General features: G+C 49.7%; 1 protein-coding gene and 3 pseudogenes across 1 annotated transcript; 1 reads left to right on the forward strand and 3 right to left on the reverse strand.

Moving 5' to 3' along the window:
* Positions 1 to 16,403: 16,403 nt before the first annotated feature.
* On the forward strand, positions 16,404 to 18,911 carry LOC136057344 (uncharacterized). The gene is given in 8 exon segments (XM_065750043.1): positions 16,404 to 16,526; positions 16,685 to 16,751; positions 16,938 to 16,999; positions 17,060 to 17,167; positions 17,371 to 17,456; positions 18,372 to 18,567; positions 18,601 to 18,850; positions 18,853 to 18,911. Coding segments are annotated over 8 exon segments (951 nt in total).
* A 31,443-nt stretch (positions 18,912 to 50,354) lies between these two features.
* LOC136057345 (coiled-coil domain-containing protein 81-like) lies at positions 50,355 to 63,896 on the reverse strand (annotated as a pseudogene).
* Positions 63,897 to 75,073: 11,177 nt separating this feature from the next.
* Positions 75,074 to 88,946, reverse strand: LOC136057346 (coiled-coil domain-containing protein 81-like; annotated as a pseudogene).
* An 11,165-nt stretch (positions 88,947 to 100,111) lies between these two features.
* On the reverse strand, positions 100,112 to 104,105 carry LOC136057347 (coiled-coil domain-containing protein 81-like; annotated as a pseudogene).
* Positions 104,106 to 144,179: the final 40,074 nt, after the last annotated feature.

The raw sequence follows: 144,179 nt of genomic DNA on the forward strand, positions 1-144,179 counted from the left end.
GCGTGTTGTAACGTTGATGTGATTGTCCAAACCAAAAACATGTGTGACCCCAGCCCCCCGAGGCACTCCCCTCTGCCTGGGAACCTAGTAGACTTAATTCCTGAGGATCCCATGGTAGGAGGACACTCAGATGCTGCATCAGACATGCACTTTGTTCTGAAACACAGCCACGACCGCAGTGTGTATCAGTTACAAACCCAATAAAGTCCTCAACTTTGTAACCCGGAGTTCCGACTAAGCACGTCTGGAAGGGTTCTGTGGCAGACTGGAGGCTCAAGCGGAAATCAGTCTGGCCTGTCTTGTTCACCCAGGTCACCCACAGGTCATTTGGTTGTGATATTTGAGAGATTGCCTGGCTCCTGATGAATTGAATTAGCAGAATTATCCGGAACAGACACTGCTGCTTTGGTCCATTTGACTGCAACCCACAAGGGACCTGCGGGGGTGGGCACACACATATGTCCTCTTCCCATGTATTTTACCTCTGTGGGACCCTCCCAAATCCCTGTTTTTGGATTTCGGTATTTTACAAAGAATGGCCTGACACTGTTTTTGGAAGGCACCTGCCCATGAATCTGTGCAGGTGTCTCCTCATTCTCCCCAAAAATACACAGATAATTAATCGCAAAGAGTGCTCTGGATAGGCGTTCCTGAACATCCACCACATTGGAGAGTCTATTTATGTACCTTCTGAGTGTCTGATTCGCCCGTTCTACTCCAGCTTGTCCTGTCGGGGAGTTAGGTATACCAGTAGCGTGTCGTACACCCCACTTATTACAGAATTGTTGAAAACTTTTGCTAGCATATGCGGGGCCATTGTCTGCTCTTACTGCCTGTGGAAGTCCCATTACAGCAAAACACACTGTCACACGTCGAGTTACATGCAAAACCTTTTCCCCGACTTGGGCTGTAGCCCAAATGAATTTACTGTAAGTGTCTATGGTAACATGCACATATTTCAGTCCAAATTCACGAACATGGGTCACATCCATCTGCCATATCTCTAGAGGACCAAGCCCCTTGGGGTTGACCCCTAACTCTAGTCCGGGACCATGGTCGGCACAAGTTGGGCAGGTTCGCACGATTCCCCTGGCCTCATTTAAACAGATCCCATATAACTTTTGCAGACCCTTAGCGTTCTGGTGATCTTTCACTGTGAGCCTCTCGGGCTTGTGCTAATTTCTTGATAGGAACAGACATGGCAACCAAGTCATCTGCCTTCTGATTCCCTTCGCCCAGACAGATCCAGACAGGTTTATCAGTCAGCCATGTAAGTCGAATCGGGAAAGCCCAAACAGAGGCCGCTAAGAAAAACCCACGTGGTTGGTGGTCAGCACCATTCCCGGCTGATCAAGAACATCCCACCCAATCAAGGCATAAACCCCTGGTGGCAGCGGCATTACTGTGGATGGGCATGTCGATCCTCGATGCTTACTTGAATAGGTCGAGCACTTCGCAACACTGCTACTGATCCTCCTACACCCTCTACTCCTTTGTCGAGCTGTTCCAAGGGCCATTGGGAGGGCCACTGATTTTTGGCCACGATAGTGATATCAGCTCCTGTGTCCAATAAAGCTCGAAGAGTAAATGTATGTCCGCATGAATAGAGGGTGACAGAAACAATGGGTCGCTGTCGCATCGGCACTGTAAGCAGTACCAGTCCTCCAGTGGATCCAAAGCCACTCTCACCTCGATTTGCCGAAGTGAGAGGCTGCAAGCCCTGTGTCAAGACAGGTAGTGGCACTAACTGAGCAATTTTAGAACCAGCTGGAATATGAATAGGTGGAAATTGCGTCTGTGCCACTATTTGTACAGTTCCATTGAAGTCAGCATCGATAAGTCCCGGTAAAACAGTTACTCCACCAAGTCCAGTAGAAGAACGTCCAATCAGGAGAGCACCCACAGTTGTTCCCGATATAACCAATGGTCCCCGAGTTGTTGTAGGTATCCGAGTGGGCCGGTTGTCAAGGAGAGTGACATCTATTGCAGTTGCCACGTCCAAGCCGAGGCTTCTTTTGTTGCCGGTCACAATTAGGAGGCCCTTGTGGCTGCATGCTGGTGGCTGTTATCAGGTGCTGCTGGCTCGGAGAGGGGGGTACCCTCCCCGGGGAGCTGATCACTGGAGCCCTCACTGTCATCGGTGAGTGACAGCCCTTCGCGCTCGGCTGGGAGTTTCCCGACGTGCGGCACGCTAGGGTGCTGTGGGTCGCTGAGTTGCAGTTGTCGCACCAGACCCTAGCCCTACACTCCCTTCTCATGTGTGCTGTCTTTCCACATCGGAAACAGGTAAGACCCTGACCCCGTCTCGGTTTGTTGACTTTATGCCCTCCTCCCCCTGACAGTGGTGCTAAAGCGGCAAAGGCTTGAGTCTGTGCTTCTAGCAGCTTACCCCCCAACTCCTGCACCGCTTCCACCAGCAGTGCCTGTGGTCCTACGGGCACCCTACTCATGCGCTCTAACATCATTTCAATAGTAGCATCCATAGGAAGAGTAATTAATACGGATCTAGTGGAGGAGTTACAGTTCTCCGTTGCGCACTGACGAAGTAATGCCTGCTTCATCCAATCTGGAACATCAGCTCGATCAATAGCATCTGTTCCTCTATCTATAAAGCTGGCAAAAGACTCCTCACGGCCCTGCTTTAGGGACATGTATGAGGGAGCTGGTGCAGATGTCCTAACCATCTCCATTGCCTGCTGCGCGAGCCGCACACCTTCTAAACACACATCAGGTCCCATTTGCATCTGTATCCCGGGAGTGGTGAATGGCCCCATACCCATTAATTGCTGGGCTAGTACTCCCAACAGAGGGTCGGTGTCAGCCCGCGGGGTGTTAGCACTGATTTCGCACAGTCTCTACAATGGGCCTGCCATAACAGCTGCTCTGACTGGCTCATTATCATACGGACTATCACCTTGATATCCTCCGGAACTGTCAGCGGTTTGCGGGACAGTTCGACCTGGTACCGTGACAATTGAGGCAGGGGACCCACGGGCCCACACCCCGGGGAAGGGGGAAAAGGGAAAAAGGAGGAGGGAGATGGGCCCAGGAACAAAACAGCGACAACGATCTGAGGAGGAAAGCTAATTTACTAAATAGATATCAGAAAGGAAAATAACACAATATAATACAATATAATGGGAATTGAGGCAAATGAATCAAATAAAATGAGCAAGAGAGAGAGTGTCCCATAAACCGAAGGCCTTACGCTAACGCTGAAGGCGGACGGCTGCAACAAACACCCACTGCCGAGCCCGGTCTCGAAGGGAAGAGAGAGTCCCGTGACTGCAGACAGTTTTTATCTTTCCCTCTGGGCGGAAATATGTAAAAATGCAAAGCATCGCAAAGTCCTCTGGGGAATGCAGTTCTTCTTCTCTTCTGAGACAGGCATACCTGGAACTATCTACGATCCACAGAGCTGGAACATTAACTCTTTAACTCTAAATGCACTACATGATGTTATGATGTGGAATACCAGTACCAAAAATCATAAAACCATGACATTCCACCCCTTATTCAACATCATTACATCATGCTTAATATATATATACATAAAGAAACAATGATTAACAAGCATTAAATACAAACACATACAACATACATATATACATATATACATATATACATATATACATATATACATATATACATATATACATATATACTTATATACATATATACATATATACATATATACATATATACATATATACATATATACATATATACATATATACATATATACATATATACATAGTAATAAAATTACTGAGGGCGCTCTCCCCACATCAAATTCCCTTGTGGTACACACTGAACATCCCCATTCTTCTGCATCACCACCAGGCAGACCCAGGTCCCTGAGCAAAAACAGTTCCACGGAGAGGTTTGCCCTCTCCAGAAGCTGGAAGAACCCAAACCGCTTTTCCCAACATGCTCCTCACATGTACCACAGGGACCTTATCTCCCTCTATGGTCTGTAGGGAGCCGGACTGTGTAGGACCCTCTCGGTTGACTGATCCCCTAGTGTTGACCAGCCAGGTGGCTTCTGCCAGATGCTTCTCCCAGTGCTTGAACGTCCCACCACCCATTGCTCTCAACGTGGTTTTTAACAACCCGTTGTAGCGCTCGATCTTACCAGCAGCTGGTGCATGGTAGGGGATATGGTAGATCCATTCAATGCCGTGTTCTTTGCTCCAGATATCCACAAGAGAATTTTTGAAATGAGTCCCATTATCGGACTCAATTCTCTCTGGAGTGCCATGTCGCCACAGGACTTGTCTCTCGAGCCCTAAGATGGAGTTTCGGGCGGTAGCATGGGGTACTGCGTATGTCTCAAGCCACCCAGTAGTTGCCTCTACCATGGTGAGCACATAACGCTTACCATCGCGAGTTCGTGGCAAGGTGATATAATCAACTGCCACGCCTCCCCATATTTATACTTTTCCCATCGCCCTTCCTGCCAGAGAGGTTTCATCCTCTTGGCCTGTTTAATTGTGGTGCATGTGTCACAGTCATGGATAACCTGTGCAACGGCATCCATAGTTAAGTCCACCCCTTGGTCTCTAGCCCACTTATAGGTCGCATCTCTTCCTTGATGGCCCGAGGTCTCATGGGCCCACCGAGCTAGAAATAATTCACTTTTGTGTTGCCAGTCCAAGTCTACTTGAGCCACCTTAACTTTGGCAGCTCGATCTACCTGGTGGTTATTTTGCTGCTCTTCAGTTGCCCGGCTCTTAGGAACATGAGCATCTACATGGCGCACCTTTACAACCATATTCTTTATTCGGGCAGCAATGTCTTTCCACAGTTCAGCAGCCCAAATAGGTTTACCCCTCCGTTGCCAACCATTTTGTTCCCACTGCTGTAACCACCCCCATAAAGCATTTGCCACCATCCATGAGTCAGTGTAAAGATAAAGCACTGGCCACCTCTCTCGTTCAGCCACATCTAAGGCCAGCTGGACAGCCTTTACCTCTGCAAATTGACTTGATTCTCCTTCTCCTTCAGTGGCCTCAGCAACTCGTTGTGTGGGGCTCCACACAGCAGATTTCCTTCTGCGGTGCTTATCCACAATGCGACACGATCCATCTGTGAACAGGGCATATCTCTTTTCATTGTCTGGTAGTTCATTATATGGTGGGGCCTCTTTGTCATGTGACACCTCCTCAGCCGGCATTGTTCCAAACCTTTTACCTTCAGGCCAGTCCATGATCACCTCCAGGATTCCTGGACGGTTGAGGTTCCCCATCCGAGCTCGCTGTGTAATCAGTGCAATCCATTTACTCCAAGTGGCATCAGTAGCATGATGGGTAGAGGGAGCTGTCCCTTTGAACATCCAGCTCAGCACTGGCAGTCGAGGTGCCAGAAGGAGCTGCGTTTCAGTACCGATTACTTCGGAAGCAGCTCGAACCCCCTCGTACGCGGCTAAGATCTCCTTCTCAGTTGGAGTGTAGCGCTCCTCAGACCCCCTGTACGCCCGACTCCAGAATCCCAGGGGTCGGCCTCGGGTCTCTCCAGGAGCTCTTTGCCACAAACTCCAAGTGGGACCTTCCTTTCCAGCAGCAGTGTAGAGGATGTTCTTTACATCCTGTCCCGTCCGCACTGGCCCCAGGGCCACGGCACGGGCTATCTCCTGCTTAATTTGCTCAGAAGCCTGCTGCTGCTCAGGGCCCCACACAAAATCATTCTTCTTCCGCGTCACCCGATAGAGAGGGCTCACAATGAGACCATAGTTTGGAACATGCATTCTACAAAAGCCCACTACACCCAGAAAAGCTTGGGTCTCTGTCTTACTAGTGGGTGGAGACATGGCAGTAATTTTGTCAATCACATCTGTTGGGATGTGACGACGTCCATCTTGCCACTTTATACCTAGGAACTGAATTTCCTGTGCAGGCCCTTTCACTTTGCTTCGCTTGATAGCAAAGCCAGCTCGTAGGAGAATTTGGATAATCTGCTCTCCTTTCTCAAAGACTTCCTCTGCTGTATTGCCCCACACAACAATGTCATCAATGTATTGCAGATGCTCAGGTGCCCCACCCTGTTCCAATGCAGTTTGAATCAGCCCATGGCAAATGGTTGGACTGTGCTTCCACCCCTGGGGCAAACGGTTCCAGGTGTACTGAACGCCCCTCCAGGTGAAAGCAAACTGTGGTCTGCACTCTGTGGCCAAAGGAATTGAAAAGAATGCATTGGCAATGTCAATGGTGGCATACCACTTGGCTGCTTTTGACTCCAGTTCATACTGCAGCTCCAACATATCTGGCACAGCAGCACTCAGTGGGGGTGTGACTTCATTCAGGCCACGGTAATCTACCGTCAGCCTCCATTCTCCACTGGCTTTACGCACCGGCCATATGGGGCTGTTAAAAGGTGAGTGAGTTTTGCTGATCACTCCCTGGCTCTCTAGCTGACGGATCAAGTTATGAATGGGGAGCAAGGAATCCCTGTTGATGCGGTACTGCCGTCTGTGCACCGTTTTTGTAGCGATAGGTACCTGCTGCTCTTTCACTTTCAGTACCCCCACAACAGACGGATCTTCTGACAGGCCAGGTAACACAGACAGCTGCTGAATGTTGTCTGCATCTACAGCAGCTATTCCAAAAGCCCATCGGTATCCCTTGGGGTCCTTGAAATGTTCTCTTCTGAGATAGTCAATACCGAGTATGCATGGAGCCCCCTGTCCAGTCACTATGGGATGCTTCTGCCAGGTTTTACCGGTGAGGCTTATTTCTGCCTCCAACACAGACAGTTCCTGAGAGCCCCCAGTCACTCCAGAGATATGGATCAGTTCTGTCCCTTTATAACTTGAAGGCATCAGAGTGCACTGTGCACCAGTGTCCACCAGTGCCTTATATCTTTGTGGTTCTGATGTGCCAGGCCATCTAATCCACACAGTCCAATACACTCTATTATCCCTCTCCCTCCTCTGGCTGAGGGCAGGGCCCCTCTATTGGTTACCTGTAGTGACAGGAACAACTTCACTGGTCGTTGGTCTGTGTTGTAATTCTCTCACCCGTGCTTGCAGTGCAGGGGTGGGTTTTTGATGCCATTCCTTCATATCTTCTCCATTTTCAGGTAAGTAACTCCACAGAGCCGCGCGTGACATGAAGTTAGTGAAGTGAGTGCTGTCATTTGCTCGAGCAGGACGGCGTTTGCTTCTGAAAGCTGCAATCTTTTCAACCCTATCAATCAGTCGGGATACTTTCTCTAACACGTCTCCCATCTGTCCTTCTAACCTTGATATGGCTGAAATGGAAGCATGTGATGGCGGAAATTTTTGTTCAAAGTTTTGAAGTGTAAGAATCAGTTCAAAAACTGGGGGTTTTCTGTCTTGGTCCTCATATCTGTTGAACGTTGTCACTAGTGTACCGGCGTACCTTTCTGGTGCTGTTTTTGGAAGCTTCTGACATATTTCGGGTGTACTCCTTACTTTCTCTGGATCATGGTCACAATCTTCAGGATCAAATGTGGGATCATACAGCATTTCCGCCACAGTTGTCTCTCTCAAATACTGGATGCCTTCCTCAATAGTTCTCCATCTTTTCACTTGAGGTGCCAGGTCACTCTTGTAGGGATATCTTTCCCTCACAGCTACTAACATTCGTTGCCAGGGGCTGGCAATTCCATCCATATACCGGCTGATCCCTCTGTCGACAGCTGGGTCACGGGCAATGTTTCCTAGTTGGCGAGCTTCGTTACAGTCGAGGGACACGCTGTTGGCCCCGTTGTCCCAACACCGAAGCAACCAAGTGACAATACTCTCATCCGGACGTCAAATAAACTCCTTCCTTGAGCCTTGGATCTCAGACATTTTCATGGGTCGACGAAACGTGGTAACTTTGACTGTTTCATCATCCTCATCATCACTATGTCCACGCCTCTCACTTTTCTTTGTTGCCTTTCTTGTGGTGGTGGTGTTGAGGACCCCCCCTCGCCTGGATCTTCCTCTTCTTTCGCCACCTCTTCTTTGCGATCTAGGCGTGAGGACACACGTTTCCATTTCTGGCCTTCCACCGGGGCAACTGACTTTGATACTGGTGCTTCCTTTGGCTGGTCAGATGTGCCTGGGAGGTTTTCCTCTTTGGCCTGAGCCTCAGTTTGGACACTCTCTCTCTCCAGAACAGTATATATGCCTCGGTAAGCATAAGCCAAGCCCCAGATAAGCTGTTCCACCTCAGATCTTTCTGAGCCGCAACACCCATTACTCAGATACAGGCCTAGCTCCTCAGGATCCTGCAAGTGCTCAGGAGTAAAATCCCATGGCACCGGGGGACCCCATGCTTCTAATTTCTCTCCTAAAACTCTCCACTTTCCCTGCCATTCAGCATTCTCTGTTTCTGGGAAAAGCTTCCTCCACATGATGTAAAATCCTATTACAAAGAGTACATTCAGGAGGACTGATATCCCCATCGTTAACATAGTCCCTAAGCTATAATCTTGAAAATTCATAAGGAACTGAGAGGAGAACCTGGACACCCATTCAAATATTGTTTGGTTTGTTAACATGGTATCGTTTGTTACATTAGTCGGGGTGCCCAGGTATCTGGTAGGTGCCTCCATCACTGCTTTTAGTTTGTCATCTAGGGACCAGGCTCCATAGATCAGACTGGCAAGCTTAACCAAGTTTCAATACGTTTTGAGCATTAAAAGGGAAAAAGCAATGAAATACAATCCCTGTAAGGGCAGTTTTAACAGAAACAGTAAAAACATTTTTTTTTCTTTTACTCAAACAAGCTGGCAGCACCCGAAAAGTTTACAAATATCCCAGAACTGGCAGTACGCCTGGACTTCAAGGTCGTGTTTTGCCGTACAGGACCTGCAGTACAGATAAGCTTCCTAACAAAAGACAGAGATTCACTCTAAAAGTATGTCTCTGCCCGGCTAAGGCAGCTAGTCGAGCCCCACGTTGGGCGCCAAAAATGTCACCGGTTTGCGGGACAGTTCGACCTGGTACCGTGACAATTGAGGCAGGGGATCCATGGGCCCACACCCCAGGGAAGGGGAAAAGAGAAAAAAGAAGAAGGGTGATGGGCCTAGGAACAAAACAGCGGCAACGATCTGAGGAGGAAAGCTAATTTACTAAATAGATATCAGAAAGGAAAATAACACAATATAATATAATATAATATAATTGGAGTTGAGGCAAATGAATCAAATAAAATGAGCAAGAGAGAGAGTGTCTGATAAACCGAAGGCCTTACGCTAACGCTGAAGGCGGACGGCTGCAACAAACACCCACTGCCGAGCTCGGTCCCAAAGGGAAGAGAGAGTCCCGTGACCGCAGACAGTTTTTATCTTTCCCTCTGGGCGGAAATATGTAGAAATGCAAAGCATCGCAAAGTCCTCTGGGGAATGCAGTTCTTCTCTTCTGAGACAGGTACACCCAGAACTATCGACGATCCACAGAGCTGGAGCATTAACTCTTTAACTCTAAATGCACTACATGATGTTATGATGTGGAATATTAATAATACAACAAAAATCATAGAACCATAACTAACAATAAACTCCTTTAAGTCTCTTTTGCCTTATAAATGAAAGGAAATGTTCTGCATTTACAAAACCATGACAGTAATTGAGCTAGCATCAGAGCTGTGAATAAATGAAATACACAGAATTACACAGAAAGAAGAGCATGGAGTTGTTGTGTTTTTGTGGTTTTGATGCCGGTATTCCACATCAGAGCATCATGCAGCAGTTAAGGAGTTAATGCTGGGGGAGCAGCAGAGGGGAGGGGCGGAGCTCCGCACCGGATGCAGGCGGCGCTCTGTCTGGGCGCGTTGCTCTGGGCTGCCGTGGAGGTTCAGCACGTGTGCTTCCCCTGCAGGTCCTCCTTAACGTAAGCTCACAGCTTTTGGTGTGGAAATTTTTATCTCTCTCTCAATTGTTCAATTTTATTAGATTTAGTAAAGTTACTGTTCCTTCTCAGATCGTGCCGTTGTTTTCTTGTAGACCCATCTCTTCCCGCCGTTTCCCCCTCCCCCTCCCGGAGCGCGGCTCTGCTCGGGCGGCCGCGCGGCCACTGACGCAGTTTCTTTTTCTCTCCTCTCTCCCTTCTCGGTTTCCCTTGGGTCACTGTCACGGACAACACCGTGACAATTATTGGTGGAGAATGCGGGCAGTGCAGTATTGGTACTCCATTGTAAATCTGGTGCAGAGTTGTCTAAGGTTTTTCGTGTACCTTATAGTGTGCTGGCGTCTTTTTAAGCTCCTCATGTTCAGCACTGGAGTAATGTGTGCATACAGCTACTTTAGTGTGCTGAGGGGGTTACATACATCCTGCCAAAACACCCTGGCTAACGTGACAGATTATGCGGCATTTGGATTAGTTTCCAGTTACTCTTTTCAGGTCTTTACCTATATTCAGGATGCCAGCCTGGCAGCTGTGTTATCTGTTTTTCTGAATGCACTCTTGGCAACAGTAATTTACATCATGTGGAAGAAGCTTTCCTCAAAACCAGAGAGTGCTGAATGGCAGGGAAGGTGGAAAAAATTAGGAAAGAAATTAGAAGCGTGGGGACCCCCGGTGTTATGCAATTTTGATCTTGAGCACCTGTGGGATCCTGAGAAATTCAGTGAGTGTTTAGGTAAGGAGTCATGGGACTCAGGACGATCTGAGAAGGAATGGATTGTTTGGGGTCTGGCTTGTGCTTATCGAGCCATAATTGATATTCTGGAGAGAAATGGTTTCCAAACCAAGGTCCAAAGCAAAAATGAAAACCTCGAAGTTAGACCTGACCAATCATAGGAAGCACCGGCATCAGTGTTGGTTGCCCCTGTGGAAGGCCAGAAATGGACACGGCCGTCCTCGCGCCTAGAACGGAAAGAAGAAGCAGAGAAAAAAAAGGAAGATCCAGGCGAGGGGCCCTCCTCAGCATCACCACCACCACCACCACCTAAAAAGGCCACTAAGAAAAGTGAGAGACATGGAGAAGACAGCGATGATGGAGTCACTGTTACCACTACTCGTCGGCCCCTAAAGATGACTGAAATACAAGGTTCAAGAAAGGAGTTTGTACGGCGCTCGGGTGAATCTACTGTCACCTGGTTGCTGCGGTGTTGGGACAGCGGTGCCAGCAGCGTGTCCCTAGATGGCAGCGAAGCCCGCCAACTGGCAAGCATTGCCCGAGACCCAGCTATCGACAGAGGAATTGGCAGATGTCTGAATGGAGTCGCTACCCTCTGGGAACGAGTACTAGTGGCTGTAAAGGATAGATACCCTTACAAAGATGATCTGGAGCCTAAGGTGGAAAGATGGAACACCGTGGAGAAAGGCATCCAATTTTTGAGAGAAACAGCCGTAGTAGAGATGCTGTATGATCCCAATTTCGTCCCTAACAATCCACACCAGGACCGTGATCCTGATAGAGTAAGGTGTACACCTGATGTATATCGTAAGCTCTCAAAAACAGCACCAGAGCGGTACGCAAGTACACTGGTAGCAATGTTCCATAGATTCGAGGGTCAAGACAGAAGACTCCCAGTTTATGAATTGACTATTACACTCCAAAACTTTGAACAACAGTTTCCACCATCACGTGCTTCCATTGCAGCTATAGTAGCAGAAGAAATGGGTGAGATAAAGAAAACTATACTGGAGGAACTGTCATTACTGATGAATAGGGATGAACCTGTGTCAGTATTGGAAACACCTGATGAAGACGAGCATGACCCTGTTGCGGTGACCCCAGGAGGATGAACCACGGCCGCGCCGGAACGATCTTCTTAAGATGCCGATGCAAGGACTCAGAGAGACATCAATATGATTATACAGCTGAGCCAACTTTATTGCGCAGGTTACATACTTTTATACCCCTTGAACATATGCTATTTTTAGAATAATTGTTAAGCAGTGGTTCTTGCTCTGTCCTTGCGAGATAAGTAGTGTCCAATTAGTTCTTCTTTTCCCACACATACCAGGGCCATCTGGTTCCACCGCAAACTTACTCCCTCATCGTTGCCTGGTCAACGGTGCACTACTTCTCAAAATTCAGTGATCTGAACATGCTGTTTTGTTCGCACTGCTACAAGGATAAGCACACACAACCTCCTTTCCCAAGCCAGTTCTCCACATGACCCAAAGAATCTGATGAAGCAATTGATCAAACTGTTGAAAGTCTCGGCCACCAAAGGCAACCGCATCTCTGCACGAGCAAATGACGGCAGTAACATCATGTCACGTGTGGCCATGTGGAGCTTCTTACGAGAAAACGGAGAGGACATGAGGAAGTGGCATAAAAAACCCACTCCTGCACTGCGAGCACGGGTGAGAGAACTACAGCAGAGATCAGCCACCAATGAAATTGCTCCCGTCACTGCAGGTAACCAATAGAGGGGCCCTGCCCTCAGCCAGGGGAGGGAAAGGGATAACAGAGTGTATTGGACTGTGTGGATTAGATGGCCTGGCACATTAGAGCCACAAAGATATAAGGCACTGGTGGACACTGGTGCACAGTGCACTCTGATGCCCTCGAGTTATAAAGGGACAGGATTCATAGTTCTGGAGTGACTGGGGGTTCTCAGGAACTGTCTGTGTTGGAGGTAGTAATAAGCCTCACCGGTAAAACCTGGCAGAAGCATCCCATAGTGACTGGACAGGGGGCTCCATGCATACTTGGTATTGACTATCTCAGAAGGGGACATTTCAAGGATCCCAAGGGGTACCGATGGGCTTTTGGAATAGCTGCTGTAGATGCAGACAACATTCAGCAGCTGTCTGTTTTACCTGGCCTGTCAGAAGATCCGTCTGTTGTGGGGGTACTGAAAGTGAAAGAGCAGCAGGTACCTATCGCTACAAAAACAGTGCACAGACGGCAGTACCGCACCAACAGGGATTCCTTGCTCCCCATTCATAACTTGATCCGTTAGCTAGAGAGCCAGGGAGTGATCAGCAAAACTCACTCCCCTTTTAACAGCCCCATATGGCCGGTGCGTAAAGCCAGTGGAGAATGGAGGCTGACGGTAGATTACCGTGGCCTGAATGAAGTCACACCCCCACTGAGTGCTGCTGTGCCAGATATGTTGGAGCTGCAGTATGAACTGGAGTCAAAAGCAGCCAAGTGGTATGCCACTATAGACATTGCCAATGCATTCTTTTCTATTCCTTTGGCCACAGAGTGCAGACCACAGTTTGCTTTCACGTGGAGGGGCGTTCAGTACACCTGGAACCGTTTGCCCCAGGGGTGGAAACACAGCCCAACCATCTGCCATGGGCTGATTCAAACCACACTGGAACAGGGTGGGGCACCTGAGCACCTCCAGTATATTGATGACATTGTTGTGTGGGGTGATACAGCAGAGGAAGTTTTTAAAAAAGGAGAGCGAATAATCCAAATTCTTCTGGGTGCTGGTTTTGCTATTAAACGGAACAAAGTGAAGGGACCTGCCCAAGAAATTCAATTCCTAGGAGTAAAATGGCAAGATGAACGTCGTCACATTCCAGGAGATGTGATTGACAAAATCACCAGTATGTCACCACCCACTAGCAAGAAAGAGACACAGTCTTTTCTGGGTGTAGTAGGTTTTTGGAGGATGCACATCCCAAACTACAGCCTCATAGTAAGCCCCCTCTATCAAGTGACTCGGAAAAAGAATAATTTTGCATGGGGTCCTGAACAGCAGCAGGCCTTTGAGAAAATTAAGCAGGAGATAGCCCGTGCTGTGGCCCTGGGGCCAGTTCGGTTGGGACAGGATGTGAAAAACATCCTCTACACTGCTGCTGGAGAGAAAGGTCCCACTTGGAGTCTGTGGCAAAGAGCCTCTGGGGAGACCCGAGGCCGACCCCTTGGATTTTGGAGCAGAGCGTACAGGGGTTCAGAGGAGTGCTACACTCCAACTGAGAAGAAGATTTTGGCAGCATACGAGGGGGTTCGGGCTGCCTCTGAAGTAATTGGTACTGAGACACAGCTCCTCCTGGCACCTTGACTGCCAGTGCTGAATTGGATGTTCAAAGGAAAGGTTCCCTCCACTCATCATGCTACCGATGCCACCTGGAGTAAGTGGATTGCACTGATTACACAGCGAGCTCAGATGGGGAACCTCAACCGTCCAGGAATCCTGGAGGTGATCATGGACTGGCCTGAAGGCAAGAAATTTGGAACATCCCCATCAGAGGAGATACCACGTGCTAAAGAGGCCCCACTATATAACGAACTACCAGAGAATGAAAAGACATATGCCCTGCTCAGTGATGGATCGTGTCGTATTGGAAGGAAGCATCGCAGATGGAAGGCTGCTGTGTGGAGCCCCACACGACGAGTTGCAGAGGCCACCGAAGGAGAAGGAGAGTCAAGCCAATTTGCGGAGGTAAAGGCTGTCCAGCTGGCCTTAGATGTGGCTGAACGGGAGAGGTGGCCCATGCTATATCTTTATACTGACTCTTGGATGGTGGCAAATGCTTTATGGGGGTGGTTGCAGCAGTGGGAACAGGACAACTGGCAACGGAAGGGTAAACCTATTTGGGCTGCTGAACTGTGGAAAGACATTGCTGCCCGAACAAAAAGTTTGGGTGTAAAGGTGCGCCATGTAGATGCTCATGTGCCCAAGAATCGAGCTACTGAAGAGCAGAAAAATAACCATCAGGTAGATCGAGCTGCCAAAATGGAGGTGTCTCAGATCGATTTGGACTTGTAGAACAAAGGAGAGCTATTTTTAGCTCGGTGGGCCCATGAGACCTCAGGCCATCAAGGAAGGGATGCGACCTATAAGTGGGCTAGAGACCGAGGGGTGGACTTAACTATGGATGCCATTGCACAGGTTATCCATGACTGTGACACATGTGCCATAATTAAACAGGCCAAGAGGATGAAACCTCTCTGGCAGGAAGGGCGATGGGAAAAGTATCAATCTGGGGAGGCGTGGCAGGTTGATTATATCACCTTGCCACGAACACGCGATGGTAAGCGTTATGTGCTCACCGTGGTGGAGGTGACCACTGGGTGGCTTGAGACATACGCAGTACCCCATGCTACCGCCCGAAACACCATCTTAGGGCTCGAGAAACAAGTCCTGTGGCGACATGGCACTCCGGAAATAATTGAGTCTGTTAATGGGACTCATTTCAAAAATTCTCTTGTGGATATTTGGGCCAAAGAACACGGCATTGAATGGATCTACCATATCCCCTACCATGCACCAGCTGCTGGTAAGATCGAGCGCTACAACGGGTTGTTAAAAACCACGTTGAGAGCAATGGGTGGTGGGACATTCAAGCACTGGGAGAAGCATCTGGCAGAAGCCACCTGGTTGGTCAACACTAGGGGATCAGTCAACCGAGAGGGTCCTACACAGTCCAGCTCCCTACAGACCATAGAGGGAGATAAGGTCCCTGTGGTACATGTGAAGAGCATGTTGGGAAAAGCGGTGTGGGTCCTTCCAGCCTCTGGAAAGGGCAAACCCCTCCGTGGAACCGTTTTTGCGCAGGGACCTGGGTGCACCTGGTGGGTAATGGATAAAAATGGGGACGTCCAGTGTGTCCCACAAGGGAATTTGATATTGGGGGAATGCAGTCTGTAATTACGTGTATATTTATGTATATGGAATGTATATGGTTGTATTCTTTTAGACCCATCTCTTCCCGCTGTTTCCCCCTCCCCCCCGGAGAGTGGCTCTGCTCGGGCGGCCGCGCGGCCAGTGACGCAGTTTCTTTTTCTCTCCTCTCTCCCATCTCGGCTTCACTTGGGTTACTGTCACGAATATCACCGTGACACATATATAAGGCAAAAGAGACTTAAAGGAGTTTATTGTCCCACAGCAGTGTAGATGTTTTTTTTTGTTTGTTTGACTTTTCTGTGGGTGGGGAGTTACTTAATGCTTTTTCCATGGAATTCTTAACTATGAATGAAAAAGTTGTGTGCCATAGATTTTACAAGGAAGAAATGATGCAAAAATTTTGTTCACGTATTTAACGGTATAGCTATATAATGGTATAGGTAGTACAGTTTAGTTTCTAAGGTGCTACTCTTTCATGAACCAGTATCAGTACACGGCTGCTTAGACTAATCGTTTGTGCACAGGTAGAGCAGGAGCGTAGTGTTTCAATAATTCAGAGCACGGCTGTAGATGGATCCGAAGCAATTCCTGTCATCTTACCCTTTGTGCTCATACTTGAAGATGTGACTGGTGTCTGTCTGAGTGGACAGCACGCCAGGAATTCTTGGTGCATTTCAGTCGTATTTGAATCATAGAATCATGAGGTTGGAAAGCACCTACAAGATCATCTAGTCCAACTGTCCACCCATTCCCACTGCTACCACAAGCTGCTAAACCATATCTCCTAGCTCCTCATCCAGATGCCTCTTGAACGCTGCCAGGGACGGTGACTCCACCATCTCCCTGGGCAGGCCATCCAAAGCTGAACACAGTACTTGAGGTGCGGCCACTCCAGTGCTGAGTACGGGGGGATGCTCACCTCCCTGCTCCTGCTGGCCACTATTCCTGATGCAGGCCAGGATGCTGTTGGCCCTCTTGGTCACCTGGGCACACTGTCGGCTCGTGTTCAGCTGAGCATCAACCAGTGCCCTCAGGTCCCTTTCCTATCAGAGTCACCCAGCCACTCATCCCCAAGCCTATAGCTTTGCATGGGGTTATCGTGGCCAAAATGCAGCACCCGACACTTGGCCTTGTTGGACCTCATCCCATGCAGCTCAACCCAGCGATTCAGCTTGTCTAGATCCCTCTGAAGGGCCTCCCTACCCTCAGGCAGATCGACACCACCTCCCAGTTTGGTGTCATCTGCAAACTGACTGAGGGTACGCTCAGTGTCCCCATCCAGGTCATCAGTATTAATCAAGATGGGCCCCACAAGAGTGGTGCTGCAGCCAATCTCAGGGCTGTGATGATGCTTTCCATGGGCCACCTCACTCCTGCCTGGCAGTGGTAGGAGTGCCGGGAAGCAGCAGACGCAGAGTGTGACCTGCTTTTCCTTTGCCCTCCAGAGCGAGTTGCCATCTGGAATGCAGTGGCTGCCTGTGTAAGAGAGCAGCTCATGGTGCAGAAGGTGTGTTAGCTGTCGTGTTCCTCCTCTGTCTCCTCTGCCGTTCTGGCCTTTGTCCTGAAGGGCATCGGAGTGCTCTTCCTTGATAGACTGACTTTCCACATGAACTTCTACTATGACTTGGTTGAGAAGCTGTCTGGGAAAGAGATATTCAGAAGAGCTGTTTCCAAGGTGAGGTTTTGGTTTCTCTGTGGCCCGGGCAGTGTTGTGACACTTGCTGTGCCCACACGTGGCCCAGCAGGACCTGGCCAGCGTCTCGGGCCGTGCAAGTGCTGTGGTGCTGTCAGCTCTGCCTGCCTTGGGCTCCTCCAGTACTCTGCAGTGCCTCAGCCGTGACAAGGACGTCCCACGTCCTCCCTGTTGCTCCCCTGCAGGCCCCCTGGCTGCTGGACATGCTGATATCCCGCGTTACACCTCTGGCCTCCCTGACTCTCTCTCCCTGGCTCATCATCTTTCCCAGGTGAGTGTGTTGGTGACTGCAGCTGCTGCCTGATGCAGCTGCTCTGAACAGAGCATTCCATAGCGTTTGTTCCTTGTGTCTGTGGGTGTCCTGCCCATGAGGGTATGTCATAGAGTCATAGAATCATTTGAGTTGGAAGGAACCCCAAAAGGGCACCTAGTCCCACTCCCCTGCAAGGAATGGGGACACCCACTGCCAGTTCAAGTTGCTCTAAGCCCGGTCCAGCCTGACCTTGAACAACTGTTGGGGCACCCACCACCTTTCTGGGCACAATAATCCGGTGCCTCACCGCCCTTCTGTCAAAAACTTCTTTCTTATATCTAGTCTAAATCTTCCCACTCTCTTTCCACCTGAAAGTATTTCCCCTTGTGCTATCCCAACTGGCCCTGCTAAAGAGCCTGGCCTCTTCCTCTTCAAGACCCCCTTTAGATATTGAAAGGCCAAGATCGCATCTCCCCAGAGCCATTATTTCTCCGGTCTGAACAGCCTCAACTCTCTGAGCCTGTGCTCCTAGGGAAGGTGTTCCATCCCTTGCATTATTTTTGTGGCCCTCCTCTGGATGTGCCCTAACAGCTCTGCATGTCTCCTGTCACTGTTGGGTCACCGGAGACTTTAGAAATGGGGGGATGTTAGTGAGCAAACACGAGCCCATTCTCCAACTCCAAAGGGTCACTGTTTGTGGCCGCCAAACAATGCTGCACACAGCAGCCGGGGTGGGGGGATAGGGATGCCAGGAGTGCTCCAGCTCACAGGACTGGTCCCTGTGCAGATCTCAGGAGAGCCATGGGGCAGCCGGTGAGCTGTCTGTGGGGAAGGCAGTGTTGCAGCCAAGGGTTTTGGCTCAGGGTTGCAGAACACGGCCCCAAAGCCATTGCTGTTCCACTCAGGCAGACCCCTCTCGCTCTGTCCTTTCAGTCTGAATCCAGCGATCCGGGGAGTGCCTGAAGCCCACAAAGAGCCAGTGACCTGCCAGCTGCAGGGCCAAGCAGGAACCGAAAGCCAAGAAGACCTTGGTCGAGCACCGGGAACAAAACACGTGACGTTCCATAATGAGGAACAAGCAGCAGAAGTGCATTGTGAGGGTGGAATGCTGGAGATGCAGAAAGCAAAAGCCTTGTGCAGTCACATCACACTGAGGAACAAGGCAGCTTTTAAGCAAGGTACGAGACCTTCATCGAGGGCTGAGGGCAGGCTGTCAAAGGAGCCCGAAGGCAGACCAGCCAGACACTTACCTATGGCCTGTGACTCAGTCACACTACTCAGGATGAGGGCTAAGAAGGCCAAGCCAGTGCGGGAAGAACCTCAGGAGATGGCAGCATCAGCGTCTCCTCGCGAGTCCTCCACCAACAGATCTGGATTGCTGCCACCCATACACCAAGACACAGGGTCTCCCAGTGTCAGTCTCCAAAGACCAAAGCCCCACGCACCAGGCGGGGGACACCCTACCCACACTGATGTGGGCATGGGGTGCCCAGAACAGACAGAGCTGTGAGCTGGGGACTGCCCCGGCTCTGAGCTCCCGCATCGGCTGCAGGCTGCTACAGGAACTCGGGAGCTCCCTTCCATTCTCCATGTCCTGCTTTCAGCCGGGACAAAGTTGATTTGCTCCATTGGCTCTGGTATGATACCACGCTATGGTTTTAAGGAAGACAGTGGGCAGAATCACCTGAAGGAAGGAAAGAGGAACACAGAGGGAAAGATAACACTGCACGCGGCTTCCAAGACTTCTTTTTGCTGCTCATCGGTGGTGGGAGCTCCCTCGTCGTCTCATCTTCATCTTTAGTGGAAGTCCTTCTGTTCTGGACACTCTCTCATTTTGTTTGATTTCTTAGCTTTGATTCCATTTATATTGTGTTATTTTGTGTTCCAATATTTTATTTAATAAATTAGTTTTCCTTCTCAGATTATTGCCGCTGTTTTGTTTTTAGGCCTGTTCTTCCTACCCTTTTCCCCTTGCCCTTTCCTGGGGCGTGGGTCCCTGGTTCCCCCACCCCATTTGTCACAGAACGGGGGCAGACAGATCCATAAGCTGTTGACACATGGCCCCTTCCACGTCCCCTCCTCTGTGTTCCTACCACGTTGCTCCCCGGTTGCCCCATGAGGGTTTCTGGTGTCCCCAAAGCCACCTCAACCACACCAAGGGGTCCTGGTGTCCCCATGGGGAGCTCCCGGCATCCTCATTGTTGGTTCTTAGATCCTCAAATCCATCATGACCACACGATGGGATTCTGGGTTAGGGTTAGGGCTGCTTAGAGTAGGATTAGCATTGTGGTAAGTTATTGTTAGGATTACAGTTAGAGTTAGGGATAGTTAAAGGTCAGCTTAGGGTTAGAGTTACGGTTCTGCTTAGGGTTACGGTCAACATCATATCCAAGACCCAGCAGGGCCATCACCATAAACTCAAGAGTAAACTAACCCCAGCCCTAGCCCCAACCCCAGCCCCATCTTCTACCCTTTTGCCAGCCCCTATAGGGGTGTATAAAAAATACATAAAAAGTACATTAAAAAAAGTACATAAAAAAAGGGGACAGCAGCAGCCCAGTACCAGCAGGATCATCCCCTGGGGCTGTGAAACCACGCAGGCATTGTAGGTCCGTACAAACACTGTGAGGCCATAGACATGCCATGGGGCCATACAGACGCCGTGGGGCCATATAGATGCTGCAGGGTCGTCCTGGCTCAGAGCATGTACCTGAGGGCAGAGATGGTGGCCATCGCTTGCTGCCACAGTTTGGAGCACTGCTTTCCCTGCAGTTCCTCTGATAGGGTTAGAATTGGTGTTAGAATTAGGGTCTGGATTAGGTTTAGGCTTTGAGTGAATGTCAGAAAAACATCTGCAATAATTTTAGGAGTCAGGTTCTCTGGTAAGGAAACGTTGAATTCGCAACGGTAATGACGGGCATCCGGCAAACAGGAGTGCACACAATGACAACGTTGCAACTTTTATGCCCCGACACTTTTCTCCCCTGGTTCCTCATTGGCTGAGTACTTCAGGTTCACCATCATCCCAATGCTGAATCAAACATACACGTGCTGACCCAACGTCAGTGGCTGCTGGCTAAACATGTGTACTGCTCCTTAGATGCTCCTTATGTTTTCTTCACACAGATCTTGTCTGTCCACTGCCAACATTTAGCAGTTTCCCCTGGCAAGGACTTCTGATTGCTAACAGCGTTATCATTGCTTGGGAATGGTTATTTGGCTCATTCCGGGTGGCGGCACAGACAAGAGCCGCGTTCTTTGTACCTACAAATTACTCCACCTCCTTTATTTCTTATCACTATAATCACTTCGCTACCTACTGAGTGTGTGTCAATGTGGAACGCTTATCTATAGGCCGAGTGATGAAGACTATCAGAGGATCCCCACCCCCGATGAAGTCAAAAGACCCTCGAAAAAGACTGTCAGTACCGATAAAGGCCGATGGATGGCAGCAGAGACGGTGAAATCCAATGCTTTTCCTCGTTCCAATACAGAAACAACATTGCATTCTTACAATTCCTCCCTTTTCTTTTTCTTCTCTGTTGTTGGTTTCTGTAGTTCCCATTTTAAGTATGTTTATATCATCGTTTTCCTCTTCTTCACTTTCTTCGTTCCCTATCTCCTTCAGTATCATCGGATTTCCCGAATATGATGGTGTTTGCTTCAGTAGTGCTGTCTCCATTAATTGCTGTACCAGTGCCCTCACACAGGGGATTATAAAGAATCCGAAGGCCTCCAGGGCTCCTGCTCCTGTAATCACGGAAGGAAATATGGATTCTACCATCCCTTTTGTAGGGCAAATAACCCTCAAGAATGGTACTAAATGAAAATAGTATGGAAGATGGTATATTTTCAGGAGGCTTATGTAGATTGTATACAGACAACTAGAAAAAGAGAGTGGCTCAGCTTTGGGATGATAGAGGCTTCGTGTTGACTCCACACAGGACGGATCCCTGAGAAGAGATCCTTCCCTGGTGGTGGTCAGCCCTTAAATGGGGTTTGGGAGAGGTGGAGCCAGGTTCCACCCCTTCCAATTACACAGGTATATCACCTTCCCTGTGCCCCTGTGGCTGACTTGGTGCTCACCTCAGGTGATCAATCAGTGGTTCAGGCCGTGATTCAACAGTTCCCATACACCTTTCCATTTACCAAATGTCAACGTTTTACGGGCTGGTTTGTCCTGATTCCGCGACAGTTGGTGCGGGGACCCACACACCCACGCCCCAGGAAAGGGGAAGGGGGAAATAGAAAAGGGAAAAGGGAGATGGGCCTAGGAACAAAACAGTGGCAACAGTATAAAAAAAGACAGAAATCTCTTGGAACGAGTCCAGAGCAGGGCCACAAAGATGGAGAAGGGCCTGGAGGATCTCCCTTATGAAGAAAGGTGGAGTGAACTGGGTCTGTTCAGCCTTGAGAAAAGAAGACTGAGGGGGGTCCTGATCCAGGTTGATAAATATCTGAGGTGTGAGGGACAAAGTGGCGAGGCCAGACTCTTTTCAGGAGTGTGTGGAGAAAGGACAAGGGGAAACGACCAGAAACTGAAACACAGGAGTTTCCGAATGAATGTGAGCAAGAACTTCTTTACGGTCGAGGGTGACGGAGCACTGGCACGGGCTGCCCAGGGGAGTTGTAGAATCTCCTTCTCTGGAGATATTCAAGACCTGCCTGGACGCCTACCTGTGTGACCTGGTGTAGGGAACCATGTTTGGCAGGGGCGTTGGACTCAATGATCTCTTGAGGTCCCTTCCAAATCTTATGATTCTATGATCTGAAGATCAAAGTTGCCTTGTGATTGACTACTTGTTCAGACTAAGCCCTTCTCACATCCAAATTCTGTGATGGAGACACATTGCCCACGTGGGACTTGGACCTCACAGCACCTTGCACCCCACGCAGAGAGCTGCTGTCCCCTTGTCTTTCATTTGACATCACACAAACCTCCATCCCAGTGCCCCAGGAAGGGCCCTGAGCCAACATGAGGAATACGATCTGCCTTCCAAGGCTCTGGGGATCAAGGTTCAGCCTTTCTGCTTCATGAGAGAAAGAAGGGATTTCTCAGGATCACAGCCACCATCACAGCATCTTTGTCAACCTGTAACCATGGCTTCCAATTATCTGCTCCAACATGTCCCTGGGGAGGCTGCGTTGGTAATGGCCCCCAGTGGGGCCCATTATTACTCCAAGAACTTCACTGCTACTTCTGACTTCATCTTCTTGAGCTCTTTGTGCTAACTTCTCTCTGCACTGGAGATTGATGGACTCAGCAGCAAGTTTCTCCTGACGCCCATTACAGTCTAAAGAGCCCTCGTGTGCCATGTGCATTCCTGTCATCTTCTTCAAGTGTTCAGAGCTTGTACATCGAACTGGAGAGGTGTCTGGAGTGAGTCTGAATACAAAGAGTCTGATGAGCTGCTAATAGGTCTCAATCTTTATTTAATTAAAATTCAGCTGAGAAAAGAATTTGAGGTGGTGCTTGGCAGTGGATGTTGATCCAGGATGTCCCCAAATGAGTTCTGTTCTGACACTGTGTGGACAAACACTCTCCTCAATTTCTCCACCCCATTTCTACTTGCATTGGCCCCATGGGACTTCTATCACTTTTCCTCGCATCACTCTTCCCCTCTGAAGGCACCCAATCAGTGTTAAACTCCTTTGCATGGACTCCACCTTCCTTTGCTCTGCACATGTCCTCCTAAAACATGCCCTGAACCACGGTGGTCATTTATTTAGGAGAGCTGTAGACACAACTGGAGGATGAGGGAAATCAAACACGCAGCGGCGTGGAACAGTGGTGGACGCTGGGCATTACTCACAGGGCATTGGCAGTGGCACCGCTGTCTGTGTTGCAGTACCTGAAGGCATTTCTGTCCTCAAAACGCTGCTCTGGAACACACTGCTTTTTAAGACACAAAATCTTGTCAAATCCCTCGAAGTATTTTCAACTTAAAAGGAAATAGACCTCATTATAATATCCAAAGTTGAGAAGAGTGTTAACACATCTTCATTGATGTCTATCTTTGTCTTCAACTCTTTTTTGCAATGCTACTGACTTTAACATCTTTCAGGCTTATAGCTTCAAAAAGGAAAAAAGATCAATTTTTGTCTTGCACAGAGCCTGCTGCCCCCCAAAACATCCCTGCCCAGAACTGCCCATGACAGCCCTCAGTGTTTGCACTGACTGAGTTACACTGTGGTACTGATCTCTTTTCATTTCCCCAGATCTTGTGTTAGATGGTGAACCGAAGCACAGGACGCTTCATGCCGTGTAAACATCTCTTCCCATCAGCAGTCGGCCTTGTCCTCCTAAAGGTGAGCCATCTTCTCTTTTGTATTATTTGTATACTGTTTATATAGAACTACTTAAAATATACCATCACCTATACTATTTCTTTGCGGAGTACCATCCTTGGGAGTTATTTACCCCACAAGGATGAATGTTAATAAACTACAAGGGAGATTTACGTTAGATGTTTGAAAGGAATTCCTTACTTTCCTTATATCACGATGTGAGACATGGAACAGGTGTGGAACAGGCAGCCCAAGGAAGTTGTGGATGTCCCTTCCTCGCAAATGTTCAAGATGTCAAGGGCCCAATCAATACTGTGTGACAGCCGTGCACACAGCAAGGGAGTTGGAACTGGATGGTGTCCAAGGTCCTTCCAATCCAAGCCGTCCAAGGCAATCTGTGATTTCTGTCAGGCTCTTACAACTCGGGATCCTGTTTGCTTAGCTATTTGGAGTTCACCTCTTATTGCTCCAGCACTTCCCTACTGTCTCTAGAACCTAAAATACCAAGAAGCCCCGTCCAACTCAAAAACAGTGAGATCAGAAACGAAATGAGTATCACAGACTTTTCGATGACCTCTCTCACCAGGTGCCCTTCCCCCTTTTACCGTGGGCCCATAGTCTCCCTAGCCTTCCTTTTCCTACCTACATATTTCCACAAGCTCTTTCTCCATTCAATATGCCTGGCGCATTCAATTGCAGCAGAACTCTGGCTTTGCTAAACTCACCTCAGCAGGTACACTGGGACAAATCTCTGCATTGCTGTCAAATGACCGCTTCTTGTTTCCACTTCCTGTACGCTTCCTTTTGGTGTTTGAGTTTTACCAAGCTGATCTTTCCCATTCCTGCAGGAATTGTGACATTGTTACTTGGCTTTCTCTTCCTTGGAATGGACTTATTCTGCCTGGAAGCAGTGACTCTTAGGTATCTAAAGATTTCTAAAAGATTTCTAGCTGATTGAGTTCACAGTTTGGTAATTCTTATTAGACTAAAGACACTTTAGATAACTTCCTATCACCGGAGCATCACTGGATGCAGCCTCCCTGGATCCTGTGAGTACACCATGGTAGTGGTGCTCAGAAGGTGGCACGCAGGCATTAGAGCCAGAGTGGGGCTTGGAGCTGTCCAGCCAGCACCAACACTCCTAGGGCATGGGTTTCCTGAAGGTCCTGTGCCGCATTTGCCAGCTGGCTGTGGGTGTGCTGGAGACCCCAGGGAACTGCCATTCAAATGAGAGCCCAGAGCAAACTCAGGTGTCGTCAGTGAAAGAGTGTAGGTGTGTCAATGCTTTGTAATGCCTTGAACTCCAGAATATGCCACAGATGGAGCAGAGAGGAAGATGTGGCTCTTCTGGTGATCTCATCCTTTTGGTCAGTGGAAATTCTTGGCATGCTCCATGGGGACAGGTGAAAAATGATACTCTCAGGTGCCCTAAACTCAGAGCTCGGGTGTCATTTATTCTTGCCATGAATACTCCCATTCCCCGTCTGGCCACCTGCTGATGCTCAGAAAGGAGGTGGCTATCTCTGAGGTTGTCTACCACAGCTTGCAGGCACTCTTGCCCACATCTAGGAGTACTCCAGGCACCTTGGTCATCAGCTAGTGTCTGTTTTGAGCAAGTGACTCCCCTGAAATTATTTACATGGAAAGTGGTGAGGCTCTGGAACACACAGTCCATACATATGGTGGATTCCCCATCCACAGAGACAATCAAGGACAGGCTGAATGAGTTGTTGGGCAACGTGATCTGGTCATTGGCAACCCTGACCGTTGCAGAAAGGTTGGGAGTGGGTGACTTCTGAAGTCCCTTCCAACCTCAGCTGTGCTACAATTCCATAATCTAGGATTCTATGATGATCCAGCAGCCTTTCAGGAGCTGTTGGCCATGGAGAATCACTGACATCTCCAGGGAGATGGGGAGAAGAAAATCTCATCCTCTTCTGCTGAGTTGGGCTGGACCACTGGGACACAAGTTGCTCATACAAGCAGGCAGCACTGCAGGGAGACAGCTGTGCCCAGGAGCAGCTCCTGCGCACCACGCGTTAAGGCTGGGGGCATGATCTGCAGGGGACAGGGGGAGAAGAGAGAAAGGACAGAGAAGTCACAGGATGTGTGGGATGTGAGCAGGCTGTGAGCTCACTGGAGCAGCATTACTCACGGCCTTTAACACAGTGAGTCTCTCGCTGCAGGCAATGCAGCTGCTTTTCCTGGACAGATCACAAAATCAGGGATGTCTTATGGCAACTCAGGCTGCATATGCTCTGTGTTTCTTTATTGTACCAAAAGAGCTGCTCGAGCTGAGGGCTTCCCTGATGCAGCATCGGAGCAGAGCCCTGAGGGCTGCGTGTGCCAGGACGGCTGCAGGCTGTGCAGCCGCGGGTGCAGCCGGGTGCCCAGGGCTGTCGTGCAGAGCAGGGTCTCTGCTGTGCCCCAGGGGCTGTGTGCCGGGGCAGGGACTCTGCCGCCTGCCAGGCTCAGCACTCAGCCTTCCCAGGGTGCTGCGGGAGAAGACGTGTGGGGGGAAGGACTCCCCAGCAAGGCAGGGGCCTTCTGCTGCCACAGCTGTTGCCTAGGGCAGGGCAACACAGCTCCAGTGCACCCCAGAATGTTTCCAAGGGCGCTTTGCGAGAGGAAGGACAAAAGCAGTGATATTCCACTTCCAGTTCTTTGGGATGGCGAAACGGCTGGAGGCAGGAATCTGAAAGGAGCTGGGATTTATGATCACATCTCTGAGAATCCTGTGTTGTTCTTTCTCAATCTGCTGTTACATGAGCAATCTCCTAAGATGCTTTCAGCCTTTCCTCTACCTGAGGGCAACACTGGCTGGAACTGTTGTCATTTTCTGCAGACACGAACACATGCTGCCCCTGCCAACAGGCAGCTTTATCCAAGACAAGTGTGCAGTTTGGGATGAGGGCTCTGAGTGATGACAATGGAAAGGTATGAGACGTGGAAACTGATTGTCTCTGAGGACAGTCCTGATTTGTCATTATCTTCTGCACTCCTAACAGCACTCCATGTCCAGGAACAGCAGAGCAGATGCCATACAGCAGCTCCATCAGCGAGTTCCTCCTGATGGCATTGGCAGACACGCGGCAGCTGCAGCTCCTGCACTTCTGGCTCTTCCTGCCCATTTACTTGGCTGGCAGGATCTGAGAAGGAACGGTAACTTTACAAAATCTAATAAAACTGAACAAATGAGAGAGAAACACTTTCCATACCAAAAGCTGTGAGCTTACGTTAAGGAGAAAACTGCAGGGGAAGCACACGTGCTGAACCTCCACGGCAGCCCAGAGGAACGCGCCCAGGCAGAGCGCGGCCTGGCATCTATGGGGTGGCTATGGGGCGGCTATGGGGCATCCGGTGCGGAGCTCCGCCCCTCTGCTGCTCCCACAGCATTAACTCCTTCACCGCTGCGTGATGCTCTGATGTGGAATACCGGCATCAAAACCACAAAAACATAACATTCCACCCCTTATTCCACATCATCACATCATGCTTAACACTTATCTATGCACAACAAAAACAGTAATAAAATAAATTATGTACAAACATATATACATACATATATATACATGTAATTACAGACTGCATTCCCCCAGCATCAAATTCCCCTGTGGGACACACTGGACGTCCCCATTTTTATCCATTACCCACCAGGTGCACCCAGGTCCCTGAGCAAAAACGGTTCCACGGAGGGGTTTGCCCTTTCCAGAGGCTGGAAGGACCCACACCGCATTTCCCAACATGCTCCTCACATGTACCACAGGGACCTTATCTCCATCTATGGTCTGTAGGGAGCCGGACTGTGTAGGACCCTCTCGGTTGACTGATCCCCTAGTGTTGACCAGCCAGGTGGCTTCTGCCAGATGCTTCTCCCAGTGCTTAAATGTCCCACCACCCATTGCTCTCAACGTGGTTTTTAACAACCCGTTGTAGCGCTCGATCTTACCAGCAGCTGGTGCATGGTAGGGGATATGGTAGATCCATTCAATGCCGTGTTCTTTGGCCCAGATATCCACAAGAGAATTTTTGAAATGAGTCCCATTAACAGACTCAATTCTTTCCGGAGTGCCATGTCGCCATAGGACTTGTTTCTCGAGCCCTAAGATGGTGTTTCGGGCGGTAGCATGGTGTACTGCGTATGTCTCAAGCCACCCAGTGGTCACCTCCACCACGGTGAGCACGTAACGCTTACCATCGCGAGCTCGTGGCAAGGTGATATAATCAACCTGCCACGCCTCTCCAGATTTATACTTTTCCCATCGCCCTTCCTGCCAGAGGGGTTTCATCCTCTTGGCCTGTTTAATTATGACACATGTGTCACAGTCATGGATAACCTGTGTAACGGCATCCATAGTTAAGTCCACCCCTCGGTCTCTAGCCCACTTACAGGTCGCATCCCTTCCTTGATGGCCTGAGGTCTCATGGGCCCACCGAGCTAAAAATAGCTCTCCTTTGTTCTGCCAGTCCAAGTCCATCTGAGACACCTCAATTTCAGCAGCTCGATCTACCTGATGGTTATTTCTCTGCTCTTCAGTAGCTCGATTCTTGGGCACATGAGCATCTACATGGCGCACCTTTACACCCAACCTTTTTGTTCGGGCAGCAATGTCTTTCCACAGTTCAGCAGCCCAAATAGGTTTACCCTTCCGTTGCCAGTTGTTTTGTTCCCACTGCTGCAACCACCCCCATAAAGCATTTGCCACCATCCAAGAGTCAGTATAAAGATATAGCATGGGCCACCTCTCTCGTTCAGCCACATCTAAGGCCAGCTGGACGGCCTTTACCTCCGCAAATTGGCTTGACTCTCCTTCTCCTTCGGTGGCCTCTGCAACTCGTCGTGTGGGGCTCCACACAGCAGCCTTCCATCTGCGATGCTTCCCAACGATACGACATGATCCATCACTGAACAGGGCATACGTCTTTTCATTTTCTGTTAGTTCATTATATGGTGGGGCCTCTTTAGCACGTGGTATCTCCTCTGATGGGGATGTTCCAAATTTCTTGCCTTCAGGCCAGTCCATGATCACCTCCAGGATTCCTGGACGGTTGAGGTTCCCCATCCGAGCTCGCTGTGTAATCAGTGCAATCCACTTACTCCAGGTGGCATCGGTAGCATGATGTGTGTTGGGAACCTTTCCTTTGAACATCCAATTCAGCACTAGCAATCAAGGTGCCAGGAGGAGCTGTGTGTCAGTGTCAATTACTTCAGAGGCAGCCCGAAACCCCTCGTATGCTGCCAAAATCTCCTTCTCAGTTGGAGCGTAGCACTCCTCCGAACCCCTGTATGCTCTGCTCCAAAATCCAAGGGGTCGGCCTTGTTAGGTCGACCTGGAGGTCGGCCTCTCCAGAAGCTCTTTGCCACAGACTCCAAGTGGGACCTTTCTCTCCAGCAGCAGTGTAGAGGATGTTTTTCACATCCTGTCCCATCCGAAATGACCCCAGGGCCACAGCACGGGCTATCTCCTGCTTGATTTGCTCAAAGGCCTGCTGCTGCTCAGGACCCCATGCAAAATTATTCTTTTTTCGAGTCACCTGATAGAGGGGGCTTACTATGAGGCTGTAGTTTGGGATGTGCATCCTCCAAAAACCTACTACACCCGGAAAAGACTGTGTCTCTTTCTTGCTATTGGGTGGTGACATACTGGTGTTTTTGTCAGTCACATCTTCTGGAATGTGACGACGTCCATCTTGCCATTTTACTCCTAGGAATTGAATTTCTTGGGCAGGTCCCTTCACTTTGTTCCGTTTAATAGCAAAACCAGCACCCAGAAGAATTTGGATTATTTGCTCTCCTTTTCTAAAAACTTCCTCTGCTGTATCACCCCACACAACAATGTCAACAATATACTGGAGGTGCTCAGGTGCCCCACCCTGTTCCAGTGTGGTTTGAATCAGCCCATGGCAGATGGTTGGGCTGTGTTTCCAGCCCTGGGGCAAACGGTTCCAGGTGTACTGAACGCCCCTCCAGGTGAAAGCAAACTGTGGTCTGCACTCTGTGGCCAAAGGAATAGAAAAGAATGCATTGGCAATGTCAATGGTGGCATACCACTTGGCTGCTTTTGACTCCAGTTCATACTGCAGCTCCAACATATCTGGCACAGCAGCACTCAGTGGGGGTGTGACTTCATTCAGGCCACGGTAATCTACCGTCAGCCTCCATTCTCCACTGGCTTTACGCACCGGCCATATGGGGCTGTTAAAAGGTGAGTGAGTCTTGCTGATCACTCCCTGGCTCTCTAGCTGACGGATCAAGTTATGAATGGGGAGCAAGGAATCCCTGTTGGTGCGGTACTGCCGTCTGTGCACTGTTTTTGTAGCGATAGGTACCTGCTGCTCTTTCACTTTCAGTACCCCCACAACAGACGGATCTTCTGACAGGCCAGGTAACATAGACAGCTGCTGAATGTTGTCTGTGTCCACAGCAGCTATTCCAAAAGCCCATCGGTATCCCTTGGGATCCTTGAAATGTCCCCTTCTGAGATAGTCAATACCGAGTATGCACGGAGCGCCCTGTCCAGTCACTATGGGATGCTTCTGCCAGGTTTTACCGGTGAGGCTTATTTCTGCCTCCAACACAGACAGTTCCTGAGAACCCCCAGTCACTCCAGAAATATGAATCAATTCTGTTCCTTTATAACTCGAGGGCATCAGAGTGCACTGTGCACCAGTGTCCACCAGTGCCTTATATCTTTGTGGCTCTAATGTGCCAGGCCATCTAATCCACACAGTCCAATACACCCTATTATCCCTTTCCCTCCCCTGGCTGAGGGCAGGGCCCCTCTATTGGTTACCTGCAGTGACGGGAGCAATTTCATTGGTGGCTGATCTCTGCTGTAGTTCTCTCACCCGTGCTCGCAGTGCAGGAGTGGGTTTTTTATGCCACTTCCTCATGTCCTCTCCGTTTTCTCATAAGAAGCTCCACATGGCCACACGTGACATGATGTTACTGCTGTCATTTGCTCGAGCTGAGGGGCGGTTGCCTTTGGTGGCCGAGACTTTCATCAGTTTCATCAATTGCTTCACCAGATTCTTTGGGTCATGCTCCTCTTCATCAGGTGTTTCCAATACTGACACAGGTTCATCCCTATTCATCTGTAATGACAGTTCGTCCAGTATAGTTTTCTTTATCTCACCCATTTCTTCTGCTACTATAGCTGCAATGGAAGCACGTGATGGTGGAAACTGCTGTTCAAAGTTTTTGAGTGTAATAGTCAATTCATAAACTGGGAGTCTTCTGTCTTGACCCTCGAATCTATGGAACGCTGCTACCAGTGTACTTGCGTACCTCTCTGGTGCTGTTTTTGAGAGCTTGCGATATACATCAGGTGTGCACCTTACTCTATCAGGATCACGGTCCTGGTGTGGATTGTTAGGGAGGAAATTGGGATCATACAGCATCTCTACTACGGCTGTTTCTCTCAAAAATTGGATGCCTTTCTCCACGGTGTTCCATCTTTCCACCTTAGGCTCCAGATCATCTTTGTAAGGGTATCTATCCTTTACAGCCACTAGTACTCGTTCCCAGAGGGTAGCGACTCCATTCAGACATCTGCCAATTCCTCTGTCGATAGCTGGGTCTCGGGCAATGCTTGCCAGTTGGCGGGCTTCGCTGCCATCTAGGGACACGCTGCTGGCACCGCTGTCCCAACACCGCAGCAACCAGGTGACAGTAGATTCACCCGAGAGCCGTACAAACTCCTTTCTTGAACCTTGTATTTCAGTCATCTTTTGGTGCCGACGAGTGGTGGTAACAGTGACTCCATCATCATCGCTGTCTTCTCCATGTCTCTCACTTTTCTTAGTGGCCTTTTTAGGTGGTGGTGGTGGTGGTGGTGCTGAGGAGGGCCCCTCGCCTGGATCTTCCTTTTTTTTCTCTGCTTCTTCTTCTTTCCGTTCTAGGCGCGAGGACGGCCGTGTCCATTTCTGGCCTTCCACAGGGGCAACCGACACTGATGCCGGTGCTTCCTGTGATTGGTCAGGTCTAACTTCGAGGTTTTCATTTTTGCTTTGGACCTTGGTTTGGAAACCATTTCTCTCTAGAATATCAATTATAGCTCGATAAGCACAAGCAAGACCCCAGACAATCCATTCCTTCTCAGATCATCCTGAGTCACATGACTCCTTACCTAAACACTCACTGAATTTATCAGGATCCCACAGGAGCTCAAGATCAAAACTGCATAACACCGGGGTTCCCCACGCTTCTAATTTCTTTCCTAATTTTTTCCACCTTCCCTGCTATTCAACACTCTCTGGTTTTGAGGAAAGCTTCTTCCACATGATGTAAATTACTGTCGCCAAGAGTGCGTTCAGAAAAACAGATAACACAACTGCCACAACTGCCAGGCTGACATCCTGAATATAGGTAAAGACCTGAAAAGAGCAACTGGAAACCAATCTAAATGCTGCATAATCTGTCACGTTAGCCAGGGTGTCTAGGCAGGAGGCATGTAACCCCCTCAGCACACTAAAGTAGCTGTATGCACACATTACTCCGGAGCTGAACATGAGGAGCTTAAAAAGAAGCCAGCATGCAATAAGGTACACGAAAAACCACTTAGCACCAGATTTACAATGGAGTACAAATACTGCATTGCCCACATTGTCCACCAATAATTGTCACGGTGTTATCCGTGACAGTGACCCAAGTGAAACTGAGAAGGGAAAGTGGAGAGAAAAAGAAACTGCGTCAGTGGCCACACGGCTGCCCTAGCAGAGCCACTCTCCGGGGGGGAGGGGGAATGAGCGGGAAGAGATGGGTCTACAAAAACAACGGCACGATCTGATAAGGAACGGTAACTTTACTAAATCTAATGAAATTGAACAATTGAGAGAGAGATAAAATTTCCAAACCAAAAGCTGAGCTTACGTTAAGGAGAAAAGTGCAGGGGAAGCACACGTGCTGAACCTCCACGGCAGCCCAGAGCAACGCGCCCAGGCAGAGCGCCGCCTGCATCCGGTGCGGAGCTCCGCCCCTCTGCTGCTCCCACAGCATTAACTCCTTCACTGCTGCATGATGCTCTGATGTGGAATACCGGCATCAAAACCACAAAACCACAACATCCGGGTAGAGCACAGATGGGGTAGGTGGGGGAGAGAAGTATTTTTCCCTCAATTGTTGTTCATTTACTTTTCTACAAATCATGCAGTTGTCTACCATTCTTCTGGCTATACTATAAATGTCCATTCACATATATTTATTTGCAAATTGATCCACCAAAACTTGACATCCCCAATGAGTTTGCGTATGAAATTCTCCTAACATTCTCCAAGCTATTCCTTTAGGAATTAACTCTTTTCCATCACATAGTAACAATTTTCCCTCCTTTTCCTCAACTTCCATTTGTCGGAGCATTTCCTTCTCCTTTATAGTAAAACTTCTAGCCTCTCTTGTTTCTTTTTGGGGATATCAGCCTGTATTTCGTTTAGGATCAAGAAGGCCGCCCTTTTCGCTTCTTCTTCAGCTCAATTATTTCCTCTTCTCTGAGCTGACATCCCCCTCTGGTTGTCGTTTACCTGCACTACTGTGATTGTGTTTGGTTCTCTTATCACCATTACACTCTGTCTTATTAACGACTCGTGGATCAACCCTTTCTCATGTGACTTTACCAATCCTCTTTCCTCCCATATCTTTCCAAAGGTACGGACTACCCCATACGCATATCTCCAATCCGTACAGATGGTCCCAATTTTTCCTGTTAACATTTGTAGGGCTCTAAGGACCGCATAGAATTCACAGCCCTGAGCTGACCACGTTTTATCCAATGGTCCCAATTCAGTTACTGCAAATGCATTCCCGTTCATTATGGCATACCTTGATTTTCGTTCCCCTTCTACCACCCACGAGGAGATATCTATGAATAATTTTTCGCCTTCTAATAAATCCTCCTCTTCTAGGTACTAACGTATTATTGCCTGATACTCTATACACTGCTTATACTCATACGTTAAATTCTCATCTGGCTCCCCATCTAAGAATTGACCTGGATTTTGTAAACTTGTAGTTTCTATTTCTAATTTAGGAGAATGTATTAGGATTCCTTGATATTACAATTGTCTAGCATCTGTAATCCACATATCTGCTTTTTGTTGCAGTACTCCCCTTATGTTATGTGGAGTATAAACTTTTAATTCACCCCCGACAGTAATCTTGCCTGCATCTTCTACTAACAGAGCTACAGCAACTATTGCTTGGAGACAGGTGGGCCACTTGCGGCAAATGTGATCGTGCACATCGATTCTTGTGCACATTTGTGTGAAACCTCCTGTGCTGCAGTTTCTGTCCTTTCCCCCTTGCCCTGTCTCCACACACTGCTGAAAAGAGTCTGGCCTCGACACTTTGTCCCTCAAACCTCAGATATTTATCAACCTGGATCAGGTCCCCTCTCAGTCTTCTTTTCTCAAGGCTGAACAGACACAGTTCACTCCGCCTTTCTTCCTAGGAGAGATCCTCCAGGCCCTTCCCCATCTTTGTAGCCCTGCGCTGGACTCGATCCAAGAGATCCCTGTCTTTTTTATACTGGGAAGACCGGAACCTGACACAGTGCTTCAGATGAGGCCTCACCAGGGCAGAGTAGAGGGGGAGGATCACATCCCTTGACATGCTGGCCACACTCTTTTTAATGCATCCCAGAATACCATTGGCCCTCTTGGCCATGAGGGCACACCGCTGGCTCATGGTCAACCGATTGTACACCAGGACACCCAGGTCCCTCTCTACAGAGCTCCTCACCAGCAGTTCATCCCCCACCCTGTACTGGTGCATGCAATTATTCCTCCCTACGTACTAAACTCTACACTTGCTTTTGTTCAATTTCATCCGGTTTCTGACTGCCCAGCTCTCCAGCCTGTCCAGGTCACGTTGAATGGCAGCACAGCCTTCAGGTGTGTCAGCCAATCCTCCCAACTTCGTATCATCAGTAAACTTGCTGAGGGTGCCCACTATGCCCTCATCAAAGTCGTTGATGAAAATGTGGAACAAGACCGGACCCAGCACGGACCCCTGGGGGAAGCCACTGGTCACAGGCCTCCAACCGGACTCTGCACTGCCAACGACAACCCTCTGTGCTCTGCCAGTCAGCCAGTTCTCAGCCCACTGCACTGTCTACTCGTCTATCCCACACTTCCTTAGCTTTGTTATAAGGATGTCATGGGGGACAGTATCAAATGCCTTGCTGAAATCAAGGAAGGAAATCAATCATCCACCACCCTCCCTCCATCCACTCAGCCACTGACAAAATCATAGAAGGCCACCAGGTTGGACAAGCATGACCTCCCCTTGGTGAATCCTGATGACCAAGGTGCCTGGAGTACTCCTAGATGTGGGCAAGAGTGCCTGCAAGCTGTGGTAGACAACCTCAGAGATAGCCACCTCCTTTCTGAGCATCAGCAGGTGGCCAGACGGGGAATGGGAGTATTCATGGCAAGAATAAATGACACCCGAGCTCTGAGTTTAGGGCACCTGAGAGTATCATTTTTCACCTGTCCCCATGGAGCATGCCAAGAATTTCCACTGACCAAAAGGATGAGATCACCAGAAGAGCCACATCTTCCTCTCTGCTCCATCTGTGGCATATTCTGGAGTTCAAGGCATTACAAAGCATTGACAAACCTACACTCTTTCACTGACGACACCTGAGTTTGCTCTGGGCTCTCATTTGAATGGCAGTTCCCTGGGGTCTCCAGCACACCCACAGCCAGCTGGCAAATGCGGCACAGGACCTTCAGGAAACCCATGCCCTAGGAGTGTTGGTGCTGGCTGGACAGCTCCAAGCCCCACTCTGGCTCTAATGCCTGCGTGCCACCTTCTGAGCACCACTACCATGGTGTACTCACAGGATCCAGGGAGGCTGCATCCAGTGATGCTCCGGTGATAGGAAGTTATCTAAAGTGTCTTTAGTCTAATAAGAATTACCAAACTGTGAACTCAATCAGCTAGAAATCTTTAGATACCTAAGAGTCACTGCTTCCAGGCAGAATAAGTCCATTCCAAGGAAGAGAAAGCCAAGTAACAATGTCACAATTCCTGCAGGAATGGGAAAGATCAGCTTGGTCAAACTCAAACACCAAAAGGAAGCGTACAGGAAGTGGAAACAAGAAGCGGTCATTTGACAGCAATGCAGAGATTTGTCCCAGTGTACCTGCTGAGGTGAGTTTAGCAAAGCTAGAGTTCTGCTGCAATTGAATGTGCCCAGGCATATCGAATGGAGAAAGAGCTTGTGGAAATATGTAGGTAGGAAAAGGAAGGCTAGGGAGACTATGGGCCCACGGTAAAAGGGGGAAGGGCACCTGGTGAGAGAGGTCATCGAAAAGTCTGTGATACTCATTTCGTTTCTGATCTCACTGTTTTTGAGTTGGACGGGGCTTCTTGGTATTTTAGGTTCTAGAGACAGTAGGGAAGTGCTGGAGCAATAAGAGGTGAACTCCAAATAGCTAAGCAAACAGGATCCCGAGTTGTAAGAGCCTGACAGAAATCACAGATTGCCTTGGATGGCTTGGATTGGAAGGACCTTGGACACCATCCAGTTCCAACTCCCTTGCTGTGTGCACGGCTGTCACACAGTATTGATTGGGCCCTTGACATCTTGAACATTTGCGAGGAAGGGACATCCACAACTTCCTTGGGCTGCCTGTTCCACACCTGTTCCATGTCTCACATCGTGATATAAGGAAAGTAAGGAATTCCTTTCAAACATCTAACGTAAATCGCCCTTGTAGTTTATTAACATTCATCCTTGTGGGGTAAATAACTCCCAAGGATGGTACTTCGCAAAGAAATAGTATAGGTGATGGTATATTTTAAGTAGTTCTATATAAACAGTATACAAATAATACAAAAGAGAAGATGGCTCACCTTTAGGAGGACAAGGCCGACTGCTGATGGGAAGAGATGTTTACACGGCATGAAGCGTCCTGTCCTTCGGTTCACCATCTAAAATAAGATCTGGGGAAATGAAAAGAGATCAGTACCACAGTGTAACTCAGTCAGTGCAAACACTGAGGGCTGTCACGGGCAGTTCTGGGCAGGGATGTTTTGGGGGGCAGCAGGCTCTGTGCAAGACAAAAATTGATCTTTTTTCCTTTTTGAAGCTATAAGCCTGAAAGATGTTAAAGTCAGTAGCATTGCAAAAAAGAGTTGAAGACAAAGATAGACATCAATGAAGATGTGTTAACACTCTTCTCAACTTTGGATATTATAATGAGGTCTATTTCCTTTTAAGTTGAAAATACTTCGAGGGATTTGACAAGATTTTGTGTCTTAAAAAGCAGTGTGTTCCAAAGCAGCGTTTTGAGGACAGAAATGCCTTCAGGTACTGCAACACAGACAGCGGTGCCACTGCCAATGCCCTGTGAGTAATGCCCAGCGTCCACCACTGTTCCACGCCGCTGCGTGTTTGATTTCCCTCATCCTCCAGTTGTGTCTACAGCCCTCCTAAATAAATGACCACCGTAGTTCAGGGCATGTTTTAGGAGGACATGTGCAGAGCAAAGGAAGGTGGAGTCCATGCAAAGGAGTTTAACACTGATTGGGTGCCTTCAGAGGGGAAGAGTGATGCAAGGAAAAGTGACAGAAGTCCCATGGGGCCAATGCAAGTAGAAATGGGGTGGAGAAATTGAGGAGAGTGTTTGTCCACACAGTGTCAGAACAGAACTCATTTGGGAACATCCACTGCCAAGCACCACCTCAAATTCTTTTCTCAGCTGAATTTTAATTAAATAAAGATTGAGACCTATTAACAGCTCATCAGACTCTTTGTCTTCAGACTCACTCCAGACACCTCTCCAGTTCGATGTACAAGCTCTGAACACTTGAAGAAGATGACAGGAATGCACATGGCACACGAGGGCTCTTTAGACTGTAATGGGCCCCAGGAGAAACTTGCTGCTGAGTCCATCAATCTCCAGTGCAGAGAGAAGTTAGCACAAAGAGCTCAAGAAGATGAAGTCAGAAGTAGCAGTGAAGTTCTTGGAGTAATAATGGGCCCCACTGGGGGCCATTACCAACGCAGCCTCCCCAGGGACATGTTGGAGCAGATAATTGGAAGCCATGGTTACAGGTTGACAAAGATACTGTGATGGTGGCTGTGATTCTGAGAAATCCCTTCTTTCTCTCATGAAGCAGAAAGGCTGAACCTCGATCCCCAGAGCCTTGGAAGGCAGATCGTATTCCTCATGTTGGCTCAGGGCCCTTCCTGAGGCACTGGGATGGAGGTTTGTGTGATGTCAAATGAAAGACAAGGGGACAGCAGCTCTCTGCGTGGGGTGCAAGGTGCTGTGAGGTCCAAGTCCCACGTGGGCAATGTGTCTCCATCACAGAATTTGGATGTGAGAAGGGCTTAGTCTGAACAAGTAGTCAATCACAAGGCAACTTTGATCTTCAGATCATAGAATCATAAGATTTGGAAGGGACCTCAAGAGATCATCGAGTCCAACGCCCCTGCCAAACATGGTTCCCTACACCAGGTCACACAGGTAGGCGTCCAGGCAGGTCTTGAATATCTCCAGAGAAGGAGATTCTACAACTCCCCTGGGCAGCCCGTGCCAGTGCTCCGTCACCCTTGACGGTAAAGAAGTTCTTGCTCACATTCATTCGGAAACTCCTGTGTTTCAGTTTCTGGACATTTCTCCTTGTCCTTTCTCCACACAATCCTGAAAGGAGTCTGGCCTCGCCACTTTCTCCCCCACACCTCAGATATTTATCAACCTGGATCAGGACCCCTCTCAGTCTTCTTTTCTCAAGGCTGAACAGACCCAGTTCACTCCACCTTTCTTCATAAGGGAGATCCTCCAGGCCCTTCTCCATCTTTGTGGCCCTGCTCTGGACTCGTTCCAAGAGATCCCTGTCTTTTTTTATACTGTTGCCACTGTTTTGTTCCTAGGCCCATCTCCCTTTTCCCTTTTCTATTTCCCCCTTCCCCTTTCCTGGGTCGTGGGTGTGTGGGTCCCCGCACCAACTGTCGCGGAATCAGGACAAACCAGCCCGTAAAACGTTGACATTTGGTAAATGGAAAGGTGTATGGGAACTGTTGAATCACGGCCTGAACCACTGATTGATCACCTGAGGTGAGCACCAAGTCAGCCACAGGGGCACAGGGAAGGTGATATACTGTCGGGGCGGCGGGAGACAAACACACGACCGCGTAGATGATCAGTAAGTCTCAACTTTAATCAGAAGGCGACATTCTTTTATACTGTTAGTTGAATGAGATTCATACATATTGCAAGCCTGAGCTCCCTATTGGCTAAGCTTGAGCTATTCCATGTGTCTGCTCTTGTGGTTTCTGCGGTTAGCACTTCCTTAAAACAACGATCTTATCTTTGTTCTTATGGTTCCTGTTTTACACACCAGGTCAGCATGCCCTTAGCTACTATTATTTTTGCTGACCAGCTGTATTTGGTCTCCACGGCCCTTTTCGGTGAGCCAAGTTTCGACAACACTCTCCACACTTCCCCTGTTTTCTTTTTGGACAACAAGGAAGAACCCCACGGCCTTCTGTACTAATCTATTAAGCATGTTCTGCAAGCAAGCAAGCACGCAAGGCCCAAGCAAAAGGATGAGGAGGACAATCATTAGGATTATTAAGGCAGAGCGAATGAAGTCCCTAAGCCATGGCCCAAAACCCAAGCTACGTAGCCAACTATCGAGTCCCAGACCTTCCTCCACTTTAAGGTGATTCGTTAATTCATGTAGTTGTTGTAATTGCTTGTGGATCGAGCTGGAACGATCTGACAAGTTCATGCAGCACATCCCTTCTAAATCTTCACAACCGTGGCCATGGGCCAACAGCAAAAAGTCTATTGCTGCTCTGTTCTGCAGGGTGGCATGCCGTATAGAGTCTACGTCTAACAGCAAGGAGGATAGAGCAGAAGAAGTGGCATTCGTCTGGGTGGCAAGCCAGCATCCTAACTTGTTAAGCTGCTTAAGAATATGTGCTGTGGCTACTCCTGGAGCTAAAAGCGAAGCAAAGAAGCGTTTCTCAAAGGACCAGAATTCTATATTGCCATCGCAGCTTGCATCAAAGGCATGTGTTACACTTCTTCTAGCCCTATGTGATGTCTGTTTTCTTTTAAGCTGGATTACCATGCTTGTATTTGGCGTGAGCACTGTGAGACGACCCAGAGTACATGGCCCCCCCACAATGTGTGACGGGATCCCGGCCCAGGCTCTATCACCGCAGATAAGGAAGACCCCGTCCGGCAGCCAAACTGAACTTTATACTGAGTCAGTATAAAGATATAGCATGGGCCACCTCTCCCGTTCAGCCACATCTAAGGCCAGCTGGACAGCCTTTACCTCCGCAAATTGGCTTGACTCTCCTTCTCCTTCAGTGGCCTCTGCAACTCGTCGTGTGGGGCTCCACACAGCAGCCTTCCATCTGCGATGCTTCCCAACGATACAACACGATCCATCAGTGAAGAGGGCATATGTCTTTTCATTCTCTAGTAGTTCGTTATATGGTGGGGCCTCTTTAGCACGTGGTATCTCCTCTGATGGGGATGTTCCAAATTTCTTGCCTTCAGGCCAGTCCATGATCACCTCCAGGATTCCTGGACGGTTGAGGTTCCCCATCCGAGCTCGCTGTGTAATCAGTGCAATCCACTTACTCCAGGTGGCATCGGTAGCATGATGGGTGGGGGGAACCTTTCCTTTGAACATCCAATTCAGCACTGGCAGTCGAGGTGCCAGGAAGAGCTGTGTCTCAGTACCAATTACTTCAGAGGCAGCCCGAACCCCCTCGTATGCGGCCAAAATCTCCTTCTCAGTTGGAGTGTAGCACTCCTCTGAACCCCTGTACGCTCTGCTCCAAAATCCAAGGGGTCGGCCTCGGGTCTCCCCAGAGGCTCTTTGCCACAGACTCCAAGTGGGACCTTTCTCTCCAGCAGCAGTGTAGAGGATGTTTTTCACATCCTGTCCCAACCGAACTGGCCCCAGGGCCACAGCACGGGCTATCTCCTGCTTGATTTGCTCAAAGGCCTGCTGCTGTTCAGGACCCCATGCAAAATTATTCTTTTTCCGAGTCACTTGATAGAGGGGGCTTACTATGAGGCTGTAGTTTGGGATGTGCATCCTCCAAAAACCTACTACACCCAGAAAAGACTGTGTCTCTTTCTTGCTGGTGGGTGGTGACATACTGGTGATTTTGTCAATCACATCTCCTGGAATGTGACGACGTCCATCTTGCCATTTTACTCCAAGGAATTGAATTTCTTGGGCAGGTCCCTTCACTTTGTTCCGTTTAATAGCAAAACCAGCACCCAGAAGAATTCGGATTATTTGCTCTCCTTTTTTAAAAACTTCCTCTGCTGTATCACCCCACACAACAATGTCATCAATATACTGGAGGTGCTCAGGTGCCCCACCCTGTTCCAGTGTGGTTTGAATCAGCCCATGGCAGATGGTTGGGCTGTGTTTCCACCCCTGGGGCAAACGGTTCCAGGTGTACTGAACGCCCCTCCAGGTGAAAGCAAACTGTGGTCTGCACTCTGTGGCCAAAGGAATAGAAAAGAATGCATTGGCAATGTCTATAGTGGCATACCACTTGGCTGCTTTTGACTCCAGTTCATACTGCAGCTCCAACATATCTGGCACAGCAGCACTCAGTGGGGGTGTGACTTCATTCAGGCCACGGTAATCTACCGTCAGCCTCCATTCTCCACTGGCTTTACGCACCGGCTATATGGGGCTGTTAAAAGGTGAGTGAGTCTTGCTGATCACTCCCTGGCTCTCTAGCTGACGGATCAAGTTATGAATGGGGAGCAAGGAATCCCTGTTGGTGCGGTACTGCCGTCTGTGCACTGTTTTTGTAGCGATAGGTACCTGCTGCTCTTTCACTTTCAGTACCCCCACAACAGACGGATCTTCTGACAGGCCAGGTAAAACAGACAGCTGCTGAATGTTGTCTGCATCTACAGCAGCTATTCCAAAAGCCCATCGGTACCCCTTGGGATCCTTGAAATGTCCCCTTCTGAGATAGTCAATACCGAGTATGCATGGAGCCCCCTGTCCAGTCACTATGGGATGCTTCTGCCAGGTTTTACCGGTGAGGCTTATTTCTGCCTCCAACACAGACAGTTCCTGAGAACCCCCAGTCACTCCAGAAATATGAATCAACTCTGTCCCTTTATAACTCGAGGGCATCAGAGTGCACTGTGCACCAGTGTCCACCAGTGCCTTATATCTTTGTGGCTCTAATGTGCCAGGCCATCTAATCCACACAGTCCAATACACTCTGTTATCCCTTTCCCTCCCCTGGCTGAGGGCAGGGCCCCTCTATTGGTTACCTGCAGTGACGGGAGCAATTTCATTGGTGGCTGATCTCTGCTGTAGTTCTCTCACCCGTGCTCGCAGTACAGGAGTGGGTTTTTTATGCCACTTCCTCATGTCCTCTCCGTTTTCTCATAAGAAGCTCCACATGGCCACACGTGACATGATGTTACTGCTGTTCAAAGTTTTGGAGTGTAATAGTCAATTCATAAACTGGGAGTCTCCTGTCTTGACCCTCGAATCTATGGAACATTGCTACCAGTGTACTTGCGTACCTCTCTGGTGCTGTTTTTGAGAGCTTGCGATATACATCAGGTGTGCACCTTACTCTATCAGGATCACGGTCCTGGTGTGGATTGTTAGGGACGAAATTGGGATCATACAGCATCTCTACTATGGCTGTTTCTCTCAAAAATTGGATGCCTTTCTCCACGGTGTTCCATCTTTCCACCTTAGGCTCCAGATCATCTTTGTAAGGGTATCTATCCTTTACAGCCACTAGTACTCGTTCCCAGAGGGTAGCGACTCCATTCAGACATCTGCCAATTCCTCTGTCGATAGCTGGGTCTCGGGCAATGCTTGCCAGTTGGCGGGCTTCGCTGCCATCTAGGGACACGCTGCTGGCACCGCTGTCCCAACACCGCAGCAACCAGGTGACAATAGATTCACCCGAGCGCCGTACAAACTCCTTTCTTGAACCTTGTATTTCAGTCATCTTTTGGTGCCGACGAGTGGTGGTAACAGTGACTCCATCATCATCGCTGTCTTCTCCATGTCTCTCACTTTTCTTAGTGGCCTTTTTAGGTGGTGGTGGTAGTGGTGGTGCTGAGGAGGGCCCCTCGCCTGGATCTTCCTTTTTTTTCTCTGCTTCTTCTTCTTTCCGTTCTAGGCGCGAGGACGGCCGTGTCCATTTCTGGCCTTCCACAGGGGCAACCGACACTGATACCGGTGCTTCCTGTGATTGGTCAGGTCTAACTTGGAGGTTTTCATTTTTGCTTTGGACCTTGGTTTGGAAACCATTTCTCTCCAGAATATCAATTATGGCTCGATAAGCACAAGCCAGACCCCAGACAATCCATTCCTTCTCAGATCGTCCTGAGTCCCATGACTCCTTACCTAAACACTCACTGAATTCCTCAGGGTCCCACAGGTGCTCAAGATCAAAATTGCATAACACCGGGTGTCCCCACGCTTCTAATTTCTTTCCTAATTTTTTCCACCTTCCCTGCCATTCAACACTCTCTGGTTTTGAGGAAAGCTTCTTCCACATGATGTAAATTACTATTGCCAAGAGTGCATTCAAAAAAACAGATAACACAGCTGCCACAACTGCCGGGCTGACATCCTGAATATAGGTAAAGACCTGAAAAGAGTAATTGGAAACCGTTCCAAATGCCGCATAATCTGTCACGTTAGCCAGGGTGTTTAGGTAGGAGGCATGTAACCCCCTCAGCACACTAAAGTAGCTGTATATCCACATTACTCCGGTGCTGAACGCGAGGAGCTTAAAAAGACGCCAGCATGCTGTAAGGTACATGAAAAACCTTAGTCCACTCTGCACCAGATTTACAATGGAGAGCCAATACTGCACTGCCCGCATTCTCCACCAATAATTGTCACGGTGTTGTCCGTGACAGTAACCCAAAGGAAACCGAGAAGGGAGAGGGGAGAGAAAAAAAAAGAAACTGCGTCAGTGGCCGCGCGGCCGCCCGAGCAGAGCCGCGCTCCGGGAGGGGGAGGGGGAAACGGCGGGAAGAGATGGGTCTACAAGAAAACAACGGCACGATCTGAGAAGGAACGGTAACTTTTACTAAATCTAATAAAACTGAACAATTGAAAGAGAGAGAAAAATTTTCAAACCAAAAGCTATGAGCTTACGCTAAGGAGGACCCGCAGGGGAAGCACACGTGCTGAGCCTCCACGGCAGCCCGGAGCAACGCGCCCAGACCGAGCGCCGCCTGCATCCGGTGCGGAGCTCCGCCCCTCCCCTCTGCTGCTCCCCCAGCATTAACTCCTTAACTGCTGCGTGATGCTCTGATGTGGAATACCGGCATCAAAACCACAAAACCACAACAGTAACCCAAATATTTTGTTTGGGTTGTGCCGGAACCCAGGCTTTTGCCTGCAGTCCTAGGCTAAGGGCCACGATAGTAATACATATCCTAATCATGTTGGCGCTTACAAATATGAGGGTAAAGGTGTAAGGGCAAGAAGACCCAGATGGATTCTTTACACTTCACCTCCCAGTACTCTGTTCGCAACTCTGCCCGTATGCGGAGCGCTTCCCTTTTTAGGTCCCACCACAGGTGGGCCTGTTGGACTGCTTCACGGTTCTCAAACAATCGCAAGCCCTCAATCCCCCTACAGCTCGTGAACCTTTGTAACACTTCTAGTTGCGTTATCGGCCTACTTCCCTGCTCCCACTGTTCACCACAATTTTGGCACCAAGCTCTGTACAGGGCTCTCTGATTCACCCACCAAATCAAGGCACACCCCCCACATTTAATTTGTACCCATGATTGACATCTGCTATCACCACAGTCCCAGCAAGCTACCAAGGCAGGCCGTCCTGGTGACAGACCTCGAAGCCGATCGATGAAGACCGTTGGCGGCTCTGATGGGTCCCACTGAATGGAGTGTTGTTGCAGGAGGTCTTCAATGGGTCGGGTCACAGTCCGTACCAGGAGCCGGAGCCGGGTCTCTTGTCGCGTCTGCGGGTCGTCCAGCTAGGCGAAGTGCTGGTCGCACCCAGCGGCTGGGCACCCAGAGTGAACCCAGACAGGCATAGACGACGTCCATGTCAGTGGGATTGGGAAAGACCAGGCAGCGGCCCCGATGCTAAAAAAGACTCATCAGTCAGTCTTATGCCGGCCTGCGTTAACACATCTCTTCCAAGCAGGCATTCAATTCCCTGAGGCAATGCAAGGACTGAAACTGCGACGCTCACTGTACTTTTCCCCAGGTCTATAGTGAGAACAGGGGACCTTTTAGCGGTGGAGACTCCTCCCACCCCTGCAATTGTGGCTCCGATAGGGTGCAGAGGCCATAGTTTCGGATAGCTATTCTCGTTGATGATACTTGCATCCGCGCCAGTATCAAGCAGGGCGTTGAGCGTGATTGTCTGCCCTCGCCAAGTAACAGTTATTGGTTGTGTGGGTCGCTTGGTTAAATCTAGAGACAACAGTGTCAGGCCACCAGAAGATCCGAACCCTTTGTCTCCACGCGGCCGCAGATCCTTCGGTGGTATCTCGCCTGTTTGTCTTGGCAGCGGAATAAATTGTGCAAATCGCTGCCCACATGGCAGTTTGACTGGGGGGACGAGAGCATACGCCATAACCATGATCTCTCCTTCAAAGTCCTGGCCAATTACTCCAGGGAGTACAAATAGTCCCAGCATTGTTGTGGATGATCACCCAAGAATCAGTCCTCCTAGGCTCCGTCCGGCTATCCTGATTGGTGCTTTCACTCCAGTGGGCACGCGGGTCGGCGCCGAGGTCGTAAATGTCACCTCTACTGCTGATGCCAGGTCCAATCCGAGGCTCCCTGCTTTTGCTGGTCTAGGGGTGTAGATATCTGGGCTGGCATGGCTCCGGTTGGTTGGTGGCCATTTGTGTCATCGTGCGGCCCCCTCGCTTCGCGCTGCTCTTCCTATTTCCCGACCACTGCCGGCAAGCTCTTGTATCATGCGTTCCTGTCTTGCAGTGCTGACACCAAACACCAGGAGCTTGACAGTCTCGTCGTATGTGGCCAGCCGTGCCGCAGCGGTAGCACGTAGTCTGCTATCGGGGCTTCCTCGGAGGGGCAGTTGCCGGGGGCGCTTGCAAGGGTGCAAGGGCTGCCATAACCTGCATCTGGCTAGCCTGAGCTTGAGCCTTAAGACCTTCCCCTAGCTAGGTAATGGCCTTGACTATGAATGCACTGGATCCTGTGGGGATATTGGCTGTCCTATCAAGAGCCTCTTCTATTGTCCACCCACTGCTCAGAGTATTCAGTATCGCTCTAGTAGCAGAGTTCGCATTCTGAATGGCACACTGTTTCAAAAGAGCTCCTTTCATGTAGTCGGGGACCCCTGCCGCATCTATCGCTGACGTCACCCTGTCCACGAATGTCCCAAAGTCCTCATTCTTGCCTTGCTGAATACCCATGTAAGAAGGGATTCCCCCTGGGGCCTTAATCCTAGAAATTGCATGACGGGCTAAATACATGGTCTCCCGGATCTTATCCGGACTGAGCAAAGCTTGCGCCTCTGTTCGCAGGTATGGCCCTAGTCCTAATAGCTCGTCTAATGTCAGCCCATGTAGGGGGTCACCGGGCTGGCGCTGAACCATTACATTCTTCTGGCAAAGGTCCCGCCAATGGGCCCCAAAAAGCAGCTGCTGATGGTGCGTGAATATCAGCCTGGTGATTCCCCGGATGTCCCCTGGTAGGAGCAACTGCCAATCCCAGACATAGTCCAGCATCTGCCTCACAGGCTCACTAGTGATCCCACACTGGCTCACGGTTGCGCGCAACTGCGATAGGAGTTTCCAGTCCAGGGCCGTTACCGTGGCCTGTATACCTCCCCCGGCTGCCGGCATGTACAATACCAGGCAAGCCATCTATCTTAATTCCTCAACCCCTTCACTGTCCCCACGGTCCAAACAGTCTCGCACCAAACTCGCCCACGCTTCCCGCCAACGGCGGGCAATTTCTTCCGCCAGCTCCCCCTCAGCCCTGGGAACACGCTCCGGCCCCGGAGGGCTCCCGTTTAAAGGGGGAGGGGCGGGAGTGGGTAATGGGGGGGCGGTACCTTGAGCCTCCTCCTGGAGGGGCTGTTCACTGGCGCTCCCCGGCCCAGGAAGCAGGATTGTATTAGTCGCCGGGGGCCCTGCAGACACCCACAATTCTGAGCTATCATACTGTTCATTACGCTGGGACGCGTTTACTGCCTGCTGCGCAGCTTTTTTCTCCACCTGGCTTTGCAGGAGTTCGTTATGGACCACCCGCCACAACTTTCCCATCTTTTTCACAACTTTGTCATCATCTAGAACTGCCTGCCATATTATGTCCCCTAGCTTCCGCCACTCAGATACTTCATGAACAGCGTGCGGGTTAGCAAAGCAGCCGAGCCCCTGGCCATAAGCTAACAAGTCTGGAAATTCTTTCTTGAGATCTATTCCCTTAATCCCCCTTTTCTCTAAAAACCTAGTAAATATTTGATAGGCTGCTTGCCTTTCCATACCTAAGTCGTCGGCGCCGTTGCAGCCTTGCAAGGTCCGGCAGCCCGTATCGGTCAGGTCTCACAGACTGTCCTCAGGCTCGGCACCAATGTCCCTCCGGAGGGCATAATTGCTGCCCGCTTAGACGCTTGTAATCGAGCGCGGTGCTTTAGCCGTCCTTGCTGCTTTAGGACCCGAACTTGCCCGTCGCCGCCCTCCGATGGTACCTTAGCTGTCCGATTGTATCACGTCGGGGTCACCATTTGTCGGGGCGGCGGGAGACAAACACACAACCACGTAGATGATCAGTAAGTCTCAACTTTAATCAGAAGGCTACATTCTTTTATACTGTTAGTTTAATGAGGTTCGTACATATTGCAATCCTGAGCTCCCTATTGGCTAAGCTTGAGCTATTCCATGTGTCTGCTCTTGCGGTTTCTGCGGTCAGCACTTCCTTAAAACGACGATCTTAACTTTGTTCTTATGGTTCCTGTTTTACACACCAGGTCAGCATGCCCTTAGCTACTATTATTTTTCCTGACCAGCTGTATTTGGTCTCCAAGGCCCTTTACGGCGAGCCAAGTTTTGACAACACTCTCCACAATATACCTGTGTAATTGGAAGGGGTGGAGCCTGGCTCCACCTCTCCCAAACCCCATTTAAGGGCTGACCACCACCAGGGAAGGATCTCTTCTCAGGGATCCGTCCTGTGTGGAGTCAACACGAAGCCTCTATCATCCCAAAGCTGAGCCACTCTCTTTTTCTAGTTGTCTGTATACAATCTACATAAGCCTCCTGAAAATATACCATCTTCCATACTATTTTCATTTAGTACCATTCTTGAGGGTTATTTGCCCTACAAAAGGGATGGTAGAATCCATATTTCCTTGCTTGATTACAGGAGCAGGAGCCCTGGAGGCCTTCGGATTCTTTATAATCCCCTGTGTGAGGGCACTGGTACAGCAATTAATGGAGACAGCACTACTGAAGCAAACACCATCATATTCGGGAAATACGATGATATCGAAGGAGATAGGGAACGAAGAAAGTGAAGAAGAGGAAAACCATGATATAAACATACTTAAAATAGGAACTACAGAAACCAACAACAGAGAACAAAGAGAAAAGGGAGGAATTGTAAGAATGCAATGTTGTTTCTGTATTGGAACGAGGAAAAGCATTGGATTTCACGGTCTCTGCTGCCATCCATCGGCCTTTATCGGTACTGACAGTCTTTTTCGAGGGTCTTTTGACTTCATCGGGAGTGGGGATCCCCTGATAGTCTTCATCACTCGGCCTTTAGATAAGCGTTCCACATTGACGCACACTCAGTGGGTAGCGAAGTGATTATAGTGATAAGAAATAAAGGAGGTGGAGTAATTTGTAGGTACAAAGAACACGGCTCTTGTCTGTGCCGCCACCCAGAATGAGCCAAATAACCATTCCCAAGCAATGATAACGCTGTTAGCAATCAGAAGTCCTTGCCAGGGGAAACTGCTAAATGTTGGCAGTGGACAGACAAGATCTGTGTGAAGAAAACATAAGGAGCATCTAAGGAGCAGTACACATGTTTAGCCAGCAGCCACTGACGTTGGGTCAGCATGTGTATGTTTGATTCAGCATTGGGATGATGGTGAACCTGAAGTACTCAGCCAATGAGGAACCAGGGGAGAAAAGTGTCGGGGCATAAAAGTTGCAACGTTGTCATTGTGTGCACTCCTGTTTGCCGGATGCTCATCATTACCGTTGCGAATTCAACGTTTCCTTACCAGAGAACCTGACTCCTAAAATTATTGCAGATGTTTTTCTGACATTCACTCAAAGCCTAAACCTAATCCAGACCCTAATTCTAACACCAATTCTAACCCTATCAGGGGAAAGCAGTGCTCCAAACTGTGGCAGCAAGCGATGGCCACCATCTCTGCCCTCAGGTACATGCTCTGAGCCAGGACGACCCTGCAGCATCTATATGGCCCCACGGCGTCTGTATGGCCCCATGGCATGTCTATGGCCTCACAGTGTTTGTACGGACCTACAATGCCTGCGTGGTTTCACAGCCCCAGGGGATGATCCTGCTGGTACTGGGCTGCTGCTGTCCCCTTTTTTTATGTACTTTTTTTAATGTATTTTTTATACACCCCTATAGGGGCTGGCAAAAGGGTAGAAGATGGGGCTGGGGTTGGGGCTAGGGCTGGGGTTAGTTTACTCTTGAGTTTATGGTGATGGCCCTGCTGGGTCTTGGATCTGATGTTGACCATAACCCTAAGCAGAACCGTAACTCTAACCCTGAGCTGACCTTTAACTATCCCTAACTCTAACTGTAATCCTAACAATAACTCTTACCACAATGCTAATCCTACTCTAAGCAGCCCTAACCCTAACCCAGAATCCCATTGTGAGGTCATGATGGATTTGAGGATCTAAGAACCAACAATGAGGATGCCGGGAGCTCCCCATGGGGACACCAGGACCCCTTGGTGTGGTTGAGGTGGCTTTGGGGACACCAGAAACCCTCATGGGGCAACCGGGGAGCAACGTGGTAGGAACACAGAGGAGGGGACGTGGAAGGGACCATGTGTCAACAGCTTATGGGTTGGTGTGCTCCAGTTCTGTGACAAATGGGGTGGGGGAACCAGGGACCCACGCCCCAGGAAAGGGCAAGGGGAAAAGGGTAGGAAGAACAGGCCTAAAAACAAAACAGTGGCAACGATCTGAGGAGGAAAACTAATTTATTAAATAAAATATTGGAACACAAAATAACACAATATAAATGGAATCAAAGCTAAGAAATCAAACAAAATGAGAGAGAGAGTGTCCAGAACAGAAGGACTTCCACTAAAGATGAAGATGAGACGACGAGGGAGCTCCCACCACCGATGAGCAGCAAAAAGAAGTCTTGGAAGCCGCGTGCAGTGTTATCTTTCCCTCTGTGCTCCTCTTTCCTTCCTTCAGGTGATTCTCCCACTGTCTTCCTTAAAACCATAGCGTGGTATCATACCAGAGCCAATGGAGCAAATCAACTTTGTCCCGGCTGAAAGCAGGACATGGAGAATGGAAGGGAGCTCCCGAGTTCCTGTAGCAGCCTGCAGCCGATGCGGGAGCTCAGAGCCGGGGCAGTCCCCAGCTCACAGCTCCGTCTGTTCTGGGCACCCCATGCCCACATCAGTGTGGGTAGGGTGTCCCCCGCCTGGTGCGTGGGGCTTTGGTCTTTGGAGACTGACACTGGGAGACCCTGTGTCTTGGTGTATGGGTGGCAGCAATCCAGATCTGTTGGTGGAGGACTCGCGAGGAGACGCTGATGCTGCCATCTCCTGAGGTTCTTCCCGCACTGGCTTGGCCTTCTTAGCCCTCATCCTGAGTAGTGTGACTGAGTCACAGGCCTTAGGTAAGTGTCTGGCTGGTCTGCCCTCGGGCTCCTTTGACAGCCTGCCCTCAGCCCTCGATGAAGGTCTTGTACCTTGCTTAAAAGCTGCCTTGTTCCTCAGTGTGATGTGACTGCACAAGGCTTTTGCTTTCTGCATCTCCAGCATTCCACCCTCACAATGCACTTCTGCTGCTTGTTCCTCATTATGGAACGTCACGTGTTTTGTTCCCGGTGCTCGACCAAGGTCTTCTTGGCTTTCGGTTCCTGCTTGGCCCTGCAGCTGGCAGGTCACTGGCTCTTTGTGGGCTTCAAGCACTCCCCGGATCGCTGGCTTCAGACTGAAAGGACAGAGTGAGAGGGGTCTGCCTGAGTGGAACAGCAATGGCTATGGGGCCGCGTTCTGCAACCCTGAGCAAGACCCTTGGCTGCAACACTGCCTTCCCCACAGACAGCTCACCGGCTGCTCCGTGGCTCTCCTGAGATCTGCACAAGGACCAATCCTGTGAGCTGGGGCACTCCTGGCATCCCTATCCCCCCACCCCGGGTGCTGTATTCAGCATTGTTGGGCAGTGACCCTTTGGGGTTGGAGAATGGACTCGTGTCCGCTCACTAACATTCCCCCATGCGGATCCCAACCCGGAGCCTCCAGCCTCACCTGGACACAGATCTCTCCTTCAGTAAGCTCCTTATCCTTGCGAAGTGTCCTCCCTCTATACTCGCAGTGCTCTAGCGTTTGATGAACTTTGGCCTTTCAGCAAGTCTCACTGGAATTGGGAGGCACAGGAGATTCACTGTGAATTCCTCCTTTGGCTCAGTGACAAGGGGCACTTGGGCCTTTTTCCCAAAACACCCCAGAAGGTCGCTCTGCTCCCCACGCTGCCACAATCCCCACCGCCCTCGCACCCTCCCTGACACCATCTCTGGCCCCACTCCTCCTCTCTGCAATTCAGCTCTGTTTTGGCACTGCATTACTGACGCTGGCTTTGGGAAAGGGGAGCTGGGTGGTGATGATGAGGTGATAGGGTGAATTTAAGGGACATTTCCTGGGGGAGGGCAGGGCCTGGGATCCCCGCATCCTCCTGATATAGACAGAGGCAGGGGTGGAGGCACATCACCCTCAGCGCCTTCGTTTTGGTGAGGCCAACAACTCCCCATGAGAAGAGGCCATGCTGAGCTGGCGTGAAGCTCTGGCACAAGGCAGAACCCTCGGCTGATGGTAAACAATGATGTGTACCATGGAAAGGAGCTGACAGCTGCTTTACCTGTCTTGGTCCGGACAAGAGGAGGCAAAGCCCCTGCTTTCTTTGGCATCATCTCACCATGGACGTCTCTGGAGGACTTGCGGGATGTGTTGAGCGATGCTTTGGGTACAAACTCCATTTGAAACCTGTACGCACAGAAGAGACACTGGTGTGACAAAGCACTCCACCAGTCCCTGTTGCTCTCTGTGACTGTCTGCTCACAGGCACATTTGCACACTGCTCTGAGGCCACCATTTCTAAAGTCTCCAGTGACCCAACAGTGACAGGAGACATGCAGAGCTGTTAGGGCACATCCAGAGGAGGGCCACAAAAATAATGCAAGGGATGGAACACCTTCCCTAGGAGCACAGGCTCAGAGAGGTGGGGCTGTTCAGACCGGAGAAATAATGGCTCTGGGGAGATGCGATCTTGGCCTTTCAATATCTAAAGGGGGTCTTGAAGAGGAAGAGGCCAGGCTCTTTAGCAGGGCCAGTTGGGATAGCACAAGGGGAAATACTTTCAGGTGGAAAGAGAGTGGGAAGATTTAGGCTAGATATAAGAAAGAAGTTTTTGACAGAAGGGAGGTGAGGCACCGGATTATTGTGCCCAGAGAGGTGGTGGGTGCCCCAACAGTTGTTCAAGGTCAGGCTGGACCGGGCTTAGAGATCCTCATCTGGCAGTGGGTGTCCTCATTCCTTGCAGAGGAGTGGGACTAGGTGCCCTTTCGGGGTTCCTTCCAACTCAAATGATTCCATGATTCTATGAAATACCCTCATGGGCAGGACACCCACAGACACAAGAAACAAACGCTATGGAATGCTCTGTTCAGAGCAGCTGCATCAGGCAGCAGCTGCAGTCACCAACACACTCACCTGGGAAATATGATGAGCCAGGGAGAGAGAGTCAGGGAGGCCAGAGGTGTAACGCGGGATATCAGCATGTCCAGCAGCCAGGGGGCCTGCAGGGGAGCAACAGGGAGGACGTGGGACGTCCTTGTCACGGCTGAGGCACTGCAGAGTACTGGAGGAGCTCAAGGCAGGCAGAGCTGACAGCACCACAGCACTTGCACGGCCCGAGACGCTGGCCAGGTCCTGCTGGGCCACGTGTGGGCACAGCAAGTGTCACAACACTGCCCGGGCCACAGAGAAACTAAAACCTCACCTTGGAAACAGCTCTTCTGAATATCTCTTTCCCAGACAGCTTCTCAACCAAGTCATAGTAGAAGTTCATTTGGAAAGTCAGTCTGTCAATAAAGAGCACTCCGATGCCCTTCAGGACAAAGGCAACGTTCTCCCCATTCTGCAGACAGCTGGAGAGCAGGGACACGGTGCTTTGGACACAGGCCCTCCCTCTCTGCTGTGTCACATTGGCAATTGTGGCCACCTCACTGTACTTCAGGAGCTCCAGTTCCTTATGGGCTGGAAAATGCAAGGGACAGTTTGATCATACAGCTGCTCTTCCACAGGTGCTTCCCTAGAGCTGCTTATTGCCGACATCACCCAGAACGGCCCCATATTTGCATGGGCTCCTTGGAGAGCAGGCTTTGCTTCTGAGAACGGAGGTCATGGCCCTGTTTGCCCTTTCCATGAAGCCAGCAAGGGTTTAATTCCTCCTCCTACCTGTCAAGGATTCCTTTTTGGACTTGAGGTGATGCTTGCCTATGAGGTTTTTAGCCAGGTGGAACACAGGCCAGAACAGAGTCACGGTCCCGTGCTTGGAATTGATGTCTTTGGGGACAACGTCGAACAAGCCAAAGGTGGGAATCCAGACCCCCTGCAAGTGGAATAGAAAAGAAAGGCTGAAGGGCTATGAGCCAGCTAGAGGAAGAGCTGGAGGTGGTCCACTGTAGGGACAGAGCTCAGAAGCCTTCTCCCGCTGTTCAGAGGCACAGGCCGGGGCAGAGGGAATGGCTTTGGGAAGGTGCTGCACAGTCCTCTCCCTCCACTTGCCCTGCCAAATGCAGCACAGCAGTCAGGGCAGAAGCAGCCTGATGGGATCCAGATGTTTCCAGGGGCCAGAATCATTCCCGAGACATGTGCTTGCCTAACACAAGCGGTACTGCATTTGTAGGAAACCCATGGGATGAGCAGTTGGGAAATGTGGGGTGAGTTTCCTGCTCTCTGTGGAGGGGAAGAGTCAGAGGAAGTCCAGACTGAGCTGGACAGACAGAGGAGGAACGCAACAGCTAACACACCTTCTGCACCATGAGCTGCTCTCTTACACAGGCAGCCACTGCATTCCAGATGGCAACTCGCTCTGGAGGGCAAAAGAAAAGCAGGTCACACTCTGCGTCTGCTGCTTCCCGGCACTCCTACCACTGCCAGGCAGGAGTGAGGTAGCCCATGGAAAGCATCATCACAGCCCTGAGATTGGCTGCAGCACCACTCTTGTGGGGCCCATCTTTATTAATACTAATGACCTGGATGAGGACACTGAACGTACCCTCAGTCAGTTTGCAGATGACACCAAACTGGGAGGTGGTGTCGATCTGCCTGAGGGTAGGGAGGCCCTTCAGAGGGATCTAGACAAGCTGAATCGCTGGGTTGATCTGCATGGGATGAGGTCCAACAAGGCCAAGTGCCGGGTGCTGCATTTTGGCCATGATAACCCCATGCAGAGCTATAGGCTTGGGGATGAGTGGCTGGGTGACTCTGATAGGAAAGGGACCTGGGGGCACTGGTTGATGCTCAGCTGAACACGAGCCGACAGTGTGCCCAGATGGCCAAGAGGGCCAACAGCATCCTGGCCTGCATCAGGAATAGTGGCCAGCAGGAGCAGGGAGGTGAGCATCCCCCCGTACTCAGCACTGGAGTGGCCACACCTCAAGTACTGTGTTCAGCTTTGGCTGGCCTGCCCAGGGAGATGGTGGAGTCACCATCACTGGCAGTATTCAAGAGGCATCTGGATGAGGAGCTAGGAGATATGGTTTAGCAGCTTGTGGTAGCAGTGGGAATGGGTGGACAGTTGGACTAGATGATCTTGTAGGTGCTTTCCAACCTCATGATTCTATGATTCAAATATGACTGAAATGCACCAAGAATTCCTGGCGTGCTGTCCACTCAGACAGACACCAGTCACATCTTCAAGTATGAGCACAAAGGGTAAGATGACAGGAATTGCTTGGGATCCATCTACAGCCGTGCTCTGAATTATTGAAACACTACGCTCCTGCTCTACCTGTGCACAAACGACTAGTCTAAGCAGCAGTGTACTGATACTGGTTCATGAAAGAGTAGTACCTTAGAAACTAAACTGTACTACCTATACCATTATATAGCTATACCGTTAAATACGTGAACAAAATTTTTGCATCATTTCTTCCTTGTAAAATCTATGGCACACAACTTTTCCATTCATAGTTAAGAATTCCATGGAAAAAGCATTAAGTTATTCCCCACGCACAGAAAAGTCAAACAAACAAAAAAAACAATCTACACTGCTGTGGGACAATAAACTCCTTTAAGTCTCTTTTGCCTTATATATGTGTCACGGTGATACTCGTGACAGTAACCCAAGGGAAACCGAGATGGGAGAGAGGAGAGAAAAAGAAACTGCGTCACTGGCCGCGCGGCCGCCCGAGCAGAGCCGCGCTCCGGGAGGGGGAGGGGGAAACGGCGGGAAGAGATGGGTCTACAAAAACAACGGCACAATCTGAGAAGGAACGGTAACTTTACTAAATATAATAAAATTGAACAATTGAGAGAGAGATAAAATTTCCAAACCAAAAGCTGTGAGCTTACGTTAAGAAGGAAAACTGCAGGGGAAGCACAGCATTAACTCCTTCACTGCTGTGTGATGCTCTGATGTGGAATACCGGCATCAAAACCACAAAACCACAACATTCCACCCCTTATTCCACATCATCACATCATGCTTAACACACATCTATACATAACCAAAACGGAAATAACATGAGTTACATAGAAACGTATATATATATATATATATATATACATACACACGTGATTACAGACCGCATTCCCCCAGCATCAAATTCCCCTGTGGGACACACTGGACGTCCCCATTTTTATCCATTACCCACCAGGTGCACCCAGGTCCCTGCGCAAAAACGGTTCCACGGAGGGGTTTGCCCTTTCCAGAGGCTGGATGGACCCACACCGCATTTCCCAACATGCTCCTCACATGTACCACAGGGACCTTATCTCCCTCTATGGTCTGCAGGGAGCTGGACTGTGTAGGACCCTCTCGGTTTACTGATCCCCTAGTGATGACCAACCAGGTGGCTTCTGCCAGATGCTTCTCCCAGTGCTTGAATGTCCCGCCACCCATTGCTCTCAATGTGGTTTTTAACAACCCGTTGTAGCGCGCGATCTTACCAGCAGCTGGTGCATGGTAGGGGATATGGTAGATCCATTTAATGCCTTGTTCTTTGGTCCAGATATCCACAAGAGAATTTTTGAAATGAGTCCCATTATCAGACTCAATTCTCTATGGAGAAGCCCTAAGATGGTGTTTCGGGCGGTAGCATGGGGTACTGCGTATATCTCAAGCCATTCAGTGGTCGCCTCCACCATGGTGAGCACGTAACGCTTACCAACGCGAGTTCGTGGCAAGGTGATATAATCAACCTGCCACGCCTCCCCAGATTTATACTTTTCCCATCGCCCTTCCTGCCAGAGAGGTTTCATCCTCTTGGCCTGTTTAATTATGGCACATGTGTCACAGTCATGGATAACCTGTGCAACGGCATCCATAGTTAAGTCCACCCCTCGGTCTCTAGCCCACTTATAGGTCGCATCCCTTCCTTGATGGCCTGAGGTCTCATGGGCCCACCGAGCTAAAAATAGCTCTCCTTTGTTCTGCCAGTCCAAATCTATCTGAGACACCTCAATTCTGGCAGCTCGATCTACCTGATGGTTATTTTTCTGCTCTTCAGTAGCTCGATTCTTGGGCACATGAGCATCTACATGGCGCACCCTTACACCCAACCTTTTTGTTCGGGCAGCAATGTCTTTCCACAGTTCAGCAGCCCAAATAGGTTTACCCTTCCATTGCCATTTGTTTTGTTCCCACTGCTGCAACCACCCCCATAAAGCATTTGCCACCATCCAAGAGTCAGTATAAAGATATAGCATGGGCCACCTCTCCTGTTCAGCAACATCTAAGGCCAGCTGGACAGCCTTTACCTCCGCAAATTGGCTTGACTCTCCATCTCCTTCAGTGGCCTCTGCAACTCGTCGTGTGGGGCTCCACACAGCAGCCTTCCATTTGCAATGCTTCCCAACGATACGACACGATCCATCACTGAACAGGGCATACGTCTTTTCATTCTCTGTTAGTTCATTATATGGTGGGGCCTCTTTAGCACGTGGTATCCTCTGATGGGGATGTTCCAAATTTCTTGCCTTCAGGCCAGTCCATGATCACCTCCAAGATTCCTGGACGGTTGAGGTTCCCCATCCGAGCTCGCTGTGTAATCAGTGCAATCCACTTACTCCAGGTGGCATCGGTAGCATGATGTGTGTTGGGAACCTTTCCTTTGAACATCCAATTCAGCACTGGCAATCAAGGTGCCAGGAGGAGCTGTGTCTCAGTACCAATCACTTCAGAGGCAGCCCGAACCCCCTCGTATGCGGCCAAAATCTCCTTCTCAGTTGGAGCGTAGCACTCCTCTGAACCCCTGTACGCTCTGCTCCAAAATCCAAGGGGTCGGCCTTGTTTGGTCGACCTGGAGGTCGGCCTCTCCAGAAGCTCTTTGCCACAAACTCCGAGTGGGACCTTTCTCTCCAGCAGCAGTGCAGAGGATGTTCTTTACATCCTGTCCCATCCGAAATGACCCCAGGGCCACAGCACGGGCTATCTCCTGCTTAATTTGCTCAAAGGCCTGCTGCTGCTCAGGACCCCATGCAAAATTATTCTTTTTTCGGGTCACTTGATAGAGGGGGCTTACTATGATGCTGTAGTTTGGGATGTGCATCCTCCAAAAACCTACTACACCCGGAAAAGACTGTGTCTCTTTCTTGCTATTGGGCGGTGACATACTGGTGTTTTTGTCAGTCACATCTCCTGGAATGTGACGACGTCCATCTTGCCATTTTACTCCTAGGAACTGAATTTCTTGGGCAGGTCCCTTCACTTTGTCCCGTTTAATAGCAAAACCAGCACCCAGAAGAATTTGGATTATTCGCTCTCCTTTTCTAAAAACTTCCTCTGCTGTATCACCCCACACAACAATGTCATCAATGTACTGGAGGATCTCAGGTGCCCCACCCTGTTCCAATGTAGTTTGAATCAGCCCATGGCAGATGGTTGGGCTGTGTTTCCACCCCTGGGGCAAACGGTTCCAGGTGTACTGAACGCCCCTCCAGGTGAAAGCAAACTGTGGTCTGCACTCTGTGGCTAAAGGAATAGAAAAGAATGCATTGGCAATGTCAATGTTGGCATACCACTTGGCTGCTTTTGACTCCAGTTCATACTGCAGCTCCAACATATCTGGCACAGCAGCACTCAGTGGGGGTGTGACTTCATTCAGGCCACGGTAATCTACCGTCAGCCTCCATTCTCCACTGGCTTTACGCACCGGCCATATGGGGCTGTTAAAGTGTGAGTGAGTCTTGCTGATCACTCCCTGGCTCTCTAGCTGACGGATCAAGTTATGAATGGGGAGCAAGGAATCCCTGTTGGTGCGGTACTGCCGTCTGTGCACTGTTTTTGTAGCGATAGGTACCTGCTGCTCTTTCACTTTCAGTACCCCCACAACAGACAGATCTTCTGACAGGTCAGGTAAAACAGACAGCTGCTGAATGTTGTCTGCATCTACAGCAGCTATTCCAAAAGCCCATCGGTATCCCTTGGGGTCCTTGAAATGTTCCCTTCTGAGATAGTCAATACCGAGTATGCATGGAGCCCCCTGTCCAGTCACTATGGGATGCTTCTGCCAGGTTTTACCGGTGAGGCTTATTTCTGCCTCCAACACAGACAGTTCCTGAGAACCCCCAGTCACTCCAGAAATATGAATCAACTCTGTCCCTTTATAACTCGAGGGCATCAGAGTGCACTGTGCACCAGTGTCCACCAGTGCCTTATATCTTTGTGGCTCTAATGTGCCAGGCCATCTAATCCACACAGTCCAATACACTCTATTATCCCTTTCCCTCCCCTGGCTGAGTGCAGGGCCCCTCTATTGGTTACCTGCAGTGATGGGAGCAATTTCGTTGGTGGCTGATCTCTGCTGTAGTTCTCTCACCCGTGCTCGCAGTGCAGGAGTGAGTTTTTTATGCCACTTCCTCATGTCCTCTCCGTTTTCTCGTAAGAAGCTCCACATGGCCACACGTGACATGATGTTACTGCTGTCATTTGCTCGAGCAGAGGGGTGGTTGCCTTTGGTGGCCGAGACTTTCATCAGTTTCATCAATTGCTTCACCAGATTCTTTGGGTCATGCTCGTCTTCATCAGGTGTTTCCAATACTGACACAGGTTCATCCCTATTCATCTGTAATGACAGTTCGTCCAGTATAGTTTTCTTTATCTCACCCATTTCTTCTGCTACTATAGCTGCAATGGAAGCACGTGATGGCGGAAACTGCTGTTCAAACTTTTGAAGTGTAATAGTCAATTCATAAACTGGGAGTCTTCTGTCTTGACCCTCGAATCTATGGAACATTGCTACCAGTGTACTTGCGTACCTCTCTGGTGCTGATTTTGAGAGCTTGCGATATACATCAGGTGTGCACCTTACTCTATCAGGATCACGGTCCTGGTGTGGATTGTTATGGAGGAAATTGGGATCATACAGCATCTCTACTACGGCTGTTTCTCTCAAAAATTGGATGCCTTTCTCCACGGTGTTCCATCTTTCCACCTTAGGCTCCAGATCATCTTTGTAAGGGTATCTATCCTTTACAGCCACTAGTACTCGTTCCCAGAGGGTAGCGACTCCATTCAGACATCTGCCAATTCCTCTGTCGATAGCTGGGTCTCGAGCAATGCTTCCCAGTTGGCGGGCTTCGCTGCCATCTAGGGACACGCTGCTGGCACCGCTGTCCCAACACCGCAGCAACCAGGTGACAGTAGATTCACCCGAGCGCCGTACAAACTCCTTTCTTGAACCTTGTATTTCAGTCATCTTTAGGGGCCGACGAGTAGTGGTAACAGTGACTCCATCATCATCACTGTCTTCTCCATGTCTCTCACTTTTCTTAGTGGCCTTTTTAGGTGGTGGTGGTGGTGGTGGTGCTGAGGAGGGCCCCTCGCCTGGATCTTCCTTTTTTTTCTCTGCTTCTTCTTCTTTCCGTTCTAGGCGCGAGGACGGCGTGTCCATTTCTGGCCTTCCACAGGGGCAACCGACACTGATACCGGTGCTTCCTGTGATTGGTCAGGTCTAACTTCGAGGTTTTCATTTTTGCTTTGGACCTTGGTTTGGAAACCATTTCTCTCCAGAATATCAATTATAGCTCGATAAGCACAAGCAAGACCCCAGACAATCCATTCCTTCTCAGATCATCCTGAGTCACATGACTCCTTACCTAAACACTCACTGAATTCCTCAGGATCCCACAGGTGCTCAAGATCAAAACTGCATAACACCGGGGTTCCCCACGCTTCTAATTTCTTTCCTAATTTTTTCCACCTTCCCTGCTATTCAACACTCTCTGGTTTTGAGGAAAGCTTCTTCCACATGATGTAAATTACTGTTGCCAAGAGTGCGTTCAGAAAAACAGATAACACAACTGCCACAACTGCCAGGCTGACATCCTGAATATAGGTAAAGACCTGAAAAGAGCAACTGGAAACCAATCTAAATGCTGCATAATCTGTCACGTTAGCCAGGGTGTCTAGGCAGGAGGCATGTAACCCCCTCAGCACACTAAAGTAGCTGTATGCACACATTACTCCGGAGCTGAACATGAGGAGCTTAAAAAGAAGCCAGCATGCAATAAGGTACACGAAAAACCACTTAGCACCAGATTTACAATGGAGTACAAATACTGCATTGCCCACATTGTCCACCAATAATTGTCACGGTGTTATCCGTGACAGTGACCCAAGTGAAACTGAGAAGGGAAAGTGGAGAGAAAAAGAAACTGCATCAGTGGCCACACGGCTGCCCTAGCAGAGCCACTCTCCGGGGGGGAGGGGGAATGAGCGGGAAGAGATGGGTCTACAAAAACAACGGCAGGATCTGATAAGGAACGGTAACTTTACTAAATCTAATGAAATTGAACAATTGAGAGAGAGATAAAATTTCCAAACCAAAAGCTGAGCTTACGTTAAGGAGAAAAGTGCAGGGGAAGCACACGTGCTGAACCTCCACGGCAGCCCAGAGCAACGCGCCCAGGCAGAGCGCCGCCTGCATCCGGTGCGGAGCTCCGCCCCTCTGCTGCTCCCACAGCATTAACTCCTTCACTGCTGCGTGGTGCTCTGATGTGGAATACCGGCATCAAAACCACAAAACCACAACATCCGGGTAGAGCACAGATGGGGTAGGTGGGGGAGAGAAGTATTTTTCCCTCAATTGTTGTTCATTTACTTTTCTACAAATCATACAGTTGTCTACCATTCTTCTGGCTATACTATAAATGTCCATTCACATATATTTATTTGCAAATTGATCCACCAAGGCTTGAAATCCCCAATGAGTTTGCCTATGAAATTCTCCTAACATTCTCCAAGCTATTCCTTTAGGAATTAACTCTTTTCCATCACATAGTAACAATTTTCCCTCCTTTTCCTCAACTTCCATTTGTCGGAGCATTTCCTTCTCCTTTATAGTAAAACTTCTAGCCTCTCTTGTTTCTTTTTGGGGATATCAGCCTGTATTTCGTTTAGGATCAAGAAGGCCATCCTTTTCGCTTCTTCTTCAGCTCAATTATTTCCTCTTCTCTGAGCTGACATCCCCCTCTGGTTGTCGTTTACCTGCGATTTACCTGTGATTGTGTTTGGTTCTCTTATCACCATTACACTCTGTCTCATTAACGACTCGTGGATCAACCCTTTCTCATGTGACTTTACCAATCCTCTTTCCTCCCATATCTTTCCAAAGGTACGGACTACCCCATACGCATATCTCCAATCCGTACAGATGGTCCCAATTTTTCCTGCTAACATTTGTAGTGCTCTAAGGACCGCATAGAATTCACAGCCCTGAGCTGACCACGTTTTATCCAATGGTCCCAATTCAGTTACTGCAAATGCATTCCCATTCATTATGGCATACCTTGATTTTCGTTCCCCTTCTACCACCCACGAGGAGATATCTATGAATAATTTTTCGCCTTCTAATAAATCCTCCTCTTCTAGGTACTAACGTATTATTGCCTGATACTCTATACACTGCTTATACTCATACGTTAAATCTTCATCTGGCTCCCCATCTAAGAATTGACCTGCATTTTGTAAACTTGTAGTTTCTGTTTCTAATTTAGGAGAATGTATTAGGATTCCTTGATATTACAATTGTCTAGCATCTGTAATCCACATATCTGCTTTTTGTTGCAGTACTCCCCTTATGTTATGTGGAGTATAAACTTTTAATTCACCCCCGAAAGTAATCTTGCCTGCATCTTCTACTAACAGAGCTACAGCAACTATTGCTTGGAGACAGGTGGGCTACTTGCGGCAAATGTGATCGTGCACATCGATTCTTGTGCACATTTGTGTGGAACCTCCTGTGCTGCAGTTTCTGTCCTTTCCCCCTTGCCCTGTCTCCACACACTGCTGAAAAGAGTCTGGCCTCGACACTTTATCCCCCACACCTCAGATATTTATCAACCTGGATCAGGTCCCCTCTCAGTCTTCTTTTCTCAAGGCTGAACAGACCCAGTTCACTCCGCCTTTCTTCCTAGGAGAGATCCTCCAGGCCCTTCCCCATCTTTGTAGCCCTGCGCTGGACTCGATCCAAGAGATCCCTGTCTTTTTTATACTGGGAAGACCAGAACTGGACACAGTGCTTCAGACGAGGCCTCACCAGGGCAGAGTAGAGGGGGAGGATCACATCCCTTGACATGCTGGCCACGCTCTTTTTAATGCATCCCAGAATACCATTGGCCCTCTTGGCCATGAGGGCACACCGCTGGCTCATGGTCAACCGATTGTACACCAGGACACCCAGGTCCCTCTCTACAGAGCTCCTCACCAGCAGTTCATCCCCCACCCTGTACTGGTGCATGCAATTATTCCTCCCTACGTACTAAACTCTACACTTGCTTTTGTTCAATTTCATCCGGTTTCTGACTGCCCAGCTCTCCAGCCTGTCCAGGTCACATTGAATGGCAGCACAGCCTTCAGGTGTGTCAGCCAATCCTCCCAACTTCGTATCATCAGTAAACTTGCTGAGGGTGCCCACTATCCCCTCATCAAAGTCGTTGATGAAAATGTGGAACAAGACCGGACCCAGCACGGACCCCTGGGGGAAGCCACTGGTCACAGGCCTCCAACTGGACTCTGCACTGCCAACGACAACCCTCTGTGCTCTGCCAGTCAGCCAGTTCTCAGCCCACTGCACTGTCTACTCGTCTATCCCACACTTCCTTAGCTTTGTTATAAGGATGTCATGGGGGACAGTATCAAATGCCTTGCTGAAATCAAGGAAGGAAATCAATCATCCACCACCCTCCCCCCATCCACTCAGCCAGTGACAAAATCATAGAAGGCCACCAGGTTGGACAAGCATGACCTCCCCTTGGTGAATCCTGATGACCAAGGTGCCTGGAGTACTCCTAGATGTGGGCAAGAGTGCCTGCAAGCTGTGGTAGACAACCTCAGAGATAGCCACCTCCTTTCTGAGCATCAGCAGGTGGCCAGACGGGGAATGGGAGTATTCATGGCCAGAATAAATGACACCCGAGCTCTGAGTTTAGGGCACCTGAGAGTATCATTTTTCACCTGTCCCCATGGAGCATGCCAAGAATTTCCACTGACCAAAAGGATGAGATCACCAGAAGAGCCACATCTTCCTCTCTGCTCCATCTGTGGCATATTCTGGAGTTCAAGGCATTACAAAGCATTGACAAACCTACACTCTTTCACTGACGACACCTGAGTTTGCTGTGGGCTCTCATTTGAATGGCAGTTCCCTGGGGTCTCCAGCACACCCACAGCCAGCTGGCAAATGCGGCACAGCACCTTCAGGAAACCCATGCCCTAGGAGTGTTGGTGCTGGCTGGACAGCTCCAAGCCCCACTCTGGCTCTAATGCCTGCGTGCCACCTTCTGAGCACCACTACCATGGTGTACTCACAGGATCCAGGGAGGCTGCATCCAGTGATGCTCCGGTGATGGGAAGTTATCTAAAGTGTCTTTAGTCTAATAAGAATTACCAAACTGTGAACTCAATCAGCTAGAAATCTTTTAGAAATCTTTAGATACCTAAGAGTCACTGCTTCCAGGCAGAATAAGTCCATTCCAAGGAAGAGAAAGCCAAGTAACAATGTCACAATTCCTGCAGGAATGGGAAAGATCAGCTTGGTAAAACTCAAACACCAAAAGGAAGCATACAAGAAGTGGAAACAAGAAGCGGTCATTTGACAGCAATGCAGAGATTTGTCCCAGTGTACCTGCTGAGGTGAGTTTAGCAAAGCTAGAGTTCTGCTGCAATTGAATGTGCCCAGGCATATTGAATGGAGAAAGAGCTTGTGGAAATATGTAGGCAGGAAAAGGAAGGCTAGGGAGACTATGGGCCCACGGTAGAAGGGGGAAGGGCACCTGGTGAGAGAGGTCATCGAATAGTCTGTGGAACTCATTTCGTTTCTGATCTCACTGTTTTTGAGTTGGACGGGGCTTCTTGGTATTTTAGGTTCTAGAGACAGTAGGGAAGTGCTGGAGCAATAAGAGGTGAACTCCAAATAGCTAAGCAAACAGGATCCCGAGTTGTAAGAGCCTGACAGAAATCACAGATTGCCTTGGATGGCTTGGGTTGGAAGGACCTTGGACACCATCCAGTTCCAACTCCCTTGCTGTGTGCACGGCTGTCACACAGTATTGATTGGGCCCTTGTCATCTTGAACATTTGCGAGGAAGGGACATCCACAACTTCCTTGGGCTGCCTGTTCCACACCTGTTCCATGTCTCACATCGTGATATAAGGAAAGTAAGGAATTCCTTTCAAACATCTAACGTAAATCACCCTTGTAGTTTATTAACATTCATCCTTGTGGGGTAAATAACTCCCAAGGATGGTACTCCGCAAAGAAATAGTATAGGTGATGGTATATTTTAAGTAGTTCTATATAAATAGTATACAAATAATACAAAAGAGAAGATGGCTCACCTTTAGGATGACAAGGCCGACTGCTGATGGGAAGAGATGTTTACACGGCATGAAGCGTCCTGTGCTTCGGTTCACCATCTAAAACAAGATCTGGGGAAATGAAAAGAGATCAGTACCACAGTGTAACTCAGTCAGTGCAAACACTGAGGGCTGTCACGGGCAGTTCTGGGCAGGGATGTTTTGGGGGGCAGCAGGCTCTGTGCAAGACAAAAATTGATCTTTTTTCCTTTTTGAAGCTATAAGCCTGAAAGATGTTAAAGTCAGTAGCATTGCAAAAAAGAGTTGAAGACAAAGATAGACATCAATGAAGATGTGTTAACACTCTTCTCAACTTTGGATATTATAATGAGGTCTATTTCCTTTTAAGTTGAAAATACTTCGAGGGATTTGACAAGATTTTGTGTCTTAAAAAGCAGTGTGTTCCAAAGCAGCGTTTTGAGGACAGAAATGCCTTCAGGTACTGCAACACAGACAGCGGTGCCACTGCCAATGCCCTGTGAGTAATGCCCAGCGTCCACCACTGTTCCACGCCGCTGCGTGTTTGATTTCCCTCATCCTCCAGTTGTGTCTACAGCTCTCCTAAATAAATGACCACCGTAGTTCAGGGCATGTTTTAGGAGGACATGTGCAGAGCAAAGGAAGGTGGAGTCCATGCAAAGGAGTTTAACACTGATTGGGTGCCTTCAGAGGGGAAGAGTGATGCGAGGAAAAGTGATAGAAGTCCCATGGGGCCAATGCAAGTAGAAATGGGGTGGAGAAATTGAGGAGAGTGTTTGTCCACACAGTGTCAGAACAGAACTCATTTGGGAACATCCACTGCCAAGCACCACCTCAAATTCTTTTCTCAGCTGAATTTTAATTAAATAAAGATTGAGACCTATTAGCAGCTCATCAGACTCTTTGTATTCAGACTCACTCCAGACACCTCTCCAGTTCGATGTACAAGCTCTGAACACTTGAAGAAGATGACAGGAATGCACATGGCACACGAGGGCTCTTTAGACTGTAATGGGCCCCAGGAGAAACTTGCTGCTGAGTCCATCAATCTCCAGTGCAGAGAGAAGTTAGCACAAAGAGCTCAAGAAGATGAAGTCAGAAGTAGCAGTGAAGTTCTTGGAGTAATAATGGGCCCCACTGGGGGCCATTACCAACGCAGCCTCCCCAGGGACATGTTGGAGCAGATAATTGGAAGCCATGGTTACAGGTTGACAAAGATGCTGTGATGGTGGCTGTGATCCTGAGAAATCCCTTCTTTCTCTCATGAAGCAGAAAGGCTGAACCTTGATCCCCAGAGCCTTGGAAGGCAGATCGTATTCCTCATGTTGGCTCAGGGCCCTTCCTGGGGCACTGGGATGGAGGTTTGTGTGATGTCAAATGAAAGACAAGGGGACAGCAGCTCTCTGCGTGGGGTGCAAGGTGCTGTGAGGTCCAAGTCCCACGTGGGCAATGTGTCTCCATCACAGAATTTGGATGTGAGAAGGGCTTAGTCTGAACAAATAGTCAATCACAAGGCAACTTTGATCTTCAGATCATAGAATCATAAGATTTGGAAGGGACCTCAAGAGATCATCGAGTCCAACACCCCTTCCAAACCTGGTTCCCTACACCAGGTCACACAGATAGGCGTCCAGGCAGGTCTTGAATATCTCCAGAGAAGGAGATTCTACAACTCCCCTGGGCAGCCCGTGCCAGTGCTCCGTCACCCTCGACCGTAAAGAAGTTCTTGCTCACATTCATTCGGAAACTCCTGTGTTTCAGTTTCTGGACGTTTCCCCTTGTCCTTTCTCCACACAATCCTGAAAAGAGTCTGGCCTCGCCACTTTCTCCCCCACACCTCAGATATTTATCAACCTGGATCAGGACCCCTCTCAGTCTTCTTTTCTCAAGGCTGAACAGACCCAGTTCACTCCACCTTTCTTCATAAGGGAGATCCTCCAGGCCCTTCTCCATCTTTGTGGCCCTGCTCTGGACTCGTTCCAAGAGATTTCTGTCTTTTTTTATACTGTTGCCACTGTTTTGTTCCAAGGCCCATCTCCCTTTTCCCTTTTCTATTTCCCCCTTCCCCTTTCCTGGGTCGTGGGTGTGTGGGTCCCCGCACCAACTGTCGCGGAATCAGGACAAACCAGCCCGTAAAACGTTGACATTTGGTAAATGGAAAGGTGTATGGGAACTGTTGAATCACGGCCTGAACCACTGATTGATCACCTGAGGTGAGCACCAAGTCAGCCACAGGGGCACAGGGAAGGTGATATACTGTCGGGGCGGCGGGAGACAAACACACGACCGCGTAGATGATCAGTAAGTCTCAACTTTAATCAGAAGGCGACATTCTTTTATACTGTTAGTTGAATGAGGTTCATACATATTGCAAGCCTGAGCTCCCTATTGGCTAAGCTTGAGCTATTCCATGTGTCTGCTCTTGTGGTTTCTGCGGTTAGCACTTCCTTAAAACAACGATCTTATCTTTGTTCTTATGGTTCCTGTTTTACACACCAGGTCAGCATGCCCTTAGCTACTATTATTTTTGCTGACCAGCTGTATTTGGTCTCCATGGCCCTTTTCGGTGAGCCAAGTTTCGACAACACTCTCCACACTTCCCCTGTTTTCTTTTTGGACAACAAGGAAGAACCCCACGGCCTTCTGTACTAATCTATTAAGCATGTTCTGCAAGCAAGCAAGCACGCAAGGCCCAAGCAAAAGGATGAGGAGGACAATCATTAGGATTATTAAGGCAGAGCGAATGAAGTCCCTAAGCCATGGCCCAAAACCCAAGCTACGTAGCCAACTATCGAGTCCCAGACCTTCCTCCACTTTAAGGTGATTCGTTAATTCATGTAGTTGTTGTAATTGCTTGTGGATCGAGCTGGAACGATCTGACAAGTTCATGCAGCACATCCCTTCTAAATCTTCACATCCGTGGCCATGGCCCAACAGCAAAAAGTCTATTGCTGCTCTGTTCTGCAGGGTGGCATGCCGTATAGAGTCTACGTCTAACAGCAAGGAGGATAGAGCAGAGGAAGTGGCATTCGTCTGGGTGGCAAGCCAGCATCCTAACTTGTTAAGCTGCTTAAGAATATGTGCTGTGGCTACTCCTGGAGTTAAAAGCGAAGCAAAGAAGCGTTTCTCAAAGGACCAGAATTCTATATTGCCATCGCAGCTTGCATCAAAGGCATGTGTTACACTTCTTCTAGCCCTATGCGATGTCTGTTTTCTTTTAAGCTGGATAACCATGCTTGTATTTGGCGTGAGCACTGTGAGACGACCCAGAGTACATGGCCCCCCCACAATGTGTGACGGGATCCCAGCCCAGGCTCTATCACCGCAGATAAGGAAGACCCCGTCCGGCAGCCGAACTGGCGTGTTTGATGAGTGGGAGATGTTTTGGGACGTGTAGTTACACCACACTGATTCATTTCGATATACTGGTAGGGATGCATTAACAGTCACCGTGTTGTTTTGATCTCTGTGCCGGGATGTCCAATTAAAAAGGACACAGAAATCTGCTTGGACTGAGCCTAAGATTTCTATCTCTTGGGGCTCTAGAGGTGCCGGTGGGAGGTATGGGATAATGCCGTCCCAGTTGTCACCATAGCTTTGCAACGTATTGCAGATTCCCGTATTAGCTGCCGGGCCTGGGCATGGCAAAGCGTCTAAAGGCACCCCCACGAGGCACGTAGAAAAGGGATTGCTAGGTGTGCTCATAGCAATGCATAAATATTCTTGTCCCGTCTTATTTGCCAGGGTAACCCAAATATTTTGTTTGGGTTGTGCCGGAACCCAGGCTTTTGCCTGCAGTCCTAGGCTAAGGGCCACGATAGTAATACATATCCCAATCATGTTGGCGCTTACAAATATGAGGGTAAAGGTGTAAGGGCAAGAAGACCCAGATGAATTCTTTACACTTCACCTCCCGGTACTCTGTTCGCAACTCTGCCCGTATGCGGAGCACTTCCCTTTTTAGGTTGCACCACAGGTGGGCCTGTTGGACTGCTTCACGGTTCTCAAACAATCGCAAGCCCTCAATCCCCCTACAGCTCGTGAACCTTTGTAACACTTCTAGTTGCGTTATCGGCCTACTTCCCTGCTCCCACTGTTCACCACAATTTTGGCACCAAGCTCTGTACAGGGCTCTCTGATTCACCCACCAAATCAAGGCGCACCCCCCACATTTAATTTGTACCCATGATTGACATCTGCTATCACCACAGTCCCAGCAAGCTACCAAGGCAGGCCGTCCTGGCGACAGACCTCGAAGCCGATCGATGAAGACCGTTGGCGGCTCTGATGGGTCCCACTGAATGGAGTGTTGTTGCAGGAGGTCTTCAATGGGTCGGGTCACAGTCCGTACCAGGAGCCGGAGCCGGGTCTCTTGTCGCGTCTGCGGGTCGTCCAGCTAGGCGAAGTGCTGGTCGCACCCAGCGGCTGGGCACCCAGAGTGAACCCAGACAGGCATAGACGACGTCCATGTCAGTGGGATTGGGAAAGACCAGGCAGCGGCCCCGATGCTAAAAAAGACTCATCAGTCAGTCTTATGCCGGCCTGCGTTAACACATCTCTTCCAAGCAGGCATTCAATTCCCTGAGGCAATGGAAGGACTGAAACTGCGACGCTCACTGCACTTTTCCCCAGGTCTATAGTGAGAACAGGGGACCTTTTAGCGGTGGAGACTCCTCCCACCCCTGCAATTGTGGCTCCGATAGGGTGCAGAGGCCATAGTTTCGGATAGCTATTCTCGTTGATGATACTTGCATCCGCTCCAGTATCAAGCAGGGCGTTGAGCGTGATTGTCTGCCCTCGCCAAGTAACAGTTATTGGTTGTGTGGGTCACTTGGTTAAATCTAGAGACAACAGTGTCAGGCCACCAGAAGATCCGAACCCTTTGTCTCCACGCGGCTGCAGATCCTTCGGTGGTATCTCGCCTGTTTGTCTTGGCAGCGGAATAAATTGTGCAAATCGCTGCCCACATGGCAGTTTGACTGGGGGGACAAGAGCATACGCCATAACCATGATCTCTCCTTCAAAGTCCTGGCCAATTACTCCAGGGAGTACAAATAGTCCCAGCATTGTTGTGGATGATCACCCAAGAATCAGTCCTCCTAGGCTCCGTCCGGCTATCCTGATTGGCGCTTTCACTCCAGTGGGCACGCGGGTCGGCACCGAGGTCGTAAATGTCACCTCTACTGCTGATGCCAGGTCCAATCTGAGGCTCCTTGCTGTTGCTGGTCTAGGGGTGTAGATATCTGGGCTGGCATGGCTACGGGTTGGTTGGTGGCCATTTGTGTCATCGCGCGGCCCCTTGCTTCGCGCTGCTCTTCCTATTTTCCGACCACTGCCGGCAAGCTCTCGTATCATGCGTTCCTGTCTTGCAGTGCTGACATCAAACACCAGGAGCTTGACAGTCTCGTCGTATGTGGCCAGCCGTGCCGCAGTGGTAGCACATAGTCTGCTATCGGGGCTGCCTCGGAGGGGCGGTTGCCGGGGGCGCTTGCAAGGGTGCAAGGGCTGCCATAACCTGCATCTGGCTAGCCTGAGCTTGAGCCTTAAGACCTTCCCCTAGCTAGGTAATGGCCTTGACTATGAATGCACTGGATCCTGTGGGGATATTGGCTGTCCTGTCAAGAGCCTCTTCTATTGTCCACCCACTGCTCAGAGTATTCAGTATCGCTCTAGTAGCAGAGTTCGCATTCTGAATGGCACACTGTTTCAAAAGAGCTCCTTTCATGTAGTCAGGGACCCCTGCCGCATCTATCGCTGACGTCACCCTGTCCACGAATGTCCCAAAGTCCTCATTCTTGCCTTGCTGAATACCCATGTAAGACGGGATTCCCCCTGGGGCCTTAATCCTAGAAATTGCATGACGGGCTAAATACATGGTCTCCCGGATCTTATCGGGACTGAGCAAAGCTTGCGCCTCTGTTCGCAGGTATGGCCCTAGTCCTAATAGCTCGTCTAATGTCAGCCCATGTAGGGGGTCACCGGGCTGGCGCTGAACCATTACACTTTGCTGGCAAAGGTCCCGCCAATGGGCCCCAAAAAGCAGCTGCTGATGGTGCGTGAATATCAGCCTGGTGATTCCCCGGATGTCCCCTGGTAGGAGCAACTGCCAATCCCAGACATAGTCTAGCATCTGCCTCACAGGCTCACTAGTGATCCCACACTGGCTCACGGTTGCGCGCAACTGCGATAGGAGTTTCCAGTCCAGGGCCGTTACCGTGGCCTGTATACCTCCCCCGGCTGCCGGCATGTACAATACCGAGCATGCCATCTATCTTAATTCCTCAACCCCTTCACTGTCCCCACGGTCCAAACAGTCTCGCACCAAACTCGCCCACGCTTCCCGCCAACGGCGGGCAATTTCTTCCGCCAGCTCCCCCTCAGCCCTGGGAACACGCTCCGGCCCCGGAGGGCTCCCGTTTAAAGGGGGAGGGGCGGGAGTGGGTAATGGGGGGGCGGTACCTTGAGCCTCCTCCTGGAGGGGCTGTTCACTGGCACTCCCCGGCCCAGGAAGCAGGATTGTATTAGTCGCCGGGGGCCCTGCAGACACCCACAATTCTGAGCTATCATACTGTTCATTACTCTGGGACGCGTTTACTGCCTGCTGCGCAGTTTTTTTCTCCACCTGGCTTTGCAGGAGTTCGTTATGCACCACCCGCCACAACTTTCCCATCTTTTTCACAACTTTGTCATCATCTAGAACTGCCTGCCATATTATGTCCCCTAGCTTCCGCCACTCAGATACTTCATGAACAGCGTGCGGGTTAGCAAAGCAGCCAAGCCCCTGGCCATAAGCTAACAAGTCTGGAAATTCTTTCTTGAGATCTATTCCCTTAATCCCCCTTTTCTCTAAAAACCTAGTAAATATTTGATAGGCTGCTTGCCTTTCCATACCTAAGTCGTCGGCGCCGTTGCAGCCTTGCAAGGTCCGGCAGCCCGTATCGGTCAGGTCTCACAGAGTGTCCTCAGGCTCAGCACCAATGTCCCTCCGGAGGGCGTAATTGCTGCCCGCTTAGACGCTTGTAATCGAGCACGGTGCTTTAGCCGTCCTTGCTGCTTTAGGACCCGAACTTGCCCGTCGCCGCCCTCCGATGGTACCTTAGCTGTCCGATTGTATCACGTCGGGGTCACCATTTGTCGGGGCGGCGGGAGACAAACACACAACCACGTAGATGATCAGTAAGTCTCAACTTTAATCAGAAGGCTACATTCTTTTATACTGTTAGTTTAATGAGGTTCGTACATATTGTAATCCTGAGCTCCCTATTGGCTAAGCTTGAGCTATTCCATGTGTCTGCTCTTGCGGTTTCTGCGGTCAGCACTTCCTTAAAACAACGATCTTATCTTTGTTCTTATGGTTCCTGTTTTACACACCAGGTCAGCATGCCCTTAGCTACTATTATTTTTCCTGACCAGCTGTATTTGGTCTCCAAGGTCCTTTACGGCGAGCCAAGTTTTGACAACACTCTCCACAATATACCTCTGTAATTGGAAGGGGTGGAACCTGGCTCCACCTCTCCCAAACCCCATTTAAGGGCTGACCACCACCAGGGAAGGATCTCTTCTCAGGGATCCGTCCTGTGTGGAGTCAACAGGAAGCCTCTATCATCCCAAAGCTGAGCCACTCTCTTTTTCTAGTTGTCTGTATACAATCTACATAAGCCTCCTGAAAATATACCATCTTCCATACTATTTTCATTTAGTACCATTCTTGAGGGTTATTTGCCCTACAAAAGGGATGGTAGAATCCATATTTCCTTGCTTGGTTACAGGAGCAGGAGCCCTGGAGGCCTTCGGATTCTTTATAATCCCCTGTGTGAGGGCACTGGTACAGCAATTAATGGAGACAGCACTACTGAAGCAAACACCATCATATTCGGGAAATACGATGATATCGAAGGAGATAGGGAACGAAGAAAGTGAAGAAGAGGAAAACGATGATATAAACATACTTAAAATAGGAACTACAGAAACCAACAACAGAGAAGAAAAGGAAAAGGGGGGAATTATAAGAATGCAACGTTGTTTCTGTATTGGAATAACGAAAAGCATTTTGATTTCGTGGTCTCTGCTGCCATCCATCGGCCTTTATCGTTACTGACAGTCTTTTTAGGGGTCTTTTGACTTCATTGGGGGTGGGGATCCTCTGATTGTCTACATCACGCAGCCTTCAGATAAGTGTTCCACATTGACGCACACTCAGTGGGTAGCGAAGTGATTATAGTGATAAGAAATAAAGGAGGTGGAGTAATTTGTAGGTACAAAGAACGCGGCTCTTGTCTGTGCCGCCACCCGGAATGAGCCAAATAACCATTCCCAAGCAATGATAACGCTGTTAGCAATCAGAAGTCCTTGCCGGGGGAAACTGCTAAATGTTGGCAGTGGACAGACAAGATCTGTGTGAAGAAAACATAAGGAGCATCTAAGGAGCAGTACACATGTTTACCCAGCAGCCACTGACGTTGGGTCAGCACGTGTATGTTTGATTCAGCATTGGGATGATGGTGAACCTGAAGTACTCAGCCAATGAGGAACCAGGGGAGAAAAGTGTCGGGGCATAAAAGTTGCAACGTTGTCATTGTGTGCACTCCTGTTTGCCGGATGCCCGTCATTACCGTTGCGAATTCAACGTTTCCTTACCAGAGAACCTGACTCCTAAAATTATTGCAGATGTTTTTCTGACATTCACTCAAAGCCTAAACCTAATCCAGACCCTAATTCTAACACCAATTCTAACCCTATCAGAGGAACTGCAGGGAAAGCAGTGCTCCAAACTGTGGCAGCAAGTGATGGCCACCATCTCTGCCCTCAGGTACATGCTCTGAGCCAGGACGTCCCTGCAGCATCTGTACGGCCCCACGGCGTCTGTATGGCCCCAGGGCATGTCTATGGCCTCACAGTGTTTGTACGGACCTACAATGCCTGCGTGGTTTCACAGCCCCAGGGGATGATCCTGCTGGTACTGGGCTGCTGCTGTCCCCTTTTTTTACGTACTTTTTTTAATGTACTTTTTATGTATTTTTTATACACCCCTATAGGGGCTGGCAAAAGGGTAGAAGATGGGGCTGGGGTTGGGGCTAGGGCTGGGGTTAGTTTACTCTTGAGTTTATGGTGATGGCCCTGCTGGGTCTTGGATCTGATGTTGACCATAACCCTAAGCAGAACCGTAACTCTAACCCTGAGCTGACCTTTAACTATCCGTAACTCTAACTGTAATCCTAACAATAACTCTTACCACAATGCTAATCCTACTCTAAGCAGCCCTAACCCTAACCCAGAATCCCATTGTGAGGTCATGATGGATTTGAGGATCTAAGAACCAACAATGAGGATGCCGGGAGCTCCCCATGGGGACACCAGGACCCCTTGGTGTGGTTGAGGTGGCTTTGGGGACACCAGAAACCCTCATGGGGCAACCGGGGAGCAACGTGGTAGGAACACAGAGGAGGGGACGTGGAAGGGACCATGTGTCAACAGCTTATGGGTTGGTGTGCTCCAGTTCTGTGACAAATGGGGTGGGGGAACCAGGGACCCACGCCCCAGGAAAGGGGAAGGGGAAAAGGGTAGGAAGAACAGGCCTAAAAACAAAACAGCGGCAACGATCTGAGGAGGAAAACTAATTTATTAAATAAAATATTGGAACACAAAATAACACAATATAAATGGAATCAAAGCTAAGAAATCAAACAAAATGAGAGAGAGAGTGTCCAGAACAGAAGGACTTCCACTAAAGATGAAGATGAGACGACGAGGGAGCTCCCACCACCGATGAGCAGCAAAAAGAAGTCTTGGAAGCCGCGTGCAGTGTTATCTTTCCCTCTGTGTTCCTCTTTCCTTCCTTCAGGTGATTCTGCCCACTGTCTTCCTTAAAACCATAGCGTGGTATCATACCAGAGCCAATGGAGCAAATCAACTTTGTCCCGGCTGAAAGCAGGACATGGAGAATGGGAAGGAGCTCCCGAGTTCCTGCAACAACCTGCAGCCGATGCGGGAGCTCAGAGCCGGGGCAGTCCCCAGCTCACAGCTCCGTCTGTTCTGGGCACCCCATGCCCACATCAGTGTGGGTAGGGTGTCCCCCGCCTGGTGCGTGGGGCTTTGGTCTTTGGAGACTGACACTGGGAGACCCTGTGTCTTGGTGTATGGGTGGCAGCAATCCAGATCTGTTGGTGGAGGACTCGCGAGGAGACGCTGATGCTGCCATCTCCTGAGGTTCTTCCCGCACTGGCTTGGCCTTCTTAGCCCTCATCCTGAGTAGTGTGACTGAGTCACAGGCCTTAGGTAAGTGTCTAGCTGGTCTGCCTTCGGGCTCCTTTGACAGCCTGCCCTCAGCCCTCAATGAAGGTCTCGTACCTTGCTTAAAAGCTGCCTTGTTCCTCAGTGTGATGTGACTGCACAAGGCTTTTGCTTTCTGCATCTCCAGCATTCCACCCTCACAATGCACTTCTGCTGCTTGTTCCTCATTATGGAACGTCACGTGTTTTGTTCCCGGTGCTCGACCAAGGTCTTCTTGGCTTTCGGTTCCTGCTTGGCCCTGCAGCTGGCAGGTCACTGGCTCTTTGTGGGCTTCAAGCACTCCCCGGATCGCTGGCTTCAGACTGAAAGGACAGAGTGAGAGGGGTCTGCCTGAGTGGAACAGCAATGGCTATGGGGCTGCGTTCTGCAACCCTGAGCAAGACCCTTGGCTGCAACACTGCCTTCCCCACAGACAGCTCACCGGCTGCTCCGTGGCTCTCCTGAGATCTGCACAAGGACCAATCCTGTGAGCTGGGGCACTCCTGGCATCCCTATCCCCCCACCCCGGGTGCTGTATTCAGCATTGTTGGGCAGTGACCCTTTGGGGTTGGAGAATGGACTCGTGTCCGCTCACTAACATTCCCCCATGCGGATTCCAACCCGGAGCCTCCAGCCTCACCTGGACACAGATCTCTCCTTCAGTAAGCTCCTTATCCTTGCGAAGTGTCCTCCCTCTATACTCGCAGTGCTCTAGCGTTTGATGAACTTTGGCCTTTCAGCAAGTCTCACTGGAATTGGGAGGCACAGGAGATTCACTGTGAATTCCTCCTTTGGCTCAGTGACAAGGGGCACTTGGGCCTTTTTCCCAAAACACCCCAGAAGGTCGCTCTGCTCCCCACGCTGCCACAATCCCCACCGCCCTCGCACCCTCCCTGACACCATCTCTGGCCCCACTCCTCCTCTCTGCAATTGAGCTCTGTTTTGGCACTGCATTACTGACGCTGGCTTTGGGAAAGGGGAGCTGGGTGGTGATGATGAGGTGACAGGGTGAATTTAAGGGACATTTCCTGGGGGAGGGCAGGGCCTGGGATCCCCGCATCCTCCTGATATAGACAGAGGCAGGGGTGGAGGCACATCACCCTCAGCGCCTTAGTTTTGGTGAGGCCAACAACTCCCCATGAGAAGAGGCCATGCTGAGCTGGCGTGAAGCTCTGGCACAAGGCAGAACCCTCGGCTGATGGTAAACAATGATGTGTACCATGGAAAGGAGCTGACAGCTGCTTTACCTGTCTTGGTCCGGACAAGAGGAGGCAAAGCCCCTCCTTTCTTTGGCATCATCTCACCATGGACGTCTCTGGAGGACTTGCGGGATGTGTTGAGCGATGCTTTGGGTACAAACTCCATTTGAAACCTGTACGCACAGAAGAGACACTGGTGTGACACAGCACTCCACCAGTCCCTGTTGCTCTCTGTGACTGTCGGCTCACAGGCACATTTGCACACTGCTCTGAGGCCACCATTTCTAAAGTCTCCAGTGACCCAACAGTGACAGGAGACATGCAGAGCTGTTAGGGCACATCCAGAGGAGGGCCACAAAAATAATGCAAGGGATGGAACACCTTCCCTAGGAGCACAGGCTCAGAGAGGTGGGGCTGTTCAGACCGGAGAAATAATGGCTCTGGGGAGATGCGATCTTGGCCTTTCAATATCTAAAGGGGGTCTTGAAGAGGAAGAGGCCAGGCTCTTTAGCAGGGCCAGTTGGGATAGCACAAGGGGAAATACTTTCAGGTGGAAAGAGAGTGGGAAGATTTAGGCTAGATATAAGAAAGAAGTTTTTGACAGAAGGGAGGTGAGGCACCGGATTATTGTGCCCAGAGAGGTGGTGGGTGCCCCAACAGTTGTTCAAGGTCAGGCTGGACTGGGCTTAGAGATCCTCATCTGGCAGTGGGTGTCCCCATTCCTTGCAGAGGAGTGGGACTAGGTGCCCTTTCGGGGTTCCTTCCAACTCAAATGATTCCATGATTCTATGAAATACCCTCATGGGCAGGACACCCACAGACACAAGGAACAAACGCTATGGAATGCTCTGTTCAGAGCAGCTGCATCAGGCAGCAGCTGCAGTCACCAACACACTCACCTGGGAAAGATGATGAGCCAGGGAGAGAGAGTCAGGGAGGCCAGAGGTGTAACGTGGGATATCAGCATGTCCAGCAGCCAGGGGGCCTGCAGGGGAGCAACAGGGAGGACGTGGGACGTCCTTGTCACGGCTGAGGCACTGCAGAGTACTGGAGGAGCTCAAGGCAGGCAGAGCTGACAGCACCACAGCACTTGCACGGCCCGAGACGCTGGCCAGGTCCTTCTGGGCCACGTGTGGGCACAGCAAGTGTCACAACACTGCCCGGGCCACAGAGAAACCAAAACCTCACCTTGGAAACAGCTCTTCTGAGTATCTCTTTCCCACACAGCTTCTCAACCAAGTCATAGTAGAAGTTCATTTGGAAAGTCAGTCTGTCAATAAAGAGCACTCTGATGCCCTTCAGGACAAAGGCAACGTTCTCCCCATTCTGCAGACAGCTGGAGAGCAGGGACACGGTGCTTTGGACACAGGCCCTCCCTCTCTGCTGTGTCACATTGGCAATTGTGGCCACCTCACTGTACTTCAGGAGCTCCAGTTCCTTATGGGCTGGAAAATGCAAGGGACAGTTTGATCATACAGTTGCTCTTCCACAGGTGCTTCCCTAGAGCTGCTTATTGCCGACATCACCCAGAACGGCCCCATATTTGCATGGGCTCCTTGGAGAGCAGGCTTTGCTTCTGAGAACGGAGGTCATGGCCCTGTTTGCCCTTTCCATGAAGCCAGCAAGGGTTTAATTCCTCCTCCTACCTGTCAGGGATTCCTTTTTGGACTTGAGGTGATGCTTGTCTATGAGGTTTTTAGCCAGGTGGAACACAGGCCAGAACAGAGTCACGGTCCCGTCCTTGGAATTGATGTCTTTGGGGACAACGTCGAACGAGCCAAAGGTGGGAATCCAGACCCCCTGCAAGTGGAATAGAAAAGAAAGGCTGAAGGGCTATGAGCCAGCTTGAGGAAGAGCTGGAGGTGGTCCACTGTAGGGACAGAGCTCAGAAGCCTTCTCCCGCTGTTCAGAGGCACAGGCCGGGGCAGAGGGAATGGCTTTGGGAAGGTGCTGCACAGTCCTCTCCCTCCACTTGCCCTGCCAAATGCAGCACAGCAGTCAGGGCAGAAGCAGCCTGATGGGATCCAGATGTTTCCAAAGGCCAGGATCATTCCCGAGACATGTGCTTGCCTAACACAAGCGGTACTGCATTTGTAGGAAACCCATGGGATGAGCAGTTGGGAAATGTGGGGTGAGTTTCCTGCTCTCTGTGGAGGGGAAGAGTCAGAGGAAGTCCAGACTGAGCTGGACAGACAGAGGAGGAACGCAACAGCTAACACACCTTCTGCACCATGAGCTGCTCTCTTACACAGGCAGCCACTGCATTCCAGATGGCAACTCGCTCTGGAGGGCAAAAGAAAAGCAGGTCACACTCTGCGTCTGCTGCTTCCCGGCACTCCTACCACTGCCAGGCAGGAGTGAGGTAGCCCATGGAAAGCATCATCACAGCCCTGAGATTGGCTGCAGCACCACTCTTGTGGGGCCCATCTATATTAATACTAATAACCTGGATGAGGACACTGAACGTACCCTCAGTCAGTTTGCAGATGACACCAAACTGGGAGGTGGTGTCGATCTGCCTGAGGGTAGGGAGGCCCTCCAGAGGGATCTAGACAAGCTGAATCGCTGGGTTGAGCTGCATGGGATGAGGTCCAACAAGGCCAAGTGCCGGGTGCTGCATTTTGGCCACGATAACCCCATGCAGAGCTATAGGCTTGGGGATGAGTGGCTGGGTGACTCTGATAGGAAAGGGACCTGGGGGCACTGGTTGATGCTCAGCTGAACACGAGCCGACAGTGTGCCCAGATGGCCAAGAGGGCCAACAGCATCCTGGCCTGCATCAGGAATAGTGGCCAGCTGGAGCAGGGAGGTGAGCATCCCCCCGTACTCAGCATTGGAGTGGCCACACCTCAAGTACTGTGTTCAGCTTTGGCTGGCCTGCCCAGGGAGATGGTGGAGTCACCGTCCCTGGCAGCGTTCAAGAGGCATCTGGATGAGGAGCTAGGAGATATGGTTTAGCAGCTTGTGGTAGCAGTGGGAATGGGTGGACAGTTGGACTAGATGATCTTGTAGGTGCTTTCCAACCTCATGATTCTATGATTCAAATATGACTGAAATGCACCAAGAATTCCTGGCGTGCTGTCCACTCAGACAGACACCAGTCACATCTTCAAGTATGAGCACAAAGGGTAAGATGACAGGAATTGCTTGGGATCCATCTACAGCCGTGCTCTGAATTATTGAAACACTATGCTCCTGCTCTACCTGTGCACAAACGACTAGTCTAAGCAGCAGTGTACTGATACTGGTTCATGAAAGAGTAGTACCTTAGAAACTAAACTGTACTACCTATACCATTATATAGCTATACCGTTAAATACGTGAACAAAATTTTTGCATCATTTCTTCCTTGTAAAATCTATGGCACACAACTTTTCCATTCATAGTTAAGAATTCCATGGAAAAAGCATTAAGTTATTCCCCACGCACAGAAAAGTCAAACAAACAAAAAAAACAATCTACACTGCTGTGGGACAATAAACTCCTTTAAGTCTCTTTTGCCTTATATATGTGTCACGGTGATACTCGTGACAGTAACCCAAGGGAAACCGAGATGGGAGAGGAGAGAAAAAGAAACTGCGTCACTGGCCGCGCGGCCGCCCGAGCAGAGCCACTCACCGGGGGGGAGGGGGAAACAGCAGGAAGAGATGGGTCTACAAAGACAACGGCACAATCTGAGAAGGAACGGTAACTTTACTAAATCTAATAAAATTGAACAATTGAGAGAGAGATAAAATTTCCAAACCAAAAGCTGTGAGCTTACGTTAAGGAGGAAAACTGCAGGGGAAGCACAGCATTAACTCCTTCACTGCTGCGTGATGCTCTGATGTGGAATACCGGCATCAAAACCACAAAACCACAACATTCCACCCCTTATTCCACATCATCACATCATGCTTAACACACATCTATACATAACCAAAACAGAAATAACATAAGTTACATAGAAACATATATATATATATATATATATACATATACACGTGATTACAGACTGCATTCCCCCAGCATCAAATTCCCTTGTGGGACACACTGGACGTCCCCATTTTTATCCATTACCCACCAGGTGCACCCAGGTCCCTGCGCAAAAACGGTTCCACGGAGGGGTTTGCCCTTTCCAGAGGCTGGAAGGACCCACACCGCATTTCCCAACATGCTCCTCACATGTACCACAGGGACCTTATCTCCCTCTATGGTCTGCAGGGAGCTGGACTGTGTAGGACCCTCTCGGTTTACTGATCCCCTAGTGATGACCAACCAGGTGGCTTCTGCCAGATGCTTCTCCCAGTGCTTGAATGTCCCGCCACCCATTGCTCTCAATGTGGTTTTTAACAACCCGTTGTAGCGCTCCATCTTACCAGCAGCTGGTGCATGGTAGGGGATATGGTAGATCCATTCAATGCCGTGTTCTTTGGTCCAGATATCCACAAGAAAATTTTTGAAATGAGTCCCATTATCAGACTCAATTCTCTATGGAGAAGCCCTAAGATGGTGTTTCGGGCGGTAGCATGGGGTACTGCGTATATCTCAAGCCATTCAGTGGTCGCCTCCACCATGGTGAGCACGTAACGCTTACCAACGCGAGTTCGTGGCAAGGTGATATAACCAACCTGCCACGCCTCCCCAGATTTATACTTTTGCCATCGCCCTTCCTGCCAGAGAGGTTTCATCCTCTTGGCCTGTTTAATTATGGCACATGTGTCACAGTCATGGATAACCTGTGCAACGGCATCCATAGTTAAGTCCACCCCTCGGTCTCTAGCCCACTTATAGGTCGCATCCCTTCCTTGATGGCCTGAGGTCTCATGGGCCCACCGAGCTAAAAATAGCTCTCCTTTGTTCTGCCAGTCCAAATCGATCTGAGACACCTCAATTCTGGCAGCTCGATCTACCTGATGGTTATTTTTCTGCTCTTCAGTAGCTCGATTCTTGGGCACATGAGCATCTACATGGCGCACCCTTACACCCAACCTTTTTGTTCGGGCAGCAATGTCTTTCCACAGTTCAGCAGCCCAAATAGGTTTACCCTTCCATTGCCATTTGTTTTGTTCCCACTGCTGCAACCACCCCCATAAAGCATTTGCCACCATCCAAGAGTCAGTATAAAGATATAGCATGGGCCACCTCTCCTGTTCAGCAACATCTAAGGCCAGCTGGACAGCCTTTACCTCCGCAAATTGGCTTGACTCTCCATCTCCTTCAGTGGCCTCTGCAACTCGTCGTGTGGGGCTCCACACAGCAGCCTTCCATTTGCAATGCTTCCCAACGATATGACACGATCCATCACTGAACAGGGCATACGTCTTTTCATTCTCTGTTAGTTCATTATATGGTGGGGCCTCTTTAGCACGTGGTATCCTCTGATGGGGATGTTCCAAATTTCTTGCCTTCAGGCCAGTCCATGATCACCTCCAAGATTCCTGGACGGTTGAGGTTCCCCATCCGAGCTCGCTGTGTAATCAGTGCAATCCACTTACTCCAGGTGGCATCGGTAGCATGATGTGTGTTGGGAACCTTTCCTTTGAACATCCAATTCAGCACTGGCAATCAAGGTGCCAGGAGGAGCTGTTTCTCAGTACCAATCACTTCAGAGGCAGCCCGAACCCCCTCGTATGCTGCCAAAATCTCCTTCTCAGTTGGAGCGTAGCACTCCTCTGAACCCCTGTACGCTCTGCTCCAAAATCCAAGGGGTCGGCCTTGTTTGGTCGACCTGGAGGTCGGCCTCTCCAGAAGCTCTTTGCCACAAACTCCGAGTGGGACCTTTCTCTCCAGCAGCAGTGTAGAGGATGTTCTTTACATCCTGTCCCATCCGAAATGACCCCAGGGCCACAGCACGGGCTATCTCCTGCTTAATTTGCTCAAAGGCCTGCTGCTGCTCAGGACCCCATGCAAAATTATTCTTTTTTCGGGTCACATGATAGAGGGGGCTTACTATGATGCTGTAGTTTGGGATGTGCATCCTCCAAAAACCTACTACACCCGGAAAAGACTGTGTCTCTTTCTTGCTATTGGGCGGTGACATACTGGTGTTTTTGTCAGTCACATCTCCTGGAATGTGACGACGTCCATCTTGCCATTTTACTCCTAGGAACTGAATTTCTTGGGCAGGTCCCTTCACTTTGTCCCGTTTAATAGCAAAACCAGCACCCAGAAGAATTTGGATTATTCGCTCTCCTTTTCTAAAAACTTCCTCTGCTGTATCACCCCACACAACAATGTCATCAATGTACTGGAGGATCTCAGGTGCCCCACCCTGTTCCAATGTAGTTTGAATCAGCCCATGGCAGATGGTTGGGCTGTGTTTCCACCCCTGGGGCAAACGGTTCCAGGTGTACTGAACGCCCCTCCAGGTGAAAGCAAACTGTGGTCTGCACTCTGTGGCCAAAGGAATAGAAAAGAATGCATTGGCAATGTCAATGGTGGCATACCACTTGGCTGCTTTTGACTCCAGTTCATACTGCAGCTCCAACATATCTGGCACAGCAGCACTCAGTGGGGGTGTGACTTCATTCAGGCCACGGTAATCTACCGTCAGCCTCCATTCTCCACTGGCTTTACGCACCGGCCATATGGGGCTGTTAAAGGGTGAGTGAGTCTTGATGATCACTCCCTGGCTCTCTAGCTGACGGATCAAGTTATGAATGGGGAGCAAGGTGTAGGCAGTGATCACGGAAAGATTCTGCCCACAAGGAATGTAGGGGGTGATCACAGAAAAATTCCACCCTCAAGGGGTTGCCAATAGTAACCAGATAAGGGAGTAGTGCCAATTGTGACCAAATAAGGTAATAATGCCTGTGGCACCTAGATAAGGAGGTAATTACGCAAGCGCCTGAGGGGCGTAAACGAAACTATGGTAAACTATAAAAGTTGTTGTTACGAACAAATAAACGCCATTTTACCACCCACCACATTGGTGTGCACCGAGGTAAATGGACAGACCGATGAGTCCCTAACGATCACGAACACCTGAATGAAGCCGACGGCGGGTCCGAAAGGCTTCAGCAAGGAATCCCTGTTGGTGCGGTACTGCCGTCTGTGCACTGTTTTCGTAGCAATTGGTACCTGCTGCTCTTTCACTTTCAGTACCCCCACAACAGACGGATCTTCTGACAGGTCAGGTAAAACAGACAGCTGCTGAATGTTGTCTGCATCTACAGCAGCTATTCCAAAAGCCCATCGGTATCCCTTGGGGTCCTTGAAATGTTCCCTTCTGAGATAGTCAATACCGAGTATGCATGGAGCCCCCTGTCCAGTCACTATGGGATGCTTCTGCCAGGTTTTACCGGTGAGGCTTATTTCTGCCTCCAACACAGACAGTTCCTGAGAACCCCCAGTCACTCCAGAAATATGAATCTATTCTGTCCCTTTGTAACTCGAGGGCATCAGAGTGCACTGTGCACCAGTGTCCACCAGTGCCTTATATCTTTGTGGCTCTAATGTGCCAGGCCATCTAATCCACACAGTCCAATACACTCTATTATCCCTTTCCCTCCCCTGGCTGAGTGCAGGGCCCCTCTATTGGTTACCTGCAGTGACGGGAGCAATTTCATTGGTGGCTGATCTCTGCTGTAGTTCTCTCACCCGTGCTCGCAGTGCAGGAGTGGGTTTTTTATGCCACTTCCTCATGTCCTCTCCGTTTTCTCGTAAGAAGCTCCACATGGCCACACGTGACATGATGTTACTGCCGTCATTTGCTCGTGCAGAGGGGCGGTTGCCTTTGGTGGCCGAGACTTTCAACAGTTTGATAAATTGCTTCATCAGATTCTTTGCGTCATGCTCGTCTTCATCAGGTGTTTCCAATACTGACACAGGTTCATCCCTATTCATCAGTAATGACAGTTCCTCCAGTATAGTTTTCTTTATCTCACCTACTTCTTCTGCTACTATAGCTGCAATGGAAGCACGTGATGGTGGAAACTGCTGTTCAAAGTTTTGGAGTGTAATAGTCAATTCATAAACTGGGAGTCTTCTGTCTTGACCCTCGAATCTATGGAACATTGCTACCAGTGTACTTGCGTACCTCTCTGGTGCTGTTTTTGAGAGCTTACGATATACATCAGGTGTGCACCTTACTCTATCAGGATCACGGTCCTGGTGTGGATTGTTAGGGATGAAATTGGGATCGTACAGCATCTCTACTATGGCTGTTTCTCTCAAAAATTGGATGCCTTTCTCCACGGTGTTCCATCTTTCCACCTTAGGCTCCAGATCATCTTTGTAAGGATATCTATCCTTTACAGCCACTAGTACTCGTTCCCAGAGGGTAGCGACTCCATTCAGACATCTGCCAATTCCTCTGTCGATAGCTGGGTCTCGAGCAATGCTTGCCAGTTGGCGGGCTTCGCTGCCATCTAGGGACACACTGCTGGCACCGCTGTCCCAACACCGCAGCAACCAGGTGACAGTAGATTCACCCGAGCGCCGTACAAACTCCTTTCTTGAACCTTGTATTTCAGTCATCTTTAGGGGCCGACGAGTAGTGGTAACAGTGACTCCATCATCATCACTGTCTTCTCCATGTCTCTCACTTTTCTTAGTGGCCTTTCTAGGTGGTGGTGGAGCTGATGGTGGTGGTGCTGAGGAGGGCCCCTCTCCTGGATCTTCCTCGTCTTTCTCTGCTTCTTCTTCTTTCTGTTCTAGGCATGAGGACGGCCGTGTCCATTTCTGGCCTTCCACAGGGGCAACCGACACTGATACCGGTGCTTCCTGTGATTGGTCAGGTCTAACTTAGAGGTTTTCATTTTTGCTTTGGACCTTGGTTTGGAAACCATTTCTCTCCAGAATATCAATTATAGCTCGATAAGCACAAGCCAGACCCCAAACAATACATTCCTTCTCAGATCGTCCTGAGTCACATGACTCCTTACCCAAACACTCACTGAATTTCTCAGGATCCCACAGGTGCTCAAGATCAAAATTGCATAACACCGGGGGTCCCCACGCTTCTGATTTCTTTCCTAATTTTTTCCACCTTCCCTGCCATTCAACACTCTCTGGTTTTGAGGAAAGCTTCTTCCACATGATGTAAATTACTGTTGCCAAGAGTGCGTTCAGAAAAACAGATAACACAGCTGCCACAACTGCCAGGCTGACATCCTGAATATAGGTAAAGACCTGAAAAGAGCAACTGGAAACCATTCCAAATGCTGCATAATCTGTCACGTTAGCCAGGGTGTCTAGGCAGGAGGCATGTAACCCCCTCAGCACACTAAAGTAGCTGTATATATACATTACTCCGGAGCTGAACATGAGGAGCTTAAAAAGGCGCCAGCACACTATAAGGTACACGAAAAACTTTAGTCCACTTAGCACTAGATTTACAATGGAGTACAAATACTGCATTGCCCACATTGTCCACCAATAATTGTCATGGTGTTATCCGTGACAGTGACCCAAGTGAAACTGAGAAGGGAGAGGGGAGAGAAAAAGAAACTGCATCAGTGGCCACACGGCCGCCCGAGCTGAGACACTTTCCGGGAGGGGGAGGGGGAATGAGCGGGAAGAGATGGGTCTACAAAAACAACGGCAGGATCTGATAAGGAATGGTAACTTTACTAAATATAATAAAATTGAACAATTGAGAGAGAGATAAAATTTCCAAACCGAAAGCTGAGCTTACGTTAAGGAGAAAAGTGCAGGGGAAGCACACGTGCTGAGCCTCCACGGCAGCCCAGCTGGCATCCGGTGCGGAGCTCCGCCCCTCTGCTGCTCCCCCAGCATTAACTCCTTAACTGCTGCATGATGCTCTGATGTGGAATACCGGCATCAAAACCACAAAACCACAACATCCGGGTAGAGCACAGATGGGGTAGGTGGGGGAGAGAAGTATTTTTCCCTCAATTGTTGTTCATTTACTTTTCTACAAATCATACAGTTGTCTACCATTCTTCTGGCTATACTATAAATGTCCATTCACATATATTTATTTGCAAATTGATCCACCAAGGCTTGAAATCCCCAATGAGTTTGCCTATGAAATTCTCCTAACATTCTCCAAGCTATTCCTTTAGGGATTAACTCTCTTCCATCACATAGTAACAATTTTCCCTCCTTTTCCTCAACTTCCATTTGTCGGAGCATTTCCTTCTCCTTTATAGTAAAACTTCTAGCCTCTCTTGTTTCTTTTCGGGGACTATCAGCCTGTATTTCGTTTAGGATCAAGAAGGCCGCCCTTTTCGCTTCTTCTTCTGCTAAATTATTTCCTCATCTCTGAGCTGACATTCCCCTCTGGTTGTCGTTTACATGCACTACTGTGATTGTCTTTGGTTCTCTTATCGCCATTACACTCTGTCTTATTAACGACTCGCGGATCAACCCTTTCTCGTGTGACTTTACCAATCCTCTTTCCTCCCATATCTTTCCAAAGGTACGGACTACCCCATACGCATATCTCCAATCCATACAGATGGTCCCAATTTTTCCTGCTAACATTTGTAGTGCTCTAAGGACCGCATAGAATTCACAGCCCTGAGCTGACCACGTTTTATCCAATGGTCCCAATTCAGTTACTGCAAATGCATTCCCGTTCATTATGGCATACCTTGATTTTCGTTCCCCTTCTACCACCCACGAGGAGATATCTATGAATAATTTTTCGCCTTCTAATAAATCCTCCTCTTCTAGGTACTAACGTATTATTGCCTGATACTCTATACACTGCTTATACTCATACGTTAAATCTTCATCTGGCTCCCCATCTAAGAATTGACCTGGATTTTGTAAACTTGTAGTTTCTATTTCTAATTTAGGAGAATGTATTAGGATTCCTTGATATTACAATTGTCTAGCATCTGTAATCCACATATCTGCTTTTTGTTGCAGTACTCCCCTTATGTTATGTGGAGTATAAACTTTTAATTCACCCCTGACAGTAATCTTGCCTGCATCTTCTACTAACAGAGCTACAGCAACTATTGCTTGGAGACAGGTGGGCCACTTGCGGCAAGTGTGATCGTGCACATCGATTCTTGTGCACATTTGTGTGGAACCTCCTGTGCTGCAGTTTCTGTCCTTTCCCCCTTGCCCTGTCTCCACACACTGCTGAAAAGAGTCTGGCCTCGACACTTTGTCCCCCACACCTCAGATATTTATCAACCTAGATCAGGTCCCCTCTCAGTCTTCTTTTCTCAAGGCTGAACAGACACAGTTCACTCCGCCTTTCTTCCTAGGAGAGATCCTCCAGGCCCTTCCCCATCTTTGTGGCCCTGCACTGGACTCAATCCAAGAGATCCCTGTCTTTTTTATACTGGGAAGACCAGAACTGGACACAGTGCTTCAGACGAGGCCTCACCAGGGCAGAGTAGAGGGGGAGGATCACTTCCCTTGACATGCTGGCCACGCTCTTTTTAATGCATCCCAGAATACCATTGGCCCTCTTGGCCATGAGGGCACACTGCTGGCTCATGGTCAACCGATTGTCCACCAGGACACCCAGGACCCTCTCTACAGAGCTCCTCACCAGCAGCTCATCCCCCACCCTGTATTGGTGCATGCAATTATTCCTCCCTACGTGCTAAACTCTACACTTGCTTTTGTTCAATTTCATCCGGTTTCTGACTGCCCAGCTCTCCAGCCTGTCCAGGTCACGTTGAATGGCAGCACAGCCTTCAGGTGTGTCAGCCAATCCTCCCAACTTCGTATCATCAGTAAACTTGCTGAGGGTGCCCACTATGCCCTCATCAAAGTCGTTGATGAAAATGTGGAACAAGACCGGACCCAGCACGGACCCCTGGGGGAAGCCACTGGTCACAGGCCTCCAACCGGACTCTGCACTGCCAACGACAACCCTCTGTGCTCTGCCAGTCAGCTAGTTCTCAGCCCACTGCACTGTCTACTCGTCTATCCCACACTTCCTTAGCTTTGTTATAAGGATGTCATGGGGGACAGTATCAAATGCCTTGCTGAAATCAAGGTAGACTACATCCACCACCCTCCCCCCATCCACTCAGCCACTGACAAAATCATAGAAGGCCACCAGGTTGGACAAGCATGACCTCCCCTTGGTGAATCCTGATGACCAAGGTGCCTGGAGTACTCCTAGATGTGGGCAAGAGTGCCTGCAAGCTGTGGTAGACAACCTCAGAGATAGCCACCTCCTTTCTGAGCATCAGCAGGTGGCCAGAAGGGGAATGGGAGTATTCATGGCCAGAATAAATGACACCCGAGCTCTGAGTTTAGGGCACCTGAGAGTATCATTTTTCACCTGTCCTCATGGAGCATGTCAAGAATTTCCACTGACCAAAAGGATGAGATCACCAGAAGAGCCACATCTTCCTCTCTGCTCCATCTGTGGCATATTCTGGAGTTCAAGGCATTACAAAGCATTGACACACCTACACTCTTTCATTGACGACACCTGAGTTTGCTCTGGGCTCTCATTTGAATGGCAGTTCCCTGGGGTCTCCAGCACACCCACAGCCAGCTGGCAAATGCGGCACAGGACCTTCAGGAAACCCATGCCCTAGGAGTGTTGGTGCTGGCTGGACAGCTCCAAGCCCCACTCTGGCTCTAATGCCTGCGTGCCACCTTCTGAGCACCACTACCATGGTGTACACACAGGATCCAGGGAGGCTGCATCCAGTGATGCTCTGGTGATAGGAAGTTATCTAAAGTGTCTGTACTCTAATAAGAATTACCAAACTGTGAACTCAATCAGCTAGAAATCTTTTAGAAATCTTTAGATACCTAAGAGTCACTGCTTCCAGGCAGAATAAGTCCATTCCAAGGAAGAGAAAGCCAAGTAACAATGTCACAATTCCTGCAGGAATGGGAAAGATCAGCTTGGTAAAACTCAAACACCAAAAGGAAGCGTACAGGAAGTGGAAACAAGAAGCGGTCATTTGACAGCAATGCAGAGATTTGTCCCAGTGTACCTGCTGAGGTGAGTTTAGCAAAGCTAGAGTTCTGCTGCTGTTGAATGTGCCCAGGCATATCGAATGGAGAAAGAGCCTGTGGAAATATGTAGGTAGGAAAAGGAAGGCTAGGGAGACTATGGGCCCACGGTAAAAGGGGGAAGGGCACCTGGTGAGAGAGGTCATCGAATAGTCTGTGGAACTCATTTCGTTTCTGATCTCACTGTTTTTGAGTTGGACGGGGCTTCTTGGTATTTTAGGTTCTAGAGACAGTAGGGAAGTGCTGGAGCAATAAGAGGTGAACTCCAAATAGCTAAGCAAACAGGATCCCGAGTTGTAAGAGCCTGACAGAAATCACAGATTGCCTTGGATGGCTTGGGTTGGAAGGACCTTGGACACCATCCAGTTCCAACTCCCTTGCTGTGTGCACGGCTGTCACACAGTATTGATTGGGCCCTTGTCATCTTGAACATTTGCAAGGAAGGGACATCCACAACTTCCTTGGGCTGCCTGTTCCACACCTGTTCCATGTCTCACATCGTGATATAAGGAAAGTAAGGAATTCCTTTCAAACATCTAACGTAAATCGCCCTTGTAGTTTATTAACATTCATCCTTGTGGGGTAAATAACTCCGAAGGATGGTACTCCGCAAAGAAATAGTATAGGTGATGGTATATTTTAAGTAGTTCTATATAAACAGTATACAAATAATACAAAAGAGAAGATGGCTCACCTTTAGGATGACAAGGCCGACTGCTGATGGGAAGAGATGTTTACACGGCATGAAGCGTCCTGTGCTTCGGTTCACCATCTAAAACAAGATCTGGGGAAATGAAAAGAGATCAGTACCACAGTGTAACTCAGTCAGTGCAAACACTGAGGGCTGTCACGGGCAGTTCTGGGCAGGGATGTTTTGGGGGGCAGCAGGCTCTGTGCAAGACAAAAATTGATCTTTTTTCCTTTTTGAAGCTATAAGCCTGAAAGATGTTAAAGTCAGTAGCATTGCAAAAAAGAGTTGAAGACAAAGATAGACATCAATGAAGATGTGTTAACACTCTTCTCAACTTTGGATATTATAATGAGGTCTATTTCCTTTTAAGTTGAAAATACTTCGAGGGATTTGACAAGATTTTGTGTCTTAAAAAGCAGTGTGTTCCAAAGCAGCGTTTTGAGGACAGAAATGCCTTCAGGTACTGCAACACAGACAGCGGTGCCACTGCCAGTGCCCTGTGAGTAATGCCCAGCGTCCACCACTGTTCCACGCCACTGCGTGTTTGATTTCCCTCATCCTCCAGTTGTGTCTACAGCTCTCCTAAATAAATGACCACCGTGGTTCAGGGCATGTTTTAGGAGGACATGTGCACAGCAAAGGAAGGTGGAGTCCATGCAAAGGAGTTTAACACTGATTGGGTGCCTTCAGAGGGGAAGAGTGATGCAAGGAAAAGTGATAGAAGTCCCATGGGGCCAATGCAAGTAGAAATGGGGTGGAGAAATTGAGGAGAGTGTTTGTCCACACAGTGTCAGAACAGAACTCATTTGGGAACATCCACTGCCAAGCACCACCTCAAATTCTTTTCTCAGCTGAATTTTAATTAAATAAAGATTGAGACCTATTAGCAGCTCATCAGACTCTTTGTATTCAGACTCACTCCAGACACCTCTCCAGTTCGATGTACAAGCTCTGAACACTTGAAGAAGATGACAGGAATGCACATGGCACACGAGGGCTCTTTAGACTGTAATGGGCGTCAGGAGAAACTTGCTGCTGAGTCCATCAATCTCCAGTGCAGAGAGAAGTTAGCACAAAGAGCTCAAGAAGATGAAGTCAGAAGTAGCAGTGAAGTTCTTGGAGTAATAATGGGCCCCACTGGGGGCCATTACCAACGCAGCCTCCCCAGGGACATGTTGGAGCAGATAATTGGAAGCCATGGTTACAGGTTGACAAAGATGCTGTGATGGTGGCTGTGATCCTGAGAAATCCCTTCTTTCTCTCATGAAGCAGAAAGGCTGAACCTCGATCCCCAGAGCCTTGGAAGGCAGATCGTATTCCTCATGTTGGCTCAGGGCCCTTCCTGGGGCACTGGGATGGAGGTTTGTGTGATGTCAAATGAAAGACAAGGGGACAGCAGCTCTCTGCGTGGGGTGCAAGGTGCTGTGAGGTCCAAGTCCCACGTGGGCAATGTGTCTCCATCACAGAATTTGGATGTGAGAAGGGCTTAGTCTGAACAAATAGTCAATCACAAGGCAACTTTGATCTTCAGATCATAGAATCATAAGATTTGGAAGGGACCTCAAGAGATCATCGAGTCCAACACCCCTTCCAAACCTGGTTCCCTACACCAGGTCACACAGATAGGCGTCCAGGCAGGTCTTGAATATCTCCAGAGAAGGAGATTCTACAACTCCCCTGGGCAGCCCGTGCCAGTGCTCCGTCACCCTCGACCGTAAAGAAGTTCTTGCTCACATTCATTTGGAAACTCCTGTGTTGCAGTTTCTGGACGTTTCCCCTTGTCCTTTCTCCACACAATCCTGAAAAGAGTCTGGCCTCGCCACTTTCTCCCCCACACCTCAGATATTTATCAACCTGGATCAGGACCCCTCTCAGTCTTCTTTTCTCAAGGCTGAACAGACCCAGTTCACTCCACCTTTCTTCATAAGGGAGATCCTCCAGGCCCTTCTCCATCTTTGTGGCCCTGCTCTGGACTCGTTCCAAGAGATTTCTGTCTTTTTTTATACTGTTGCCACTGTTTTGTTCCTAGGCCCATCTCCCTTTTCCCTTTTCTATTTCCCCCTTCCCCTTTTCTGGGGCGTGGGTGTGTGGGTCCCCGCACCAACTGTCGCGGAATCAGGACAAACCAGCCCGTAAAACGTTGACATTTGGTAAATGGAAAGGTGTATGGGAACTGTTGAATCACGGCCTGAACCACTGATTGATCACCTGAGGTGAGCACCAAGTCAGCCACAGGGGCACAGGGAAGGTGATATACTGTCGGGGCGGCGGGAGACAAACACACGACCGCGTAGATGATCAGTAAGTCTCAACTTTAATCAGAAGGCGACATTCTTTTATACTGTTAGTTGAATGAGGTTCATACATATTGCAAGCCTGAGCTCCCTATTGGCTAAGCTTGAGCTATTCCATGTGTCTGCTCTTGTGGTTTCTGCGGTTAGCACTTCCTTAAAACAACGATCTTATCTTTGTTCTTATGGTTCCTGTTTTACACACCAGGTCAGCATGCCCTTAGCTACTATTATTTTTGCTGACCAGCTGTATTTGGTCTCCACGGCCCTTTTCGGTGAGCCAAGTTTCGACAACACTCTCCACACTTCCCCTGTTTTCTTTTTGGACAACAAGGAAGAACCCCACGGCCTTCTGTACTAATCTATTAAGCATGTTCTGCAAGCAAGCAAGCACGCAAGGCCCAAGCAAAAGGATGAGGAGGACAATCATTAGGATTATTAAGGCAGAGCGAATGAAGTCCCTAAGCCATGGCCCAAAACCCAAGCTACGTAGCCAACTATCGAGTCCCAGACCTTCCTCCACTTTAAGGTGATTCGTTAATTCATGTAGTTGTTGTAATTGCTTGTGGATCGAGATGGAACGATCTGACAAGTTCATGCAGCACATCCTTTCTAAATCTTCACAACCGTGGCCATGGGCCAACAGCAAAAAGTCTATTGCTGCTCTGTTCTGCAGGGTGGCATGCCGTATAGAGTCTACGTCTAACAGCAAGGAGGATAGAGCAGAGGAAGTGGCATTCGTCTGGGTGGCAAGCCAGCATCCTAACTTGTTAAGCTGCTTAAGAATATGTGCTGTGGCTACTCCTGGAGTTAAAAGCGAAGCAAAGAAGCGTTTCTCAAAGGACCAGAATTCTATATTGCCATCGCAGCTTGCATCAAAGGCATGTGTTACACTTCTTCTAGCCCTATGCGATGTCTGTTTTCTTTTAAGCTGGATAACCATGCTTGTATTTGGCGTGAGCACTGTGAGACGACCCAGAGTACATGGCCCCCCCACAATGTGTGACGGGATCCCAGCCCAGGCTCTATCACCGCAGATAAGGAAGACCCCATCCGGCAGCCGAACTGGCGTGTTTGATGAGTGGGAGATGTTTTGGGACGTGTAGTTACACCACACTGATTCATTTCGATATACTGGTAGGGATGCATTAACAGTCACCGTGTTGTTTTGATCTCTGTGCTGGGATGTCCAATTAAAAAGGACACAGAAATCTGCTTGGACTGAGCCTAAGAGTTCTATCTCTTGGGGCTCTAGGGGTGCCGGCGGGAGGTATGGGATAATGCCGTCCCAGTTGTCACCATAGCTTTGCGACGTATTGCAGATTCCCTTATTAGCTGCCGGGCCTGGGCATGGCAAAGCGTCTAAAGGCACCCCCACGAGGCACGTAGAAAAGGGATTGCTAGGTGTGCTCATAGCAATGCATAAATATTCTTGTCCCGTCTTATTTGCCAGGGTAACCCAAATATTTTGTTTGGGTTGTGCCGGAACCCAGGCTTTTGCCTGCAGTCCTAGGCTAAGGGCCACGATAGTAATACATATCCCAATCATGTTGGCGCTTACAAATATGAGGGTAAAGGTGTAAGGGCAAGAAGACCCAGATGAATTCTTTACACTTCACCTCCCGGTACTCTGTTCGCAACTCTGCCCGTATGCGGAGCGCTTCCCTTTTTAGGTTCCACCACAGGTGGGCCTGTTGGACTGCTTCACGGTTCTCAAACAATCGCAAGCCCTCAATCCCCCTACAGCTCGTGAACCTTTGTAACACTTCTAGTTGCGTTATCGGCCTACTTCCCTGCTCCCACTGTTCACCACAATTTTGGCACCAAGCTCTGTACAGGGCTCTCTGATTCACCCACCAAATCAAGGCGCACCCCCCACATTTAATTTGTACCCATGATTGACATCTGCTATCACCACAGTCCCAGCAAGCTACCAAGGCAGGCCGTCCTGGTGACAGACCTCGAAGCCGATCGATGAAGACCGTTGGCGGCTCTGATGGGTCCCACTGAATGGAGTGTTGTTGCAGGAGGTCTTCAATGGGTCGGGTCACAGTCCGTACCAGGAGCTGGAGCCGGGTCTCTTGTCGCGTCTGCGGGTCGTCCAGCTAGGCGAAGTGCTGGTCGCACCCAGCGGCTGGGCACCCAGAGTGAACCCAGACAGGCATAGACGACGTCCATGTCAGTGGGATTGGGAAAGACCAGGCAGCGGCCCCGATGCTAAAAAAGACTCATCAGTCAGTCTTATGCCGGCCTGCGTTAACACATCTCTTCCAAGCAGGCATTCAATTCCCTGAGGCAATGCAAGGACTGAAACTGCGACGCTCACTGCACTTTTCCCCAGGTCTATAGTGAGAACAGGGGACCTTTTAGCGGTGGAGACTCCTCCCACCCCTGCAATTGTGGCTCCGATAGGGTGCAGAGGCCATAGTTTCGGATAGCTATTCTCGTTGATGATACTTGCATCCGCTCCAGTATCAAGCAGGGCGTTGAGCGTGATTGTCTGCCCTTGCCAAGTAACAGTTATTGGTTGTGTGGGTCGCTTGGTTAAATCTAGAGACAACAGTGTCAGGCCACCAGAAGATCCGAACCCTTTGTCTCCACGCGGCCGCAGATCCTTCGGTGGTATCTCGCCTGTTTGTCTTGGCAGCGGAATAAATTGTGCAAATCGCTGCCCACATGGCAGTTTGACTGGGGGGACGAGAGCATACGCCATAACCATGATCTCTCCTTCAAAGTCCTGGCCAATTACTCCAGGGAGTACAAATAGTCCCAGCATTGTTGTGGATGATCACCCAAGAATCAGTCCTCCTAGGCTCCGTCCGGCTATCCTGATTGGCGCTTTCACTCCAGTGGGCACGCGGGTCGGCGCCGAGGTCGTAAATGTCACCTCTACTGCTGATGCCAGGTCCAATCCGAGGCTCCCTGCTTTTGCTGGTCTAGGGGTGTAGATATCTGGGCTGGCATGGCTCCGGTTGGTTGGCGGCCATTTGTGTCATCGCGCGGCCCCCTTGCTTCGCGCTGCTCTTCCTATTTTCCGACCACTGCCGGCAAGCTCTCGTATCATGCGTTCCTGTCTTGCAGTGCTGACATCAAACACCAGGAGCTTGACAGTCTCGTCGTATGTGGCCAGCCGTGCCGCAGCGGTAGTACGTAGTCTGCTATCGGGGCTGCCTCGGAGGGGTGGTTGCCGGGGGCGCTTGCAAGGGTGCAAGGGCTGCCATAACCTGCATCTGGCTAGCCTGAGCTTGAGCCTTAAGACCTTCCCCTAGCTAGGTAATGGCCTTGACTATGAATGCACTGGATCCTGTGGGGATATTGGCTGTCCTATCAAGAGCCTCTTCTATTGTCCACCCACTGCTCAGAGTATTCAGTATCGCTCTAGTAGCAGAGTTCGCATTCTGAATGGCACACTGTTTCAAAAGAGCTCCTTTCATGTAGTCGGGGACCCCTGCCGCATCTATCGCTGACGTCACCCTGTCCACGAATGTCCCAAAGTCCTCATTCTTGCCATGCTGAATACCCATGTAAGACGGGATTCCCCCTGGGGCCTTAATCCTAGAAATTGCATGACGGGCTAAATACATGGTCTCCCGGATCTTATCGGGACTGAGCAAAGCTTGCGCCTCTGTTCGCAGGTATGGCCCTAGTCCTAATAGCTCGTCTAATGTCAGCCCATGTAGGGGGTCACCAGGCTGGCGCTGAACCATTACACTTTGCTGGCAAAGGTCCCGCCAATGGGCCCCAAAAAGCAGCTGCTGATGGTGAGTGAATATCAGCCTGGTGATTCCCCGGATGTCCCCTGGTAGGAGCAACTGCCAATCCCAGACATAGTCTAGCATCTGCCTCACAGGCTCACTAGTGATCCCACACTGGCTCACGGTTGCGCGCAACTGCGATAAGAGTTTCCAGTCCAGGGCCGTTACCGTGGCCTGTATACCTCCCCCGGCTGCCGGCATGTACAATACCAGGCAAGCCATCTATCTTAATTCCTCAACCCCTTCACTGTCCCCACGGTCCAAACAGTCTCGCACCAAACTCGCCCACGCTTCCCGCCAACGGCGGGCAATTTCTTCCGCCAGCTCCCCCTCAGCCCTGGGAACACGCTCCGGCCCCGGAGGGCTCCCGTTTAAAGGGGGAGGGGCGGGAGTGGGTAATGTTGGGGCGGTACCTTGAGCCTCCTCCTGGAGGGGCTGTTCACTGGCGCTCCCCGGCCCAGGAAGCAGGATTGTATTAGTCGCCGGGGGCCCTGCAGACACCCACAATTCTGAGCTATCATACTGTTCATTACTCTGGGACGCGTTTACTGCCTGCTGCGCAGTTTTTTTCTCCACCTGGCTTTGCAGGAGTTCGTTATGCACCACCCGCCACAACTTTCCCATCTTTTTCACAACTTTGTCATCATCTAGCACCGCCTGCCATATTATGTCCCCTAGCTTCCGCCACTCAGATACTTCATGAACAGCGTGCGGGTTAGCAAAGCAGCCAAGCCCCTGGCCATAAGCTAACAAGTCTGGAAATTCTTTCTTGAGATCTATTCCCTTAATCCCCCTTTTCTCTAAAAACCTAGTAAATATTTGATAGGCTGCTTGCCTTTCCATACCTAAGTCGTCGGCGCCGTTGCAGCCTTGCAAGGTCCGGCAGCCCGTATCGGTCAGGTCTCACAGACTGTCCTCAGGCTCAGCACCAATGTCCCTCCGGAGGGCGTAATTGCTGCCCGCTTAGACGCTTGTAATCGAGCGCGGTGCTTTAGCCGTCCTTGCTGCTTTAGGACCCGAACTTGCCCGTCGCCGCCCTCCGATGGTACCTTAGCTGTCCGATTGTATCACGTCGGGGTCACCATTTGTCGGGGCGGCGGGAGACAAACACACAACCACGTAGATGATCAGTAAGTCTCAACTTTAATCAGAAGGCTACATTCTTTTATACTGTTAGTTTAATGAGGTTCATACATATTGCAAGCCTGAGCTCCCTATTGGCTAAGCTTGAGCTATTCCATGTGTCTGCTCTTGCGGTTTCTGCGGTCAGCACTTCCTTAAAACAACGATCTTATCTTTGTTCTTATGGTTCCTGTTTTACACACCAGGTCAGCATGCCCTTAGCTACTATTATTTTTCCTGACCAGCTGTATTTGGTCTCCAAGGCCCTTTTCGGCGAGCCAAGTTTTGACAACACTCTCCACAATATACCTCTGTAATTGGAAGGGGTGGAACCTGGCTCCACCTCTCCCAAACCCCATTTAAGGGCTGACCACCACCAGGGAAGGATCTCTTCTCAGGGATCCGTCCTGTGTGGAGTCAACAGGAAGCCTCTATCATCCCAAAGCTGAGCCACTCTCTTTTTCTAGTTGTCTGTATACAATCTACATAAGCCTCCTGAAAATATACCATCTTCCATACTATTTTCATTTAGTACCATTCTTGAGGGTTATTTGCCCTACAAAAGGGATGGTAGAATCCATATTTCCTTCCTTGATTACAGGAGCAGGAGCCCTGGAGGCCTTCGGATTCTTTATAATCCCCTGTGTGAGGGCACTGGTACAGCAATTAATGGAGACAGCACTACTGAAGCAAACACCATCATATTCGGGAAATACGATGATATCAAAGGAGATAGGGAACGAAGAAAGTGAAGAAGAGGAAAACGATGATATAAACATACTTAAAATAGGAACTACAGAAACCAACAACAGAGAACAAAGAGAAAAGGGGGGAATTGTAAGAATGCAATGTTGTTTCTGTATTGGAACGAGGAAAAGCTTTGGATTTCACGGTCTCTGCTGCCATCCATCGGCCTTTATCGGTACTGACAGTCTTTTTCGAGGGTCTTTTGACTTCATCGGGAGTGGGGATCCCCTGATAGTCTTCATCACTCGGCCTTTAGATAAGCGTTCCACATTGACGCACACTCAGTGGGTAGCGAAGTGATTATAGTGATAAGAAATAAAGGAGGTGGAGTAATTTGTAGGAACAAAGAACACGGCTCTTGTCTGTGCCGCCACCCGGAATGAGCCAAATAACCATTCCCAAGCAATGATAATGCTGTTAGCAATCAGAAGTCCTTGCCAGGGGAAACCGCTAAATGTTGGCAGTGGACAGACAAGATCTGTGTGAAGAAAACATAAGGAGCATCTAAGGAGCAGTACACATGTTTAGCCAGCAGCCACTGACGTTGGGTCAGCACGTGTATGTTTGATTCAGCATTGGGATGATGGTGAACCTGAAGTACTCAGCCAATGAGGAACCAGGGGAGAAAAGTGTCGGGGCATAAAAGTTGCAACGTTGTCATTGTGTGCACTCCTGTTTGCCGGATGCTCATCATTACCGTTGCGAATTCAACGTTTCCTTACCAGAGAACCTGACTCCTAAAATTATTGCAGATGTTTTTCTGACATTCACTCAAAGCCTAAACCTAATCCAGACCCTAATTCTAACACCAATTCTAACCCTATCAGAGGAACTGCAGGGAAAGCAGTGCTCCAAACTGTGGCAGCAAGCGATGGCCACCATCTCTGCCCTCAGGTACATGCTCTGAGCCAGGACGACCCTGCAGCATCTATATGGCCCCACGGCGTCTGTATGGCCCCATGGCATGTCTATGGCCTCACAGTGTTTGTACGGACCTACAATGCCTGCGTGGTTTCACAGCCCCAGGGGATGATCCTGCTGGTACTGGGCTGCCGCTGTCCCCTTTTTTTATGTACTTTTTTAATGTACTTTTTATGTATTTTTTATACACCCCTATAGGGGCTGGCAAAAGGGTAGAAGATGGGGCTGGGGTTGGGGCTAGGGCTGGGGTTAGTTTACTCTTGAGTTTATGGTGATGGCCCTGCTGGGTCTTGGATCTGATGTTGACCATAACCCTAAGCAGAACCGTAACTCTAACCCTGAGCTGACCTTTAACTATCCGTAACTCTAACTGTAATCCTAACAATAACTCTTAATCCTACTCTAAGCAGCCCTAACCCTAACCCAGAATCCCATCGTGAGGTCATGGTGGATTTGAGGATCTAAGAACCAACAATGAGGATGCCGGGAGCTCCCCATGGGGATGCCAGGACCCCTTGGTGTGGTTGAGGTGGCTTTGGGGACACCAGAAACCCTCATGGGGCAACCGGGGAGCAACGTGGTAGGAACACAGAGGAGGGGACGTGGAAGGGGCCATGTGTCAACAGCTTATGGGTCGGTCTGCCCCCGTTCTGTGACAAATGGGGTGGGGGAACCAGGGACCCACGCCCCAGGAAAGGGGAAGGGGAAAAGGGTAGGAAGAACAGGCCTAAAAACAAAACAGCGGCAATAATCTGAGAAGGAAAACTAATTTATTAAATAAAATATTGGAACACAAAATAACACAATATAAATGGAATCAAAGCTAAGAAATCAAACAAAATGAGAGAGAGAGTGTCCAGAACAGAAGGACTTCCACTAAAGATGAAGATGAGACGACGAGGGAGCTCCCACCACCGATGAGCAGCAAAAAGAAGTCTTGGAAGCCGCGTGCAGTGTTATCTTTCCCTCTGTGTTCCTCTTTCCTTCCTTCAGGTGATTCTGCCCACTGTCTTCCTTAAAACCATAGCGTGGTATCATACCAGAGCCAATGGAGCAAATCAACTTTGTCCCGGCTGAAAGCAGGACATGGAGAATGGAAGGGAGCTCCCGAGTTCCTGTAGCAGCCTGCAGCCGATGCGGGAGCTCAGAGCCGGGGCAGTCCCCAGCTCACAGCTCCGTCTGTTCTGGGCACCCCATGCCCACATCAGTGTGGGTAGGGTGTCCCCTGCCTGGTGTGTGGGGCTTTGGTCTTCAGAGACTAACACCTGGGTGACCCTGTGTCTTGGTGTATGGGTGGCAGCAATCCAGATCTGTTGGTGGAGGACTCGCGAGGAGACGCTGATGCTGCCATCTCCTGAGGTTCTTCCCGCACTGGCTTGGCCTTCTTAGCCCTCATCCTGAGTAGTGTGACTGAGTCACAGGCCTTAGGTAAGTGTCTGGCTGGTCTGCCTTCGGGCTCCTTTGACAGCCTGCCCTCAGCCCTCGATGAAGGTCTTGTACCTTGCTTAAAAGCTGCCTTGTTCCTCAGTGTGATGTGACTGCACAAGGCTTTTGCTTTCTGCATCTCCAGCATTCCACCCTCACAATGCACTTCTGCTGCTTGTTCCTCATTATGGAACGTCACGTGTTTTGTTCCCGGTGCTCGACCAAGGTCTTCTTGGCTTTTGGTTCCTGCTTGGCCCTGCAGCTGGCAGGTCACTGGCTCTTTGTGGGCTTCAAGCACTCCCCGGATCGCTGGCTTCAGACTGAAAGGACAGAGTGAGAGGGGTCTGCCTGAGTGGAACAGCAATGGCTATGGGGCCGCGTTCTGCAACCCTGAGCAAGACCCTTGGCTGCAACACTGCCTTCCCCACAGACAGCTCACCGGCTGCTCCGTGGCTCTCCTGAGATCTGCACAAGGACCAATCCTGTGACCTGGGGCACTCCTGGCATCCCTATCCCCCCACCCCGGGTGCTGTATTCAGCATTGTTGGGCAGTGACCCTTTGGGGTTGGAGAATGGACTCGTGTCCGCTCACTAACATTCCCCCATGCGGATCCCAACCCGGAGCCTCCAGCCTCACCTGGACACAGATCTCTCCTTCAGTAAGCTCCTTATCCTTGCGAAGTGTCCTCCCTCTATACTCGCAGTGCTCTAGCGTTTGATGAACTTAGGCCTTTCAGCAAGTCTCACTGGAATTGGGAGGCACAGGAGATTCACTGTGAATTCCTCCTTTGGCTCAGTGACAAGGGGCACTTGGGCCTTTTTCCCAAAACACCCCAGAAGGTCGCTCTGCTCCCCACGCTGCCACAATCCCCACCGCCCTCGCACCCTCCCTGACACCATCTCTGGCCCCACTCCTCCTCTCTGCAATTCAGCTCTGTTTTGGCACTGCATTACTGACGCTGGCTTTGGGAACGGGGAGCTGGGTGGTGATGATGAGGTGATAGGGTGAATTTAAGGGACATTTCCTGGGGGAGGGCAGGGCCTGGGATCCCCGCATCCTCCTGATATAGACAGAGGCAGGGGTGGAGGCACATCACCCTCAGCGCCTTAGTTTTGGTGAGGCCAACAACTCCCCATGAGAAGAGGCCATGCTGAGCTGGCGTGAAGCTCTGGCACAAGGCAGAACCCTCGGCTGATGGTAAACAATGATGTGTACCATGGAAAGGAGCTGACAGCTGCTTTACCTGTCTTGGTCCGGACAAGAGGAGGCAAAGCCCCTCCTTTCTTTGGCATCATCTCACCATGGACGTCTCTGGAGGACTTGCGGGATGTGTTGAGCGATGCTTTGGGTACAAACTCCATTTGAAACCTGTACGCACAGAAGAGACACTGGTGTGACACAGCACTCCACCAGTCCCTGTTGCTCTCTGTGACTGTCTGCTCACAGGCACATTTGCACACTGCTCTGAGGCCACCATTTCTAAAGTCTCCAGTGACCCAACAGTGACAGGAGACATGCAGAGCTGTTAGGGCACATCCAGAGGAGGGCCACAAAAATAATGCAAGGGATGGAACACCTTCCCTAGGAGCACAGGCTCAGAGAGGTGGGGCTGTTCAGACCGGAGAAATAATGGCTCTGGGGAGATGCGATCTTGGCCTTTCAATATCTAAAGGGGGTCTTGAAGAGGAAGAGGCCAGGCTCTTTAGCAGGGCCAGTTGGGATAGCACAAGGGGAAATACTTTCAGGTGGAAAGAGAGTGGGAAGATTTAGGCTAGATATAAGAAAGAAGTTTTTGACAGAAGGGAGGTGAGGCACCGGATTATTGTGCCCAGAGAGGTGGTGGGTGCCCCAACAGTTGTTCAAGGTCAGGCTGGACCAGGCTTAGAGATCCTCATCTGGCAGTGGGTGTCCCCATTCCTTGCAGAGGAGTGGGACTAGGTGCCCTTTCGGGGTTCCTTCCAACTCAAATGATTCCATGATTCTATGAAATACCCTCATGGGCAGGACACCCACAGACACAAGGAACAAACGCTATGGAATGCTCTGTTCAGAGCAGCTGCATCAGGCAGCAGCTGCAGTCACCAACACACTCACCTGGGAAAGATGATGAGCCAGGGAGAGAGAGTCAGGGAGGCCAGAGGTGTAACGCGGGATATCAGCATGTCCAGCAGCCAGGGGGCCTGCAGGGGAGCAACAGGGAGGACGTGGGACGTCCTTGTCACGGCTGAGGCACTGCAGAGTACTGGAGGAGCTCAAGGCAGGCAGAGCTGACAGCACCACAGCACTTGCACGGCCCGAGACGCTGGCCAGGTCCTGCTGGGCCACGTGTGGGCACAGCAAGTGTCACAACACTACCCGGGCCACAGAGAAACTAAAACCTCACCTTGGAAACAGCTCTTCTGAATATCTCTTTCCCAGACAGCTTCTCAACCAAGTCATAGTAGAAGTTCATTTGGAAAGTCAGTCTGTCAATAAAGAGCACTCCGATGCCCTTCAGGACAAAGGCAACGTTCTCCCCATTCTGCAGACAGCTGGAGAGCAGGGACACGGTGCTTTGGACACAGGCCCTCCCTCTCTGCTGTGTCACATTGGCAATTGTGGCCACCTCACTGTACTTCAGGAGCTCCAGTTCCTTATGGGCTGGAAAATGCAAGGGACAGTTTGATCATACAGTTGCTCTTCCACAGGTGCTTCCCTAGAGCTGCTTATTGCCGACATCACCCAGAACGGCCCCATATTTGCATGGGCTCCTTGGAGAGCAGGCTTTGCTTCTGAGAACGGAGGTCATGGCCCTGTTTGCCCTTTCCATGAAGCCAGCAAGGGTTTAATTCCTCCTCCTACCTGTCAAGGATTCCTTTTTGGACTTGAGGTGATGCTTGCCTATGAGGTTTTTAGCCAGGTGGAACACAGGCCAGAACAGAGTCACGGTCCCGTGCTTGGAATTGATGTCTTTGGGGACAACGTCGAACAAGCCAAAGGTGGGAATCCAGACCCCCTGCAAGTGGAATAGAAAAGAAAGGCTGAAGGGCTATGAGCTAGCTAGAGGAAGAGCTGGAGGTGGTCCATCGTAGGGACAGAGCTCAGAAGCCTTCTCCCGCTGTTCAGAGGCACAAGCCAGGGCAGCGGGAATGGCTTTAGGAAGGTGCTGCACAGTCCTCTCCCTCCCCTTGCCCTGCCAAATGCAGCACAGCAGTCAGGGCAGAAGCAGCCTGATGGGATCCAGATGTTTCCAGGGGCCAGAATCATTCCCGAGACATGTCCTTGCCTAACACAAGCGGTACTGCATTTGTAGGAAACCCATTGGGATGAGCATTTGGGAAATGTGGGGTGAGTTTCCTGCTCTCTGTGGAGGGGAAGAGTCAGAGGAAGTCCAGACTGAGCTGGACAGACAGAGGAGGAACACGACAGCTAACACACCTTCTGCACCATGAGCTGCTCTCTTACACAGGCAGCCACTGCATTCCAGATGGCAACTCGCTCTGGAGGGCAAAGGAAAAGCAGGTCACATTCTGCACCTGCAGCTTCCCGGCACTCCTACCACTGCCAGGCAGGAGTGAGGTGGCCCATGGAAAGCATCATCATAGCCCTGAGATTGGCTGCAGCACCACTCCTGCGGTGGCTGTGGACCCGTGTACCCTCAGTGTCGGTGTCTGTCAGCCTGGAGGCACAACTCATTGTGGAGATGTCCTTGCAGAGGCTCATCTTGTGCCTCATGCCAGCGGGTTGCTCCTTGTTGGCACTAGCCATGCCAGAGCTCATCCCTTCCAGAGACATCTGCTCACTACCAATGCTCCTTCAGGATGTGAGACCCACCATCGCGCACTGCCTTTATGCCCCTCCCAGGTGGCTGTGTCACAAACGTTGCCACAGTGCCACAGTGACATCATGGCCAGGGCTGGCCATGGCCCATGATGGCGCTGGCACAGCAGCCCACTGCCTGCCCTGAGTGGGAGTGATGACGCCTCTTGGTTTTCTCTCTTCTTGTCTTCTAGTTTTTCTTCAGGAGCCGTTGCCTGAATTTCTCTTCAATCAGTTGATAGGGAAAGAGCAACAGCTCCAAAGTACTCTACCTGTAACGCTGATGAGCTCTTGTTAGGAAGTTGCTCACTTTCGCCTGGCAGTTGTTGATCACTTGTTATAGCACTCCATCAATTGCCTGGCACTGCTCCTCTATGTCACTGCCATAACTCCATTGCTCCCACAACACTGCCGGGAGCAGGGAGTGCTGTATTTGGGAACCCCAGAGATTCACTTTCCTCGCAGCATTCCAAGTGGGATGAGACATTTCACAGTGACATTGTGGGCAGGATCCCCTGAAGGAAAGAGGAACACAGAGGGAAAGAAAAGTGCACACAAGTTCTAAGACATCTTTGTGCTGCTCATTGGCACTGGGAGCTCTCTCACCATCTCACCTTCAGCTTTAGAGGAAAGCCTTTGGTTTCAGTCACTGCCTCTTTTGATTTGATTTATCAGCTTCAATTCCAATTCTACTTTAATATATTGCATTCTTTTGCTTCCTAACATCTTATTTAATGAATTACTTTTCTTCCTCAGATCGTTGCCGCTGTTTTGTTTTTAGGTCCATCTCCCTACCCTCTCCCTTTTCCCCTTTCCCCATTGCTGTGCTGTGGGGCCATGGGTTCTCTGCCCCATTAGTCACGGAACAGGGCCAAACCTGCCCATAAACCACCAATACCCCCTCTCCCCCCAACAGAAGCCACATTCCCCATTTTCACCATTCACAACACCACAAGTTATCCACCACAACCCTCTCTCTCTTCCCCAGGCTCCCGTTCCACCCCATAGAAGCCCCCTATAGCACCCCAGCTTCCCCCTTTTCACCCTTCCTCCTGGCCCCAGAACTCTCTTCCACCCCACAGAAGCCCCACTCACCCTTGCGGATGTGACTCCCATTTACAAGAAGGCCCGTAAGGAGGATCCGAGGAACTACGGGCCTGTCAGCCTGAGCTCAGTGCCAAGGAAAGTTATGGAGCAAATCACCTTGGGTGAGATCACATGACATGTGCGTGGCATCCGGGGGATCAAGCCCAGCCAGCACGAGTTCATGAAAGGCAAGTTGTGCTTGACCAACCTCATGTCCTTTTACGACTGGATGACCAGTCCGGTGGATGAGGAAAAGGCTGCTGATGTAGTCTACCTGGAATTCAGCAAAGCCTTTGACACTGTCACTCAAAGTATTCTCCTGGGGAAATGGGCAGCCTGTGGTCTGGACAGGAATACCCTTCTTTGGGTAAGGAACTGGCTAGAGGTCTGTGGCCAGAGGGTAGTGCTTAATAGAGTTAAGTCCAGCTGGCCTCCTGTTACGAGTGGTGTCCCCCAAGGGATGGTACTGGGGCCCATCTTGTTTAATACTGATGACCTGGATGAGGACACTGAGCGTACCCTCAGTCAGTTTGCAGATGACACCAAACTGGGAGGTGGTGTCAATCTGCCTGAGGGTAGGGAGGCCCTCCAGAGGGATCTAGACAAGCTGAATCGCTGGGTTGAGCTGCATGGGATGAGGTCCAACAAGGCCAAGTGTCGGGTGCTGCATTTTGGCCACGATAACCCCATGCAGCGCTATAGGCTTGAGGATGAGTGGCTGGGTGACTCTGATAGGAAAGGGACCTGGGGGCACTGGTTGATGCTCAGCTGAACACGAGCCGACAGTATGCCCAGGTGGCTTAGAGGGCCAACAGCATCCTGGCCTGCATCAGGAATAGTGGCCAGCAGGAGCAGGGAGGTGAGCATCCCCCCGTACTCAGCACTGGAGTGGCCACACCTCAAGTACTGTGTTCAGCTTTGGATGGCCTGCCCAGGGAGATGGTGGAGTCACCATCACTGGCAGTATTCAAGAGGCATCTGGATGAGGAGCTAGGAGATATGGTTTAGCAGCTTGTGGTAGCAGTGGGAATGGGTGGACAGTTGGACTAGATGATCTTGTAGGTGCTTTCCAACCTCATGATTCTATGATTCAAATATGACTGAAATGCACCAAGAATTCCTGGCGTGCTGTCCACTCAGACAGACACCAGTCACATCTTCAAGTATGAGCACAAAGGGTAAGATGACAGGAATTGCTTGGGATCCATCTACAGCCGTGCTCTGAATTACTGAAACACTACGCTCCTGCTCTACCTGTGCACAAACGACTAGTCTAAGCAGCAGTGTACTGATACTGGTTCATGAAAGAGTAGTACCTTAGAAACTAAACTGTACTACCTATACCATTATATAGCTATACCATTAAATACGTGAACAATATCTTTGCATCATTTCTTCCTTGTAAAATCTATGTCACACAACTTTTTCATTCATAGTTAAGAATTCCATGGAAAAAGCATTAAGTTACTCCCCACCCACAGAAAAGTCAAACAAACAAAGAGAAAACATCTACACTGCTGTGGGACAATAAACTCCTTTAAGTCTATATGAAAGGAAATGTTCTGCATATACAAAACCACGCCAGTAATTGAGCTAGCATCAGAGCTGTGAATAAATGAAATACACAGAATTACACAGAAAGAAGAGCACGATGTAACTTTCAAGTATAAAAAATCTTTGCCTTTTCACTTGAAATTTGCTCCCCCGATTCTCCTTCAATGTTTCACCCAGGTATCACTCCAGCCAAAGAGCTGCAGAGCAGAGCTATAGATTAAGGCAGACAGATATCCTTCTTACAAGTGAATTTTTATTGTAGCTTTCTCATTTTGATGTCTCTGGGGATCTCTTTGCAAAATCTTTGATTCACCTGATGTTAGAAAAGAGAAAGGCAGTACTTCAGAGAATCACAGAATAGAATCCTAGAATCATAGCCTCAAGAGATCATTGAGACTAATTTCCCTGCCAAAGCAGATTCCCTACACCAGGTCGCAGAGGAGGGCATCTAGGTAGGTTTTGAGTATCTCCAGAGGAGACCCCACAACCCCATAGGGCAGCCCCTTCCAGTGCTCTGTCACCCTCACCGTAAAGAACTTCTTGTGCACATTTGTGCGGAACCTCCTGTGCTGCAGTTTCTGTCCATTCCCCCTTGTCCTGTCTCCACTCATGTCTGGAAAGAGTCTGGCCTCGCCACTTTTTCCCCCACACCTCAGATATTTATCAACCTGGATCAGGTCCCCTCTCAGTCTTCTTTTCTCAAGGCTGAACAGACACAGTTCACTCCGCCTTTCTTCCTAGAAGAGATGCTCCAGGCCCTTCCCCATCTTTGTGGCCCTGTGCTGGACTCTTTCCAAGAGATCCCTGTCTTTTTTATTCTGGGGAGCCCAGAACTGGACACAGTGCTTCAGACGAGGCCTCACCAGGGCAGAGTAGAGGGGGAGGATCATGTCCCTTGACCTGCTGGCCACGCTCTTTTTAATGCATCCCAAAATACCACTGGCCCTCTTGGCCATGAGGGCACACTGCTGGCTCATGGTCAACCTGTTGTCCACCAGGACACCCAGGTCCCTCTCTACAGAGCTTCTCTCCAGCAGCTCATCCCCCAGCCTGTACTGGTGCATGTAATTATTCCTCCCTAGGTGCTAGACTCTACACTTACTTTTGTTCAATTTCATCCGGTTTCTGACTGCCCAGATCTCCAGCCTGCTCAGGTCTCGTTGAATGGCAGCATAACAGTCAGATGTGTCATCCAATCCTCCCAACTACGTATCATCAACTGCTGAAAGTGGGCTCCATCCCCTCATCAGGTCACTGCTCAAACTGTCAGTTCTGTTAGCTGCAATGTCTTAGGAAACGGTTCTTTGTCATTTCACATCAGCGAGAGTCAAGTTTGCTTTCTTGTCCTAGTTCCGTTCTTTTGCAAGACCTGCCTGCCCTTCTGAGCCCTTCTGTGGTGTATTGGCTGATAGGTTCATAGGTTCATTAGGTTGGAAAGGACCTGCAAGATCATCTAGTCCAACCATCCTCCTATCACTATCCCTACCCAACTACTAAATCAAATCCCTTAGCACCTCATCTAAACGCTTCTTGAACAGCGCTAGGGACGGTGCCTCAACCACCTCCCTAGGCAGGCCATTCCAGTGCCTGACCACTCTTTCAGAGAAAAAATGCTTCCTCAGGTCTAATCTAAATCTTCCCCGGCGCAACTTGTGGCCATTCCCTCTCGTCCTGTCGTTATTTATCAGGGAGAAGAGGCCCACCCCCTCCTCACCACAACCCCCCTTCAGGAAGTGGTAGAGTGCAATAAGATCTCCTCTGAGCCTCCACTTCTCCAGACTAAACAATCCCATCTCCCTCAGCCGCTCCTCATAAGACTTGTGCTCCAGACCCCTCACTAGTTTTGTTGCCCTTCTCTGAACACGCTCCAGGGCCTCAATGTCCTTCTTGTAGTGAGGGGCCCAAAACTGAACACAGTACTTGAGGTGCGGCCGTACCAGAGCTGAGTACAGGGGGATGATCACCTCCCTGCTCCTGCTGGCTACACTATTTCTAATACAGGCCAGGATGCTGTTGGCCTTCTTGGCCACCTGGGCACACTGCCGGCTCATGTTGAGCCGAGCATCAACCAACACCCCCAGGTCCTTTTCCTCTCTACATTCTTCAAGCCATTCTGCCCCAAGCCTATAGCATTGCATGGGGTTATTGTGGCCAAAGTGCAGGACCCGGCACTTGGCCTTATTGAACCTTATCCCATTGAGCTCAGCCCAGCTGTTCAGCCTATCCAAATCCCTCTGAAGGGCCTCCCTACCCTCAGGCAGTTTGACACATCCTCCCAGCTTTGTGTCATCTGCAAACTTACTGAGGGTACACTCAATTCCCTCATCTAGGTCATCAATAAAGATATTAAATAAGATGGGCCCCAAAACTGACCCTTGGGGGATACCACTCGTAACAGGACGCCAGCTGGACTTAACTCCATTAACCACTACCCTCTGGGCACGGCCCTCCAGCCAGTTCTCCACCCAGAGAAGAGTGAACCTGTCCACACCACGGGCTGCCAGTTTCCTCAGGAGAATACTGTGGGAGACCGTGTCGAAGGCCTTGCTGAAGTCCAGGTAGACTACATCAACAGCCTTTCCCTCATCTACCTGTCTGGTCACCCAGTCATAGAAGGAGATGAGGTTGGACAAGCATGACATACCCCTGGTGAACCCGTGCTGGCTGGGTCTGATCCCTTTATTGCCATGGACGTGTCGTGTGATTTCCCTCAATATCATCTGTTCCATAACTTTCCCTGATACTGAGGTCAGACTGACAGTCCTGTAGTTCCCCAGGTCTTCCTTATGGCCTTTCTTGTAGATGGGAGTCACATCGGCAAGCCTCCAATCTTGTGGGACCTCTACAGATAACCAGGAATTCTGATAGATGGCAGAAAGTAGCTCGGCAATCACCTCTGCTAGCTCCCTCAGCACCCTTGGGTGGATCCCATCTGGCCCCATGGACTTGTGGCAGTTCAGATGGAGGAGAAGATCTCTGACCGTCTCTGCTTGGATCACAGGGGGTGCATTATGCGCCCCGTCCCGGACTTCCAGGTCAGAGCAAGTACCGTGTGGACAACTGATCTGTCCATTAAAGACAGATGTGAAGAAGGCATTGAGAACCTCAGCCTTTTCCTTATCATCTGTGGTTACATTCCCTGCCTCGTTGAGTAAAGGAGGGAAATTTTCCTTAGTTTTTCTCCTGCTGTTAATATATTTGTAAAAGGGTTTCCTGTTCTCCTTTACAGCAATAGCCCGTCTAAGTTCAAGCTGGGCTTTAGCATTTCTAATTTTCTGCCTGCAGATCTTGGCCAGTTCTCTGTAGTCACCCCAAGTAGCCTGACCCATCTTCCAGAGGACATAGACTCTTTTTTTCTCTCGGAGTCTCAACAAAAGATCCCGGTTCATCCACACTGGTCTTTTTCTCCTCCGGCTTGACTTACAGGACTCCGGGACTGCCTGATCCTGTGCCTTTAAGATTTCCATCTTGAGGAGCATCCAGGCTTCCTGGACCCCTTTACCCCTCAGGAGCAAGTCCCAAGGGACCCTTGCAACAAGTGTCCTGAACAGGTCAAAGTCTGCCCTCCGGAAGTCCAAGGTAATAGTTTTGCTAGTCACCCTCTTGACGGCACCCAGAATAGCAAACTCCACCATTTCATGGTCACTCTGGCCAAGACAATCTCCAACCTTCACATCCCCTACTAGTCCTTCCCTGTTAGTGAAAAGTAGGTCAAGCAAGGCATCTCCCCTGGTAGGCTCTTGCACCAGCTGTGTCAGGAAGCAATCATCCACACATTCTAGAAATCTCAAGGACTGCTTCCTCTGCGCAGTATTGTATTTCCAGCATATATCAGGGAAGTTGAAGTCCCCCATGAGAACGAGTGCTGGCCATCGTGCAACATCTACGAGTTGTTTATAGAACACCTCGTCTATTTCTTCATCCTGACTAGGTGGTCTATAACAGACCCCCACCACGATGTCACTCCTAAAGACTATCCCCCTGATCCTTATCCATAGACACTCTACTTTGTCATTTCCAACCACTAGCTCTTCAACATCAAAACACTCTCTGATATAGAGAGCTATGCCACCACTCTTTCTTCCCTGTCTGTCCCTTCTGAAGAGCTTGTAGCCATCAATCCCAGTATTCCAGTCATGGGAGAGGTCCCACCATGTTTCTGTAATAGCCACGAGGTCATAGTTAGCCTGCCTCACAATGGCTTCAAGCTCTTCTTGTTTATTGCCCATGCTGCGTGCATTGGTGTAGATGCACTTCAGCTGAGATATCTGCCTCACCCCTTTCTCCAGCACAGCCTCCTTAGGCTCTTTACTGGTGAGCCCTGTTTTATCCCCTTCCCCTGTCACAGCTAGTTTAAAGCTCTCTCAATGAGTCCAGCTAGCTCCTGTGCTAGGATTCGTTTCCCCCTTTGGGATAGGTGCGTCCCATCAACAGATAACAGGCCAGGAGCCGAGTAAACTGTCCCATGGTCAAAAAACCCAAAGTGTCTATCTCTACACCAACTTCTCAGCCAGTTATTCATCACCTGTGTTTTCCTAGCCTATTCTGTGTCCTTCACCGCCCCAGAAGGTATGGAAGCAAACACCACTTGTGCTCCCACCCCTTGAACTCATCGCCCTAATCCCCTTAATTCTCTTTTCATAGTTCGCAGACTTCTCTGAGATATTTCATTGCAGTCTGCCTGAACTACGAGTAATGGGTAGTAGTCGGTGGGGCGTATCAAGTCCGGGAGTCTTCTAGTAATGTCCCTGATTCGAGCCCCAGGGAGACAGCACACTTCCCTGCGGTTTGGGTCTGGTCTGCAAATGGGGCCCTCAGTTCCCTTTAGAAGGGAGCCACCCACTACGATCACCTTCCTTTCTTTCTTAGTAGCAGCAGTCTCAATGCACGGAGGTGACTGCCTTGCCATTGGGTGACCTCCTGCGGGAATCTTCCTGCACTTCACCCCTTGTCACCTCTTCAACTTCCAATGCTGCAAGTCTATTGCTTAGGGGTATCTGGGGACACTGGGGAGGCAGAGGGGGAGATTGCCCACGGTACCGAGCAGGGTACTGAGCAGGGACTCTCTGCCAGCCCTCCCCATCCCTCTGATATCCCCCTTCTGCCCTACAGGGACAGGTCAGGGAGTCCACCACCAACTGTGGGGGATCTCCCTGGTGCCTTTCTCTCTGGCACTCTAGGGAGTTACTCCACCAGTCAATCTCCCGCTCACAGTCCCTGATGGCCCTCAGTCTCTCAACCTCCTCTTTCAATTCAACCACCATGTTAAGCAGATCTTCCACCTGCTCACACCTTGCACAGGAGAACTGCTTAGCACCCTCATCTAGTAGTAGCAGACTGGCACTCCTTACAACCAGAGACCTGTGTAGCCACACTTCTAGGCAGACCTTCTGTCTGGGTCGCCACAGCCTTCTTAAGGCAAGCCCTCTGTCTAGTAGAGACCATGGCACAAAAAAAAAAATAAAAACAAAGAAATGAAAAATTGAAAGTAAATAAATAAATAAATAAATAATAGTTTATAATAATATATATAGATATGAATTGTAATGTGATACTTCGCTGCCCTCCCTGAGCCTTATTCAGCTGAGGGGTGCGGGCGAAGGCGCTGAAACCCTGGCAACGCCTACGCCTCATTAACGCCTACGCCTCGTTAACGCCTACGCCTCGTTAACCTCTCGCGAGAACAGCCGTTGGGACTAGCTTCTCTCACTCCGTTCCCGAGAGACTGGAACCTCCCGAATACCCACCCTGTACCTCAATCAGCCACTGCAGCTCCGGCTGTGCCGATTTCAAAGCAGTTGATCACGAGGACTGAGCGGTACTTCCGAGGCTGCACCCGTGTCTCTGGTGCCCTTCTGAGCATCTGTCTGAGCTGCGGTGATCTCAACAGCCTCGGTGGCCAGCCCCTGGGCTCATCTTGCAGGTGTTCCCAGGCTTGGGTCTGGAATGCAGAGACAGGAAAATGGGTGATGAGAAAATGAGTGATGAGGAGCCAGAGGAAGATTTAGCGCATGAGTATAAGCAGTGTATAGAGTATCAGGCAAAAATACGGGAGGACTTAGAAGAGGAGGAGTTATTAGAAGGCAAAAAATTATTCATAGATATCTCCTCGTGGGTGGTAGAAGGGGAACGAAAATCAAGGTATGCCATAATGAACGGGAATGCATTTGCAGTAACTGAACTGGGACCATTGGATAAAACGTGGTCAGCTCAGGGCTGTGAATTATATGCGGTCCTTAGAGCCCTACAAATGTTAACAGGAAGAATTGGGACCATCTGTACGGATTGGAGATATACGTATGGGGTAGTCCATACCTTTGGAAAGATATGGGAGGAAAGAGGATTGGTAAAGTCACACGAGAAAGGGTTGATTCATGAGTCGTTAATAAGACAGAGCGTAAGGGCGATAAGAGAACTAAAGAGAATCACAGTAGTGCATGTAAACGACAACCAGAGGGGGATGTCAGCTCAGAGAAGAGGTAATAATTTAGCTGAAGAAGCGAAAAGGGCGGCCTTCTTGATCCTAAACGAAATACAGGCTGATAGTCCCCGAAAAGAAACAAGAGAGGCTAGAAGTTTTACTATAAAGGAGAAGGAAATGCTCCGACAAATGGAAGTTGAGGAAAAGGAGGGAAAATTGTTACTATGTGATGGAAGAGAGTTAATCCCTAAAGGAATAGCTTGGAGAATGTTAGGAGAATTTCATAGGCAAACTCATTGGGGATTTCAAGCCTTGGTGGATCAATTTGCAAATAAATATATGTGAATGGACATCTATAGTATAGCCAGAAGAATGGTAGACAACTGTATGATTTGTAGAAAAGTAAATGAACAACAATTGAGGGAAAAAATACAAGGAGGAAGAGAATTGGCTGATAGACATTTTGCTAAAATACAGATAGACTTCACAGGTCTTCCAAACGTTGGAAGACAAAAATACTTATTAGTAATAGTGGACCATTTAACACATTTTGTGGAAGCCTACCCCACCGCTAGGGCAACAGCTCAGACAGTGGTTAAGACATTGTTTGAACGTATTATCATACTCATCAGCAAATTGCTGAGGGTGGACTCTATCTCTTCATCAAGGACACTGATGAAGATGTTGAACAGGACCAGACCCAGCAGCAACCCCTGAGCAACACTGATAACTGCAGGCCTCCATCTGGACCCTGTGCTGCCGACCACAACTCTCTGAGCTCTGCCAGTCAGCCAGTTCTCAACCCACGTCATCATCCACACATCTATTCCACACTTCCTCAGCTTTGTTAGAAGGACGATGTGGGTTACACTGTCCAAAGACTTGCTTTAATCAAGGTAGACTACATCCACTTCTCTCCCCCACCTACCCCATCTGTGCTCTACCCGGACTTCAGTAAAGCCTTTGACACTGTCCCCCACAGCATTCTAGTGGAGAAGCTGGCTGCCCATGGTTTGGATGTGTGTGCACTCAGCTGGGTGAAACACTGGCTGGATGGCTGGACCGAAAGAGTGTGGTCAGTGGAGTTACCTCCAGTTGGTGGTTGGTCTTGAGTAGTGTCCCCAAGGGCTCGGTACTGGGGCCACTTGGATTTAACATCTTTATTTACGATCTTGATATGGGGATTGAGCGCTCCTTCAGTAAGGTTGCAGATGGCCCAAAGTTGAGAGGGAGTGTTGATCTGCCTGAGGGGAGAAGGGCACTTGAGAAGGACTTGGACAGACTGGATGGATGAGCTAAGCTTTACTGTGTGAGTTTCAATAGGGCCAAGAGTCAGATCCTGCATTTTTATCACAGCAGCGCCAGGAAACCCTACAGGCATGGGGAGGAATAGAGGAAGAGCTTAGCACTCAGCGTGGTCTGTGGAATTTTTATTATTTTTAGATGGAACACACAAATTGAGTTCTTCCACAGAGTTCTGGTTTAAATATGTCCAATGGAACATTTTCAAAGAACATTTGGAAGGATTCGATAAATGCTGGAACTGAGTACGTGAATCACAGTCCCTTGTACTCAATCAAACTGTCAGTTCTGTTAGTTGCAATGTCTTAGGAAACGGTTCTTTGTCATTTCAGTCCAGACACATCAGTGAGAGTCAAGTTTGCTTTCTTGTCCTAGTTCCGTTCTTTTGCAGGACCTGCCTGCCCTTCTGAGCCCTTCTGTGGTGTAGAGGCTGCACCAGTGTCTCTGGTGCCCTCCTGAGCATCTGTCTGAGCTGCGGGGATCTCAGCAGCCTCAGTGGCCAGCCCCTGGGCTCATCTTGCAGGTGTTCCCAGGCTTGGGTCTGGAATGCAGAGGCAGGAAAATGGGTGATGAGTCTTGCAGGGCTGGCCTCCTGCTCTCAGCTCATGCTGCCACGTGCTGGAGATGTCAGGTTCCTGAGGTCCTGGGGAAATCTCTGGCCGTCTGTTGTCTCTAATGCCCATGGCACAGGCTCTGCATCTTGGAGAAGACGTGGAGGAGACAGGATCGGGATCAAATTGATCATCATTCTGCATCCTCAGGATGGAAGCTGCCATCTCTGGGAAGCTGCCTGGTGCTGGCAGCCTGGTGCCTCTCCCCTCTCTGTCCCTTCATGCAGCTGTAGGTAAAAGCCCTGTGCAGAACCCGAAGCGCCCTTCTGACGACAGCTGACATCCGGCGGCGAGCTGCTGTGTATGGTGTGGCAGCGGTACCTGGGGGGGACAGAGAGCAAGGGACAAGTAGGCAAGGGGCAGAAACAAGGCCCTGCCTGCCCCCAGCACCGTGGAATTTCCTTGGGAGGACTGACCTCAATACGGCAGGGCTCAGATCTCTGCCAGCCGATGGCAGCAGGATCCTGTCTGGGATGGTTTTCTGCCTGGGAACATACCTGGGCCATCCTCTGGTGTCTCTATGAAGCACTCGGAGCTCTGTGCTTTTCCTCCGGCCTCTGCAGAAACCTGTGTGAGGAGAGCTGTGGCACAGCCCTGTATGCCACTGGCTGGTGATGCTGTGGGTACCAGGGTCCCAGACAAGGGATCCCCTTCCCTTGCCTCTCACTTGAAGGCGAGCCAGGGCTTATGGAGGTGATGTCCAGCCTTGTGCATGAAGCTGGCTGCAACAGAGACAGCACCAGGCATCTCCCAACAGTGCACACCCCGGCATCGCTCCTGCCACTGCCCTATTTCACACCCGGTGCCAATCACAGGCACTTTACTCACCTCCTTCTGATAGGCTGCAGCTTCTGCTCCCTCCTTGCATGTGTGCAAATGCCCCTCAGGTCTGGGATCATCAGCCACAGGGGAAGCTGATGGCCTGGTCTTCATCTCACCAGGTGAGGAGCCAGGTCTGCTGCGTGGCACACTGGCTGCCTCTGCAGCATCTTTCTGACGCTTGTCTTGCCCTTCTTTTTCCACACCCTCCACGGTATCAGGGCAAAAACAAGAGAGCACGGGCACATTCTCAGATGTCCCCGCAGTGAACCTGGCATCCAGCATGCCACTGTGTTCAGTGCTGACATCACTGGCAGCATTGGCACAGGTCTCTCCTTGTATGTAATGGGACGTGTTTGCAGCACTTGGGCCTTGGCGCATGCTCACACTGTTTGCCCGGGACGTGTTCCAGCCGGGCAGATTCTGTTGTACCTGCTGATGTCTGGGGACAAGCCGTGGGATCTTGCTGCATCTAGTGCCCACAGCAGGTGCATGGGGCTCCGGTACTGCCAGCTGCCCTCTGACTCTGGGGCTGGTGGCTGCAGTACGGCCCAAGGACACCACGTGGCTTTCCATGGGTGTGCAGGGCAGAGGCATGGGAATGGGTTTTTCCAGAGCTGGAGCATGCCTCTCTGCTCTTCTGGCTGTGCCCTGGGAGCACAAGGTGCCCTGAGGACTTGAGGCAAGCTGTGTGAGCCTGCTGTTTCTAAGAGCTAAGGCGCATGCCATGCATCTTCTAGAACGTGCAGAGACTGTTGCTCAGAGACGGTTCCCATGGAACCTCCCACCAAAGCCCTGTCCTAGTAGACCCCCATGTAGTCATTCAATTGCAGCAATTTGTGGCTCGCAGGGCACCGCTCTGCTCCCTTCTTCCCACTTCCCGTGGACATGTCCATGGCCTGACAACCGCGCCTTTCCCCAGTGGCACCATCGATGTCGCTGATGGGCTCGCCTTCAGTTGCGCTGGGGCTGTTGAAGCGGCTGGAAATGGAGCAGCCCCTGCCCTCAGCTCATGGCCAAACCCTGCCATGTCCACTCAGCTTGAGCGGCCTGGCCACATCTCAATCCTTTTCTTGTTTTGCAGCTCTACTTCAGAGCCGGATCCCCCGAGATGCTTCTGAACCCTGGGCATGTCCAGTACCAGCAGGAAGCCCCTTCCAGCCAAGAGGACTGACTGCATTTCCGCTGTTGTCTGTGGCTTTGGATCATGCTGCAGCTACTTTTGGAGTGCATGCTCTGTGCAGGAGCCCACACTAGAGGAGGGAGGTGTAGCCTGAAAGAGGCTGCAGGAAAAAGTGAGCATGTTCCTGCGCTTGAGGCAGAGCTTCATATACATCCAGTCCAACTGGCCGCTTATCACCTATAGTTCTCTCTATACCTCATGTCCAGCCTGAATCTGCCCTGGTGCAACTCGAGGCCACTCCCTCTTGTCCTATTACTAGTTAAACGAGAGAAGAGGCCGACCACCAGTCCATTACAAGCTCCCTACGGGCAGTCATAGAGAGCAATTAGATCTCCTCTGAGTCTCCTCTTCTGCACGCTGAAAACCCCAGCTCCTTCAGCCGCATCCTGTAAATAATGGATATGACTCACGTTTTCCCGTTCTGAGCTCCTTGGCATTATTGCAGTTGGACAAGTGATAGAGTCCTACTTAGTCCCAGGAATATTTTTAAGAAAACTAATCCAGAACCAAAATAAATCTTCCTCTCAAAAAAGATTCTATTCAAATGACATACACAGTTTTGTCAGGCAGCTCAGCATCACACAACCATTTGCTCCCCAACCCCTCCCGCTAGGATGGAAGAGAGCATTGGAAAAAACAGCCAACAAAGTAGAAATCTGTGAGTTGAAATGAAGAAAGAATATAATAACCAAGAAAAGAAAAAGCATAATAGTGATGATTATTCTTCGTCATAGAATCATAGAATGTCTTGGGCTGGAAGGGACCACAGGGATCATCAAGTTCCAACTCTCCTGCCACAGGCATGGCTGCCAACCGCTAGATCAAGTCCAAGATCACATTGCTCTGGGCCCCATCCAACTCAGCCTTCAACACCTCCAGGGTCAGGTCATCCACAGCCAATCTGTGCAACCTGTTCAAGCACCTCACCACTCTCTCAGTAAAAACAACTTCCCCCTAACACCTGATCCACAGCTTCCCTCTTCTAGCTTAAAACCATTTCCTCCTTGTCCTGTCTCTAACTATAGTTGTGTAAAGGTTATTTCCCTTGTGTTTACCACTTTGGACATTTGGACTGTGGGGGTAAGTGATAGGGTCCGGGAAATGGAAGGCTCTCCTTTGGTTTGGGAGGATATTGTCTGAGAGCATCTATGCAACACCAGTGAACATAAATCCATGAACCCCAATGGGATGCACCCATGTTCTGAGGGAGTTGGCAGAGGTGAACTGCTCCCTATCATCTTCCAGAGCTCATGGAAAATGGGAGAGGTGCCTGAAGACTGGAGGATAGCCAGTGTCATTGCTGTCTTCAAAAAGAGCAAGGAGGATCCGGGGAACTACAGGCCAGTCAACCTCACCTCTGTCCCTAAATAGGTGATGGAACATTTTGTTCAGGATGCTATCTCCAGGCAGTTGGAAGAGAAGAGAGTCATTATTAGTAGTCAGTATGGGTTCTCAAGGGGGAAGTCCTGCTCAGCCAACCTGGTGGTCTTCTATGATGTTATTATTGGCTGGGTAGAATCACTGAATCATCGAATCACTCAGATTGGAAAAGACCTTAAAGATCATCGAGTCTAGTAATGACCTAAGCATACTAACCGAACTCTAACAACCCTTTTGCTAAGTCATGTCCATGAACACAACTTCCAAATGGGTTTTAACCACATCCAGAGATGGTGACTCTAACACCTCCCCGGGGAGCCTATTCCAGTGCCTTAAAAACCTTTATGTAAAGTAGTTTTTCATGATATCCTACCTAAACATACCCTGGTACAACTTAAGGCCGTGTCCCCTTGTCCTAGCATCTGTCACCAGTGAGAAGAGAGCAACCCTGCTCTCGATGTAAGTACCTTTCAGATGCTGGAAGAGAGCAATGAGGTCTCCCCTCATCCTCCCTTTCCCCAGACTAAATAGCCAAAGTTCCTTCAGTCTCTCCTTGTAGAGCACATTCTCCAGGCCATTCCCCAGCATTGCTGGCCTTCTTTGGACCTGCTCCATCACCTCAATGTCCTTTCTGTACTGTGGTGCCCAAAACTGAACATAGTTATCCAGGTGAGGCTTCACCAGTGCTGAGTACAGGGCCAGGTAGACTTTGCAGTGCTGCGCACCACACCATTCCTGATCACAGACAGTGGTTAAGACATTGTTTGAACATATTATTCCAAGATATGGGAACATGGAAGTTATAAATTTGGAGAGAGGCCTTCATTTCGTATCAAAGGCAGTGAAAGACGCTTTAGCTCTGACGGGGACCAAATGGGAATATCACAACCCCATGGCACCCACAGAGCTCTGGAAGAGTGGAAAGGATGAACACAGAAATTAAAAAACAGCTTACTAAATACATGATTGAAACCAAGATGTCTTGGATTAAGTGTTTGCCCCTGGCACTACTTTATTTAAGAGCACAGCCAAGAACAGATGCTGGAATATCACTTTTTGAAATGCTGTATGGAATGCCATATGATTTAGAACTCCTATCGGAACACCACAAGTTACAAGAATACTGACTATGGGAATATTTAATCAAAATTATTAAGAGAAGGAATGAAGAAAGAAAGAAAGGATCGGTGGTACAACAGCCCTCGCTAAATATGGCAATACAATAAATCCGTCCAGGAGACAAGGTGTTAACTAAAACATAGAAAGAGTCTTCTTTTACTCCACGCTGGCAAGAAACATTTCTTGTTATACAACCAATAGAAACAGCGATCCGGACAGCTGAGCGCGGATGGACCCATGCGAGCCGTGTGAAAGGACCGATCCATGACACAGGATCTCAGTGGGAAGTATACAAGACTTTGGACAGTCTAAAAATCTCTCTAAGGAAAAAGTAAAACTATTTTTTTTTTTTAATAACAGTTGGGATATCTTAGTAATTTTATTGTATATTACCAATGATGAACACTTGTGAACTCACTCTCCCTATGAATATCCCTTAAGATATTTGGTAAAAATCTCCCCTTAAGTGTGCATGATCAGAGCTGAGGAAGACTCTGGCCTTCATCACCTCGACCACCAGGAGGCAGAGAACGACCCCTAGTAACGGCCGGCGCAGCCTAGAAAGAAAAGAAGATATGCCATGAATGCGGGAGTCAGAGACCATAAAAAGAAGGGACGAGAGGCCCCATGGCATGCGCCTTTGGTGGAGCGGAGAGTCCTGGCCACCCAGCACTCTTTCGCTCATTTATTGCTTACTCAATAAATTCTGAACTAAACTGATATTGATTGGTGTGTATTTTTCTCTTAGCACCTATAAGAGGGCACTATAGACAACATGTTAGTTCATAGGGCTCTGCCGGGCCAGTGAATCAATTGGTCAATCCATGGCACTGCATTTGGGCAACGAGATATCAGGTCAAACAATAGGGCACTATGGGTGGATAGAGCAATCAAGACAAGCTATAGGGTGCTATGGAGTAAAAGAGCCATCAGGTCTAGCCATAGGGCACTAAAAGGGGGAAGAGCTATCAGGAAAATCCATATGTCTCTACTGTGGTAATGAGCCATTAGGTCATGCCGTAGGGCTCTGCTGTGCCAATTAACCATATGGTCAACTCACAGGGCTCTACTGGGATAATGAGCCATCAGGTCAACCCACAAAACTATGGGGCGAAGACCAAACAGGTCAACTCACAGGGTGCTAGGTAGGAAATGTCATGTTTTCAGGGCTCTACCATGGCAATGAACCATCAGGTCAACCCATGGAACTATGGGGGCAAGGAACCATCAGGTAAACTATGGAACTCTATGAGCTATGGAGCTCCAGAGGCAATGAGCAAACAGGTCAATTCATGGCTGTCTACTGAGGATAAGAGCCATCAGTCATCCTTTAGGGTGCTATTGGCAGAGCCGTCAGGAGAAGCCTTAGCATGCTTTTGGGGCCAAGAACCAACAGGTCAACCCTTAAGGTGCTATGGGGGAAAAGAACCATCATGTCCTTAGGGCTCTACAGGGGCAATGAGCCAGCAGGTGAAGCCTTTGGATGCTATGGGAGGAAAGAGCAATTGAGTCAAGCCATACTGCATTATGGTGGAAAAGAGCCATCAGGTCAACCCATACGGCTCTACCAGGGAAATGAGCCATCAGGTCAAGCCATAGGATGCTATGTGGCAGAGCCAACAGGTAAAGTATAGGGCGCTATGAGGGCAAAGAGCCAGTAGGTCAATTAATAGGTCTCTACTACGGCAATCAGTCATCAGGTCAACTCTTAGGGTGCTATGGGGGAAAAGAGCCATCAGTCAAGCCATAGGGAGCTAAGAGGGGAAGAGCCATCAGGTCAATTCATCGGACTCTTCTGGGGTAACGAGTCATTACGTCCTAAGTGCTGAGAGAAGGGTGCATACCAATCAATACCGATTAGGTTCAGAATTTATTGAGGAAGCAATTAATGAGCAAAACAGCGCTGGGTGGATGGGAGTCTCCACTCCACCAAAGGTGAGCACCCAGGGCCTCCAGTCCCTTCTTTTTATTGTCTCTTGCTTCCGCATTCATGTCACAACTTCTTCTCTTTCTGCAGCTGTGCCGGCAGTTACTAGAGGGTCGTTCTCTGCCTCCTGGTGGTAGAAAAGATGAAGGCCATAGCCTTCCTCAGCTCTGATCATGCACACTCAAAAGGAGATTTCCACTTATTTCTCACATTTTCTCAGAAGGTCATTGTTATCTGTTGTCCATCATACCAGATATTAGAACTAAGCGCTGTGGCTCCAATTTGCACAAACTACATAGTTCCCAGAAAAACACTGACATATCTATTTTTATTTGGTTTGATTAACAAGTACAAAATTTACTTTTACCATCCAACAGCATGACAAAGTGGGGGCTGGAGCAGCATGAACAAATCCAGGTCAGGAGGGGAACATATGGGATAACGTGGCACAGAGAAGCATTGCTGCCTCATGTGGGTCTAGGGGAAGGCTGCAGGACCTGGGGCCAGTGCTGCCCTGAACAAACCTGGGAGGGTAACCAGCTGCTGGGAATCAGTGCAGTAGTGCACGTGCCAAGTGCCTCTGGATGCTTCCAGATATGTACTGAGGGGCACTCAGAACTGACAGTTCGCCCTGGAACATAGGCTTGCAGCAACCGTTGCTGTCTTAGCATCTGTAAAAAGGATTCAAGCACTAAGATTGGTGCTTTGCATCGATCCTGGGGCAGCGGCAATGATCTGAATCCCTGAAGCTGCATACATGCGTGCATGAGGCTGATGGTGATCTCTGCTCTACTGCAAACCTACAGCAGATCATGAATGTGCACAGAGACTGGGTCTGTTCCCTGGCATTCATCCCTTTGCATCCCTGATCCAGGCCAGGATGAAAGGATGGATCCAGGCATTCTTGAACACCTGGACACAATGCTGGCTCATATTCAGCCCACTGTCCATCAGCACACCAAGGTCCCTTTCCGTCAGGTAACTTTCCTGCCACTCCTCCCCATGCCTATAAGGCTGCCTGGGGTTGCTGTGATAAAAAATGCAGGACCTGAGTCTTGGCCCTATAGAAACTCACACAGTTAACCCTGGCTCGTCAATCCAGCCTTTCCAGGTCCTTCTAGAGTGCCCTTCTCCCCTCAGGCAGATCAACACTCCCTCCCAACTTGGTGCCATCTGCAACCTTAATGAAGGTGCACTCAATTTCCTCATCAAGATTTGAGGAAAAATTTTTCTCTGAAAGAGTGGTTAGGCACTGGAATGTCCTGCCTAGGGAGGTGGTTGAGGCACCATCCCTAGTGCTGTTCAAGAAGTGTTTAAATGAGGTGCTAAGGGATTTGATTTAGTAGTTCAGTGGGTAGGGATGGTGACAGGAGGATGGTTGGACTAGATGATCTTGTAGATCCTTTCCAACCTCATGAACCTCTGAACCTATAAGACTTAAATTTCTCCTTGTGTCCCATCATGAGGTTTCTCCACCCTATTTTGGTCTTTGTGGGTGGCAGAACGCACTTCTCTCACTTGTGTGTCATCTGCACCTTGCTGAGGGTGCACTGCAGCCCATTTTCCAGGCAGGTAATGAAGAGGTTAAAGAGCAAAAAACCCACTGGAATTCCCTGGCATGCTCATTGAGGCAGTCCAGCTGGACCTTGTGCTCTAGTTACAACCCACTGAGTCTTGTTACTTGGCCCCTTTTCAACAGAGAAAGACCACACCTCCAGTTCTGGATGCCCTTCAGTACGCATCTGGAGGCATCCAGAGGCACTTGGCATGTGCACAACTGCACTGGTTCACAGGAGCTGGTTGCCCTCCGAGGTTAGTCCAGCGCAGCACTGGCCCCAGGTCCCACAGCCTTCCCGCAGAACCACGTGGGGCAGCAATGCTGCTCCGCCCCACATTATCCCATATGTTCCCCTTCTGACATGGATATGTTCCAGCTGCTCCAGACCCCACTTTTTTATGCTGTTGTGTGGTAAAAGTAAATTTTGTACTTGTTAATCAAACCAATTCAGAATAGGAACATGAGCATCTACATGGCGCACCTTTACAACCATATTCTGTATAACAGCAGCAATGTCTCTCCACAGTTCAGAAGTCAAATAGGCTTACCCCTTCTCTGCCAGTCATTTTGTTCCCATTGCTGTAACCACCCCCATAAAGCTTTTGCCACCATCCATGAGTCAGTGTAAAGAGAAAGCATTGGCCACCTCTCTGGATCAGCAACATCTAAGACCAGCTGGACCGCTTTTACCTCTGCAAATTGACTTGATTCTCCTTTTCCTTCAGTGGCCTCTGCAACTTGTCATGTGGGGCTCCACACAGCAGATTTCCTTCTGTTGTGCTTACCCACAATGCGACATGATCCATCTGTGAACAGGGCATATCACTTTTCATTGTCTGGTAGTTTCTTATATGGTGGGGCCTCTTTGTCATGTGATACCTCCTCTGCTGGTGTTGTTCCAAACTTTTTACCTTCAGGCCAGTCCATGATCACCTCCAGGATTCCTGGATGGTCGAGGTTCCCCATCTGAGCTCGCTGTGTAATCAGTGCAATCCATTTACTCCAAGTGGCATCAGTAGCATGATGGGTAGAGGGAGCTGTCCCTTTGAACATCCAGCTCAGCACTGGCAGTCGAGGTGCCAGAAGGAGCTGCGTTTAAGTATCGATTACTTTGGAAGCCGCTCGAACCCCCTCGTAAGCGGCTAAGATCTCCTTCTCAGTTGGAGTGTAGCGCTCCTCAGACCCCCTGTACGCCCGACTCCAGAATCCTTGGGTTGGCCTCAGGTCTCTCCAGAAGCTCTTTGACACAAACTCCAAGTGGGATCTTCCTTTCCAGCAGCAGTGTAGAGAATGTTCTTTACATCCTGTCCCGTCCACACAGGCCCCAGGGCCACGGCACGGGCTATCCTTTTGAGCTTAATTTGCTCAAAAGCCTGATGCTACTCAGGGCCGCACACAAAATCATTCTTCTTCCGCGTCACCCGATAGAGAGGGCTCACAATGAGACTGTAGTTTGGAACATGCATTCTCCAAAAGCCCTCTACACCCAGAAAAGCTTGGGTCTCTGTCTTACTAGTAGGTGGAGACATAGCAGTAATTTTGTCAGTCACATCTGTTGGGATGTGACGACGTCCACCTTGCCACTTTATACCTGGGAAACGATGCTCTCTCAGAGAGCATTTCCAAGGAAGGGGCATCCACAACTTCCTTGGGCTGCCTGTTCCACACCTGTTCTATGTCTCACATCATGATATTAGGAAAATAAGGAATTCCTTTCAAACATCTAATGTAAATCTCTCTTGTAGTTTATTAACGTTCATCCTTGTCCAGTTATTCAGAAATGATGTAACAAGTCTGTCTCCACTTATTTTATATGAACAAGACCATGGCTAGAAGATGGAGGGAAAGCATTATTCGGAGTAGTGCCTTCACATTTCAGATTCTCAACACAAGAAAGATGTCAGCAAGCTGGATTGGGTCTGGGAAGGCTCAAACAAGAAGACCAGGGCTGGAACACTTCACGTGCGTGGAGAGGCTGAGGGACCTGGGCTTGTCCAGCATGGAGAAGAGAAGGCTGAAGGGGATCTGACTGCAGCCTGACAGAACCTAGAGGAGGTGATGGAGAGCACAGAGCCAGGCCCTTCCCCACAGGGGGGAACCTCTGCGGTGACCCAAGGCCGACCCCTTGGATTTTGGAGCAGAGCGTACAGGAGTTCAGAGGAGTGCTACACTCCAGCTGAGAAGGAGATTTTAGCATACGAGGGGGTTCGGGCTGCCTCTGAAGTAATTGGTACTGAGACATAGCTCCTCCTGGCACCTCGACTGCCAGTGCTGAATTGGATGTTCAAAGGAAAGGTTCCCCCCACCCATCATGCTACCGATGCCACCTGGAGTAAGTGGATTGCACTGATTACACAGTGAGCTCGGATGGGGAACCTCAACCGTCCAGGAATCCTGGAGGTGATCATGGACTGGCCTGAAGGCAAGAAATTTGGAACATCCCCGTCAGAGGAGATACCACGTGCTAAAGAGGCCCCACCATATAACGAACTACTAGAGAATGAAAAGACGTATGCCCTCTTCACTGATGGATCGTGTCATATCGTTGGGAAGCATCGCAGATGGAAGGCTGCTGTGTGGAGCCCCACACGACAAGTTGCAGAGGCCACCGAAGGAGAAGGAGAGTCAAGCCAATTTGCGGAGGTAAAGGCTGTCCAGCTGGCCTTAGATGTGGCTGAACGGGAGAAGTGGCCCATGCTATATCTTTATACTGACTCTTGGAAGGTGGCAAATGCTTTATGGGGGTGGTTGCAGCAGTGGGAACAAAACAACTGGCAATGGAAGGGTAAACCTATTTGGGCTGCTGAACTGTGGAAAGACATTGTTGCCCGAACAAAAAGGTTGGGTGTAAAGGTGCGCCATGTAGATGCTCATGTGCCCAAGAATCGAGCTACTGAAGAGCAGAAAAATAACCATCAGGTAGATCAAGCTGCCAGAATTGAGGTGTCTCAGATGGATTTGGACTGGCAGATTAAAGGAGAGCTATTTTTAGCTCGGTGGGCCCATGAGACCTCAGGCCATCAAGGAAGGGATGCGACCTATAAGTGGGCTAGAGACCGAGGGGTGGACTTAACTATGGATGATGTTGCACAGGTTATCCATGACTGTGACACATGTGCCATAATTAAACAGGCCAAGAGGATGAAACCCCTCTGGCAGGAAGGGCGATGGGAAAAGTATAAATATGGGGAGGCGTGGCAGGTTGATTATATCACCTTGCCACGAACTCGCGATGGTAAGCGTTACGTGCTCACCATGGTGGAGGCGACCACTGGGTGGCTTGAGACATACGCAGTACCCCATGCTACCGCCCGAAACACCATCTTAGGGCTCGAGAAACAAGTCCTATGGCGACATGGCACTCCAGAGAGAATTGAGTCTGATAATGGGACTCATTTCAAAAATTCTCTTCTGGATATCTGGGCCAAAGAACACGGCATTGAATGGATCTACCATATCCCCTACCATGCACCAGCTGCTGGTAAGATCGAGCGCTACAACGGGTTGTTAAAAACCACGTTGAGAGCAATGGGTGGTGGGACATTCAAGCACTGGGAGAAGCATCTGGCAGAAGCCACCTGGTTGGTCAACACTAGGGGATCAGTCAACCGAGAGGGTCCTACACAGTCCAGCTCCCTACAGACCATAGAGGGAGATAAGGTCCCTGTGGTACATGTGAGGAGCATGTTGGGAAATGCGGTGTGGGTCCTTCCAGCCTCTGGAAAAGGCAAACCCCTCCGTGGAACCGTTTTTGCGCAGGGACCTGGGTGCATCTGGTAGATAATGGATAAAAATGGGGATGTCCAGTGTGTCCCACAAGGGAATTTGATGCTGGGGGAATGCAGTCTGTAATTCCATGTATATATATGCATGTATATAAGTTTTTATGTAACTTATGTTATTACTGTTTGTTTATGTATAGATGTGTGTTAAGCATGATGTGATGATGTGGAATAAGGGGTGGAATGTTGTGGTTTTGTGGTTTTGATGCCGGTATTCCACATGAGAGCATCATGCAGCAGTTAAGGAGTTAATGCTGGGGGAGCAGCAGAGGGGCGGAGCTCCGCACGGGATGCGAGGCGGCGCTCGGTGTGGGCGCGTTGCTCTGGGCTGCCATGGAGGTTCAGCACGTGTGCTTCCCCTGCAGGTCCTCCTTAACGTAAGCTCACAGCTTTTGGTTTGGAAATTTTTATCTCTCTCTCACAATTGTTCAATTTTATTAGATTTAGTAAAATTACCGTTCCTTCTCAGATCGTGCCGTTGTTTTCTTGTAGACCCATCTCTTCCCACTGTTTCCCCCTCCCCCTCCCGGAGCGCGGCTCTGCTCGGGCGGCCGCGCGGCCACTGACGCAGTTTCTTTTTTTCTCTCCCCTCTCCCTTCTCGGTTTTCCTTGGGTCACTGTCACGGACAAAACCGTGACACTCATTCAGTGCAAACACTGAGGGCTGTCACGGGCAGTTCTGGGCAGGGATGTTTTGGGGGGCAGCAGGCTCTGTGAAAGACAAAAATAGATCTTCTGTCCTTTTTGAAGCTATAAGCCTGAAAGATGTTAAAGTCAGTAGCATTGCAAAAAAAAGTTGAATACAAAGATAGACATCAGTGAAGATGTGTTAACACTCTTCTCAACTTTGGATATTATAATGAGGCAGGGCACAGATCTCTGCCAGCCGATGGCAGCAGGATCCTGTCTGGGATGGTTTTCTGCCTGGGAACATACCTGGGCCATCCTCTGGTGTCTCTATGAAGCACTCGGAGCTCTGTGCTTTTCCTCCGGCCTCTGCAGAAACCTGCGTGAGGAGAGCTGTGGCACAGCTCTGTATGCCACTGGCTGGTGATGCTGTGGGTGCCAGGGTCCCAGACAAGGGATCCCCTTCCCTTGCCTCTCGCTTGAAGGCGAGCCAGGGCTTATGGAGGTGATGTCCAGCCTTGTGCATGAAGCTGGCTGCAACAGAGACAGCACCAGGCATCTCCCAACAGTGCACACCCCGGCATCGCTCCTGCCACTGCCCTATTTCACACCCGGTGCCAATCACAGGCACTTTACTCACCTCCTTCTGATAGGCTGCAGCTTCTGCTCCCTCCTTGCATGTGTGCAAATGCCCCTCAGGTCTGGGATCATCAGCCACAGGGGAAGCTGATGGCCTGGTCTTCATCTCACCAGGTGAGGAGCCAGGTCTGCTGCGTGGCACACTGGCTGCCTCTGCAGCATCTTTCTGACGCTTGTCTTGCCCTTCTTTTTCCACACCCTCCACGGTATCAGGGCAAAAACAAGAGAGCACGGGCACATTCTCAGATGTCCCTGCAGTGAACCTGGCATCCAGCATGCCACTGTGTTCAGTGCTGACATCACTGGCAGCATTGGCACAGGTCTCTCCTTGTATGTAATGGGACGTGTTTGCAGCACTTGGGCCTTGGGGCACGCTCACACTGTTTGCCCGGGACGTGTTCCAGCCGGGCAGATTCTGTTGTACCTGCTGATGTCTGGGGACAAGCCGTGGGATCTTGCTGCATCTAGTGCCCACAGCAGGTGCATGGGGCTCCGGTACTGCCAGCTGCCCTCTGACTCTGGGGCTGGTGGCTGCAGTACGGCCCAAGGACACCACGTGGCTTTCCATGGGTGTGCAGGGCAGAGGCATGGGAATGGGTTTTTCCAGAGCTGGAGCATGCCTCTCTGCTCTTCTGGCTGTGCCCTGGGAGCACAAGGTGCCCTGAGGACTTGAGGCAAGCTGTGTGAGCCTGCTGTTTCTAAGAGCTAAGGCGCATGCCATGCATCTTCTAGAACGTGCAGAGACTGTTGCTCAGAGACGGTTCCCATGGAACCTCCCACCAAAGCCCTGTCCTAGTAGACCCCCATGTAGTCATTCAATTGCAGCAATTTGTGGCTCGCAGGGCACCGCTCTGCTCCCTTCTTCCCACTTCCCGTGGACATGTCCATGGCCTGACAACCGCGCCTTTCCCCAGTGGCACCATCGATGTCGCTGATGGGCTCGCCTTCAGTTGCGCTGGGGCTGTTGAAGCGGCTGGAAATGGAGCAGCCCCTGCCCTCAGCTCATGGCCAAACCCTGCCATGTCCACTCAGCTTGAGCGGCCTGGCCACATCTCAATCCTTTTCTTGTTTTGCAGCTCTACTTCAGAGCCGGATCCCCCGAGATGCTTCTGAACCCTGGGCATGTCCAGTACCAGCAGGAAGCCCCTTCCAGCCAAGAGGACTGACTGCATTTCCGCTGTTGTCTGTGGCTTTGGATCATGCTGCAGCTACTTTTGGAGTGCATGCTCTGTGCAGGAGCCCACACTAGAGGAGGGAGGTGTAGCCTGAAAGAGGCTGCAGGAAAAAGTGAGCATGTTCCTGCGCTTGAGGCAGAGCTTCATATACATCCAGTCCAACTGGCCGCTTATCACCTATAGTTCTCTCTATACCTCATGTCCAGCCTGAATCTGCCCTGGTGCAACTCGAGGCCACTCCCTCTTGTCCTATTACTAGTTAAACGAGAGAAGAGGCCGACCACCAGTCCATTACAAGCTCCCTACGGGCAGTCATAGAGAGCAATTAGATCTCCTCTGAGTCTCCTCTTCTGCACGCTGAAAACCCCAGCTCCTTCAGCCGCATCCTGTAAATAATGGATATGACTCACGTTTTCCCGTTCTGAGCTCCTTGGCATTATTGCAGTTGGACAAGTGATAGAGTCCTACTTAGTCCCAGGAATATTTTTAAGAAAACTAATCCAGAACCAAAATAAATCTTCCTCTCAAAAAAGATTCTATTCAAATGACATACACAGTTTTGTCAGGCAGCTCAGCATCACACAACCATTTGCTCCCCAGCCCCTCCCGCTAGGATGGAAGAGAGCATTGGAAAAAACAGCCAACAAAGTAGAAATCTGTGAGTTGAAATGAAGAAAGAATATAATAACCAAGAAAAGAAAAAGCATAATAGTGATGATAATTCTTCGTCATAGAATCATAGAATGTCTTGGGCTGGAAGGGACCACAGGGATCATCAAGTTCCAACTCCCCTGCCACAGGCATGGCTGCCAACCGCTAGATCAAGTCCAAGATCACATTGCTCTGGGCCCCATCCAACTCAGCCTTCAACACCTCCAGGGTCAGGTCATCCACAGCCAATCTGTGCAACCTGTTCAAGCACCTCACCACTCTCTCAGTAAAAACAACTTCCCCCTAACACCTGATCCACAGCTTCCCTCTTCTAGCTTAAAACCATTTCCTCCTTGTCCTGTCTCTAACTATAGTTGTGTAAAGGTTATTTCCCTTGTGTTTACCACTTTGGACATTTGGACTGTGGGGGTAAGTGATAGGGTCCGGGAAATGGAAGGCTCTCCTTTGGTTTGGGAGGATATTGTCTGAGAGCATCTATGCAACACCAGTGAACATAAATCCATGAACCCCAATGGGATGCACCCATGTTCTGAGGGAGTTGGCAGAGGTGAACTGCTCCCTATCATCTTCCAGAGCTCATGGAAAATGGGAGAGGTGCCTGAAGACTGGAGGATAGCCAGTGTCATTGCTGTCTTCAAAAAGAGCAAGGAGGATCCGGGGAACTACAGGCCAGTCAACCTCACCTCTGTCCCTAAATAGGTGATGGAACATTTTGTTCAGGATGCTATCTCCAGGCAGTTGGAAGAGAAGAGAGTCATTATTAGTAGTCAGTATGGGTTCTCAAGGGGGAAGTCCTGCTCAGCCAACCTGGTGGTCTTCTATGATGTTATTATTGGCTGGGTAGAATCACTGAATCATCGAATCACTCAGATTGGAAAAGACCTTAAAGATCATCGAGTCTAGTAATGACCTAAGCATACTAACCGAACTCTAACAACCCTTTTGCTAAGTCATGTCCATGAACACAACTTCCAAATGGGTTTTAACCACATCCAGAGATGGTGACTCTAACACCTCCCCGGGGAGCCTATTCCAGTGCCTTAAAAACCTTTATGTAAAGTAGTTTTTCATGATATCCTACCTAAACATACCCTGGTACAACTTAAGGCCGTGTCCCCTTGTCCTAGCATCTGTCACCAGTGAGAAGAGAGCAACCCTGCTCTCGATGTAAGTACCTTTCAGATGCTGGAAGAGAGCAATGAGGTCTCCCCTCATCCTCCCTTTCCCCAGACTAAATAGCCAAAGTTCCTTCAGTCTCTCCTTGTAGAGCACATTCTCCAGGCCATTCCCCAGCATTGCTGGCCTTCTTTGGACCTGCTCCATCACCTCAATGTCCTTTCTGTACTGTGGTGCCCAAAACTGAACATAGTTATCCAGGTGAGGCTTCACCAGTGCTGAGTACAGGGCCAGGTAGACTTTGCAGTGCTGCGCACCACACCATTCCTGATCACAGACAGTGGTTAAGACATTGTTTGAATATATTATTCCAAGATATGGGAACATGGAAGTTATAAATTTGGAGAGAGGCCTTCATTTCGTATCAAAGGCAGTGAAAGACGCTTTAGCTCTGACGGGGACCAAATGGGAATATCACAACCCCATGGCACCCACAGAGCTCTGGAAGAGTGGAAAGGATGAACACAGAAATTAAAAAACAGCTTACTAAATACATGATTGAAACCAAGATGTCTTGGATTAAGTGTTTGCCCCTGGCACTACTTTATTTAAGAGCACAGCCAAGAACAGATGCTGGAATATCACTTTTTGAAATGCTGTATGGAATGCCATATGATTTAGAACTCCTATCGGAACACCACAAGTTACAAGAATACTGACTATGGGAATATTTAATCAAAATTATTAAGAGAAGGAATGAAGAAAGAAAGAAAGGATCGGTGGTACAACAGCCCTCGCTAAATATGGCAATACAATAAATCCGTCCAGGAGACAAGGTGTTAACTAAAACATAGAAAGAGTCTTCTTTTACTCCACGCTGGCAAGAAACATTTCTTGTTATACAACCAATAGAAACAGCGATCCGGACAGCTGAGCGCGGATGGACCCATGCGAGCCGTGTGAAAGGACCGATCCATGACACAGGATCTCAGTGGGAAGTATACAAGACTTTGGACAGTCTAAAAATCTCTCTAAGGAAAAAGTAAAACTATTTTTTTTTTTAATAACAGTTGGGATATCTTAGTAATTTTATTGTATATTACCAATGATGAACACTTGTGAACTCACTCTCCCTATGAATATCCCTTAAGATATTTGGTAAAAATCTCCCCTTAAGTGTGCATGATCAGAGCTGAGGAAGACTCTGGCCTTCATCACCTCGACCACCAGGAGGCAGAGAACGACCCCTAGTAACGGCCGGTGCAGCCTAGAAAGAAAAGAAGATATGCCATGAATGCGGGAGTCAGAGACCATAAAAAGAAGGGACGAGAGGCCCCATGGCATGCGCCTTTGGTGGAGCGGAGAGTCCTGGCCACCCAGCACTCTTTCGCTCATTTATTGCTTACTCAATAAATTCTGAACTAAACTGATATTGATTGGTGTGTATTTTTCTCTTAGCACCTATAAGAGGGCACTATAGACAACATGTTAGTTCATAGGGCTCTGCCGGGCCAGTGAATCAATTGGTCAATCCATGGCACTGCATTTGGGCAACGAGATATCAGGTCAAACAATAGGGCACTATGGGTGGATAGAGCAATCAAGACAAGCTATAGGGTGCTATGGAGTAAAAGAGCCATCAGGTCTAGCCATAGGGCACTAAAAGGGGGAAGAGCTATCAGGAAAATCCATATGTCTCTACTGTGGTAATGAGCCATTAGGTCATGCCGTAGGGCTCTGCTGTGCCAATTAACCATATGGTCAACTCACAGGGCTCTACTGGGATAATGAGCCATCAGGTCAACCCACAAAACTATGGGGCGAAGACCAAACAGGTCAACTCACAGGGTGCTAGGTAGGAAATGTCATGTTTTCAGGGCTCTACCATGGCAATGAACCATCAGGTCAACCCATGGAACTATGGGGGCAAGGAACCATCAGGTAAACTATGGAACTCTATGAGCTATGGAGCTCCAGAGGCAATGAGCAAACAGGTCAATTCATGGCTGTCTACTGAGGATAAGAGCCATCAGTCATCCTTTAGGGTGCTATTGGCAGAGCCGTCAGGAGAAGCCTTAGCATGCTTTTGGGGCCAAGAACCAACAGGTCAACCCTTAAGGTGCTATGGGGGAAAAGAACCATCATGTCCTTAGGGCTCTACAGGGGCAATGAGCCAGCAGGTGAAGCCTTTGGATGCTATGGGAGGAAAGAGCAATTGAGTCAAGCCATACTGCATTATGGTGGAAAAGAGCCATCAGGTCAACCCATACGGCTCTACCAGGGAAATGAGCCATCAGGTCAAGCCATAGGATGCTATGTGGCAGAGCCAACAGGTAAAGTATAGGGCGCTATGAGGGCAAAGAGCCAGTAGGTCAATTAATAGGTCTCTACTACGGCAATCAGTCATCAGGTCAACTCTTAGGGTGCTATGGGGGAAAAGAGCCATCAGTCAAGCCATAGGGAGCTAAGAGGGGAAGAGCCATCAGGTCAATTCATCGGACTCTTCTGGGGTAACGAGTCATTACGTCCTAAGTGCTGAGAGAAGGGTGCATACCAATCAATACCGATTAGGTTCAGAATTTATTGAGGAAGCAATTAATGAGCAAAACAGCGCTGGGTGGATGGGAGTCTCCACTCCACCAAAGGTGAGCACCCAGGGCCTCCAGTCCCTTCTTTTTATTGTCTCTTGCTTCCGCATTCATGTCACAACTTCTTCTCTTTCTGCAGCTGTGCCGGCAGTTACTAGAGGGTCGTTCTCTGCCTCCTGGTGGTAGAAAAGATGAAGGCCATAGCCTTCCTCAGCTCTGATCATGCACACTCAAAAGGAGATTTCCACTTATTTCTCACATTTTCTCAGAAGGTCATTGTTATCTGTTGTCCATCATACCAGATATTAGAACTAAGCGCTGTGGCTCCAATTTGCACAAACTACATAGTTCCCAGAAAAACACTGACATATCTATTTTTATTTGGTTTGATTAACAAGTACAAAATTTACTTTTACCATCCAACAGCATGACAAAGTGGGGGCTGGAGCAGCATGAACAAATCCAGGTCAGGAGGGGAACATATGGGATAACGTGGCACAGAGAAGCATTGCTGCCTCATGTGGGTCTAGGGGAAGGCTGCAGGACCTGGGGCCAGTGCTGCCCTGAACAAACCTGGGAGGGTAACCAGCTGCTGGGAATCAGTGCAGTAGTGCACGTGCCAAGTGCCTCTGGATGCTTCCAGATATGTACTGAGGGGCACTCAGAACTGACAGTTCGCCCTGGAACATAGGCTTGCAGCAACCGTTGCTGTCTTAGCATCTGTAAAAAGGATTCAAGCACTAAGATTGGTGCTTTGCATCGATCCTGGGGCAGCGGCAATGATCTGAATCCCTGAAGCTGCATACATGCGTGCATGAGGCTGATGGTGATCTCTGCTCTACTGCAAACCTACAGCAGATCATGAATGTGCACAGAGACTGGGTCTGTTCCCTGGCATTCATCCCTTTGCATCCCTGATCCAGGCCAGGATGAAAGGATGGATCCAGGCATTCTTGAACACCTGGACACAATGCTGGCTCATATTCAGCCCACTGTCCATCAGCACACCAAGGTCCCTTTCCGTCAGGTAACTTTCCTGCCACTCCTCCCCATGCCTATAAGGCTGCCTGGGGTTGCTGTGATAAAAAATGCAGGACCTGAGTCTTGGCCCTATAGAAACTCACACAGTTAACCCTGGCTCGTCAATCCAGCCTTTCCAGGTCCTTCTAGAGTGCCCTTCTCCCCTCAGGCAGATCAACACTCCCTCCCAACTTGGTGCCATCTGCAACCTTAATGAAGGTGCACTCAATTTCCTCATCAAGATTTGAGGAAAAATTTTTCTCTGAAAGAGTGGTTAGGCACTGGAATGTCCTGCCTAGGGAGGTGGTTGAGGCACCATCCCTAGTGCTGTTCAAGAAGTGTTTAAATGAGGTGCTAAGGGATTTGATTTAGTAGTTCAGTGGGTAGGGATGGTGACAGGAGGATGGTTGGACTAGATGATCTTGTAGATCCTTTCCAACCTCATGAACCTCTGAACCTATAAGACTTAAATTTCTCCTTGTGTCCCATCATGAGGTTTCTCCACCCTATTTTGGTCTTTGTGGGTGGCAGAACGCACTTCTCTCACTTGTGTGTCATCTGCACCTTGCTGAGGGTGCACTGCAGCCCATTTTCCAGGCAGGTAATGAAGAGGTTAAAGAGCAAAAAACCCACTGGAATTCCCTGGCATGCTCATTGAGGCAGTCCAGCTGGACCTTGTGCTCTAGTTACAACCCACTGAGTCTTGTTACTTGGCCCCTTTTCAACAGAGAAAGACCACACCTCCAGTTCTGGATGCCCTTCAGTACGCATCTGGAGGCATCCAGAGGCACTTGGCATGTGCACAACTGCACTGGTTCACAGGAGCTGGTTGCCCTCCGAGGTTAGTCCAGCGCAGCACTGGCCCCAGGTCCCACAGCCTTCCCGCAGAACCACGTGGGGCAGCAATGCTGCTCCGCCCCACATTATCCCATATGTTCCCCTTCTGACATGGATATGTTCCAGCTGCTCCAGACCCCACTTTTTTATGCTGTTGTGTGGTAAAAGTAAATTTTGTACTTGTTAATCAAACCAATTCAGAATAGGAACATGAGCATCTACATGGCGCACCTTTACAACCATATTCTGTATAACAGCAGCAATGTCTCTCCACAGTTCAGAAGTCAAATAGGCTTACCCCTTCTCTGCCAGTCATTTTGTTCCCATTGCTGTAACCACCCCCATAAAGCTTTTGCCACCATCCATGAGTCAGTGTAAAGAGAAAGCATTGGCCACCTCTCTGGATCAGCAACATCTAAGACCAGCTGGACCGCTTTTACCTCTGCAAATTGACTTGATTCTCCTTTTCCTTCAGTGGCCTCTGCAACTTGTCATGTGGGGCTCCACACAGCAGATTTCCTTCTGTTGTGCTTACCCACAATGCGACATGATCCATCTGTGAACAGGGCATATCACTTTTCATTGTCTGGTAGTTTCTTATATGGTGGGGCCTCTTTGTCATGTGATACCTCCTCTGCTGGTGTTGTTCCAAACTTTTTACCTTCAGGCCAGTCCATGATCACCTCCAGGATTCCTGGATGGTCGAGGTTCCCCATCTGAGCTCGCTGTGTAATCAGTGCAATCCATTTACTCCAAGTGGCATCAGTAGCATGATGGGTAGAGGGAGCTGTCCCTTTGAACATCCAGCTCAGCACTGGCAGTCGAGGTGCCAGAAGGAGCTGCGTTTAAGTATCGATTACTTTGGAAGCCGCTCGAACCCCCTCGTAAGCGGCTAAGATCTCCTTCTCAGTTGGAGTGTAGCGCTCCTCAGACCCCCTGTACGCCCGACTCCAGAATCCTTGGGTTGGCCTCAGGTCTCTCCAGAAGCTCTTTGACACAAACTCCAAGTGGGATCTTCCTTTCCAGCAGCAGTGTAGAGAATGTTCTTTACATCCTGTCCCGTCCACACAGGCCCCAGGGCCACGGCACGGGCTATCCTTTTGAGCTTAATTTGCTCAAAAGCCTGATGCTACTCAGGGCCGCACACAAAATCATTCTTCTTCCGCGTCACCCGATAGAGAGGGCTCACAATGAGACTGTAGTTTGGAACATGCATTCTCCAAAAGCCCTCTACACCCAGAAAAGCTTGGGTCTCTGTCTTACTAGTAGGTGGAGACATAGCAGTAATTTTGTCAGTCACATCTGTTGGGATGTGACGACGTCCACCTTGCCACTTTATACCTGGGAAACGATGCTCTCTCAGAGAGCATTTCCAAGGAAGGGGCATCCACAACTTCCTTGGGCTGCCTGTTCCACACCTGTTCCATGTCTCACATCATGATATTAGGAAAATAAGGAATTCCTTTCAAACATCTAATGTAAATCTCTCTTGTAGTTTATTAACGTTCATCCTTGTCCAGTTATTCAGAAATGATGTAACAAGTCTGTCTCCACTTATTTTATATGAACAAGACCATGGCTAGAAGATGGAGGGAAAGCATTATTCGGAGTAGTGCCTTCACATTTCAGATTCTCAACACAAGAAAGATGTCAGCAAGCTGGATTGGGTCTGGGAAGGCTCAAACAAGAAGACCAGGGCTGGAACACTTCACGTGCGTGGAGAGGCTGAGGGACCTGGGCTTGTCCAGCATGGAGAAGAGAAGGCTGAAGGGGATCTGACTGCAGCCTGACAGAACCTAGAGGAGGTGATGGAGAGCACAGAGCCAGGCCCTTCCCCACAGGGGGGAACCTCTGCGGTGACCCAAGGCCGACCCCTTGGATTTTGGAGCAGAGCGTACAGGAGTTCAGAGGAGTGCTACACTCCAGCTGAGAAGGAGATTTTAGCATACGAGGGGGTTCGGGCTGCCTCTGAAGTAATTGGTACTGAGACATAGCTCCTCCTGGCACCTCGACTGCCAGTGCTGAATTGGATGTTCAAAGGAAAGGTTCCCCCCACCCATCATGCTACCGATGCCACCTGGAGTAAGTGGATTGCACTGATTACACAGTGAGCTCGGATGGGGAACCTCAACCGTCCAGGAATCCTGGAGGTGATCATGGACTGGCCTGAAGGCAAGAAATTTGGAACATCCCCGTCAGAGGAGATACCACGTGCTAAAGAGGCCCCACCATATAACGAACTACTAGAGAATGAAAAGACGTATGCCCTCTTCACTGATGGATCGTGTCATATCGTTGGGAAGCATCGCAGATGGAAGGCTGCTGTGTGGAGCCCCACACGACAAGTTGCAGAGGCCACCGAAGGAGAAGGAGAGTCAAGCCAATTTGCGGAGGTAAAGGCTGTCCAGCTGGCCTTAGATGTGGCTGAACGGGAGAAGTGGCCCATGCTATATCTTTATACTGACTCTTGGAAGGTGGCAAATGCTTTATGGGGGTGGTTGCAGCAGTGGGAACAAAACAACTGGCAATGGAAGGGTAAACCTATTTGGGCTGCTGAACTGTGGAAAGACATTGTTGCCCGAACAAAAAGGTTGGGTGTAAAGGTGCGCCATGTAGATGCTCATGTGCCCAAGAATCGAGCTACTGAAGAGCAGAAAAATAACCATCAGGTAGATCAAGCTGCCAGAATTGAGGTGTCTCAGATGGATTTGGACTGGCAGAACAAAGGAGAGCTATTTTTAGCTCGGTGGGCCCATGAGACCTCAGGCCATCAAGGAAGGGATGCGACCTATAAGTGGGCTAGAGACCGAGGGGTGGACTTAACTATGGATGACGTTGCACAGGTTATCCATGACTGTGACACATGTGCCATAATTAAACAGGCCAAGAGGATGAAACCCCTCTGGCAGGAAGGGCGATGGGAAAAGTATAAATATGGGGAGGCGTGGCAGGTTGATTATATCACCTTGCCACGAACTCGCGATGGTAAGCGTTACGTGCTCACCATGGTGGAGGCGACCACTGGGTGGCTTGAGACATACGCAGTACCCCATGCTACCGCCCGAAACACCATCTTAGGGCTCGAGAAACAAGTCCTATGGCGACATGGCACTCCAGAGAGAATTGAGTCTGATAATGGGACTCATTTCAAAAATTCTCTTCTGGATATCTGGGCCAAAGAACACGGCATTGAATGGATCTACCATATCCCCTACCATGCACCAGCTGCTGGTAAGATCGAGCGCTACAACGGGTGGTTAAAAACCACGTTGAGAGCAATGGGTGGTGGGACATTCAAGCACTGGGAGAAGCATCTGGCAGAAGCCACCTGGTTGGTCAACACTAGGGGATCAGTCAACCGAGAGGGTCCTACACAGTCCAGCTCCCTACAGACCATAGAGGGAGATAAGGTCCCTGTGGTACATGTGAGGAGCATGTTGGGAAATGCGGTGTGGGTCCTTCCAGCCTCTGGAAAAGGCAAACCCCTCCGTGGAACCGTTTTTGCGCAGGGACCTGGGTGCATCTGGTAGATAATGGATAAAAATGGGGATGTCCAGTGTGTCCCACAAGGGAATTTGATGCTGGGGGAATGCAGTCTGTAATTCCATGTATATATATGCATGTATATAAGTTTTTATGTAACTTATGTTATTACTGTTTGTTTATGTATAGATGTGTGTTAAGCATGATGTGATGATGTGGAATAAGGGGTGGAATGTTGTGGTTTTGTGGTTTTGATGCCGGTATTCCACATGAGAGCATCATGCAGCAGTTAAGGAGTTAATGCTGGGGGAGCAGCAGAGGGGCGGAGCTCCGCACGGGATGCGAGGCGGCGCTCGGTGTGGGCGCGTTGCTCTGGGCTGCCATGGAGGTTCAGCACGTGTGCTTCCCCTGCAGGTCCTCCTTAACGTAAGCTCACAGCTTTTGGTTTGGAAATTTTTATCTCTCTCTCACAATTGTTCAATTTTATTAGATTTAGTAAAATTACCGTTCCTTCTCAGATCGTGCCGTTGTTTTCTTGTAGACCCATCTCTTCCCACTGTTTCCCCCTCCCCCTCCCGGAGCGCGGCTCTGCTCGGGCGGCCGCGCGGCCACTGACGCAGTTTCTTTTTTTTCTCTCCCCTCTCCCTTCTCGGTTTTCCTTGGGTCACTGTCACGGACAAAACCGTGACACTCATTCAGTGCAAACACTGAGGGCTGTCACGGGCAGTTCTGGGCAGGGATGTTTTGGGGGGCAGCAGGCTCTGTGAAAGACAAAAATAGATCTTCTGTCCTTTTTGAAGCTATAAGCCTGAAAGATGTTAAAGTCAGTAGCATTGCAAAAAAAAGTTGAATACAAAGATAGACATCAGTGAAGATGTGTTAACACTCTTCTCAACTTTGGATATTATAATGAGGCAGGGCACAGATCTCTGCCAGCCGATGGCAGCAGGATCCTGTCTGGGATGGTTTTCTGCCTGGGAACATACCTGGGCCATCCTCTGGTGTCTCTATGAAGCACTCGGAGCTCTGTGCTTTTCCTCCGGCCTCTGCAGAAACCTGTGTGAGGAGAGCTGTGGCACAGCTCTGTATGCCACTGGCTGGTGATGCTGTGGGTGCCAGGGTCCCAGACAAGGGATCCCCTTCCCTTGCCTCTCGCTTGAAGGCGAGCCAGGGCTTATGGAGGTGATGTCCAGCCTTGTGCATGAAGCTGGCTGCAACAGAGACAGCACCAGGCATCTCCCAACAGTGCACACCCCGGCATCGCTCCTGCCACTGCCCTATTTCACACCCGGTGCCAATCACAGGCACTTTACTCACCTCCTTCTGATAGGCTGCAGCTTCTGCTCCCTCCTTGCATGTGTGCAAATGCCCCTCAGGTCTGGGATCATCAGCCACAGGGGAAGCTGATGGCCTGGTCTTCATCTCACCAGGTGAGGAGCCAGGTCTGCTGCGTGGCACACTGGCTGCCTCTGCAGCATCTTTCTGACGCTTGTCTTGCCCTTCTTTTTCCACACCCTCCACGGTATCAGGGCAAAAACAAGAGAGCACGGGCACATTCTCAGATGTCCCTGCAGTGAACCTGGCATCCAGCATGCCACTGTGTTCAGTGCTGACATCACTGGCAGCATTGGCACAGGTCTCTCCTTGTATGTAATGGGACGTGTTTGCAGCACTTGGGCCTTGGGGCACGCTCACACTGTTTGCCCGGGACGTGTTCCAGCCGGGCAGATTCTGTTGTACCCGCTGATGTCTGGGGACAAGCCGTGGGATCTTGCTGCATCTAGTGCCCACAGCAGGTGCATGGGGCTCCGGTACTGCCAGCTGCCCTCTGACTCTGGGGCTGGCGGCTGCAGTACGGCCCAAGGACACCACGTGGCTTTCCATGGGTGTGCAGGGCAGAGGCATGGGAATGGGCTTTTCCAGAGCTGGAGCATGCCTCTCTTTTCTTGCTGCCGTGCCCTGGGAGCACAAGGTGCCCTGAGGACTTGAGGCAAGCTGTGTGATCCTGCTGTTTCTAAGAGCTAAGGCGCATGCCATGCATCTTCTAGAACGTGCAGAGACTGCTGCTCGCGGTGTGGAGATCTTGGGGCCATGAGAAGAGCCTGCTGTACGCTGGGATACGTCTGCCGGCATCGTTACCCACCTCAAACAAGGCAGCAATGGCTGCACAGGCTGCGTTCTCTCATACTGTCGCAGGCACTCAGGGGAGCTGCTTCCTCCTCACGGAGCTGCTATCATGAGAGTGAGTAGCACAGGGACTCTGGTCCCTCAAGGCAGCCCCTCATCACAGGCCCAGCCCTGCGTCACAATGGCCTTTGGGCATGATGCCGGCCCGTGTCACAAATCTTGGGCGGTTCCCATGGAACCTCCCACCAAAGCCCTGTCCTAGTAGACCCCCATGTAGTCATTCAATTGCAGCAATTTGTGGCTCGCAGGGCACCGCTCTGCTCCCTTCTTCCCACTTCCCGTGGACATGTCCATGGCCTGACAACCGCGCCTTTCCCCAGTGGCACCATCGATGTCGCTGATGGGCTCGCCTTCAGTTGCGCTGGGGCTGTTGAAGCGGCTGGAAATGGAGCAGCCCCTGCCCTCAGCTCATGGCCAAACCCTGCCATGTCCACTCAGCTTGAGCGGCCTGGCCACATCTCAATCCTTTTCTTGTTTTGCAGCTCTACTTCAGAGCCGGATCCCCCGAGATGCTTCTGAACCCTGGGCATGTCCAGTACCAGCAGGAAGCCCCTTCCAGCCAAGAGGACTGACTGCATTTCCGCTGTTGTCTGTGGCTTTGGATCATGCTGCAGCTACTTTTGGAGTGCATGCTCTGTGCAGGAGCCCACACTAGAGGAGGGAGGTGTAGCCTGAAAGAGGCTGCAGGAAAAAGTGAGCATGTTCCTGCGCTTGAGGCAGAGCTTCATATACATCCAGTCCAACTGGCCGCTTATCACCTATAGTTCTCTCTATACCTCATGTCCAGCCTGAATCTGCCCTGGTGCAACTCGAGGCCACTCCCTCTTGTCCTATTACTAGTTAAACGAGAGAAGAGGCCGACCACCAGTCCATTACAAGCTCCCTACGGGCAGTCATAGAGAGCAATTAGATCTCCTCTGAGTCTCCTCTTCTGCACGCTGAAAACCCCAGCTCCTTCAGCCGCATCCTGTAAATAATGGATATGACTCACGTTTTCCCGTTCTGAGCTCCTTGGCATTATTGCAGTTGGACAAGTGATAGAGTCCTACTTAGTCCCAGGAATATTTTTAAGAAAACTAATCCAGAACCAAAATAAATCTTCCTCTCAAAAAAGATTCTATTCAAATGACATACACAGTTTTGTCAGGCAGCTCAGCATCACACAACCATTTGCTCCCCAACCCCTCCCGCTAGGATGGAAGAGAGCATTGGAAAAAACAGCCAACAAAGTAGAAATCTGTGAGTTGAAATGAAGAAAGAATATAATAACCAAGAAAAGAAAAAGCATAATAGTGATGATTATTCTTCGTCATAGAATCATAGAATGTCTTGGGCTGGAAGGGACCACAGGGATCATCAAGTTCCAACTCCCCTGCCACAGGCATGGCTGCCAACCGCTAGATCAAGTCCAAGATCACATTGCTCTGGGCCCCATCCAACTCAGCCTTCAACACCTCCAGGGTCAGGTCATCCACAGCCAATCTGTGCAACCTGTTCAAGCACCTCACCACTCTCTCAGTAAAAACAACTTCCCCCTAACACCTGATCCACAGCTTCCCTCTTCTAGCTTAAAACCATTTCCTCCTTGTCCTGTCTCTAACTATAGTTGTGTAAAGGTTATTTCCCTTGTGTTTACCACTTTGGACATTTGGACTGTGGGGGTAAGTGATAGGGTCCGGGAAATGGAAGGCTCTCCTTTGGTTTGGGAGGATATTGTCTGAGAGCATCTATGCAACACCAGTGAACATAAATCCATGAACCCCAATGGGATGCACCCATGTTCTGAGGGAGTTGGCAGAGGTGAACTGCTCCCTATCATCTTCCAGAGCTCATGGAAAATGGGAGAGGTGCCTGAAGACTGGAGGATAGCCAGTGTCATTGCTGTCTTCAAAAAGAGCAAGGAGGATCCGGGGAACTACAGGCCAGTCAACCTCACCTCTGTCCCTAAATAGGTGATGGAACATTTTGTTCAGGATGCTATCTCCAGGCAGTTGGAAGAGAAGAGAGTCATTATTAGTAGTCAGTATGGGTTCTCAAGGGGGAAGTCCTGCTCAGCCAACCTGGTGGTCTTCTATGATGTTATTATTGGCTGGGTAGAATCACTGAATCATCGAATCACTCAGATTGGAAAAGACCTTAAAGATCATCGAGTCTAGTAATGACCTAAGCATACTAACCGAACTCTAACAACCCTTTTGCTAAGTCATGTCCATGAACACAACTTCCAAATGGGTTTTAACCACATCCAGAGATGGTGACTCTAACACCTCCCCGGGGAGCCTATTCCAGTGCCTTAAAAACCTTTATGTAAAGTAGTTTTTCATGATATCCTACCTAAACATACCCTGGTACAACTTAAGGCCGTGTCCCCTTGTCCTAGCATCTGTCACCAGTGAGAAGAGAGCAACCCTGCTCTCGATGTAAGTACCTTTCAGATGCTGGAAGAGAGCAATGAGGTCTCCCCTCATCCTCCCTTTCCCCAGACTAAATAGCCAAAGTTCCTTCAGTCTCTCCTTGTAGAGCACATTCTCCAGGCCATTCCCCAGCATTGCTGGCCTTCTTTGGACCTGCTCCATCACCTCAATGTCCTTTCTGTACTGTGGTGCCCAAAACTGAACATAGTTATCCAGGTGAGGCTTCACCAGTGCTGAGTACAGGGCCAGGTAGACTTTGCAGTGCTGCGCACCACACCATTCCTGATCACAGACAGTGGTTAAGACATTGTTTGAACATATTATTCCAAGATATGGGAACATGGAAGTTATAAATTTGGAGAGAGGCCTTCATTTCGTATCAAAGGCAGTGAAAGACGCTTTAGCTCTGACGGGGACCAAATGGGAATATCACAACCCCATGGCACCCACAGAGCTCTGGAAGAGTGGAAAGGATGAACACAGAAATTAAAAAACAGCTTACTAAATACATGATTGAAACCAAGATGTCTTGGATTAAGTGTTTGCCC

The sequence above is a fragment of the Cyrtonyx montezumae genome, unplaced genomic scaffold (genome assembly GCF_038088225.1).
Source record: "Cyrtonyx montezumae isolate F1298 unplaced genomic scaffold, pur_monq_1.0 scaffold_62, whole genome shotgun sequence".
In the NCBI taxonomy this organism is placed as follows: Eukaryota; Metazoa; Chordata; class Aves; order Galliformes; family Odontophoridae; genus Cyrtonyx; species Cyrtonyx montezumae.